The sequence below is a fragment of the Castor canadensis genome, chromosome 16 (genome assembly GCF_047511655.1).
Source record: "Castor canadensis chromosome 16, mCasCan1.hap1v2, whole genome shotgun sequence".
In the NCBI taxonomy this organism is placed as follows: Eukaryota; Metazoa; Chordata; class Mammalia; order Rodentia; family Castoridae; genus Castor; species Castor canadensis.
In genome coordinates, this window is record NC_133401.1 from 59735493 (window position 1) to 59864684 (window position 129192).

The 129192-nt window shown below is 45.4% G+C and overlaps 3 protein-coding genes and 1 long non-coding RNA gene across 5 annotated transcripts; 2 read left to right on the plus strand and 2 right to left on the minus strand.

Annotated features, from left to right (window-relative positions):
• The first annotated feature begins 188 nt into the window (after nt 1-188).
• Nucleotides 189-20502, plus strand: LOC109674291 (proton-coupled amino acid transporter 3-like). The gene is made up of 8 exons (XM_020151289.2): nt 189-244; nt 3190-3285; nt 8036-8120; nt 9110-9328; nt 11839-11937; nt 12296-12462; nt 14876-15045; nt 19875-20502. The coding sequence occupies exons 1-8, from the start codon at nt 192-194 to the stop codon at nt 20141-20143; spliced, it is 1158 nt and encodes a 385-aa protein (XP_020006878.2). The 5' UTR covers nt 189-191; the 3' UTR covers nt 20144-20502.
• An 18570-nt stretch (nt 20503-39072) lies between these two features.
• On the minus strand, nt 39073-50995 carry Gm2a (ganglioside GM2 activator). Its single transcript, XM_020168707.2, has 4 exons — nt 50744-50995; nt 45718-45879; nt 41041-41223; nt 39073-40690 (listed from the first exon to the last, which is right to left on the minus strand). The coding sequence occupies exons 1-4, from the start codon at nt 50834-50836 to the stop codon at nt 40535-40537; spliced, it is 594 nt and encodes a 197-aa protein (XP_020024296.2). The 5' UTR covers nt 50837-50995; the 3' UTR covers nt 39073-40534.
• Nucleotides 50996-52397: 1402 nt separating this feature from the next.
• Nucleotides 52398-59038, minus strand: LOC141417858 (uncharacterized). Of its 2 annotated transcripts, XR_012442507.1 has the most exons (4): nt 58439-59038; nt 57700-57824; nt 56094-56165; nt 52398-55513 (listed from the first exon to the last, which is right to left on the minus strand). It is a non-coding gene; the product is annotated as an uncharacterized lncRNA (long non-coding RNA). The 2 variants fall into 2 exon arrangements; XR_012442506.1 differs by having other exon boundaries at nt 52398-56165; nt 58439-59023.
• Nucleotides 59039-67721: 8683 nt separating this feature from the next.
• On the plus strand, nt 67722-101939 carry Ccdc69 (coiled-coil domain containing 69). The gene is made up of 9 exons (XM_020186555.2): nt 67722-67913; nt 83233-83302; nt 85418-85524; nt 87626-87713; nt 96403-96476; nt 97422-97523; nt 97996-98115; nt 99077-99174; nt 99792-101939. Exons 1-9 carry the CDS (start codon nt 67866-67868, stop codon nt 99967-99969), a joined length of 885 nt encoding a protein of 294 aa, XP_020042144.2. The 5' UTR covers nt 67722-67865; the 3' UTR covers nt 99970-101939.
• The last annotated feature ends 27253 nt before the right edge of the window (nt 101940-129192 follow it).

The following is a 129192-nucleotide window of genomic DNA, read 5'->3' on the forward strand; positions in this document are numbered from 1 at the left end:
ACACAGCATCTGGGGGCATGAGGACATTCCGACAGCGTCTCTTGCCCAAGAGCTGGCTTTATTCTGAGAGGAACCCCAACACCCAGACTGCACTGAGGCCCAGAACATGGTGTGATTTGTTTAGGACTCACCGTCCCCCTTTCCTCTCCCTCCAGGTGGGACCTGTCAGCCTGCTGGCCATCGGGGTCCTCATGGTGCACTGTATGGTCATCCTGCTGAAGTGCGCCCACCACCTCACTCAGAGGTCAGAGTCCTGCTTTTCCCTTCCCTACCAGCGGCCCCATCCCAGGACTGTTGGTTTTCCTTTGACCTTTGACCCAATAACTAGGCCACTTCTCAGGCCACCGTGGAGGAAGGTGGGAAAGGATCCAAAGCAGAGACTGTCTGTGCAGATCCCGCTCTGTTGTGAGTGAGCTGGAAGACCTGCTCAGGCCCCCTGTATCCTTCAGAGCCCAACCAACTCCCCTCACCTGGAGGCATCAAGAGTGACAAGGGACAAAAAGTACTCTGTGCACTACAGTGTACATGGGGGATCCTTAGACCTCCTTCCTTCCCTTTTCCCTCCCCACCTCCAGCCTCTCCCCAACCCAATCGAAACCCCTTATAGGACAAGTTAGTAAAAGTAAAAACCATAGTTAATGATGAAATGAGTGGCTTACAATGACTTCATTCATTAAAAGCACATATAGTTATCAAGATTTACATATTGAAACTTTAATGCAAAAACAATCCCAGCGGGAGAAGCTAAGTGCAGTGAAAACAAATAATGCTGAGATCCTCAGGACCCAGCTGCTCCACAGCACTCAAATCCAAACAGGTCCTCTGAGTACACAACAGCCTCCCAAGTGGAAGCAGGGTTGCACACACCTGCAATCCCAGCACTTCAGCTGAAGCAGGAGGATTGGGAGTCTGAGGCCAGCTGGGGTTATAGAGCAAGGCCTTGTCTCAAAAGAAAAAGTGTGGAAACAAAGATTATTAAATAAAACTCCTCATAAAGCCAAATCAGCAAAACCCAAATAGGTGTACCAAGAGTATCAGTCACACCACCTAACTCACAGAACACTTTTCTGCTCACAAAATGCTTTTGAAACCAAGTCTGGTGCCTGTTGCCTGTAATCCCAGCTACTCAGGGGGCAGAGATTGGGCAGATAGAGGCTTCAGGCCACCCTGGGCAAAAAGTTCAAGACCCCATCTAGGCCAATAAAATCTGGGTGTGGTGGCGCACCTGTCATCCCAGAAAGCAGGAAGCACAAATAGGGAGGTCGAGGTCCACAGCCAGAACATAAACTTGAGACCCTATTCAAAAAATTACTAAAGCAAAAAGGACTGGGAGTGTGCCTAGCAAACAAGAGGCCCTGGGTTCAAACCCCAGTACTGGGGGGAAAAGTCTTTTAAAAGCATTTGCTCACTCAACAGTTACATCGTAGAATTTTGCTATGCCAGGCTACCCTGCCAAGGGCCTGTGCACCATCTTTACTCCTTTCAGTAAACTCTTATGATGGGCACCATTCCCATTTTACAGATGAGTACAGTGAGGCTTGAGTGCCTTGTCCAGGGTCACATTAGCCAGGAAACCACAGAGCCAGTGTTTGCAGACCTGTTTGACTCCATTCTTAACCATTATGTTAATCTTTGCTTCTCACCATGGTGGCTGGGGTTGTCCTGTCCCTGGGTATCTGGACATTCGTGACTGCCTGACTGGTTCTTTGCTGCTGGCATCTCTTTCCTCCTTCTCTATGCAGAGATTTCTGAATGGTAGCCGAGGATCTGACTGTGGCCTTCAGAGAAGTTTTGGGAGGACTTCCAGGTCTTGTTTGGTTTTTTTTTTTAAGCCAATTGTTTAAAAATTTGGAGATATCTGATCAAAAAAAAATAATAATAATCTGCCTTTCCCTATTAGCAAGACAATCTGACACCTGGATCTCATCCAGGGCAGCCACTTCAAATATCCTCCCACAATGGGAGATGGGAGAGACGAATACAAATCCAGAAAACACAGAGCCACAGACCTTAGTTCCTTCTGTTCTTCTGCAGCTGAGCCCCAATCAACCCTTTAGAATGAGATGTTCTATGCTTCACCACTGTCCCCACTGCTACCCAACTTGTCACTCCGTGTATCACTGATACTTATCTCCACAGCTTTTTTTTTTTTTTTTTTTTTGGTGGCACTGGGGTTTGAACTCAGGTCCTCACACTTGCTAGGCAGGTGGTCTACAACTTGAGCTACTCTGCCAGCCCTGCTTTGTATTGGGTTTTTTCAAGATAGGGTCTCTCAAACTATTTCCCCTGGGCTGACTTTGAAACACAAAGGTCATTCTCCTGATCCCTGCCTCCCAAGTAGTGAGGATTACAGGTGTGTCTACCGGCTCCTGGCTGATGCCCATAGCTTTTCAATTTGCACCCCTCAGACTCACATATTTGCCAGTCCCATGCAATGTGATTGCAAATGTGATCCCAAGGAGCAAAAGTAAAAATAGAAGGACCACCCCTGTTTCCAACAGACCCCCAATTATCCATCTTCTACTGTCTATTCCCCCAAAGCCTAGCTTCCTAAGAAGTCTGGGTCTTTTCTTTGTCCTAGCAGCCCCATAATTAACACTGTATATCCTGGATCTTTGAAACTGATAGTTACTCCCTCCTGCTTCTGCCCAAACCAGTAAGATCCAACAGCAGGGCTGTCCCCACCCTAACAAAGGAAGAGGGACAAGGGAAGTGGGAGAGGCTGGAACTCACACATCTCATCGTACAAAGGAGCCCGACCTTTGTACAGGATCTCATCCAGGGCAGCCACTTTAAATATCCTCCCACAATGGGAGATGGAAAAGACGAATGCAAATCCAGAAAACACAGAGCCACTGGCTGGCCACCTCCTCTCTGCTTCTTCTCCACCTCCTTCTCTTCCTGACCATATCCCCTCTTTCCTGCTTTACAGACCTAAATCAATGCACATTAATTCCAAAAGGACAAGTCCACTTGAATATTTGTGCTTAAAAACATAACTGCAAAAGAAAAACAAGGAAAAAGGAATAAAAGGCAAACTCATGAAGATCGTATATAGTAAGATTACTAGGAAATTAACACAACGCCCCATGCTAACACACAAATATAGAATGCTGGTTCACTGCAGGAGTCAATTGTACCTTTAACAAAAACGTTTAGAGTTGCATATTGTTTGCTTCCTCCCCATAGACTGCAAAAGACGTTCATGAACTATGGAGAGGCCATGATGTACAGCCTGGAATCCTGCCCGAGCCCCTGGCTGAGGACCCATTCAATATGGGGATGGTAATGACCATAGATGTAGAAGTAACAGTGACTTCAGTGGCAATCATAATCCTCACCTGTCCTTCCTCTACTTCTTGCACAAATTTTAAATATGTTCTTTTCAGAAACTGTCAAGCAACACAGGGAATTCCCCAACCCATCTTTACCCAAGAGGTAGATATTGAAGTCTAGTTAGTAAATGTTCCTTTAGACTTTTCCTTTCTCTAACTGTACATCAATATAGGTGTGTGAATGAGCATATTTAATTTTCTTTATATTTTCCTAGACATTACTTAGAATCACTTGGGAACATTTGCTTTTTTTGTGAATAATATGTCTAATTTTTTTTCACATTGAAATATATTTTCATATTTTTAAGGCTCACTGTGCACCCCAGTGTGGCTGTACACCATAGTTCTGTTGGATCGTTCCCCTCATGGTGAATACTGAGGTTGTTCCCTTGCAAGATAAAAAGTTAATAGTGAAAGCTAGTTATGATGCCAGTGGTAGAGCACCTGCCTAGCAAGTGTGAGGTCCTGGGTTCAAACCCCAGTACTGCCACAAAAAGAAAAATATTAATGGTGTACAAAATGGTTTTCTGCTTTAGTGCCTCTGCTCTTCTCAACAACCCGTGAGGTAGGCAGGATGGGATTTTATTGCTCTGGAAAAATCACATAATTATCTGGATGCCAGTGGCTGTAATCGTAGCTACTCTGGAGGCAGAGATCAGGAGGATCATGGTTCAAAGCCAGTCCAGACAAATAGTTCAAGAGACCCTATCTTGAAAAAAAATCTATCACAAAATGGGCTGGTGGAGTGGCTCAAGGTGTAGGCTCTGAGCTCAAACCCCAGTACCAAAAAAAAATCACATGACTGAGGCATAGACCTGGACAGAGATCTGACCAAGCGCCTCACCGCTGCAACCTTTGCTGGCAAAGGTAGTGAGTCAACACTGTGACTGCCACATCCCAACCACAGCTGCTCTCTTGGGACTCCCAGTAGGTCATTGATCTCCCAATCAGGAGTCATTCTACTTATCAGACAGGTGAGGTCACGATCAATTTCTGATGACACCCTGAATTAATATTTAGGGCAGGAGTGGCCCTTAGAGATCACTGCATCCAGCCCGTTGGGATGGAGAATAATATAGCTCAGACAGGGTGACAAAGTTGCTCAGGCTCACACAGGAATTTACTATCATAGCAAGGACTGGAACCCAGGACATCTACTTCCCGCCCATGGGGCTCTGCTGTAGCATTTCTTTGGAGATCCTGTGATTAAAGAGTTGGGAAAATATTTTAGCTCAACCAGTAATTTGTGTTTTTAGTGGACTAAGGAGATATCCGGGGAGCTTGATTAAAAGCTCCATTATGGGTATGCAGCGATCATCAGTGGAGCCTCAAGCCATTAGGTGAAGACAGTGGGAAACTTTGAGAGGAAGAAGTCAGTGATGCCACCTGACCCCGTGTCATCTTAAGCTTAGCATCTTATCAGCTCGCGTTTAGGTGTGGGACAGCCAGACATGGTGTGTCTCATAATGGGGTACAATGCACCCCCTTGAAATATTCTTGCCAGATAAATAAATGAAAAAACTTTATCTAATCAAGCCACTGGATCTAATGTAAGTTTGCAGGAAGCACGGAGGTTAGCAGAACTAGATAAAGTCATGAGGAAGTCACCAACAAAATCTAGAATTTAGGGCATATTACAGGACAAATGATCTGATGGCTTCAGCAGCAATCAAAAAGTAAAATGTTGCAAGAAAAAAAGAAAACATGGTATGAAGAGAATACAGTAATTTGAAAAACAAGAGTTTTGCTGGCTGCCAGTGGCTCTTGCCTATAATACTAGCTACTCGGGAGGCTGAGATTGGGAGGCCAGCCTGGGCAAATAGTCCAAGAGACTCCAATCTCCAACATAACCAGAGCAAAATAGACTGGGTGTGGCTCAAGCAGTAAAGAGCCTGCTTTGCAGGTGCAGAGCATTGAGTTCAAACCCCAGTCCCATCAAAAAAAAAAAAAGAGTTTTAATAAAATGCAATGTGTTTGGAAACCAACTGCAAGAAAGGTATTTTGGGGCCCATTGGAGCCACCCGAATGTGGACTGAATATCAGATGATACAATTTATTGTTAGTTTGTTAGGAGTGGTAAGGTATGATGGTTACACTTCTAAGCCCTTATCTCTAAGAGCTGCATGCTGAAATATTTATGGATAAAATAGCTTGAGGTCTCTGGTTTGCTACAAATAGTCCAAGAATAAGTACGGGTCAAGGCAAAGAAGGGATAAGACAGAAGAAGCTTGGCAAAAGGTTAATAAGTATTGGAGCTGGATGGGTGCATGTCTTTGGAATCTCCATAATAAACACCAGAATTTTTTTTAATTTATTTATTTAGTAACAGAGTCTCATTGTGTTGTCCAGGCTCGCCTTGAACTCCTAGACTCAGTCTCCCAAGTAACTGAGACCACTAGTGAGCCCCACCACACCCAGCCCGAATCATCATTCTAAAGCTTCATGTGACGCCATCAGAGTTTGACACAACAGGCTGCTGTGAGACCAGGAATCTGTATTTTTAATGCCTGTGTTCACCAACAACTTGGTTGGTACTACAACCCAGTTTTGTGACACACAGATCTAGACTCGAGAATCTAAGTAAAGGAACATATTTTTTTCCTCTTAAAAAACAAATACATCTCAGTCAAGTATGGTGTTGCATGCCTATACATCTCAGCTACTCAGGAGACAGAGGCTGGAGGTTCACTGGTTCAAGGCCAGCCCAGGGCTGGAGGACGAGGCTCAAGTGGTAAAGAGCTGGCCTACATGTGCAGAGCCCTGGGTTCAATCCCCAGTTCTGCAAAAATAAATACATAAATAAGTAAAATAAATGCATCTCAAAAATTGAGATAATTTAAGGATCCGAAGGAATAATGACAATAATAGAATATAGTATATCAATTTTTTAAATAATTAAATTGAGTATTGGCATACCAAGAAAAAGGAAAGGAATACATCTGTCTTAAATGCCAGTAGTACATTGAGAAAAAACGTTAGGTAGAACTAGAGAGCCATCATTTCATTCTGGTGGATGAAAGAATTGCTCCAGACAGGATCCTTATAAACTTAAAGCTACTGGCTTGAGGGGACCAGGTTGCTCGTGCCGCCTCAGAGTTTCACCACCCCAATTACACAATGAAAACTGTACCATTACACTGGAGAGGTCTGGCAATCACCACCGCCATAGAACAACAGGACATCATGTGCCTCCCAGAGTGATGGGTCAGAGGCGCAAAATGGCACCTCCTTCCTTCCAAAAGTGCTACCCAAAACTCATTGTGAGGACACAATCATGCAGCATCCTCTAAGACAGTCGCCTGGCTCCTCAAAAAAAAAAAAATCCAATGTCATGAAAAAGAAGGTGGATGTAGAGAGATGAGACCTAGTCAAAGCCAGCCACGGCGGTGCAGCCTATCAGCGCAGCACTGGGGAGGCAGAGACAGGAGGGAGCCAGGTTCGAGGCCAGCCTAGGCTACATAATGAGACCCTGTCTCAAAAACCAGAGCAAGAGAAACAAAATACAAACCTTGAAAAAATTCTGACTAAAAAATATTGAAGTAAAACAAAGGCATCTGTAGAAGATATTTCAGAGAGAATTGGGATGTCTTACATAAGGACTACGTGTTTAAGAATATTAAAGTTCCTGATCCCCTTCCCCTATTGGCCTCCATCGCTTTAAAGTTTCTGCATTAGTTCCTTTGCATTGAGGACGTCAAATGCTTTCTTGTTTTTTGGGTGTTTTACCCATCCTCATATCTCTCTTGTGGACTCTCACTTTTATCTTGTGATCAAAGTTCAATCCCCTTGTTGTGTTTGCCCTTGATCTAATGGCCGCATATGAGGGAGAACATACAATTTTTCGTCTTCTGGGCCTGGCTAACCTCGCTCAGGATGATGTTCTCCATAGGAGAAGGGGACCAGGAACTAGAGAAAAGGTTAGTCCAAGAAGAATTAATTTAGAATGTAACACATATGTACAGGAAAGCAATGCGAGTCAACTCCCTGTATAGCTATCCTTATCTCAACTAGCAAAAACCCTTGGTCCTTCCTATTATTGCTTATACTCTCTCTTCAGCAAAATTAGAGATAAGGGCAAAACAGTTTCTGCTCAGAAGTGAGGGGGTTCAGGGGGAAGAAGAAGGGGGTGGAAGAAAGGGAGGGGGCAGGGGGAGTGACCCAATCATTGTATGCACATATGAATAAAAGAAAAAAAAAGAATATTAAAGTTGATTTTCTGGCTATCACAGGCTTAAGAGAAATTTAGAAGTGAAGTATGACATCTGTGAATGACTTTCAAATGATTCTGAAAAATGAGTGTGTGAGTGTGTGAATATGAACGGACATAATGCAATTCTGGACCAAAAAATGAAACACTGGCATATTTAAGCAGTATATGGACACTCACTATGCTTGAAATTTTTCCAAAATAAGAAAAATGTATGGAGATAATTTTCTTGAATCAACAGAAATAATTGCTTCCAAAAAAAAAAGTGCTGGAGGTATGGATCAAGTGGTGGAGACCTGAGTTCAAACCACAGTACTGCAAAAAAAAAAAATCCTATATTAAATTAAAACACATACACACATATTCTGGGGTAGGTTGCCTGCTATGCACAAGACCCTGGGTTCAATTCCCAGCACCATGAAAAACAAAAAATCTTAAAAATAACTTGGATGTTTGTTCTCTCCCTCTGTCTGCCTTTTCTCTTCTTTTCCAGGTACACAGTCAGCCTCTTATTAATCATCACCCAGCTCGGTTTCTGCAGTGTTTATTTCATGTTTATGGCAGACAATTTACAACAGGTTAGGAAGCCTCTTTTAGGCAGAGTGGGATAAAGCAGATCTCCTGCTGCTAGGGCCCCATTAACAGAAGCATAGCATTTGAGGCCTGCGAGGAGACAGCTTCATTTCTACTTCCAGATTAGGCCACCATTGGGAGTTCTCTCAGTCCTCCAAAAGGACAGTACAGAAGCCAAAGCAACTTAGTTTTTAGCCTGAGACGCTTTAGTGGGACTTACATTAGGCCTCACCAGCTGTCACGTAGACAATGTCTGACCAGCTACCACCCCTTGTAGCATCCCTTATACACATTACATGTCAGAGCCTCCTTTTCGGCTTTGTGGAATAGAAGAGCTTTGTTTCTGCATACTCAAACAGCCAGAAAGAGCCATGCAAGTATTATCAGTGGACTATTGGAGCAGAGATGGGGTTTTGCTCTATATCCAGGGCTTTCCAACTCTTAGAGGGCTACCACACTCTAAAGAGGATACGTTTGTGTAGCCAGCTTCCTTTCTCTGGTTGTATGAAAGAAAGTTCCATTTGGAGGGGAAGAAGAGGTTGGGCTAAATGACCATAGGACCCTTCAGTGAGGGATTTTATTATCTAAGCATTTCTGGTTGTCACAATCACAGGCACTACAGTTAACGTTGCCAGATTTGACAAATACAAAGTCATGACACCTGAGGGCCAGGTGTAGAGAGGCATGCCTGTAATCCCAGCTACTCAGAAGGTAGAGTTAGGAGGATCACAGTTCAAGGCCAGCCAAGGAAAAGTTAACGAGAAAACAAACTAAAAACAAAAAGACTGGGGGAATGGCTCAAGTGGTAAAGCACTTGCCTAGCAAGCAAGCAAAAAAAGATAGCTAAATCAAAATTTCAGATAAAAAGTGAGTAACATTTTTACTAGCAGTGTATCCCCTACAATGTTTGGGATATATTTATGCAAAAAAGTTGCCAGTTGATTATCTGAAATTCAAATATCTTTTGTCTTTAACCACCCTGCCTCTCGCTCAGATGGTGGAAGAGGCCCAAGTCATGTCTAAAACCTGCGAGCCCCGAGAGGTCCTGGTGCTGACTCCCATCCTAAACATCCGGTTCTACATGCTGATCATCCTGCCCTTCCTGGTGCTGCTGGTGCTCATCCAGAACCTCAAAGTGCTGTCCATCTTCTCCACACTGGCCAGCGTCACCACGCTGGGGAGCATGGCGCTTATCTTCAAGTACATCGTGCAGGTCTGTGCTGGAAACACGGAAGGGGGAGCAGGGCCTCAGAGACCCCGGGGAGGGCTATTATCATAGTGAGCAGGACAGGGTGAGCAAGTGATCCCCTGCTCTGTGCAACCCCTGCCAAGATGGCTTCTAAGAACACTTCTGCCCCACCAGCTCTAAAAGCTACTTGTCATTATTGACATCCTCCTCCTCCTCCTTGTCACCGTCATTGCCATGTTAGGTAACAGCAAGTCATTCAGCAATTCCTAGTTGTCGTTGTGTAAGGGGCTAGGAACTCGGTGGTAAGTGACAACACGTGGGTATGCAGCTAGATTAGTGTCTACTCTCATGGAGATTAGCAATGATTAAATGACCAACAAAAATTGCAACAGCAGTAGGTGGACCAAGGATTCATGGATGATAAAGAATTTGAGCTACACGGTGCCCCATGCCTCACCTATCTTAACTTGTGCATCTGGTCTTTGACTTGTATTAGTTTCCTTTTGCTGCTGTAACGAATGGCCACAAATCTAGTGGCTTTAAAAAATACACATTTATTGTACAGCACTAGAGGTCTTGTTGGACTAAACTCAAGGTGTCAGCAAAGCTACCTTCCTTTTGGGGAGACAGATTTGGATTTTTTTGGGGGGGTGTTAACTGGGGTTTGAACTCACTGCCTTATGCTTGCTAGGCAGGTGCTCTACCACGAGTCACTCCACCAGCCGCTTTTTATGTTGGGTATTTTCAAGATAGGGTCTCATGAGCTATTTGCCCTTGCTGGCTTTGAACCTCAATCCTCCTGATCTCTGCCTCCCAAGGAGCCAGGATTATAAGCATGAGCCACTGGCACCTGGCTGGAAATCTGTTTTTTACCTTTTCCAGCTTCCAGAGTCTGCCTGCATGCCTAGGCTTGTGGCCCCCCTCCATCTTCAAAGCCAGCAACGCCAGGTCAAGATTTTCTTAGGCTGTCCTTCTGGTCTCATCTTATTCTCTCTTCCACTTTTAAGGACTCTTGTTCTGCCCACATAACCCAAAATGATTTTCTTATTTTAAGATCAGCTGATTAACAACCTTAATTCAAGCTGAAAACTTAATTCTCTAGCCAATGTGGTGGCATATGCCTGTAATCCCAGCTCAGGTCAAGAGGCTGAGGCAGGAGGATCACAAATTTGAGCTCAGTCTGGGCTACATAGTGAAACCCTGACTCAAAAAAATCCTTAATTCTCCTTTGCCATGTGATATAACATATTCACAGGTTCCTAGGGTTAGGATTTGGGTAGCATCTTTAGGTAGCCATTATTGTAGTCACTACAGAAATCTGGTAAAATAATCACTCCAGCCAGGCACCAGTGGCTCACACCTGTAATCCGAGCTACGTGGGAGGCTGAGATCAGGAAGATAGTGGTTCAAAGCCAGCTCAGGCAAATAGTTCTTGAACCTCCCCCCATCTCCAAGATAACCAGAGCAAAATGGACTGGAGGTGTGGCTCAAGTGGTAGAGCACCTGCTTATAAGTCTGAAGTCCTGAGTTCAAACCCCAGTCCCACAAAAAAAAAATCACTCCACCTAGGTCATGACACTGCTGTATCAACTGTCAGACTTCATGGAGGAAGAAGTGGAGACCCTTAGGTGGCTGTGTCACCTGGGTCCTTATGGGGACTGTGTAGCTAACTTGTAGAGTAACCTTAGGCAACTCTTTTCTGTGCTGTGTCCTGCCTTCTCCCCATGTAAAGATAAGAGTGTTCTACATACCCAAAAGGAACACACTACCATGTCCATTGACTGACTAGTGGAACAACAAATATATGTATATCACAGAATATCATTTAGTCTTAAAAATAAATGACATCCTGGTAGATGCTACAACATGGATGAACCTCAAAGTCCTGAACCTGGGCTGGAGGTATGGCTCAAGCGGTAGAGCACCTGTTGGATGTTCAAGTATGAGGTGTTGAGTTGAATGCCTTATACCACAAAAAAAAAAAGAAAGAAAAAGAAACCCTAAAGCTAATTGAAATAGGCCAAGCACAAAAAAGACAATATTATACAATTCTACTTCTCTGAGGGACCTAGACTAGTCAAATTCCTAGACAGAATGTGAAATAGGGGATAGGGCTTCCTAGGAGGGTGGGAATGGGGAATTGTTTAATAGCTGCACTGGGGTTGATGAGAGGTTCTGGAGATGGATAGGAGTTTGGGTACATAACAATTTGAATGTGTTCAACATCACCCCAATGTTCATTTTAAGGAATTTAAGGCTGGTGGAGTGAGTCAAGCACTAAGAGTGCCTGCCTAGCAAGCATGAAGTCCTGAGTTCAAACCCCAGTGCCAAAAAACAGTAGCTAACTTTTATGTCATGTGCATTTTGCCACAATGAAAATACATAACTTTTTTAAAAGCTAAGAAGGAGTTGTTTGGTGCTCCCAACACTATGGTCTCTGTTGAGCTTGGGCATGACCCGGCTTCTGCCAGGCAATGATTTGCCACGACTTCACACCATGGCAAAGCCAATGTCCTTCCTGTGCTCTCTTTCAGGGGATTCCCTATCCCAGCAACCTGCCCCTGGTGGCAAGCTGGAAGACCTTCTTACTGTTCTTTGGTACAGCCATCTTCACATTTGAAGGCGTGAGTATGGTAAGATCAATGCCTTGAGTGGATGGTCCCCAGCAAGCTGTAGGTTGGCCAGTTGTGATTCCAGATGTCTATGGGAAGCACAGCCCATGGAGAGGTCCCTGGAAAGGGAAGTCAGCACACACAAACAGGGTGCCTCCTGCTCCATAGTCACCCAAAGTCTTAAGGAATGGAGGAGACTTTACCAGTCAGCCAAGGGCGTGGAGGGCAGTTCAGCGACAGAAAGATGGCAGCCTGTGGAGAGGCCCCTTCCCGACTCACCCCACCCAAAGAAGGACGGCTGTGCTGGGGGGACCTGTACTGTCACCCTGGGCCCCCTCTTTCTTCTCCCTTTGTTCTCCCAAATGCTCTTCTCTTCCAGGTTCTGCCTCTCAAAAACCAGATGAAGAATCCACAGCAGTTTTCCTTTGTTCTGTACCTGGGGATGTCCCTTGTCATCTTCCTCTACATCTGCCTGGGAACGCTGGGCTACATGAAGTTTGGGTCAGACACGAAGGCCAGCATCACCCTCAACTTGCCCAATTGCTGGTACGTCCCTGTTAGCCTTGGATGGTGGCAGGGAGAGGCATGGCATCTGAGCCTTAGCAATAAAGTTTAGCAGTTAGCATTAGGATTAATTTTAATAATAGATATTTAAATGTTTAATAATCCAGGCCCTATGCACTACCTCATTTAACTTCTTACAACAGCAGTAAGAATTAGCATCATTCTTGACAACTCCATTTAGTAGACATTTGAAGAGAGGCTGGAATTAAATTTCCAAGCTCACATTGTGTGTGAGAAGTTGAAACTTGAATCCAATCTGTCTGACCCTAAAGTGCAAAGATCCTAAAACAGAGATAATCTGGAAATGTTGAGGAAACAGAAATAAAACAACAAAAAGTATAACTCAAAGGTGGAGATGTAGCTCAGTGGTAGAGCACTTGCCTAGCATGTGTGAGGCCCTGGGTTCCATCCACAGCATCACACACACAAAAAAACTTAGGGTTAAAAGTTAAAATTAAAAAAAATAACTCAAAATAATCATCGGAGTCCCACAGATGGGCTGCTGCTCAAACCCACAATTCTAGAAATGACCCTCAGCTGTCATTGCCACGCCCTGCTGGAACGTGATTTGGGGTTCTTGCATTCAATTATCCGTTCCAGGAAACACTGGAAGCTGGCACATCGCATGCTTGCATCGAGTGTTACTGGATTGTAATAGCAGAGTTACATTGTGACTAAGCAATCAGTACAGCCAACAGTTTAGGAGCTAATGGGTTTTACATCCTGGTTCTTATGTGACCTTGGGTGAACCTTCTAACCTTGTAGACCTCATTTGCACCCTCTAGAAAATAAGGATAATCCTAATCCCTGTTTGTATCAATCAGATAGACTATGTCATGCTCCAGTAATAAACAGTCTCAATGTCTGTGCATAAATGCTTAATTCTCTGGTCACATCTCCTGTCTATTATGGCATGGCTGAGGCTCAAAGTGATGGAACAGCCAATCTCCTGGTGGTTTGTTGCCATGACAGCGAGCACAATGAATCACACCCTCCTTATGACATTGGCACAGCTTCAGCGGGAAGGGGCATCCTCCACACATGCTTACTCCCTCTGGGTAATCAGGGTGCAGGGAAGTGTCTGGAAGTCTTTGGTGAGTAGCACAAATGACTACCACACTCCTTCAGGAGAGGTTGCCAGGAGTCATTGCTTACAAAGCAATAATGCTTACAAAGTCCTCAGCAGGTACAAAGCCCTCATGGAGTGTTAGCAATCATCATTCCATGTGTCCCCACAACCCTGGACTTTCTGGGGAGAGGAGAGTGATGGAACATTCACTTCCTACAAAATTAGAGCTGTAAAATGGAAAAGATGTCAGCCACCCCACCTCCTCACTGTGCCCTAGTAATGACTAGATGAGATAATTAATGTGGAATTTCTTGCCTTATTTTCCACAAGTAAGACATCATTCCAACACTCGCCCTCGTGGGCAGGGCTCTTCCATCCTAGGACAGCAGCTGGAAAACCTGCTCATGTACCTGTCACCAGGAACCTGCTGGTCATCTAGTTCTGCAAGGGACTCTTAAGCATATGTCCTTTCCCAATAAGAAAAACAGCAACAGGTCAAGGAAAGAAAGGGACAAGAACGTGAGCAAATGGTTCATGGGCAAATAAAAAACAGCCATTGAAAGGGTGCTCCAGACATAGAATAGAAATGGCAGTTTAAAAAATGTAACCCTTTCACACAGTATTGACAAGATGGGACTCACATCTTGTCAGGATGACAAATGGGTAATATGTCAATAGCTATCAAAACTGAAGACAACATAGACTCTCAGCCAGCAGTTTTACCTCTGGATCTGTATATCATATGTGCATAGGTATGTGTACACAGATACTCTTTGCAGAGTTTTACATCCATTAATTGGAGCCTTGTTTAAAATATTACAGTCCAGCCATGCAAGAAGAATACCACACAGCTTTTAAATACAAGGAACAGATCTATGTGTACTAGCAGGGAGCAATCTCCAAGAAATATTTGATGGGGGAAAAAATGGAATCAACGATGTGCAGAGAGATGCCACTGTGCCTGTGTGTGCATGCATGCGTGTGTGCCTACACTCTGCATAAGCTCGTATATACACAGAGTAGTTCTGGAGAACCACTGAGTGGAAAGGGGACTGGAGACCAGGAATCAAGGGTGGGGAAGAGACTCTTCACTGTATGACTTTTGTACCATGAATTTCACCTATGCAAATGTGAACTTTTAAAAAAAATTCAAAGAAGATAAAACCTAGGTTCCTGAGCCACAGGCCTGTTGCATCAGAGTGGGCTTTAATGAGCTTCCCGTGTGCCCCCAAAGCCCATCTGAGTCATTGGACATTAGCCAGTGCTGTAACTCAGGAACAAGTGTCAGCCTCTGAACAACGCGTCCTTTCGATGGTCTGTGTGCAGGTTGTACCAGTCGGTCAAGCTGATGTACTCAGTTGGCATCTTCTTCACCTACGCCCTCCAGTTCCACGTCCCAGCTGAGATCATCATCCCAATTGCCATCTCCCAGGTGTCAGAGAACTGGGCTCTGTTCACAGACCTGTCTGCCCGCACGGCCTTAGTCTGTCTGACCTGTAAGTAGGAAGAAGGGCACTGTTTGCCCAAAACGCTGTGGCAGAGAGCCACATGTGTGCCTATCCCAGCCTCGTGGGCTCTGCCCCTTACTTCTTTGTGACCTAGGGCAAGACACTTCACCTCCGTTGATTGCGCCTTTCCACCTGAAAAGTGGGCTTAAAACACTGTCACATAGTGAAAGTTCCCCTCACCCACTGCTACACACAGAAAGTTAACATTGGTTGACTCACAGAAGGCAGCATCGCTCCTGCAGTAGCTCCCCTGTGCCTCCCGTGTACCAGGAATATATATCTACTGCTCATGCCAGCCCAGCAAGGTAACCAACTGAAGAAGTCACAGCCCAGAGACATTAAGTCACATGCCCACATCAGCGTTGGTAACAGACTTGCGGTTTGAGCACAGAATGGGTAGCACCAAAACTTGTTTCCACTGTGCTACAGTCTTTCTATTATAAGTTATGGTCAGGTCCTCTGTCATAAAGTCAGGTTCCATTGTAGGGAAAACCAAAAGGGCAGATTTATTAACGACTTGGGATCATTTTGGGAACACTCTCCTCCCTCTCTCTTTTCATTCATTCACCCATTTGTCCCTAGTAGGCTCTGCTATAGGTGTGTAGGGAATAAGAGGGTTAGAAAATATGCCCCGGAGGAAGGAGCACAAGAAATGGGGATGCTTCACTGAAAACTGTTAAACAATACAAGATGGGGGGAAAGGGCAAGGAAGTGCAGTAAGGGGGTTTACACTGACAGACACCTAAACAACAAAGGACAAGAATGAAAAACAGGTCATGCTAAGAGGAAGACACTAATGGGAGGGGGAGGGTAAAAGAAGGAAGTTAAGAAAGTGAATATGGTTGGTGTACTTTCTATGGAAAAGTGAATACAAGAATTTGTATAGTTACACTCACTATAAGAGGAGGACTAAGGTAGCAAGGAGAAGAATAGAGGGGATGAACCAATTTGGAATACAATACATATAAACATGGAAATGTCATAATGAAAATCTCTATATAGATATCTTAAACAAAAATGTCAGATTTTTTTCTTCAAGAACAGAGAACAGGAAGGTATAACAGGTCCTGTTTGGGGAGTGGTGCCAGAGGGAGGGGAGGATACAAGGAAAGGGTGTAGGAAGTGAATGTGGTCGACATACTATGTGCTCATGTGTGAAAATGGAAAAATGAGACTGTTGAAACTATTCAGGAATGGGAGAAAGAGAGGTAAAGGAGAAAGGTGGAGGGGGTGAATTGAACTAAGATATATTGTAAACACTTAAAAGTCACAACATACCCCCAGTACAACTATAAAATGATAATAAAAATTTTAAAAAACAAGAAAGAAACAAAAAAGAGTAATAGAGGAATGAATTTGATCAAAGTATATGATATGCATGTGTGGAAATATCACAATGAAACCCCTTGTACAATTAATTCACTCTAATGAAAAAGAAAAGCTAAAAAACAATGTGCTTAGAGAATCAAAGGCTTGAGGAATTTCTGTATTTGTCCTTGAACACCTGTGAGATTGTTGCACAAAGAGAGCAAATTTAGTCTTAAAATGCTGCAAGAGTCAGCTTAAACTGAGTAACTCTTGGAGCTGTCCAGCAGAGGCAGTGCTATCAGATGAGGGCTTTCAAGTTCTACCCACAGACACAGCACTCCTGCTCTGGGTAAGGTGTTGAAGTTTCCTGTTCTGTGCCAAGACATTAGGAACCTGTAAATGTACTACTCTGAAATCATTCCCACTGGGAAGAGTGTCTGCTGAATAGGCTGGGCCTCTCAGAATCAGGGAAAGTATGGCTCAAGGCAGCTGACCATCTAATGACATGTCCTGCTGAATGACCACTTCCTCTTCCTTTGTTCATCCATCAAGTCTGTTTCATTTGTTTAACAGTCACTTGCTGAGCGCCTCCTTCATGGCTGACGTTGTGCTAGGTGCTAGGGAGACGATAATGAATGCTAAAAGGGCTCCTGCCCTCACAGGGTTTGTAACTGAGAGGCAAGTATGTGCAAGGAAATCATGCCAGCAAGCTGTGATGAATGCTAAGGTAGGTCCATGATGGACACCATGTGACACTTAGATTGTAAGTAGAAGGGACCCTCCACCACAGGCAGTCCTTTCCAGGGGAGGGAGATTTGGGGTAAGACCAAGGAGAGGAAGGAGGTAGACGGAGGAGTGGAGAGTGTGCTGTGTGCAGGGAGTGGGTTGTGTACATCCAGAGGCAAGTTTCCCAACACCATTTGTTGAGGTAGTCTTTTCTCCAACATGTTTTTGGACTCTGTCAAAAATCAACTGGCTATAATTGTGTGGGCTTGTTTCTGGATTTTCTATTCTATTTCATTGGTATATGTGTCTGTTTTTGTGCCAGTGTGACTTATGACCGACTAGTGCTGCTATAAGCATGGGTGTGTGTTTCTACTGTGTGCAGACTTGCATTCCTTCGAGTACATGCCCAGGAATGAAATTGTTGGTCATCTGGTTAGTTCTATTTTTAGTTTCATTACTATGACTCTGTAGTATAATTTGAAGTCAGGTATTGTGATACCTCCATTGTTGTTCTTTTTGCTCAGGATTGCTTTGGCTATTTGGGGTCTTTTGTGCTTCCATACGAATTTTAGAATTGATTTTTCTATTTCTGTGACAAAAAAAAAGAAATTGGAATTTTGATGGGGATTTCATTGACTTTGAAGATTATCATTTTTGCTAGTATAACCCTTTTCATAATATTAATTGTACTGATCCATGAACATGAGAGGTCTTTCAATTTTCTAGTGTCTAATTTCTTTCTTCAGGGTTTTATACTTTCCATTGTAGAGGCCTTTTACCTCCTTTGTTGGGTTTATTCCCAGGTATTTAATTTTTTGAGGATATTGTGAATGAGATTAATTTCCTGATTTCTTTCTCAGTCTTTTCATTATAGAAAAACTACTGATTTTGTGTTACTTTTGCATCCTGCTACTTTGCCAAAAATCTTCATCATATCTAACAAGATCTTTTTGGTGGAATCTTTAGGGTCCTTTGAGTATAGGATGTTATCATCCATCTTCTCTGTCCCTTTGTTGTGGGAAATGACGAGGGAAACAAAGTCACCAAGACCAGTTTCACAGGAAGCAGGGAGTTTATTACACTAGTGGACTCAGGGGAGATACTTTCTCAAAGCCCTGAGCCCAGCTCTGTGTCAGGAGCTGGGTTACCTATTTACAGAGTTTATCCCCCAACTCCCTACAGAATGTGGTCACAGTTACAGGAAACACTGCAGAGCTAGCTGGAGGCTTGTAACTTTGCAGAGCTAGCAGAAAGCTGCTTGTAGACTCAGAGTGGGGAAACGAAGGTCAATACCAGACACAGTAAATCCCAGGAAAATAGCCAAGCTGGCCCCAACACCTTCAGTGTGAGCTCTCTAGAGAACAGATGCTGATTTTCTCCGTAGTAACTCTGGTAGACAACTTATCAAACATCTGATGAAGGAAAGCCATGGACAAGGACCATTTAATCGAGAATGACAGTCCCCAACTGTGAGATTCTATAAGTCATTCTCATGCTCTCTTGGATTTGTTGGAGCAATTTTCAGAAAGAAGTGATGATTCTTCCAAGCCAGAGTGGGGAGTCTAGCTCAGTGATAAAGCCCTTGCCTACCATGTGTGAAGCCCTGGGTTTGATACCCATCACTGCAAAGAAAAGAAAAATGTAACAATCTGATATGGAGGCTTTCCACAACAAATTTCCTCTAATTTGTTCATAGAAAAATCACGATTGCATGAAATTAAATCATATGAATTGTCTATTTAGCCATTCAAATGTTATCGAAAGTCTCTTGTAAAATTCATGCTACATGTTTATTGTACCATAGAGAGGGAATGTTTGTAGAAAAGGAGATGGAGCCTGGACACCCTAATGCTCTCTCATGTTTTGTGTCTTGGTAAATTATCAGAATCCTTTTAGGGCCAGCCATGGTGTCACATGCATATAATCCCAGCACTCTGGGAGGTAGAGGCAGGACATTGTGAGTTCCAGGCCAGTCTGGGCTATGTAGTAATACCCTGTGTGAAAAATAAAATAAGAAGAAGAAAAGAAAAAGAAGCCTTTTTATAGATACAAAAGTAAGTGTTTGGGATTTGGACAGCAACAGAACCTCTCTTTTTTCCATCCTTGCTTCTAGACAGAAGCTGTATTATGTAAATAGGACAGTTTGTGGGTAAGAGTCAAGAACTTATTGAGCACTTACTGTGTGCCAGATTCTTCCATGTGCCTGAGAGGCAGCATTGTAGCATGGAAAGAACCTTAGATATAGCAAGTGAGCTTGTAACTCAACTCAGTGTGACCTTTGGCCCTCTTGGGTTCTAGACTTCCCCATTGAAAATGAGGAGTTTCCAACAGGTACACAGTAGAGGAGAACTTCCAATAAAGATTACATATGAGCCAGTCACTGGTGGCTCACGCCTGTAATCCTAGCTACTCAGGAGGCAGAGATCAGGATGATCACAATTCCAAGCCAGACTAGGCAAATAGTTCTCAAGGTCCTATTTCAAAAAGACCCATCTCAAAAAAAAAGGGGGGCTGGTGGAGTGGCTCAAGTGGTAAGAGCACCTGCCTAGCAAGTGTGAGGTCTTGAGTTCAAACCCCAGTACTGCCCCACCCAGAAAAAGATTTTGTGTGAAAAAAAATAGGTAAAATACAAAAGGTGAGAAGAGCATTGGGAGTCCAGTGGTAGGGTGCCTGTCTCTCTCCTCTCCAAAACGGTGTGTCAGGGATCTGTGGAATTCTTGGCTCCACAGCAATCTTTGTTACTAATTATATTTGGTATTTCTCCATTTTCCCTCTCTCTGCAGGCATCCTGGCCATCCTCATCCCCCGCCTGGACCTGGTCATCTCCCTGGTGGGCTCCGTGAGCAGCAGCGCCCTGGCCCTCATCGTCCCACCCCTGCTGGAGATCAGCACCTTTTACTCCGAGGACATGAGCACCCTCACCATCGCCAAGGACATTGTGATCAGCATCCTGGGCCTCCTGGGGTGTATATTTGGGACATACCAAGCCCTCTATGAGTTGACCCAACCTGTCAACCATTCCCTGGTCAACTCTACAGGTGTCTATTCATAATTATCTATTTATATTTTAATAGAGCTTCTCTCCTCCTCCCTGATTGGTTCCCATGTGGATGTTATATACATTCATCAAATCCCAACATCTCTATATTAATTCATGGGTTTCTTTATCTTTCCAAGAGGAATGTAGGTGACACAGCTGCACTTTTTTTCTTTTTTTGGTTTTGGCTTTCTTTGGCAGTCTTTTATACGTCTGAACCCAGATCACATTCAACCATTTGTACCATCAGCCTCAGTTAGTGGAAAGGAGAGCCATTACACTCCTGATGTCTCTGAGAAGGAAGCTAAGCACAAATGCAAGATAAATTGTTTTCTCTATACTGCAGACACTGCCCTTGGAGCATCAGATTTAGAAAAGTGCATACTGGGGAAAGAGAATGTTCTAGACTCGTGGAAGGGTCACAGGCAGAGCAGTAACAGAACTTAGCAATGACTGTGTCCAGCTACTGGGATCTTGGGCAGCTTCCTTCTCCTCCCCTCAGTTTTGGTTTTGGGGTCTGGGAAATGAAGGGCTGGACTAGTTGATGATGATTAAAGGCCCTTTCAACATTCTGAAAGTGAAAAAATGATGATTTCTCCTCCAAACACACGTGCGAAAATCGTTTCCCATCAGCTCATTAGTCTGCGGCCCTGGAGATATTCAAGAATTAGAGATAAAAGCAAACTTTCACAACACGTCTGTCTTTCAGCAAAACTTACATCCCTGTTAATGCCTCAAGGTGCAACTTCCCTACCCAGAAGTCTATCTTCCTTCCTTCCTTCCATTTTTCCTTTTTCTATTTTCCTTTTCTCATATCTTAGAGCCAACTTAGGCTGATGGGGACGAGCAGTTCCTGTGGGGAAAAGGATTAACCATCTGCAAGGACCATTGTCCTGCTTTTAAAAATGATATTTAGTTTGGGAAGGAGTTTGAAAAGAGTCTCATACTCTGTAAATGGGAAGGTAGGTCCTGGTTTCTTCAAAGACAAGGCATAAGGATGACACGCCGTCTTCAAATACGTAAGGATAATACATTAAGTCTTCAAATATGTAGCAACAGCTCTCAATTTCATTTCAGGGAACTTATTCCAAGATCTTTTTGTGTTTGCAAAGATTACTGCAAAAGGAGAATATACCGTGATTGAAATAGTAAAAAAGTTAGAAATACACATCCCACATTAAATAAAATGATTAATCCAGAAAAGCTATAATGTCCCCAAACACTGCAAAGTGTAAACTATTGATATGTAAATATGTTTATGATTTATCTTTGGTAAATGCTGATTAAAAACATGTGAAACAAAACTAGACAATGACCTTATAAGGAAATAAAGCTACTAGTCAAGATCCTTCATGAACACAGATTTCAAAATTCTAAGCAATATTTTAGCATATCAAGCCCATCAATGTATTAAAAAGATAATGCATCATGATTAAGTGGAGTGTATCCCAGTACCTTGAGAAATAATTAAAAGGACTGAGGATGGAGCTCAGTGGTAGAGCACTTACCTGCAAGGCACAAGACCCTGAGCCCAGTGCCCAGCACTACAAGAAAACAAAGTGAAATAACAAAACAAATTTCTCTGACATGTAGCTAAAAAGCAACATAATTTCCCATTTTAGCAAGCTAAAAATGAAAAGCATATGATCATCTCAATTGACATAGAAAATCATTTGGCAAAATCTAACATCTAGTCCTAGCATAAAACTTTCAGCAACTCTGAAAGAAGGGAACTTCTTCACATGCAAACAACACCTGTGAGGCATCTACAGCTCACATCACACTTGATAGGTGCTGGTTTGAATATGGTTTATGCCTCCAAGGGTTCATGCATGGACCAAGGCAGCAATACTGAAAGGTGGTGGAACCTTTAAGAGGTGGGGCCAAGTGAGAGGTGTTTAAGTCACTGGGGGCACCGCCTTGGAAGGGAATGCTGCTGGCCTAGAGTGAGTTCTCCCAAGAGCAAGTTGGGAGACCCCTGAGTCCTCTGGCTTCCTGTTTCAAGATGATTCCTTCCTGCTAACCTGTGCTCCTGCCATTGCTATCAGCCAGAGGCGATGTAGCAAAAGGTGATGTAGCTTGCCAGAATCTGTGCCCTGTTCTTGAGACTTTGAGCTAAATAATCCAAAACTTTGAGCTAAATAATTCTCTTTTATTTATAAAGTTAGCCTGTCTCAGGTGCTTTGTTATAGCAACAAAAGGCTAACTAATAATAGGGAAAGACTGCATATTCTCATCTAAGATTAAAAACAAAACAGCGAGTCACAATGAGTGGCTCAAGTGGTAAAGCACTAACCTAGCAAGCATAAGGCCCTTATTTCAAACCCTAATACCACCAAAAAAATTTTTTTCAAAACACTTCCATTTGAAATTGTACCAGAAATTAGACAAGAAACAGGAAGTGAAAGGTGTCAGGGTTGCGAATGGAGAAGTAAAACTGTGTTTAAAGACACGATCATTCATTTAGAAAAGTCAGTGGAATCTATGTAGAGGCTACCATGCAACCTCAGGGTATGGATTCAGACACGAAAGTCAACTGCATTTCTACACAGTAGCTGCCATTCGCAACAGCATCAAACTACAATCATTGAGAATAAATCTTATGAAAGACTATTCAGGTATAGCTTAGAGACCCTGCAGGCTAGATTCCAGATGACTACAAAAAAGTGAATATTGCAACAAAGCAAGTCACACATTTTTTTTTCTTTTGGTTTTCTAGTGCATATAAAAGCTATGTTACTATAATGTATATTAAGGGTACAATAGCATTGTATCTAAAAAAACAATGAGCATACCTTAGTTTTAAAATATTTTATCGCTGCTAGCTATTCAGTAAATAGATATAGGATAATCACAATTTAAGACCTGCCTGTGCAAAAAGTTTGATCCTCTGTCAAAGAACAATCTGGGCATGCTGGTGCATATCTATAATATCAGCTACATGGGAGGTGGAGATGGGAGGATAAAAATCTAAGACTGGACCCAAGCAAAAAGCACAAGACTCTATCTGAAAAATAAACTAAAAGCAAAAAGGACTGGGGCATGGCTCAAGTAGGAGAGCTAGACAAGTGTGAGTCCCTGAGTTCAGACCCCAGTACCACCAAATACATGTATTTGCTGACAACCACCTGAGACTTCAGCAGGTCACCATCTGCTTGCTGGCTTCTTGCTTTTATGTGGACAGCTGCTGACTGCTGGGTGGTGGTGGCTGAAGATTGGGTGCTGGGATCACTTCTTCAATGAGACCGTCATGATCTTTGCTGTCACTTGAGGCTCTCCTGGTGTTGGGGCCAGCTTTGCTATTTTCCTGGGATTTACTGTGTCTGTATTTACCTTGGTTTCCCCACCATGAATCTACAAGGAGCTTTCTGCTAGCCCTGCAACATTGAGCCACCTGAAAGCCTTGCAAAGTTCCCCAGCAACTGTAATTTGCATAATATAAAGGTGGGGGGGATTGTAATGGAGGGTAAGGGGACAAACTCTGTGTATTTAACCAAGACCCTGACACAGATCAGGGTTCAGGGCTTGGAGAAATTCTCTCTCCTGAGTCCCCTAGAGTAATAAACTCCCTGCTTCCTGTAAAAATGGTCTCGGTGACTTTGTTTCCCTCGTCGTTCCTGAAACAGTGGAAGATTCCCTGGAGCTCCAGTACTGATGGCCGGCATTCTGCCCATAGCAGAATTTCCTTTGGGATCAGAGCCCGTCTTCTCAAACCTACCGCCTTAGTGGTCAAGTTTATGTCCTGTTCTAATTCCTCATCACCTCGACAATGTCCACAGTGCCTTCACCAGAGTCCTTCCCTCAGCACGAAGCTTCTTCATAAATGGCAACAATGTCACCAGGGTCCATACCTGCAGCTCTGTCCTCCACCCAAGCCTTGGCAAGGGGGTGGGATCCTCTTCCTTCAGTCTCCTGTGAATGCTGGCAATTTTACCTTCTGTGAATCACAGATGTTCTTTTTTTTTTTTACTATTCATATGTGCATACAAGGCTTGGGTCATTTCTCCCCCCTGCCCCCACCCCCTCCCTTACCACCCACCCCGCCCACTCCCTCTCCCCCTCACCCCCTCGCTACCCGGCAGAAACTATTTTGCCCTTATCTCTAATTTTGTTGAAGAGACAGTATAAGCAATAATAGGAAGGAACAAGGGTTTTTGCTGGTTGAGATAAGGAGAGCTATACAGGGAGTTGACTCGCATTAATTTCCTGTGCGTGTGTGTTACCTTCTAGGTTAATTCTTTTTGATATAAACTCTTCTCTAGTTCCTGGTCCCCTTCTCCTATTGGCCTCAGTTGCTTTTAAGGTATCTGCTTTAGTTTCTCTGCATTGAGGGCAACAAATGCTAGCTAGTTTTTTAGGTGTCTTACCTATCCTCACCCCTCCCTTGTGTGCTCTCGCTTTTATCATGTGCTCAAAGTCCAATCCCCTTGTTGTATTTGCCCTTGATCTAATGAGGGAGAACATACGATTTTTGGTCTTTTGGGCCAGGCTAACCTCACTCAGAATGATGTTCTCCAATTCCATCCATTTACCAGCGAATGATAACATTTCATTCTTCTTCATGGCTGCATAAAATTCCATTGTGTATAAATACCACATTTTCTTGATCCATTCGTCAGTGGTGGGGCATCTTGGCTGTTTCCATAACTTGGCTATTGTGAATAGTGCTGCAATAAACATGGATGTGCAGGTGCCTCTGGAGTAACCTGTGTCACAGTCTTTTGGGTATATCCCCAAGAGTGATATTGCTGGATCAAATGGTAGATCAATGTCTAGCTTTTTAAGTAGCCTCCAAATTTTTTTCCAGAGTGGTTGTACTAGTCTACATTCCCACCAGCAGTGTAAGAGGGTTCCTTTTCCCCTGCATCCTCGCCAACACCTGTTGTTCCTGATGTTGCTAATGATGGCTATTCTGACAGGGGTGAGGTGGAATCTTAGTGTGGTTTTAATTTGCATTTCCTTTATTACTAGAGATAGTGAGCATTTTTTCATGTGTTTTTTGGTCATTTGAATTTCTTCTTTTGAGAAAGTTCTGTTTAGTTCACTTGCCCATTTCTTTATTGGTTCATTGATTTTGGGAGAATTTAGTTTTTTAAGTTCCCTATATATTCTGGTTATCAGTCCTTTGTCTGATGTGTAGCTGGCAAATATTTTCTCCTACTCTGTGGGTGGTCTCTTCAGTTTAGAGACCATTTCTTTTGATGAGCAGAAGCTTTTTAGTTTTATGAGGTCCCATTTATCTATGCTCTTAGTTGCTGTGCTGCTGGGGTTCCATTGAGAAAGTTCTTACCTATACCTACTAACTCCAGAGTATTTCCTACTCTTTCCTGTATCAACTTTAGAGTTTGTGATCTGATATTTAGATCCTTGATCCATTTTGAGTTAATATTGGTATAGGGTGATAAACATGGATCTAGTTTCAGTTTTTTGCAGACTGCTAACCAGTTTTCCCAGCAGTTTTTGTTGAAGAGGCTGCTTTTTCTCCATTGTATATTTTTAGTGCCTTTGTCAAAGACAAGTTGGTTATAGTTGTGTGGCCTCATATCTGAGTCCTCTGTTCTGTTCCACTGGTCTTCATGTCTGTTTTTGTGCCAGTACCATGCTGTTTTTATTGTTACTGCTTTGTAATATAGTTTGAAGTCAGGTATTGTGATACCTCCTGCACTGTTCTTTTGACTGAGTATTCCTTGGCTATTCCTGGCCTCTTGTGTTTCCATATAAATGTCACAGTAGATTTTTCAATCTCTTTAATGCATGTCATTGGAATTTTGATGGGAATTGCATTAAACATGTAGATTACTTTTGGGAGTATCGACATTTTTACTATGTTGATTCTACCAATCCATGAGCATGGGAAATCTCCCCACTTTCTATAGTCTTCCTCAATCTCTTCCTTCAAAGTTTATAGTTTTCCTTGTAGAGCTCATTCACATCTTTTGTTAGGTTTACACCTAGGTATTTGATTTTTTTTGAGGCTATTATAAATGGAATTGTCTTCATATATTCTTTTTCAATTTGTTTGCTATTAGTGTATAGAAATGCTAATGATTTTTCTATGTTGATTTTATATCCTGCTACCTTGTTGTAGCTATTGATGATGTCTAGAAGCTTCTGGCTAGGAATTCCAGTACTATGTTGAATAGGAGTGGAGATAGTGGGCATCCTTGTCTGGTTCCTGATTTTAGAGGGAATGGTTTCAGTTTTTCTCCATTAAGTATAATGCTGGCTGTAGGTTTGTATAATGTTGAGGTACTTTCCTTCTATTCCTAGTTTTCTTAGCGCTTTTATCATGAAATGATGTTGGATCTTATCAAAGGCTTTTTCTGCATCTATTGAGATGATCAAGTGGTTTTTGTCTTTGCTTCTGTTAATGTGGTTTGTTACGTTTATTGATTTTCGTATGTTGAACCACCCCTGCATCCCTGGGATGAAGCCTACTTGGTCGTGGTGAATAATCTTTTTGATGTGTTGTTGAATTCGGTTTGCCATTATTTTGTTGAGGATTTTTGCATCAATGTTCATTAAGGAGATTGGCCTATAGTTCTCCTTTTTGGAGGTGTCTTTGCCTGGTTTTGGGATAAGTGTAATACTGGCCTCATAAAATGTGTTAGGCAGTTTTCCTTCCCTTTCTATTTCGTGGAACAGTTTAAGGAGGGTTGGTATCAGTTCTTCTTTAAAGGTCTGATAGAATTCAGCAGAGAATCCATCAGATCCTGAACTTTTCTTTTTGGGGAGACTCTTGATTGCTGCTTCAATTTCATTTTGTGTTATAGATCTATTCACGTGATTAATTTCCTCTTGGTTCAGTTTTGGATGATCATATGTATCTAGAAATCTGTCCATTCCTTTAAGATTTTCAAATTTATTTGAATATAGGTTCTCGAAGTAGTCTCTGATGACTTCCTGGACTTCCATGGTGTTTGTTGTTATCTCCCCTTTTGCATTCCTGATTCTACTAATTTGGGTTTTTTCTCTCATTTTAGTCAGGTTTGCCAGGGGTCTGTCAATCTTGTTTATTTTTTCAAAGAACCAACTTTTTGTTTCATTAATTCTTTGTATGGTTTTTTTGGTTTCTATCTCGTTGATTTCAGCTCTTATTTTTATTATTTCTCTCCCTCTATTTGTTTTTCTAGGAGTTTGAGATGTATCATTAGGTCATTGATTTGGGCTCTTTCAGTCTTTTCAATATATGCACTCATGGCTATAAACTTTCCTCTCAAGACTGCCTTTGCTGTGTCCCATAGGTTCCGGTTGGTTGTGTTTTCATTTTCATTGACTTCCAGGAACTTTTTAATTTCCTCTTTTATTTCATCAATGACCCATTGTTCATTAAGTAATGAGTTATTCAGTTTCCAGCTGTTTGCATGTTTTTTGTCTTTACTTTTGTTGTTGAGTTCTACTTTTACTGCATTGTGATCAGATAGTATGTACGGTATAATTTCTATTTTCTTATATTTGCTGAGGCTTGCTTTGTGCCCTAGGATATGATCGATTTTGGAGAAGGTTCCATGGGCTGCTGAGAAGAATGTATATTGTGTAGAAGTTGGATGAAATGTTCTGTAGACATCAAGTAGGTCCATTTGATCTGTTGTATATTTTAGATCTTGAATTTCTTTATTGATTTTTTTTGTTTGGATGACCTATCTATTGATGATAATGGGGTGTTAAAGTCTCCCACAACCACTGTGTTGGAGTTAATATATGCTTTTAGGTCTTTCAGGGTATGTTTGATAAAACTGGGTGCATTGACATTGGGTGCATACAGGTTGATGATTATTATTTCCTTTTGGTCTATTTCCCCTTTTATTAGTATGGAATGTCCTTCTTTATCTCTTTTGATCAATGTAGGTTTGAAGTTTACTTTGTCAGAGATAACTATTGCTACTCCTGCATGTTTTCGGGGGCCATTGGCTTAGTAAATCCTCTTCCAGCCTTTCATCCTAAGCCTATGCTTATTTCTGTTGGTGAGATGGGTCTCCTGTAAGCAACAAATTATTGGATCTTCCTTTTTAAACCAGTTCATCAAATGGTGCCTTTTGATGGGGAATTAAGTCCATTAACATTAAGTGTTAGTACTGATAGGTATGTGGTGACTCTTGTCATTTAGTTGTCTTAGTTATTTGAAGGTTTGATTGTGTGTACCTAAGTTGAGGTTACTCTCTACTCTCTTGCTTTTTCTTTTCTCATGGTTTTGTGCTGCCTGTCCTTTCATGGTTATGTTGGGTTTCACTTTCTGTGTGCAGAATCCCTTGAAGAATCTTTTGTAGTGGTGGCTTTGTGGTCACATATTGTTTTAGTTTCTGCTTATCATGGAAGACTTTTATTGCTCCACCTATTTTGAATAATAGTTTTGCTGGGTAGAGTATCCTAGGGTTGAAGTTATTTTCATTCAGTGCCTGGAAGATCTCGCCCCTCACTCTTCTTGCTTTTAATGTTTCTGTTGAGAAGTCTGCTGTGATTTTGATGGGTTTACCTTTGTATGTTACTTGTTTTTTCTCTCTTACAGCCTTCAATGTTCTTTCCCTAGTTTCTGAACTTGTTGTTTTAATGATGATATGTCGTGGGGTAGTTCTATTTTGATCTGGTCTGTTTGGTGTCCTGGAGGCCTCTTGCATCTGTATGAGAATATCTTTCTCTAGATTTGGGAAATTTCCTGTTATTATTTTGTTGAATATATTATGCATTCCCTTTGCTTGCACCTCTTCTCCTTCTCCGATGCCCATGATTCTCAGGTTTGGTCTTTTGATGGAGTCGGTGAATTCTTGCATTTTGTTTTCACAGGTCTTGAGTTGTTTAATTAATAGTTCTTTGGTTTTTCCTTTAATTACCATTTCATCTTCAAATTCTGAGATTCTGTCTTCTGTTTGTTCTATTCTGCTGAATTGGCCTTCTGTTTTGCAATTCTGTTTCATTCTTTTTTTCTGAGGTTTTCCATATCCTAGGTCATTTCCTCTTTAATGTTGTCTATTTTTGTCCTGAGTTCATTTATCTCTTTATTAATCATGTTCTCTGTTTCACTTTGGTGTTTATACATTGTTTCTATGGTTTCCTTTATTTCTTCTTTTGCTTTTTCAAATTCTCTATTTTTGTTGTCTTGGAATTTCTTGAGTGTCTCCTGTACATTTTGGTTGACCATATCCAGTATCATCTCTGTAAAATTCTCATTGAGTACCTGTTGTATTTTCTCTTTTAAATTATTCTTGTGGGCTTCATTGGGTTCTTTGACATAGCTTATCTTCATTTTGTTGGAGTCTGGATCTGAGTATCTGTTTTCTTCATTCCCCTCTGGTTCCTGTACTAATTTTTTGCTGTGGGGAAACTGGTTTCCCTGTTTTTTCTGTCTTTCCATCATTGCCCTTGGTGTTGTTACTGTTCCTGTACTGTGTGCAATTAAGTATTTTCTAGCTTGTAATAATAACAATGGTGATATTTAAAATGGAAGGGTGAGAGGAGATGGAAAGCAAAGAAGTTAAAGGAAAAGGGAAAAACAAATAAAGAAGTAGAAAAAAAACAGAACAAAGAAACAAACAAAAGTTTCAAAGATAAAAACAGGGAGAGACAGTGTACTAATCAACCATAAGCTGAAAAGGCATTAGAGTGACAGAGAGAGGATTGAAGTTAAAAAATAAAAAGAATAAAAAGAAGAAGAAAAATAAAAAATAAGTAAATGAAAAAATATATATAATAAAATAAAATAAAATATAAAAAATAAAATAAATTTAAAAAAATCTCCAAGTTCAAATGCAATAAAATTTCAGTCTTAATAATTTTGGTGTTTGTCCCTCAGCCTCCAATCCTGGAGATGGTGCCTCAGATGTTGTTCTGTAGTTGTCTCATCAAAGGGGAAAAATAAAATATAACAAAACTGCACAAAGAAAAAAAAAAAAGAAAGAAAGGAAAAGGAAAAAAAAACAACAAAGTGTCCGAAGTTCAAATGCAATACAGTTTCAGTAAGTTTTTCAACATGCAGGTGTAGTTTGGTTGTTTTCTCTTGTCCGCTTCTTCCCAAGCGTCTGAGCGCCAGCGTGTGGTAGCAGCCCGGGGGCCCTCCTGATTTCTCCGTTCAACATGAAGTGGAGATGCTCTGGGCTCACAGATGTTCTTAATGCATCTAGAATGGGAAAACCTGATCAATCCCCAGTAACACACGTACATGCACACACGCACACACATGCGCACACACAATACAAAAATAAAACCACCTAGAGCAGTGAATCCTTTCCAGAAGGTTTCAATTTACTTTGCCCAAATCCATATGTACACCAGATAAATCCTATTTCTTAAATAAGATTTAAAAAGTCAAATTTTTAGCCAGGTGCTGCTGGCTCACACCTGTAACCTAGCTACTGAGGAGGCAGAGATCACTCTTCCAATGAAATCAGCCCAGGCAAATAGCTCCCAAGACCCAATCTCAAAAATACCTTTCACAAAAAAGGGCTGGTGGAGTGGGTCAAGGTGTAGGCCCTGAGTTCAAACTCTAGTACCACAAAAAAAAAACTTAAATGTTTAGATTAAGGGCTAAGTGTGGTGGTTCAGGTCTATAATTCCAGCTACATGGAAGGAATATTAGGAAGACTGTAGTCCCAGGCCAGCCCCTTGAGAGAGGAGAAGGAAGGAGGGGAGCCATGGCTCAAGTGATAGAGCACCTGTCTAACAGGCATGAGGCCCTGAGTTCAAACCCCAGTACTGCCAAAGAAAAGAAATTGCTTATACTGTTACTGTGAATGGAGAATGGTGCGACTACTTTGAACACTTTTTGAGTAAAACAGACCTGCCATATGATCTAATTGTTCCATTCCAAGATGTTTCCTTTTTTTTTTTGAGGTACTGGGGCTTGAACTCAGGGCCTACACCTTGAGCCACTCCACTAGCTCTTTTTTGTTGGGTTCCTTCAAGACAGGGTTTTGCAAACTATTTGCCCTGGGCTGGCTTTGAACTGCGATCCTCCTGATCTCTGCTTCCTGAGTAGCTAGGATTACAGGTGTAAGCCACTGGTGCCCAGCTAATGATTATTTTCTTTCTTTTTTGCCTGAGTTGCTGCATTTCTTTTTAACAATAATGTAATGATTTCATAACTAAAGAAATTTCCTTTGAGGGGGGATTTTATTAATGATTTGGTTTGCTCTGATGGAAATATACTCTTCCAAAGCTTTTTGTTGGGAACTCTAATGCCCATATTGGAAAAGTGTGTAAAGCTTGATCAACAGTGTGATGAATGTCTATAATGAACATCACCTTTCAATCTCACCTTCCACTGGATTATTCTTTTATTCTTTGGTGGAACTGGGGTTTGAACCTGGGGCTTCCCACTTGCTAGGCAGGCACCCTACCACTAGAGCCATGCCTCAGTCCTTCACTGAGTTTCTGATGAAAGCTATAGCATCTCCTTCCATAAAACTCAAATATATGCATACACCAAACTTTACAGGCAATTCTAGGAGCAATCCCAAACTCCAGGAAGTTAATAGGGCCAGGCTGCAAAACAACCTCTGAGAAAAGGAATGCAAGAATTCCTGCTTCTCAGGGATGGAGGTGTGGCTCAGGTGTAGAGTGCTTGCCTAGCAAGAGCAAAGCTCTGAGTTCAAACCCCAGTATCACCAAAAAAAATTCTGCTTCATAGCACCTAGCAATCTACAGATGGTGGATGGATTGCCAACCCTCATTCTGAGGATAGGGCAATAGGCAAAACCAGTGTATATACTGTACCTCCCACAAGTGGTACAGAAAAGTAGCCTTAAGTTCAGCCACACGGGCTGGCCTCCCTGCTGGCAAAACCTGGGACCTGACAGTGGAATCAAGATGTTTGGGAGGTACAGAAGATGGAGGGATGGAGGTCTTTGCCCCTCCCCCCGGACCTCAGAATCATTTCCCACTGCTCTTCTATGCTGAAAAAGGTGATCCTGGAAAATGGCCTGCCACCAGGACCTGCATTTGACAACTCTGTGCCTTGGCCAGGTCTGCACCTGCAGCCTATAGAACGTCTCATCTCCCCTCCAGAGACTTTTCTTTACATGTACACCAGCTCTCTGCTTGTGCTTCCAGCACAGACCTCTGAACACTCCAGCCTCTTTAACCCTTTCTTGGCATTGCTTATCTATTATTGTAAAAGGTGCTCAAACTGCTTTTGCTGAAAAACACTGGCTCTTACTTAGGCCTACAAATTAACTGAAAAACAGAAGAAGCTTGGCATTCCTGCCTCTATTTTGTATCTGTCTTTGCTCTAAGCCATTCTCTACAGTCACTTTACAATCACCTTGGATTCCAGAAAGGACAAAACTGATAACATCTTTATGACAAGAAACCAAAGCCACCTGGAGCTTCCACCTTCCCAGTGAAGACAATTATCTTGAGCCAGAGAAATCCTCTCAAACAGGAACCAGATTACTCCCTCCAGGTGATAACCTCCCAGAACTGGACCAGACCACCACATCACCTGCCTAACCTAGACTGCTCTGCCAGTCATGACCACACCTGTGACTGGGACTGTTTAACTATGCATTTTTGTCCCCGGCCCCCAGTTCTTTTGTCTACTTAAACCTATAGATCGTGCATGTACCCCAAAGATGGCTAAAGATGAGCTAAGTGCTTACTCTGACTCTTCTCACAGAGTGTCCAGAGATGTGTAATAAATTTCCTTTCTCTGCTTTCACCATGCCTCTTTACTTGGCATTTAGGGGCAGATGGCCAGACCTGGCATATGGAATCTCAGGAATTTGGGCCTTGAGTCCAAACCTCCAGTTTCATTATTATTGTGTGATGTGTAATGTGTAATTTGAGAGTTAATATTAGTAATTAAGGTTGGAAAAAAAGACTCTGTGTTGCCAATGGCTTAGGGCTACCAAGTGAACTTAGTAGTACTTGGTGAATTAAGTCAACAAAATGGATGTAGTTTGTGAATTTGTTGTTTAACAAATTCTGACACTAGTGTATCTGTCTTGTGTTTCCTTTTTTTTTTGGTGATACTGAGGTTTGAACTCAGTGCCTCTCACTGTCTAGGCAGGTGCTCTGCCACTTGAGCCACTCCACCAGCCACCAACTTATGTTTCTGACATAGCTAGCTCTCAAGTGATGTTTTAATATACTTGAGTTGGATTGTATTTGGGGTGTTAGAGGGGAAGGGTACATAAAGTCAGTTTAAAGAGTGGCTGAATTTGGGTCTTTAACAAGGCCACGGAGAGAAAGAAAAAAGAATGGATAGTTGAAATTGCTAAACAACATAAGCCCTGCAGTGGAAGGCTGGAGAAGATATGTGAGAATAAGGCATTAAAAATTGGCTGGTGAGTGGTTCAAGTGGTAGAGCACCTGTCTAGTAAGCACAAAGCCCTGAGTTCAAATCCCAGTACCACAAAAAAAAAGAAAAAGAAAAAGAATTAGTCACCAAGTGGACATAAGGGGAAGCCAGAGTCCCTGGGAATGAAGCTAACAGATAACCCTCTTAGGTCTTCAAGATCCATTATTGACTGATGATCTTTTTTTTCTTTTTTGAAACAAGATCTCACTATGGAGCCCAGGTTGGCCTTACACTTGCAATCCCAGGCTCTTGAGCACTGGGATTACAGATGTGATCCACCACACCTAGCTTATGATTTTTATTGGCAAAGGATGTCCAAGATGTGGCTACACAAGAGCTCCTTAAGCAGTTACCTGATCCTAGTTTAAAAACAAAACAGAAAAATAAACCCTCTCCAAGGCATGGCACAGCTCCGTTTGGAAGTCCCTGGAGATCTGACTCCCTCTAGCTGGAAAGGAGACTCACATATGAACACAAAGGCTCTGGGGGAGCTGCTTCCCGCCTTCAGCCTCTTCTTGGACCAATAGGACCTTTCCCCTCAGCCACTCCCGCCTTGGTCCAGGTTCCTAATGGCTCATGCTCCCCCGGGTTCAGGACCTCCACTTAATTTGTTCTCTCCTTTTGGACCTCTTTTCCCCTCTCATCACCAGTGAAGTCCTCCTCACTTCTCAGATCACAGCAATAACTTCCCAGGAAAACCATCTCTGACCACCTGGGCTCTGCAGCTCCCATAAGCCTGTATGTGGCAACCCATCACCGTGGCATTGCATCCTTCCTGTGCAGAAGTGAGGTTAAAAACAAGCTCCTATCTCCCCACACACTCACCTCTCAAAAAAGAAACTACCACAACGTATTTTTACAACTTTTTATTTCGAAAAACTTTGACTTACAAAGAGTGACAAAAATGCACCCTGTCGCTAAAGGTAACATCTAACATAGCCATAGTATAAGTGTCAAAACTGGGTAATCACCACTGGTGAAAGGCTGTTTCTGGTTCTTTATCCGGTTCAGAATTCAAATCAAGATGTCACATTACATTTCATCATATTTCTTTCTTCTTTCCTGGTCTACAACTGTCCCTCTGTCCTTCCTTATTGTCCATGGCCTCGACACTTTTGAAGAGCACTGGTCAGTTATTTCGTAGTTTCTCTCAAGTTGGGTGTTGTCTGATCTTTTCTCAAGATTACATTGAGATTGTGCATTTTCAAAGGAACCCTATAGTGTTGGGTATGTGATGTCACAATACCTCTCATCACGGGTCACTTGTTAAGGTGGTGTGTGCCGGCTTTCTCCACTATAAATACTATTTTTCCCTTTGTAATTAAGTATTTTTGAGGAGATATTTTTAAACCATGCAAAATTCTGTTTCCCATCATACTTGTACTGCTAATTTAGCATCCAGTGATATTTCTTTGTAAGTATTTTTCCTATGGTGTTTGCCTAATGGTGATCTTTTTCCTATTCCTCCATTCCTTCTGTATTTCATTGAGATCCTGTTGTGTACAAGACTCTTGTATATTTTTATTTCATGAGTTATAACACATTATAACCATCATTTCTTTCATTGCTCAAATTGCTCAAGATTTAGACCTCAGAAGCTCCTTCAAGTTGGCTCCAGTGTCCTTTCACTGTGCCACATGCTCTCGTTATCCACAACGTATTCTCATTCCTAATATATATTTAAAATACTGTCTAAGCCAGGCATGGACACCCATACCTGTAATCCCAACACTCAGGAGGCTGAAGCAGGAGTTCAAAGCTAACCTGGACTACATAAGGAAGACTGTCTCAAAAACAGAACAAAATAAAACAAAATCCAAATTGCTAACACCTACACCTGTGGGAAACAAATCAACTAATAGCTTATGTATTTTTATACAGTTCCTTTTGTCTTAGCTTCACAGTAATCCATTGCTGTAACTTAAGTGAGTTATTTTTTTCTTCCTCCTTCCTTTCAGTGTGATTGTTTTATTTCTTTGAACTAAATTGCATTTTGAACTATTCTCAGATCCTGGCTTATCTTTGGGGTGTGAAAAACATTACTGTGGACTAGGCACCGTAGCTCACGCCTATACTCCCAGCTACCTGGGAGTCAGAGATTGGGAGGATTGTGGTTTGAGGCCAAACCCAGCAAAAAGTTATTGAGACAAGCTGGGCGTGAGTGGTACATGCCTGTTGCCCCAGCTATGTGGGAGACATAGGTAGGAAATTTGAAGTCCGAGGCTGGTCCCAGGCAAAATAAATAAATAAAACGAGACACTACCTGAAAAGTAACTAAAGCAAAAAAATGCTGGGGTATGGCTGGAGTTGTAGAGCACCTGCCAAGCAAGCATGAGGCCCTGAGAGAGAGAGAGACAGAGAGAAAGGGAGGGAGGGAGAGAGGGAGGGAGGGAGGAAAGGGAGAGTGAATGTTTTCACCATAAAGATTACAAGCTCACACCTGTAATCCTAGCTCCTCAGGAGGCAGAGATCAGGAGGATTGTGATTCAAAGTCAGCCCAGGAAAATAGTTCACAAGACCCTATCTCAAAAAAACTCATCACAAAAATGGGCTGGTGGAGTGGTTCGAGGTGTAGGCCCTGAGTTCGAGCCCCAGTACTGCCAAAAAAAAAGAAAGAAAGAAATGACAAACTTTTGAGGAGGTATGTTTGAGTTGATTTAAACATTACACAACATACATTTATCAAAAAAAAAATCATGCTACCCCATAAATATGTACAACTTTTATGCTTTTATGTGTCAGTTTTAATTTAAATTTAAAACACCCAAATCCTGCTGGATATGGTGGCACACCATGTAAACCCAGCACTCAGGAACCTAAGCCAGGAAGATCACAAGTTCCAGACTAGCCTGAGCTACATAATGGGTTCAAAGCCAACCTAGGCCACATAGTGAGACCTGTCAAAATAGATGATAGATAGATAGATACCAAAAATAAAAAATAATACAAGCCAGGCGTGGTGGTCCACACCTATAATCCCAGCTACTCAGGAGGCAGAGCAGGAGGAAGTTCAGGCCAATCTTAGCAAAACGGTAGCCACACTTTCTCAAAGACAAGATGAAAACAAAAGGGATGAGGACATAGCTCAAGTGGCAGAATGCTTGCCTAGCATGTGCAAGGCCCTATGTTCAATCCTCAGTGCCACAAAAAAATAAAATATGTAAGAGGACACAAGTAGCTTATATACAAATATGCCTTCTTACCCAAGGGGCCTAAGCATCTGTGGATTTTAATATCCAAGGGGGTCCTGGAAGCAGTCCCCCTAGATACTGAGAGACAACTGTGCTGACAAGTCCCCTCCAGAAGGGTGGCGTGTCAGTCAGCTTTCCTTGACTGTGACAAAAACAGCCATTTAAAAGGAGAGAAGGTTTATTTTGGCTCATGGTTTCAGATGTCATTTGTCCATGGTCACATGGTCACAAAGCCTACTGCTTTGGGCTTCTGGTGACACAGTACGTCATGGCAAGTGTGTGCTATTGGGGTGCGGTGGCTGCTTACCTCATGGTGGTCAGGAAGCAAAGAGAAAGACAGAAAAATGCTGGGGTCCCCACTTCCCCTTCAAGGGCATGTTCCCAGTGACCTTAAGTTCCACTAAGCCCCATCAACTAAAGGATCCACCACCTCCCAATGATGCCACAGGCTGGGGCCAAGCCTTCAACACCTGGGCCTTTGGGGCACCTTCAATAGCCAAACCTCAGCAGGTGCTATCAGCTCGCACACCCACAGCAAGGGGTGGGAGCCGCTGCCACACAGCCTTCCCCACTGTGCATGGTGGTACTGCCAGAAACGCTGATAAATAAGTACTTGAGAGATAAGTTAATAGATAAGTGGTTTTTTTTTTTCAGTATTGATTTGAATTTCTCTAACGAGCTGGAGTTTTCGCTGCCTGTTTTTGCTTTGTTTTTTTGTTTTGGTGGCATAGGGGTTTGAGCTCAGGGTCTCATGCTTGTAGGCAGGGCACTTACTGCTTGAGCCATTCTTCTATCGTTCACCCCATCAGCCCTTTTTTCTTTTCTTTTTTTTTTTTTTTTTTTTTTGTGAAGGGTTTTTTCGAGATATGGTCTGGAGAACTATTTGCCTGGGCTGGCTTCAAACCACAATGCTCCTGATCTCTGCCTCCTGAGTAGCCAGGATTACAGGCGTGAGCCACCAGCACCGGGCTGACATTTTTCATTATTAAGGGCCATTTTTATATCTTTGAGTATTTGTGTTCATGTCTTTTCCTGATTATTTTCTATCAGTGTCATGCTTTGTCAGTGATCTATGCTACACAAACTTTCTCCCAGTCTTACAGTTTCCACTTTATGTAGTCAAATTTATCAACCTTTTATTTCTGCTGAGTCTTCCAGCCATGTTTGCTTTTAGTATTGCATGGTTTCCTTTTTTTTTTTTCTGTCTTTTCTTTGGTTGGAACTCAGGACTTCACAATTGCAAAGCAGGTGCTCCTTCACTTGAGCCACACCTCCAGTCCATTTTTGCTCTGGTTATTTTGGAGATGGTGGGGTCTTGTGAACTATTTACCTAGGCTAGCCTTGAAACTCAAACCTCTTGATCTCAGCCTCCCAAGTGGTTAGGATTACAGGGATGAGCCACCAGCACTGGCTCAATTTCTTACATTTAGATCCTGGATCCATTTGGAAGTTCATTCTTGCATATGGTATGAAGTATGGCTTTCTGGTTGATTAAGCACAATATATTAAAAAAATCTACTTTGAGCCAGGAGCTGGTGGCTCACACCTGTAATCCTAGCTACTCAGGAGGCAGATATCAGGACTGCAGTTCAAAGTCAGCCCAGACAAACAGTTTGTGAAGTACTCAACACAAAAAAGGAATGGTGGAGTGGCTCAACTGGTAGAGTGCTTGCCTAGGAAGTATGAGGCCCTAAGTTCAAACCGCAGTACTGTCAAAAAAAAAAATCCACTTTGTCCTGTGAGTTGAGATGCAGTCTTTAACTTCTCACCCCTCCACCCCCAAGGGATGTCAAAGAACTTTGAGCCATGAGGATGGCAGACACAAAATGATTTCCTGAGTCTGGGAATTAGAATCCAAGTAAGAGAATGAAAGATCCAATGGTGGTTAAGAGGGGGTGGGGGGATGTGGCAAAATAGCATAGCTAGGAAGCAGGGTGATCAAGGAGAAGGAAGAGAGGTAAGAGCAGCTCATGAGACGAGGCAGGAGGGGTCCCTAGAAATGCCTTGACTCAGCTGTACTGCCTCAATAAATCCTCCTGACAAAAACAGCCTATCATGCTGAGCTCACGCCTATAATCCTGGCTACTTGGGAGGCTGAAATCAGGATTGTGATTTGAGGCCAGCCAAAGCAAACAGTTGGTGAGACTCTATCTCCAAAAAACCAGAACAAAATGGACAGGAGGTATGGCTCAAGTGACAGAGTACCTGCTTTACAAGTGCCAAGCCCTGAGTTCACATCTCAGTCCTATGAAAAGAACAAAAAACAGCCCATCACCAGGTTTCTGAGATCCCCCTAGATATGATCAATGAAACATGCAGCCAAGAAAAAGGACTTCTTGGGCTAGCAGAATGGCTCAAGTGGTAGAGCACCTGCTGAGCAAGCCTGAGGCCCTGAGTTCAAACCCTAGTACCGCAAAGCAAACAAAAATAAATTAAATAAATAAATAAATACAAAAAAGGAATTCTCAGCAAGTTAAAAAGTTTTATTGCAATTCCAGGCTTCAAATGGGTTCAAAACATGGCCCAATGTGTGGCTCAGAAAGCTGTCACAACATGGTGATCCAACATCGGATCTACCCTCTCTTCACTGGATCCCTGTTCCACAAAGCAGCTGCTGGGGACCATTCTCCAGCATCAGCCCCTATGCCCTGACTGGTTCCAAGGCTGGAGCAGGCAGCCTCACGACTCTGCAGCTCCCGGCTCTGAGAGGCCACCTGAGCCTCCCCTAGAGCTGGCAGAGCCTTCTCCTTGGGGCCAGATGCTATGGATTGGGCCCAGTGGAGGAAGAAATGGTGACAGAGAAAAGGACAAGGCATGCTGGAGTCTGAAAACTGGTCACCCATGAGCCAGATTTCCCCAGACAAGGCCAAGTGGCCCCTTCGTCTTGCACAATGTATAAAAATAGTAAGAACTGCCAGTGTTTAAAAATTGCAAGATTTCATATAAAAATCCAGATATTTTTGCCTTCTAGAGAAAAAAACTGAGACTATGTGGCAACATTCTATGGGGCACTGACTGGGAACATCCAACATCCACACAACAGCTGCCTCTGTGGAACGGGATGCGCCATCTCGGGTTACATCCCCAGCTGGAGACTGGACATTGGCTGCCTGGTGTCAATGATAGGTGCTGTTATTTTATTGATTTATTTTTGGCATGGCGTAAGGAATACTTGTCATAGTCACAGTGTGCATTACCTTTATCAGATGAGGAAAAAGGGAGGAGGCCACTTCTGGAAGCAGCATCTTTCTAATGGTGCTGACAATATTTATGTCTTTGCTTGGCCCTGCCAGCACATGAGTGAGTAAGAGTTTAAACACCTGAGTGTTCCTAAAATAACTCTGGCAAGAGACTCCACCATGCACACCCTGCCTCTCCAGGACACGCTATGCCTGGTGCTGGTTAGGTAAGCCTAGAATAGAATAAAAAATTAATCAGAAGTTAGTGGATGAAAAGGCTATGATAAACTATTTCAGCCCCTTTACTGTAGGAGGGGTTCAGAGTAGAATGAAAAACGTCAATACTGCTTTGAAGTCAGAGACCAAAAAGAAACAAAGTCACAAGGTGCTTCAAGTGCCATAGTTGGGTCAGTCTGAACTGAAGGTTCATGATGGTCCCTTTTCCTTGGCTGTTTTGGAAATGAAAGAAACCCTTAGAGAAAAGTCCTTGGGGGTGAAAAGGGGGTGACACACGGCCCAGCACACATCCTGGGCTCAAGACCTGCCACGCCCATTCTCCCTGAGGTGGAGGCTGCATGTCCCCAGCATCAAATGGGGGTGGCATATGATGATTTCCAGTGAGAGAAGCAGAATCATTGTAGACAGGGACTCGAGAGGAGCAGAGCCGGGCCTCGGCAAACACGGGTCAGGACAGCAGATCTGTGTCTTCCTCGTGCCGCTTTGTTCCACTGTGGCAGCTACCACATTATTTGCCCTTCAGAGAGGCAGCGATCTTGACACAGGCCAGGCGCTTCCCGCCACTGCTCAGGACGCTCTGGATGCGGTAATTCCCAGTGCTGAGCCAGCCTGGTAGCTCCAGGTCGGGCAACGTGAAGTCACTCGTGGGCAGCGAGTAGGTGCCCTATTGGAAAGAAGTGGGCAGGGTCAGGGGAGCCTACTGATGGGGCACTCTCTCCCGGAGCCACCTCTAGGACTACTGCTGTGACCTGTCCCTCCTCCCATTCTCCTGATAGCCACGCAAGATTAGAGACAGCTGTGGCCCACAGAGCATATAGCTAAAGGGCTCGGGAGGTCACTCCAAGTTCAAGTCCCCTATTTCACAGATGGAAAAACTGAGGCTCCTAAAACATAAGTACGCCTACATATCCACAGACAGTAATGTGCAGGAGAAGATAAAGACCTTCTCTCCAGGCCCCCATTATACTCAAGCCACACAGGCTAACGTCAGCTTCTCCTCTCCCAAGTACTTACTTCTTTGAAGGGACAGTGGCAGGGAAGCCCATAGGTGTGCAGGGGCTCTGGGCAGGACTGTCCTGGGGGGATGAAACTGTCAAGCAAGTCACAGAAGTCCTCATAGGTACAGCTGCCCAGCTGCTCCACACAGGGGATCTTGACCCAGAAGCCAGCCACTTCCTTCTCCACACTCAGTTCCACCTGGGGAGAATGGATTCAAAAAAGGTGACAAGTATAAATTCCAGGGCAAACATTCAGCTGCCTTGCCCTTTACAAGGTCAGTAATAAATGTTAATCACAGAAGGTTTAACGTCTGAACCTGGAAATGACAATACTGTGGCACGTGCCCCACTATTACCTCTCCCTGTGCCCATGGAGGCATTAATAACCGAGCGTGGATCTCCTCCTCATCAGACTACACATAATCTAGAAGTCTTTCTTTTTTGGAGGGGAGGGGTCAATTAATTGCCTTTTTTTTTTTTTGCTTTTTTTTTTTTTTGCTTTTTTTTTTTTTTTATCATATCATTGTTGTACTGGGGAACACTGTGACATTTACAAAAGCTCTTAGAATATATCACAGTTGAATTCACTCTCTCCATCATTCTCTTTTATTCACCATCCCCCTTCCTGGAGCAGTTTCAACAGGTCTCATTTTTCCATTTTCATACATGTGTACATAATATTCCCACCACATTCATCCTCCTGCACCATTTCCTTATATACTGCCCCCTCCCACTGGTACCAACCCCCAGACATGACTTATTTTACCTTCCTGTTCTCCGTTTTTTGAAAAAAAAAAAAGGCATTTTTGTTTAAGGTAGCTATACAGGAAGTTTTATTGTGACATTTCCATATATATATATGTATTAGAACCTGAGTTGGTTTATCCTCTATTTTTCTCCTTTCTACCTTAGTCCCCTTTTAATGGTCATCTCAGTAGGTTTAAAAATTCTATATTCATTCTTGTACAGAAAGTACATCAATCATATTCACCTTCTTAACTTCCTTCCTTTACAATCTTAGAATTCTTTAGGACGTCACTAGCTATCAGCAAAGGACTTCAGACAGCTATGAGCAACAGATTGGAGCTGGTCACCAAGATGAAACCTACTGATCATTCTTGGACCATATTTTCTCTGCATGGCCACAAAAGGCAGAATGAAGAAGAATGGAAAATTCTAAAGAGATTATTTTGAGATTGGTCTAAAATCTTAGATGCAGCTAGGCCACCATAGATGAACCACCTCCAAAACTGACAGGCTCTCCAGACTTGGATGGGGCAACTACAAAAGGACCCCTGCACCCTGTGGGTGAATAAAAAAATCTAGAACATGCTTTCCAACTCAGTGCTGGCTCGGTCTGCTCCCTTTCCTGCAGGGTGGACCTGACCTGGGGGAAGCAGCCAGGACTTCCAAGACAACCCAGTTGTACCTGATACATGCTGAACATTAACTACATATGAGCTGTCACTAATGCCAGCTGTCCCTTAGAACTATGTTCACGTCCCACCAAAGCCATTGAGGAAACACTGCAAGCAAAGGGGGTAGGAAGTTAGCTCTCACATAAGTGGGTGGATGTTACAGCAGAAACCCACATTTTGGGGGTGCTGACATTTGAGCACTCTGAATCCCAGGCTCGCTTTATTTGTGGTTTTGTTTGAAGAGACAGATCCTGGATGGGTACTTATTCTCCAGAGTCCCGGGCTATATACTCAAGTTTTCCACCTGCTCAGATTATCAGACAATTGGCTGCATTCTTCCAGGACCAGAAAGAAGGGAGAAGTCAGCATACCCTGAATCCTGTCTGGACAAGTTCAAGTTGTTTTCCTCACTGGTCTTGTCTGCTCTGCAGACACACATCCATTTCCCCACCCCTAATGGCATGGGACCCCTTTCACCAGCCCTGCCTCCTTTCTCTGGCCAAACCTGCTCCTATGCCACTTCCAGGTGGGATGTACTTGGTGGGTTCCCTCTCAACTTCCCTGAGTCTCCAATTCGTTGTCTCCAAAAGGCAGGTATTTTACAGGGCCTGCTTCTCTCACAAGGTCCCATGGAGTGATGTAATACTTGTCCAGCACTTAACCTCATGCCTGGAATGCAAAACCTGCCTCTTGCCTCACGTCAGCCCCAGCCCTCCCATTGTTTAGCCGCTGCCCCAAGGAAGATGCTGGAGCCAGTTATGCCCAGAACAACAGCTCCCAGCTGAGGAGGGCCATGTGGGGCCGGATGCCTGTGGTGCTGCACCCACCAAAAGGAGCAAGGCCTCTTCCCTTGCTGTTCCTACTCCAACCCAGGACCAGTTTGGCACAGGAAACACTAAGTGAAAGTGACTGAACTTAAGTCAACAGCAGCCATGACTAGCATTAGGGGGATCACTGATTACAACTCACTTCCTGTTTTCAACCCGCTTGCAAGCAGAGCTGTGTAATAAGTCACCCTGGAGCTCTCTGTTCCAGGGCTTCTTTGGTACTTCCACACTGGGTACCACTAAACCAACTCTAGTGTCACAGGACCTGGCTCAACAATGAGACAGATAGAGGCACTGAAGGAATCTGAAGTCCAGCCTTAAGCTGACAAGCATGGGCTGGCACCCTTAGCGACCTGCAGGTCCGTGGGGCTACTGCTGCTCCACCTAGATAGTGAAGTCTTTGGATCTCATGGTCACAAGACCTACTGTTGATATCCTAAAAGCCACTTTCCAGCATCTAGAAAAAATGACTTCTCCCTCTCTTGGTGCCATCCCTTAGTCAGGCACACAAAAGCTCTAGATAAAGGTCCACTGCCTTAAAGGTGGGCCACTGATGGGTAGGGGAGCAGAGGTTGGTATCTGTCACAGGTCAAAGGCAGGGAGCATCACAGGTACATGACTTTGGGGTGGGGAAGCCAAACCATCAGGCCTGAAAGCCCCATAAGTATACATGCCAAATAAATGACAACATTTTGTTTTTGTTTGGGGGTGGTGGTGGTACAGGGGTTTGAACTCAGAGTCTACACCCTGAGTCACTCCATCAGCCCTTTTTTTGTGATGGGTTTGTTCAAGATAGGGTCTCTCAGAACTATTTGCCTAGACTGGCTTTGAACCACAATCCTCCTGATCTCTGCCTCCTGAGTAGCTGGGATTACAGGCATGAGCCACCAGTGCCCAACCTTACTCTACCACTTGAGGCACTCCACCAGCCTTTTTGGCAATGTGTAATTCTTGAGGATGGAAAAGCCAGGACTCCACAGGCTGGAACTAGAGGAAGGGCTGGGCAAGTGGGAATTATAAATTATACCAAATCCTGGAGGCAAGTCAAACCAGGAAGAGGGTGTCCTGAGCAGCCCAGTCTTTCCTGTGGTGCATGGTGTCTGGAACATTCACCTTAAATATGGCACTGGCTGGTAGAGTGGCTCAAACAATAGAGGGCCTGCCTCGCAAGTGTGAGGCCCTGAGTTCAAAGCCCAGTACTGCCCAAATAAATAAATAAATAAAGATGGACCTCCTACAGCATTTAGGTCTGAGCCGCTCCCATGAGGGACCACTGGGCAGGTGACAGCCCAGAACAGGGCTCAAAAGGACAAAAGGACTGTCATCCAATAACTAATATGGACATACCTTGAAAAGAGAAAAGAACCAAACTAAAACTATACATATTCGAGAAATGTAGGAGTAAGGGAAGGGGCCGGGGGATCTGTGGCCAATGGCCAATCTGTACTAAGAAGTGAGCATAAAGACCAGAGGTGCCTGGCACAGAGACTCATGCCTGTAATCTCATCTTCTCATGAGGCAGAGATCAGGAGGATCATGGTTCAAGGCCAGCCCCTGAAGTTGGGGGCAGAGGAGGAGACCTCCATCTCAACAAACAAGCCGGGCAGGGGAGTGCATGCCTGTTATCCCAGCTATTGCAGGATTATAAATTGGAGGATCAAAGTCCAAGGCCGTCCCCAGGCAAAAAGCACAAGACCCAAATTTATGACAGGTGACATAGTTAATAGAAAAAGGGATAAAGGCCATCACAACAGCCTGCAAAGAAGCCAGTTAAAGCAGGCTAAGGGTAGAACGGTGGGTTGAACTGCTTCTACAACAGCTGCATTGCACTGGCGCTCTTAGAAACGCTAGTGGACTGCAGGATGCTGGGAAGCAAGTGTGGCAGTGGCCTCCTGAGGATAGCATACACTCCAAATCCAGAAAAGGGAGCAGGGTGCTTGGCCAACCCTGACAGACGAACAGTCCAGTGTCCATTCTGCCATTCTAAGGGACAAATTCTGTCCTAGTGTCCAGATTGGAGGGCACAGAGCTCAACCCCCTACCATTGAGTAACAGTGAGGGTTCTAGTGATTTCCTTCATTTTCTTCTACTTTTCTACCACCTATGTTTTCTAAACTGACTACATGTCATTGGTGAATTGATGTACTCATTTTTTTAATTAGCAGCAAAAAAAAAAAAAAAACCAGTTGCCAACCAGAGCCATGGGCCAGTTTGCCCAGAGAAGCTGGAGCAATTCCTGCCGGGCACCAGGTGACTCAGTGACAACCAGCAGAGGGTCCTTTCAACCCTCAGATCCTGACAGAGCCTGAGAAAGTCTGTTAATGTACGCATCTCTTGCTGCTCTGAGCTGCAGGATTCTAAAATTCTCCACACTGCTGTGAACAAGCGCCCCTCAGGACCTCTGCTGGCTGTCCATGCCCCTCTCTCGGCCACCCTCCCTTTGCTTACCTTCTGAGGAGAAATGAGGGGGACGCTGGTCTTTCCCTGGGCGCTCACGGTCACATTTCCAGGAACAACAATGGGGTCAGGTTCCAGGGTCAGGCTTTCGATCACTGCAGGGTCCTTCCCTTCATCACAGTTATCCCAGGAAAAGCCACCAAGCTGGGCTGACTGGGGACAATCAGACAGCCCGGAAAAAGAAGAAGAGAAGTTGGCAAAAGGAACCATCTCAGGTCAGAAGAATTGAGAACAGGCCAATGGTATTGTGACCTTCATGAGACATTTCCCTCCCTGGCCCTTTCTGCAACTCTAATCTTAAATTGGATTGCACTTGACCTACCCATTTAATAGGCAGAACTAAACTAAAAGACTCAAACGAGTCTTTTGTTGAAAGGCACAATATAGTAAACCTTGATATGTCAAAATAGGGAACTAACCTCCTTGGGCTTGGGGGTGCCTTCCCTGACTTCTGACCTCCTGCCCACTTCCTCTCCAGCCAGCCTTGGGAGCCCTCTAGGGGAACAGCTCCTGGTGGGACCACCTTAAACTTCAGGCCCAACCTAGGGCCAGGACCCCTGGGGAGCCCAAAACACAATGGAAAACAGAACAGCACCCCAAGCCCCACCCTCCAGAGAACAGGACACACATGACAAGACTCCCAGTATTCCTTGATGATTAAAGCTCCCTCGGGAAGGACTTCCCCATCCCAGCCAGTGCATTCTTGCTCCCATCCCATTATGCAAGCTACATGCAGCTTGAGTCACCTGCCTCTCCTCTGCAAGGCCACTCCACATCCCCCTGGTATCCTGACCCTATCATCCCCTTGTTAAACTTCACAGGACCACCCACTCCTCACACCCACAGGACTTCATGATCCTGAGCACACCCCCTCACTCAGTCACGCCTTTCCCAGCCCCCTGAAGGCCACTTATGGGAAACCATCAGCCTGTCCACCACCCACACTCACTCTAAGTGAGAAAGTCTGCCAGCCCCACACCACCAAGCTGGCCTCCATCTTCAACATACCCATAGCTGCCTGGATCCAGAGAGAATACCTAACTCAAGCTAGATGACAGTCTGTCTGCCCAATTTTGGAATTAAGACACGAGAAGCCACATCACCTCTAGGACATTGGGCTTGATACTATCTTGGGTCATGAAGTTTGGACTGGGGCCAAAGCACCTAGACCTAAGACTCATGACAAAGCTGAAGTTGGAGAAGGGACAAGAACTAAGGGCTCTGTTGGTCTGTGGAACAGGGAACAGAAAGGGAACAGTGACTGGCCCAGCTTTGGAGGGACACACAGGGAAATGAAGGCTCCAGTCAAACGGACTGAGCTAAAATCATAGCTCAGCCTAGTGCCAGTGTCCTGTAATCATAGCTACTCAGGAAGCAGAGATCAGAAGGATCACAGTTCGAAGCCAGTCTGGGAGACCCTATCTTGAAAATACTCAACACAGTGGTGGCTCAAGTGGTAGAGCACCTGCCTAGCAAGCATGAGGCCCTGAGTTCAAACCCAGTACCATCAAAAAAAAAAAATCATAGCTCAGCCACATTTATCACATGCTTCTATAGGTTACTGATCCCTTTGGAGCCTTGATTTCTACATCTTCTAAGTGGAGGCATTTGTACCTTCCTCTCAGAATTGTCACAAGAGCGACAGCATATATGTAAAGCTCATGACACCATCCAGAGCATGAGCTGGCTCTGTAAATGACATGAGAATCCCACCTCTGCTTCCTGCCATTAGTTCCATGGGATCCCTAGGTACCTATTAGCCTTCCCCTGCTCCTGAGTTTCTTGGAATGGGTTTCCAATCAAATGGAATGAAAGGTCGTGCCATGCCAAAGGCAGGCAGGACCGGGTAGGTACAGCAAATGTTTACCTTGACATTCAGTCCACAAATATCCATGGAGTAATGATTACAGTCCCCGCTAAGAGCTGTGTCAGGAGTAGTAAACAACTAGACATGGTTCCTGCCTGGGGTTTGCAGGCCAAGGCAGAGCCACGGTGCTCTGAGTGCCATAGGGAAACGAACAGAAGATGACCTTGAGGGTAACACAGGACTCACTTAGGGTGGGGGAGAAATGACTCCTTCAGTCATGCGAGTGCAGACAGACCACAGACCAAGGTCCCCGTAGAAGAAGCTCCATTGCTTCAGGCATTACGGGGAGGCCAATAGGCTAGAGATGTCGGGTGAGGGACCCAGCAGAGGCTACAGGGTGACACTATCATTTACTGCTGGTCTTCATGGGTCATAATCAGGAGGATGAACTGTCCTGTATGCAATGGAACCCCATCGAAGGAAGGTTCTGATTTATGGCTGTGAACGGCCTGGAGAGGGACAGGACTAGAAAAGGGGTGATGAGTTAGGAGGCCGCCATCAAATGAAAGAAAGTTGACATAGAAGATTTGAGCTTATGCCTGTAATCCTAGCAACTCAGGAGGCAGAGTTGAGCTGAGGGCGTAGGCAGGAGGACTAGCTATTTTCTGGGGTTTTCAGACACACTGCAGATTGATTTTGGGCTCAGAGAAGTTTCCAAAGTGCCCTTTTAGAAGCCCTTCCCCTCTCCTCAGCACCCTTCCCCCAGCTCTGGAGGAGACCTACAAGATGGTTTCCCACTGGTAGGGCCTTGACTAGCTGCCTGTGACGAGGAGCTGTGCCGCCAAGCCCAGGCTTACTGGGAAGAGAGGCTGTGATGAACCAGCAAAGCACACCAGGCCTCAGGCCTGGCACCTAGACCAACTCACGGGTAGAGGTAAAAGGTGGCACAGGCAAAAGGCAATGGCTTGGGAGGCAGAAACACAGGTACAAATCACAGCCGTGGGTTAAAATCATACCCTGGCCACTCTCACTAGCTGACAGCATGGACATGTTAACCCCTTGAGGCTCAACTTCCTCATCTATGAAATGAACATAATTATATCTTCTGACAGGGCTATTGTGCAGCTAAGAAGTTTGTATACACAAAACACAGCAACTCCTCAAGACTGTCAAAAGGAAAAAGACTGAAAAACTGTCACAGACCAGGAGGGCGGGGAGACTCAACACTTCATTGGTGAAGTGTTTCAGGACTGAGTCCTGAAACAGGAAGAGGACATTAGTGGAAAACTGACGAGACCCACAAAAGTCTAGAGTTTAATTAATAATAACATACCTACACTGGTAAAATAAGATGGTAACAAGGAGAACTAGGTAAGCAGTATATTGAAATTCTATCATTGCAATTTTCTGTACATCTTAAATTATTCTAGGGCTACAGGTGTGGCTCAAGTGGTAGAGTACCTGCTTAGCAAGCAGGTAGCCCTGACTTCAAATCACAGTACTGCAAAGAAAAAAAAAGAAAAGAATTCCAAAATTAAAAATTTATTTTAAAAAAGCACAAAGCAGGACTGGAGGCATGAGTCAAACAGCAGCCCAGTCTCACCAAAATAAGAAAGCACAAGATTCAATGCACAACACATAGTCTGTGTACAATAATAACAACCACCGTATAGCAGAGTCTATTAAGCTCTCAGCCCAGCGCACGGCTAACCCTTCTGCCCTGTCATCTAACACTCACCATAGCCCAGACTCACAAGACTGGTCAATGCTACAAGAGGAAGTGAAATCCAGGGTTCTTGTCACCCCAAAGCCTTCCTCTGGTCCATGATCAAAGAGTCAGTGGTCTGAAAAATCTACTGTAGATGACAGTAGATAAGGATCAAAAGTGCCACTTATTGGGCAGGAAGGGGAGAGATGGTGGGGGATAGCTAACCAACATACAATGTAAGCCTATTTGGAATTGTCACAATGAATCCTCCCTGAACAATGAATACCTCCTTATATATAGCAGTTATTAAAAAAATAATAATAGTATAATAATAGTAAGTGCCACTTGCTGTGTGATCTTGGGCCTAAGTGAGGTGGGTGGCCTCTATGATGTCATCAGGGTTTCTCCAAACCTCCCAATCAAGACCCTCTAGTCTGGTATGGCATAGTCAAGGCACACAGGAGGAGAATTGGAGGGCCAGCCCTGGAGCCTCTAGCTGGACTCCATCTCACAGCAGCCAGCCCTGGAGTCAACAGAAACATTCACAACCCACACTCAAGGTCAAGGTGCTTATCCTCTGGGCATATAGACTTTGTGTCCCTTGGCCAGGTGAGGACAAGGTCATTGGCTTGTAACACTTTAAGTGTCTGAGACTACAGCTTTCCCATCTATGAAAGCACACCCCTGCACTGACAACCCTCTGAGACCTCACACCTATTTTTCAGATGGATGGCAACAGAGAGGGATCAGTAGTCAGGCGTGCCAGCTTTCCGTCCTGTCCACTTTCCCCGACCCACCACACAGTTCCTCACTCTCCCACAAGCCCGGAGGTAATGAGAGAGATGGGCATCTGGAGTGGACCCGCCCGCTTCCCGCCAGAGATGTGTCTTGTCTACAGCCACACAGCAAAAGAGGCAATGAAACTGGGCTTCTCAGGTGTGGGAATGACAGACTTCCCGTTCCCAGGGGTCTGTGGCATGGAATAAACGAGACGTGAAAGGGGAAGCTTGGAAGGGGGAAGGAGGAGGCTGGCCTATCAATGGCTCGCAACAGGAGCAGCGGGATCCCAGGACTGTCCAGATTGTCACCAGATGGGCAAATTAGTGGTGTGAATGGGCTCTCAACCCATCACTCCCGCAAAAAGAGTTCAGAGCATTCGAGCAAAAGTATGAGACGCCAGGCCTTGTCACCGGGAAATGCGAAGTGAGGGCGTGGGGCGAGGAACAGGGTAGTAGTGCCAAATCTCTGGGCCTGGGGCCAGTGCTTTAGTTTTGCGGTTCTGCGCAGTTTCGCTCAGGCGCTTGGCGAGGGCGGGAAAGTGCAGATTAATAATTTTGGAGATTAACCCGTCCAAAATAATCTGATTCCCTCTAAAAGCCCCATGCTACAGAAACAACTCTAGATAGATGCGGCCACCCTTATGTCCCATTCCGACCTACACACCCCCTGCTGAGTCGAGAGGTTGCAGGCAGCCTCCTAAAGGGGGGTTAGGGAGCACTCACGGGGTTTAGACCGATGATGCGCGCGGGGACCGCAGGGCCGGCGAAAAGCAAACCTAGGACGATCAGGAGCAAGGTCCGCATCAGGAAATGCATTGCAATAGGCGGGTGCACGCGGAGTTAACTGCAAGGATCTTGCTGGCGGAGGCGCCTTTAACCGCGGGTCTGGATTGGTTATGCAAAGCTGTACATTGCTATGCAAAGCTGAGCCCCACCACTGGTCGATCCGCCTTGTTCGGCCCTGCCCCGTCCGAGATTTAGGGGCGAGGAGTAGGCGGGATCTCCCCAGCTCCCCTCCCCGGACGTTCCTCATTGCGCCCCTCCTACCCAGTGTGATTGTCAACTGCCTCCTTTTGCAGGGCGGAGGCGGAGCCAGAAGAGGAAAGGGAAGGAGCTTAGTGTGGAGAACTCCGACTCAGTTTAGGTCGAGGGAGGGGCGGAGTCAAGCGCGTGGCGAGGCGGGTCTGAGCGCGAGGAAGGGGCGGGACTGAATGTGGAAAGGGGCGGGGCTGCGCGAGGGGCGGGGCTTGGCGTGGGGGTCGGGCGTGCGCGAGGCTGGTGTAAGGCTTGTGGCTTTTGAATTTGTGCTGTGACCATCGCCACGGAAAGGACGTTTAGGAACCCAGGTATCCAGTTGTTTCATTCCCGAGTCCTTCTTGAGAAAGAAGCCATGCTCCCTAACAATATTATGCTTCTCTATATCCAGTCACTGACTTTTTTAATAGTCATTATAGTTAACGATTAATTAAGTGCTGTAAGGCACACTAAGGACTTTGAGAGAATCCTGCCTTTTGCCCTATTTTAGCGCGGTGAGGTTGGCTTTGCCACAGTCGCACAGCTAGGAAGTGATAGAGCAAGGCTGAGCTTACATACTCCATCAGCCAAAATCGTCTTAGGCTACTACACAGATGAAGTTTGCTTTTTAAAAAGTAGAAATTAATTCCCACAAAATTACCACTAACGCCCTGGGTACAGAGCCACTCAATATGTATGAAGCAGGCATGTGAGTGAGATGGAGAGGTCAGACAGGTGATGCAAACCTTAAACATAGTTTGTCTGCATGGTGTTCCTTAGGAATCTTAGTGTTTATTGTATAATTTTTAAGTGAGTGCTCATTAAATTATGGATTTCCAACTTTGCCTGAGAAATCATAGGGCCACAGTCCATTGGAACTGATCTGCCAGCACCCTGGGGTGGCATCTGGCTCCCCAGTCTCCACAGTGCATCTCTCTATCACCAGGTCCCCCTGTGAGCTTTCAGTCCCAACTTTATCAGGACACCTGTTTTAGAGAAATTCTCATAAATTTTTTTGTGGTGCTGGAATTTGAACTCAGGCTACACCTTGAGCCACTCCACCAACCCTTTTTTGTGAAGGGTTTTTTTAAGATAAGGCCTCATGAACTATTTGCCTGGACTATCTTTGAAGTGCAGTCCTTCTGATCTCTTCCTCTTGAGTAGCTAGGATTACAGAAGTGAGCCACCATCGCCTGGCTTGTTCTCACAATTAAAAAACAATTTTCAAAAGATAAAATCATACCTCTCATGTAGATATAAAGTAGACACAGACTAAAGATTTTATTTAGCTTCTTCAGTAAGGAACTGTGTAAGATGTTACAACAGCAGGCCCAAGGAAAACCTAAAAAACAAATACATCAGGAATAAGGAAGTAAATCAGAGGCATAGAAGAAGGAAGACAACTTAAACTCCAGGCAAAACTTTGTATGTCTCTGGCAGGCTATTTGTCATTGAATTACATTATCTGTGACTTCAGAGGCAGAAAAGTCCCCAGCAGGTAATGTGGAAGGGTGTGTGTGAGACAATAAATACTTTTCCATTAGTCACTTTTTTAATATCATTGAGCCTCAGTTCTGCCATTTGTAAGAAAGTAAGGTCGAACTAGACAATCTCCAAAGTCCCATTCCACTTTGAGGGTCTTTGAGGGTATGTGTGGGGGACCTGGTGCTGATGGCTCACACCTGTAATCCTAGCTACTTGAGAGGCTGAGATCAGGAGGATCTCAGTTTGAGGCCATTCTGGACAATAGTGGGACCCTATCTTCAAAATAACCCAAGCAAAATGGACTGGAGGTATGGCTCAAGCAGTACAGCAGCTACTTTGCAAGTGTGAAGCCCTGAGTTCAAACCCCAGTACCACACCTCCCCCCCCAAAAAAAAAAAAAACAGAAGGGGACTAGGGGCTAGGGACAAAACTCAGTGGTAGAGTACTTGCCCAAGATACTGGGTTTAATTTAAAAAAAAAAAAAAAACTGAAAGGAACAGTAGAATTTATTTCAGTGAAATAGCCTCTTACTATCTAATCTTCAGAAAGAAACTGAAGCCCAAAGCCACAAAAGCAGAAGCAAGAGGAGGACCCAGGTTTCTGTTCTCCTAGCTCAGCCATACCTCTGGACAGGACTGCAGAGCAAAACCACCCCTTTCTCATCTCACTAGCATGAAACCTGAGAGCACTTGGAGGCCTGACAGTGCCCTGGGGAGCAGGGCTGAGACTGGTCCAGCAAGCCAGACAGGCCTGGGGAAGGTGCTTTGGGAGCAACCTCCCCACCACTATTGGCCTGAGGGGCCCAGATAAGAGGACTGTGTGCAAGCCAGCATTACTTTGACTCCCAGAATTCTCATCTCATTAGAACTAGTTCCTAGAGCTGTGATTCTCACTGCTGGCTATACAACACTGCAATCACCTGGGGTCTCTAAACAAATGCCAGGCCCAGGCTGTACCTTAGGGTGGAACCCAGGTATTAGCATTTTTTTTAAAGTCCCTGCAGTGGGGGGGAGGGTTTCCCCCAATGAGTAGCAACTTTGAGAACCACTCTTCTAAAGCAATAACGTACATTCAAAACACCTGGAATTCATTAAAATGCATATTATGATTCAACAAGTCTGGAGTAGAGACCAAAATTTTGCATTTTTAACTAGCTCCCTTATGAACCAATGTTTGAGCATAAAGCTACTCTCTGACCTACCTGTCTAATCATAAGATCTCATTCCAGAAGAGGTCTTGCCCCACACCTGGGAGGAAGGAATGCTACAAATTGGTCAAGATGAATCTAAGCCAACAGACCTTGCTGAATTTCTCTGTCCATTACCATTAGAGCATACACTTATTGTCCAATCACATTTCTACATGGCTTTCCATTCTTTACTTACCATAAAATGGGCAGTTTTCCCTGGGCCTTTGGTATCACACCCCTGCAAGGGCAAGGGTCCAGACTAGACCAACTTTCCCCACCACTGGACAACAGAGGTAGGATACAGATGGAGTCACTATTTCCTCCCAAGGAAGGTGGCTTGGGAACTTTCCCTTTGTTGGCAATAATGGCGCCGATAGTTCTTACTGCGTCCTTAAGCTTCTGTTTTCCAGGGTCACGGTCCTGCCTCCCAGGGTCACAGTCCTGCCTCAAGTCTAGCTTGAACCCTCCTTCTGCCCCAACCTCCAATCAGCATGAACCATAAGATCCTAACCAATCAGATCATGCTGAGTCCCACTGAGGGGTATTTAAGCTCCTGCCCCTCTCTCCCTCTCTCTCTCTGCTCTCTCTGCTCTCTCTCTCTCCCACCCAGCAATAAAGAATCTCTTGGCCAGATCACTCCTCTCCACATGGTCACTTTTGGGGCCTATATTTCCTTACACCCTTCATCCTCTGCTTACTGAAATAGGACAGGAAGTGAAACCAGGGCTGTGAACCCAAGGCCCAAACTCCTGAGATTCCACATGCCAAGACCAGCCACCAGTCCCCAAACACCAAGTAGAAGGCGTGAAGGCAGAGAAAGGGTGTTATTACACAGCTCAGGGCGTGTCCTGGGAAGAGGCAGAGTAAGCACTCAGCCCGTCTTTAACATCTTCAGGAAACAGACCCAAGCTATATAGGTTTAAGTAGACAAAGAACTGGGGACAGGGGACAAAGGTATGTTTCAGTCACATTGTGTTCTGGTTGTCTGTTATCTCAGTCCGAGGGTTCTGAGAAGGGTTCTGGAGAAGATGTTATCACCTTCATCACTTGAGGGGAGTGATCTGGTGACCAAGAGATGATTGCTCCTGCTCCAGGGTACAGCCTCATCATTATAGGTAATTGTTCTCATTTGGAGGGGTGGTCTGTCCTGCAAGGCTACACTGTCCCTTTAGGGGAAGTTTCAGTCTCTTGTCAAAAAGATGTTATCAGTTCTGTCTTTTCTGGAACCCACGGTGATGGCAAAATGACTGCAGAGAGAATGACTTAGAGCAAAGACAGATACAAAATGGAGATGTCATGCTTTTCCTGCTTTTAGTTAATCTGTGGGCCTGAGTAAAGAGTCCATGCTTTTCAGCAAAAGCAGTTTGAGCACCTCTCACAGAAGGACAAAGCTTCAGTTCTTCCCAGTTCTCATGCCTGAACACCCTACTGCATTGAGAAGGGGGGTGGATTCCACCGTATCTGAGGATCTCTCCAGATTTAGTGTTCTATAATTCAGTGCATAGCACGATACTTTGTCCTAGAGGAGGTTGGTGAATCCAAACAGGCTGACAGAAACCTGCTCTGTTTCCTCCCTCCTTCGTTCCCTACTTTTCTACTGGCTTCCAACATGGCTCTCAAGGACTATGTGAGTTTAACATACCCTCGCTGTTTCTGCCAGTAATTTCCCAACAAAGGACAATCGCACTGATGTCTTGAGAGGTTCAGGCAATGCCTAAGAGAATCTTGGTTGTCTGATGACTCCCACAGGTGGCTGGGTTGAGGTTTAAGGTGTGAGAATCTTGTCCCTCCTTAGGCTTTGGGACCTGGATTCCAAAACAGGTCATCAGTCATAGCCCTTTTCATGAGCCCTTTGCCGTTTCCAAAGCATTCTATAACCTGTCACATTCACTCATTTAACAAACATTTGCCAAGCAGAGAAATACCAATGTCCCAGGCTTGGGGATGCAAAACAGAATCTTGCCTGCACGCAGCTACTCCAGAATGTTGACTGTGGGGCTGGGCAGTTAGTTTGGTGAGATGCCTGCAGTCACCTGTAGCTGTGCATTCCACCAGCAGGGGGCAGAAGCTGCCCAACCTGGGTTTGCTGTTGCCAGACCCAAGCTGCCAAGTGTGTTCAAACGTGGTTTTTCAAAGAAGTTGGAAATCTTTTTTTTTCATGTGACCCCTCCAAATATTTAAAGGTGAGCACTTAATTCAAATCTTTTCGAAAGACTCTGCATGAGCTAAAAATGGGCTGTAGGACAGATGTGCTCTAAAAATCCCAGTGGGCAAACTCTGTTGAAGTTTGACCCCAGAGTGAAATGCCAGGACTTATATCGTTATTCGATAGTGTCCTCATTTAACATGTGGGGAAACTGAGGTCTAGAAGAAAATGGGACTGACCCAGGTCAAGAGCCAAGAGCAGGATCCTTGTGTCCTTGACTTCTGGTCCAAGTCCTCTTGCCATCGGGGTCCCTGCAGAGACATGAGTTGATAGCTCAGGCGAGGGCATGCTCCAAAGAGCTGGCCCTGCCAAGGGGAGCCCCGATGAGCTGGGGAGGTCGCCAGAACCCAAGGGCAGGAAGGGGGAGCGGGAGTTTATTTTTAGCTGCCTAGAGTGTGCCTCTCAGCCTTATTTAGACATCAGGCGACAGAGTGAGCTGGAGGCAGCAGGGTGGGGGGAGGAGAGAGCCCCCTCCCCCTCACAGTCTTCTCTTACAACTGCTCTTCCCTGCCTGCTTCATTATCATCCATTCTGGGGGCTCCCGGAGGCTCTAAATAGCAGCCCTTGTAGGCGTGGGCGCTGTCCTATCATTGCTGACTAGCTTTCTCCTCCACCTCCTCCCTCTTCTCAGAAGTCTCCCACTCTCACAGAGAATCAAACCCTAGGACTGAAGGATGTCGTCTCTTCACCTTCTAAGGGGCACAGATCGCTTTGAGAAGCTGAAGTAATCATTATGGTAGTTTAGAACTCAGGTTATAGAATTCCATAGACCTGGATTCAAATCCCAGGGATGGTCCTAAGCAAATGACTCTTAGGAGAGTATCCTGAGACCTGAGCTGCTTCTTTAGTACAGTGGAAGTGGTAACCCACCCCAACCCCCTCATGGGTGCTAAAGTCAGTAAGAGCTTAACATGTCATAAGAGACCCTTGATCAATGATGGTGATGTAATTAGAGCCATGGACCTTGTCATAGTCTGGATCTGGAATATGTTGAAGCCTTGGTCCTCAGTGCAGCGGTTTTCAGAGGTGGGCTTTGGGGAAGTGATTAGAGTCGTGAGGACTCTAGTCTCATCAATGACTTGATCTATTGATGGGTTCGCATTTGACAGGATACTGAAAGATGGTAGAAACTTAGGAAGGCAGACCTAATTACAGTGAGTGGGTCCTTGGGGACTTTTGTCCCAGCAACTTCCTCTCATTCTCTCGCCCTTAAGAGCTCTTGCTAGGCAGGTGTGCTACCACTAGGCCATGCCTCCAACACTGTTTTGTGATGAGTTTTTTCAAGATAGGGTCTCAAGAACTGTTTGCTCTGGGCTGGCTTTGAACTGAAATCCCCTGATCTCTGCCTCCCAAATAGCTAGGATTTCAGGTGTGAGCCTATCTTAATGAATGAAATTTGATTAATTTCATCATATTCATAAGAGCATAACACGCATCACCACAATCACAGTAGTAAATCTATCCATCACTTCCAAAACTTTCCTTGTTTTTTGCTACATTGGTTCTGTTGTGGTTTTGTTTTGTTTTAGTTAGTATACTTAGCATGAACAAGCTCATAAATAAAATTCTAAGTGCACAATAAATTACTAATAACCATAGGCTCTGGGTGGTACAGCAGATCTCTAGAATTTATTCATCTTGCATAGCAGAAACTTTATGCCCATCCAGAAATAATTCCTTATTCCTCTTCTCCCCCCAGAGCCCCAACAGCCACCATTCTGTCCTCTGCTTCTATGCGTTTGACTATTTTACATACTTCATATAAGTGGAATCATGACTGCTTACTTAATTTAGTGCAACGTCCTCCAAATTCATTCATGTTGCTGCAAATGGCAAGATTTTCTTCCTTTTTAGGGCTTAATAATATTCCATTGTGTGATGTGTAGACCACCTTTTCTTTATCTGTTCATCTGTTAAAAAATATTTAGACGCTCATATTTTGAGTATTGTGCATAATGCTTTAATGAACAAGAGAAAGCAGCTATCTCTCCAAATCCTGTTTTCAGTTCTTTTGGACACATACCCAGAAGTGAGATTGGTGGGTCATATAGTAGTTCTAGTTTTAATTTTTTGAGGGACCTCCATACTGTTTTCCCTAGTGACTGCACCATTTTACAGTCCTACTAACAGTACACAAGAATAAAATTTTTTCGCATCCTGGTCTTGACTCCTTTAAGGAAAACTTTTGCTTCTGAAAAGGGACCATGAACAAAATCCCTTCCCATCCCTATCAAAATAGATCTGAGAGCTGGAGGTGTAGTTCAGTGGTAGAGCACCTGTCTAGCAATTGCAAGGCCCAGCACCACCCCCCTAAAAAAACATCAGTTTAGCTGGGTGTTGTGGTACATGTCTATAAAATCCCAGCACTCAGGAGGCTGTGGCAGGAGGATCCAGACTTTGAGGCCAGCCTAAGCTACCTAACATGACCCTGACTCAACCTTCTCCCCCCAAAACAGATCTGAGTGCCCATTCCTTTAGGACTCCTCCCCCAGCAGACTCTTTTGACTGTTCTCTGCTTGCCTACCTCCACGATGGGCTCTGACTCTCTGTCAAGCTGGGCCCTGGGGTCTTTGGCCAGTTGAAAGATCTTCCTTCCTCCCAAGCAGCAGACCCCACATTTCCAGTACACGGTCCATTGCTCTAGCTTTCCCAGGCAGCTTGAAAGACTTCATCTCCCCCAAATGCTCCAGGCTCAAAAGTGCATTGAGGACGGAAGAGGAGGGAGTGGGGCAACCTGGAGACGACCTTCCAACCTTGCCCAGCTTCCAAGCTCTGCCTGAACTTGGGGTCCCAGCTAGCCAGGCTCCCAAGGCTGCCTTCCCTTCCCTGTGCAGCTGCTTCTTTAAGAAGCACCCTGAGGGCTGGACCCTGCTACTGTCCTTGGACCCTGTCCAGGGCTCTGATTTAAAAGGTATTGCAACGTTTTTTAAAAACAAACATGTGTTGTAACCCGAGGCCTTGGTAACCACAACACTGCCGGCTGCTGGATAGCCTCCCTGCCTGAGAGTAGAGGAAACTGCTCCCCCCTCCCCCCCACGCCTACCCTTCGTGCACCCTACACTCTGCTGCAAGCCAGTCTGCCAGGCCCAGCCTGGTTACCATATTATACGGACCCAAGTGCCTTTCAGACCTCACCAGCTGCCTCCTGACCAGAAAGTGTTTGACAGCTCCAGTCCGTCCTCCATAGGATGCCCCCAACCCCCGCCCCATGATCTTGGATAACCCCCATTTAACTGTGCACACCCACGCCTGCAACTTCAAGTCAAAACATTTTGGCTGGGCCTCTGAGGCCTGTCCCTGCTGTCTGTATCTTCCTGACTCTCCTCATTTGCCCAGCACTCTAGCCACACTGAGCCACTAGGACTCCCTCAAAATGCTGCATCGCACTGGCCCAGAACCTAATCTACAGAGCCTGGCCTAGCCATCACAGCCTTGCTGAGGCCACCCTGACCTTCACTATCCAGACAGAATTAGTTACGCCTTCTGTGCCTATAGTATTTTTCCACACTGCCTTGATCCATTATCTGTCTACCTGGACTAGATACAATGGAATCTCCTACAAATATTTTGTTCGGCTTACATGATATGTGTGTGAATGGAGAGAGAGAGACAGACAGACAGACAGAGATGGAGAGCATGCTATTTTCCATCAAAAAAAAGATTTCTGAGTGGGATGCCAGTGGCTCATACCTGTAATCCTAGCTACTCAGGAGGCAGAGATCAGGAGGATCTCAGTTCGAAGCCAGCCTGAGCAAATAGTTCTCGAGACTCTATCCCCCCACCAAAAAAGTCATAAAAAAGGGCTGGTGGAGTGGCTTAAGGTATATGCCCTGAGTTCAAACACTAGTGCTGCAAAAAAAAATTTCATACTTATCTACTGTAGCAAACTGTCTGATCCCTTTAAGGCGGGCCTGTGGCCCCTAGTTTGCACCTACCCTGAATCTCATGCTGGCCTCTTCTCACTTAGGTGCCCACCCAGCCCTGTAGACACAGGCTTTCAAGCTGTAGACATAGACCACACACTCCGTGGATTTGCAGATATTCCTACCTCCTGTCCCCTTTAGATGTCCTAGAAATTTGAATGTTTTACATGAATAGAATCAGATCAATAAAAATATACAGAAGTCAACACAATTCCTTTGCTAAATCGTGTGTCCCAATTTTTTATTTGAAAACCCAGTCCTGTTATCACCATCCTCTGACTTTCATTCCTGTCCTCTCCTGTGCAAGACTCTTCCACTTGGGCACAAGTGGAACTCTGCTCCAGAGTTGGAAGACACCAAGTTTTCCAGAAGGGAGGTGGTGAGCAGTTGTCTTTGGAAAAGTGTTGCTTACATGGTGATGACATAACAGGTTAGGCAGGTGGAAAATAGTCATTTTTCATATCAAAGAGTGAGGTGGAATTCTGGGAACTGGGAGTCCCATTGAATAAGAATATAGAGTTAATGTTTGAAACCAAATGAGCTTGAGGGTAGGATGTTGGTGGGAACAGAAGGTACAAACAGTCCTCTGGTGAGATGTCTATCAAGGAAAGCAGGGCAGAAGGGGACAAGGAGGTTACTGACAGGTACGGTGATAAGTGAGTGTCTGGCTTTGATCTCAGCCTGGGAAGCCCCAGGCTAGTGCTGGAGTCCTACTCACTCAATCACACTGAAGCCACAGCTGCTGTCTGTCAGAAGACTGACTTCAGAATGGAGCTTGCAGGGAAGGACTCAAATCACAAAGGCACCAGCCCAGCCAAAGATGTCTCAAGCATAGAAAATAGTGCTCACCCACAGACTCACCCAGCCCGGGACCCCAAAAGGACCCATCACCTGTGTGCTCATTAAAAAGTAGAAAAAAGTCTGTTAGACACGAGAACACGGAGGTGGAAAGCAGTGGTTCTGGCTTTGAACTCAAGATCCTCCTGCCTGGGCCTCTCAGAGTGCTGAAATTACAGGTGTGAACCAGTAATGGTTACACCAGGCGGGGATGACTTCCTGCTAATTAGCCTTATTCAAATTCAGTTCTGTACAAGGACTTCCACCTTAATTCAGTGCAACACAACCAAATCCAATCAGTGCAACACCTGGGTTCCTTGGTGGGGTGCTCACAGCCCCATAGGAGCAGGAAAGCTCAGACTCCAGAGTGATGGTAGCGCCACCGCAGGTCTATTGCGTCCTGTTCAGTAGGTGGGGGGAAAGACAGAGGGCTCCCAGGAGACCACATCCTAACCAGCAATCCCAGATGCTTCCAGAACATGCACCTGCCCAGCCCATGAGAAACACCCCAGCAGAAGCCACGGGATGCTGCGACATCAGGTTTCTCTCATTTCCTCCCGCGTGGAGTATTTTCCAAGAGGAAGCTGTCAAACCAACCCTTCGATCAAGAGTCTAGAAAACCCAGGATGGTTTCTCAACACACCATCATTCCCTCCCTCCAGGACTGAAACCGAGGCTTCTCAGGTTCCCTAAGCGTGGTTATTCTGCAGTAAATTCAATGCAACAGACCTGAACCTCTGACGTACGTATTGGGTAGAGTTACTCTAACCAATTCTGTCACTCTGCTAGTGACAGAATGCCGGGAGCAGTGTATTTTACACAGACTTGTTGTTTGTTCATTCTGTCAGGTGCAGAAGTTGTAAAGTGGTTCATCAAGACTGGTACGGAGGATCCATACATTCATTAGAGATCTCGGCTCCTTCCATCTTTTCTTTTATTGGCATATGTTAAATCGTACATAGTAAGGGGCTTCATCATGGCATTTCTATACCTGCATATAATGTGCACATATAGAAATATTCACCCCCTCTATTACTCTTTACCTCCCCTCCTTTCCCTTCTTTTCTTTTCACCTCCTTAGTTGTCCCCCTTTCGCTTTCATGATTTTGATTTGTTTTGTTTTGTTTCCCTCTAGCTCCCATAAGCGAGAGAAACATGGGATATTTGTCTTTGTGGGACTGGCTTATTTCACTTAACATGATGATCTCCAGTTCCATCCATTTTCCAGAAAATGATATAATTTTATTTTTCTTAATGACTGAGTAAAATTCCATGGTGTATGTATATCATATTTGATACATATTTCATGTATATCATATCCATTCATCTGTTGATGGGGATCTAGGCTGATTCCATGATTTGGCTATGAAGAAGAGTATCACAATTAACACAGGTATGTAGATAGATATTTCTATAGTAAACTGACCTTGCTTCTTTTTTGGGTGTACCCAAAAGTGGTATGGCTGGATCATAATGGAGTTCTAGTTTTAATTTTTTGAGGAACCTCCATACTGATTTCCATAGTGACTGAACTAATTTACATTCTTACCAGCAGTGAAGAAGAGTTCCTTCTCCACATTTCATCCTGGCCAGGATTTGTTCTTGTTTGTTTTCTTGATGACAGTCATTCTGACTGACAGTGGATGGAATCTCAGTGGCATTTGGAGTTTCATCTCCCTGATAGCTAAGGATATTGAACATTTTTTTCATGTATTTATTCGTCATTAATATTCCTTCACTTGAAAAGTGTTGGTTCACTTCATCCGCCCATTTGCTGATTAGGTTATTTGTTATTTTGGTGTTTAACTTTTTCAGTTCTTTATGCATTCTGGATATTAATTTCTTGTCTGATGAATAGATGGCAAAGATTTTCTCCCATCTGCAAGCAGTCTCTTCACTCTGTTGATTGCTTCTTTTGCTGTGCAGAAGCTTTTTAAGTTGAGACTATCCCATTTGTCGATTCTTGCTCTGATTTCCTGAGCTATTGGAGTCCTATTCAAAAAGTTCTTGCCTTCACCTTCATCTTGAAGAGGTTCCCCTACATTTTCCTGTAGTAATTTCAAAGTTTCAGGTCTTCCATTAAGGTCTTTGATGCATTTTGAGTTGATTTTTGTATAGGATGAGATAGGGATCCAGTTTCAGCATTCTACAGTCAATGTCCGGTTTTCTCAGAACCACTTGTTAAAAAGGCTGCCTTTTTCCCAATGTATGTTTTTGACACTTTCGTCAAGAATCAGATGGCTGTACCTGCTTCAGCTTATTTCTGGATCTTCTATTCAATTCCCTTGGCCTATGGATCTGTTTTTGTGTCATCTCTTTGTTCAAGGTAATAAGATAATCGCTGCTGGAATTCAGCCATCATGTCTGTATTCCAGGCAGGAAAAGAGGGGAGGAGCAAAAAGAGAGCGGACCCTGTTCCCAGCTGAGTCATCTCCCTATTAAACATTTTCCTGGATACCTGCCCTCCCCCCCAGCAATTTCCCCTCACAGAGGCAAGAGACACAGCCGAGTAACCCATTAGCCTGGCATGTCTCTGTCCCAAAGAATGTCAGGATTCTGTGACAAGCAGAAAGAAGAATAGAAGGTGAGTAAGGTGACTGCCACAGCCTACTAAGCATCAGGTGGAGTGGGACGGGTGAGGAGGAAGGTGACAGAGCGAGCCCTTTGTCCACTAAGAAGGACACATACAGCACATAAACAATCTGAAAGAAACTGCCGAAAGTGCCAAGGGAGCTGCAGAACAGGTGCTTCAAGACCTGGGAGCTGCTCAGTGACAGACAGGTGTAGAAGTGACCAGGAAGCAAGTCACTCAGGCCGAAGACATGTTTGGGCTCAGTGAGAAGAATCTGCACATTGAAAGCTTACAGGGTAGAACAACCATTAGTGACCACTAAGCAGAGAGGCTCTTGGCCAGGGACTAGAACCCAGACCCACTGATGGCTGCAGGTCCCTCACCTGCCAGGAGGTCTATGCAAAACCTCTATGTGAGCAGATTCCCTGGGTTTTTCTCACAAAAGACGTTCAGGACCCTGTGTTGTTCTTTCGCCTTTACATCTTTCCCCGTTGTACCCAACCTTGACAACACAAATCCCCCCTTGTCCACCTCTCCACCCTCTACCCCTGCCCTCACTTGACTCATGCTTTGTCTCCCCCTCATAATTACTCCTCCCTGCTGTCCTCTTCCCCCTAGATATGGGAAGATAGGTAGTGATTTCCCCATTACTGGGAGGTCTGAACACAGGCTGCATAAGTACCTGAAGGGAAGTGAGGCAAAGAGATTTGGATTAGTCAGTGTTCTCAGTTGCAGACAACAGAGACCAGTCATCCAATTCCATCCCAGCCCAAGATTCTATAATTCCTTTGGCATGAATGTCCTTTGGCTTTAGTATTCCTCCAGGAAGTCCCCCCGATCATCTCCATTCAACTTGGTCTCTCTTGCTCTTTTGTTTTGTTTTGTTTTGTTTTGGTAGTATGGGTTTTGAACTCAGGGGTCCATACTTGCTAGGCAGGCACTCTGCTGCTTGAGCCATGCCTCCAATCCATTTTTGCTCCATTTTGGACATGGGGGTCTCTCAAACTATTTGCCTGGCTGGCCTCATGCCATGGTCCTCCTGATCTCAGCCTCCCAAGTAGCTAGGATTATAGATGTTAGCCACCATGCCTAGCTCATTATCTCTTTTTAATGCTAATACCTTCCGCATGGCAGTAGCTTCATAACCTGTTTTGTGTAATTTCTCTCTCTCTCTCTCTCTTTCTCTCTCTCTCTCTCTCTCTCTCTCGCTGGGGTTTGAACTCAATCACCTCACACTTCTACCACTTGAGCCACTTTGCCAACTCTTTTTGTGTTGGGTATTTTCAAGATAGGGTCTCAGAAACTATTTGCCCAGGGCTGGCCTGGAACTTCCATCCTCCTGATTCTGCCTCCTGAGTAGCTAGGACTATAGGCACAAGCCACTAGCACCTGGCAACTCTTCTTTGCTTATGTGTGGGTCTAATATCAAAAACAGGGCTGGAGGAGTGGCTCAAGTGATAGAACGCCTGCCTAGCCCTGAATTCAAACCCCAGTAACAACAACAACAACAACAACAAAACACCCAAACAAAATCCCCATAGATTGTAGGGCTGAAGATGTAGCTCGGTGGTAGAGCACATAGTAATCAGTACCTGCTTGTTGGTTGCTACCTGTGGTAGACATTAAGCCATTTTCCTCTCCTCTGAGCACTCATTGCAAGTCCCATCTCTGAAGTTGGGCATGACTGTGCGACTTGCTTTGTCCAATGTGAGTGAACTTGGTGTGTGTACTGGAGATTGAACCCAGGACTTCACACATTCTAGGCAATGTGCATGTCACTTCTGAGTTGAAGCTTGTAAGACCTCTTACACTATTCTCTGCACAACCCTGACAATTTCTGAAGCCACCATGTTGAGATGACTGCATTCTAGGGTATCTTGGGATGTCTACAAAGTAGAAACCGCTGCACATGCTAGACATATAGTGTGAGCAATACCTTGGCTTCTGTTGTGTTAAGTCACTGATTTTTTTAAAGTTTTTTTGTCATTGCAGCAAAACCTAACCTAACCTGACTGGCACACTAACTATCAAGAATCTCACTGGCAACTTTCTCAAACTCAAGCTGCTAAAACAAAACAACAAAAAAACCCAAATGAATAAACAAGCAAGCAAAACAAAACAAACAAACAAAAAAACGCTCAAGTTTTTTTCTCAGACAGACACTTCAAAGCGCATAATCAAAACTGCCAGCAGTAGGAAAGTGGGAAATCTGAGCCTGCTCTTCCAGGAAGTTCAGAGAGGCCAAAGGCAAGAGCTCCTGAGCTGAGAGACTCCAGAGCAGAGCTTGCCTGCCTACTTCCTACCCTATTGTTGACATTAAAATTCAAGATCCATTTCAGAAAGTTCAGCTCTTCAACTGTGCAGATGGTACACTCTCAGATAGAAACAACTGATCACATGACTGCTTGCAGTCTCATCCGTGCTATTTAGCCAGCTCTGCCCTTTTTTAATTAAAAAGTATATTTTTGGTACAAAGGAGTTTCATTGTATTTCCATATATGCATATAATGTTCTTTGATCAAATTTACTCCTCTATTACTCTTTCTCATCCCCCTACACCCCCTTTAAAACAGGTTTCACTATTCTTTTTTCATACATGTGTATGACGTGCTTCAATAATTCACCTCCCCGTCACCCTCCATCTTTGCCCTATATGTGTTTTTTTCCACCTAGTTAAGTCACAATCACGATCCATATGACAGTAGTAATAGATGCATACTCATTTTAATGAGAAAATAAGGAATAGTTTTTCAAATCTAAAATCTTACCCACCAAGGATAACCACCACTGAAACTTTTAATTTTCTTTTTTTTTTTTTTAAGGAGTTAGGGATCAAACACAGGGCCTTGTATATACTAGGCTAGTGCTCTATCACTGAGCTGCACCCCCAGCCCTTGGTTTTTTGAGACCAGTCTATGTAACCTAGGTTGTCCTAAAATTTACTATGTACCACAGGCTATCCTTTAACTCCCAACCCTCAGCCTCCTGAGTGCTGGGATTACAGGCATGCACCACCACACCCAGTTTATATATGCACATGGGAGATACTGGGGTTTGAACTCAGGACCTTGTGTTTGCTAGGTAGGCATTCTATACTTGAGCCACATCCTAGCCTTACTTTTTTTTAAGTAAAAATGAATTTGTTACATTTTGCAACATTAAAAAAATCCATCCTCATCAGTATTCTTTTGGTGGGACTGGTGTTTGAACTCAGGGCTTCATGCTTGCAAAGCAAGCACTCTATCACTTGAGTCACACCTCGCATCCCTCATCACTGTTTTCACTGGTGTGTGCACGCGCATGCGTGCGCCTGGGGTATCATTTATGGATATATCATAATTTATTTAAGCAAGCTTCTTTTCTTGGATATTTGGATTGTTTGGGTTTTGATTGTCTTAAGCCATCAACCGACATTGTTAATTTAAGCAGGCACCCTTTCCCCATTACCTACTTTTCTCACACTTTAGTCTGGGCAGAATCACCTGGAGGGCTGGCTGACTATGGCCACCTGAGCCCTGACCCCAGAGTTTGGGAGCTGAAGGTCTGCGGCCAGGTCTGACATTTGCATTTCTAGCACAGTTTCCTGGTAGTTTTGGCGCTGTTGCTGTGGAGCCCCACTTTGTAAACCACCCGTCTTCTATCAATCTTCTTTTTAAGAGCCTAAAACCAGCTGTTTCCTTCGTTTCCCTTCTTAGAACTGTCTGCGATTTGTCTTACATTCAGTGGAACGGGAGTGACTTTTAGGAACTCATGTTTCTCCATTCATGACTCTTTCATCAACACTTCTTTCCAAGTGTGAGGGCCTGACTGTAATACACACAGAGATACCCGATTTTTCAAAACTAGTATCTTTTTCCTGCATTGCCACCGCCAGAAACCTCAGCTAGTAGCAAAGTAAGATGAGATAAAAGTTCCTTTTCCGCGACACTGCGGTCACGTCCCTCGTTCCCAGGCTTCCCCACTTGTCTGCCTCTGCAAGACTGTGGTGATGGGTGGCATCGATCTGTGATGGACAGAGTAGAATGTTACAGATGCTGGTGAGCTGGGGAAAGCGGTTGCCCCAGCAGTGAGGGAGCGTTACAGTGAAACTCAGCATTATTATTTATTTGTAGGACTTCAAATCTTAGGTGCTGGAGACGGTTCTACCTGGGCCCGGTACTACTACTTTTTGTTACGTTAGGCTAATCACTTCACATCTCTCAGCCTCATTTTCCTCACCTGTAAAACAGAGGGAATAAAATCTTTGCTGTAAGGATCTGGTAAGAAATAATACATGTAAAATATCCCTCAACGAGTGGAAGGTTTACCAAACACTGGCTTTCATTATCTTCCCTCTGTTTTCTCAGCTGAGAGCCTCGTGCAGCTCTTTTCTGCTCTGGGTGGAAAGACCCTGGTCACCTGCGGCCGCCAGCCCAGCGGACTTGGCCGAGGCCCTGCTCTTCGGGTATTTACGGCGGCCGCGGCTCCAGCTCAAGTCTGCGCTTCCAGGTTCAGTTTCAGGGTCTAGCCGGCCGCCCCAGCCGGCGGGCGCGGAGCGGGCAGCGGGGCCCGGAGCGCAGGGCCCTCTGGGGAGCCCGGGAATTGGGACTCCCCCCTCCTCCGGGAGCCCCCAGAAGAGGATGGGCAGCGGACGCAGCCGGCTGAGCTGCTGCAAGCCCCCTAAAAAGGTAAGGGGAGCGCGCGAAGTTTGTCTCGGGAGGGGAGGGGTGCGGAACTGCTCCGCCCCGGCAGACCGGCGCCCTGGGTTGGCTGGGGACCCGGCGGGGGACCGGGGGACGCGGGCACCGACACCGGATGACTCTGCCCGGGAGCGCTCTCCGCTCCGCTCCGCCCCGGCCCCGGCTGAGCAGCGCTGGGCAGCCGAGCTTGCACGGCCCGGGAGCTGCAGTGAACCCCGCTGCCTCCAAGGGGGAAGTGTCTAAAGCAGGTGTCCTCTGCCTTCGGTTTGCGACTGCTCGCTGTGTGGCCCTGGACAAGAGACTTGACCTCTCTGAGCATGCCGCTTTATCACCCGTCTACAGGCAGATCATCTCCAGGGCCGCTGCTCCGAGTGGTCCAGGGGCTCGCACCACCTGGGACTTGTTAGAAATGCAGAATCCCAGGCACTGTCTTCCCCCACACACCCCCACTTCTCTCCCCGCAAGTTAGTAACAGGGAACCTGCTGATCGCTACACCCTTCACACTCCGAGGAGCGTCGGGCTAGGGCCTCTTGCAGGCCCGGGAGCCGGTGCATGTGGACTGCCCTTGGGGTAGCTGGGAGGAGCCAAAGAGGGAGGAGATCTAGCGCCTTCTGTTGCCCTCTCCTCCCTTCCTGTCCCTCCCCCAAGGGGCCTCGGAGCTGGGTTAAGGCCCAGGGGACTCTACTCAAGTTTCTCGCAGTGGGACCAGCTGCCCTTTGGGGTCTGACAAGCCCAAGAAGATCAGAGTCCTGAGCCCGAAGGACAGAGTCCTCAGTGAACATCATGAGGCACTCCGAAGAGAAAGGAGGACCCTCAAGTCCTGGCCCTTTCTGCTACTATAGCCTGCTCCCCAACCCTCCAGCCCCAGCCAGGTGGCACTGACAGCCTGCAAACTTCATGATCACTGCCCCCGTTTCATAATTTTGCAATGAGCTTTAGTCTTCTTTCCTGCTTGGCTTGGGTGTTTAGAACTGTCCACAGGCTGCAGGATTTTATTTCCTGCCCTGTTGCCTACTCCAAGGAGACACTGTCTGGTGGCTCTCCCCAACCGTCTTCCCCTCCCACCCCCACTCCCAATCTACCCAAAGTCCTGGAGCATGCTAGGGAAGGGTTCTATCTCTTGAGCCACACCCCCAGCCCTCTTTTGTTTTTGAGGTAGGGCCTTTAACTTTGCCTGGACTGGCTTCAAAGTGGAGATCCTCTAGTCTTCACTTCCAGTACAGCTGGGATTACAAAAGTGTACCACCATGTATGGCTTCCACTAGCTTCTTGATGGCTACAAAGCGTTTGGCATATAGGCCCTCAGCCTTATTGCCTCAGAAGAGCCTGGCACGTCTTCCCTGCCCCTGTGCAGGGCTTGCTGGGTTCTGTGGCCTATGGTGCTTGATGGCAGGACTACGGCAGGTTTTATTTAAGGCTTGTACTCTTCCCATCTCTCTAGATTGTGCTCTTGCCTAATTGCTCATCCAGGTGTCAACCACTGGAGGCCAGAGCTCCCAGGCTATCAGTCCCTCTGGGAAAAAGGGACCCAAACGATAGTGTTCAAATCTGAGCTCAGAGGACAGAAGGGTCAGGTCACAATAATAACACCATGAGCAGTGGTTTGCTGAGTATTTTCACATCGCACCCGGCCTCACAAAAGCCTTGGAGGCCAGGCTGAGCAGTGGCGTGAATCCTCCCCACTTTCCAGATAAGGAAACTGAGGCTCAGTGAGGGGTGATGTGTGAAAGTCAGCCAGTGAGAGGTCATGCACCCCGGCTTTCTGCACTGACCAGCCAGTGCCTTGTGCAGAGCACGGAGCACAGAGCAGGTGCTAAGGAATATTCTCATGAGTGAGTGAGGGCCAAGTGAGAGTCAGGCCAGGGATTAGCTCAGAGTGCAGTAGAACTCCTCCAGCTTGAAAGGCACAGGAAGGCTTCTTGGGTGGGATGGTTTTGAAGGTTTGGTAGGAGTTACCCAGTCAAGGCCAAGAGGATGACCAGAGTGAAGGCTGAGCTGTGGAAAGCTTTTTGTACAGAGTGGGGGTGATGTGCAGCAGTGACTATGGTGGCACTTGAAGCCAGGAACTACCCTGGCTTGGGACAGGAGCTTGACCCCAAGGACCTCTCTGGTCCCTCCAGGCTCAAGGATCTGAGGGTTTGCTGACCCCCATGGAGAGGCCCTGCCTGGGGCTAAGTCCCTGCCTTCCTGCAACCATGACTGGGAATGAATGAGTGGAGTCCCTGTCAGGCTGGGGGTGGATGCTGAGGACCCAGCAGGATCATGTGGCCATTCCTAAACCCTTCTTGGCAAAGACCATGGCTAGTGTGAGGGTGTGGGAAAAGGCCAGGCAGGGGGTAGCTGAGGAGACAAAACTTTTGTGCCCACCTGGAGGGTGACATAGGATAAGAAGGGGTCTTCCCATTCCCAGTAGGTCACCAGTGTCCTTCAGACAGTAGAGCAGGGGGTGGTAGAGGTGGGGCTGGAGGCACCTTGTGGCCAGCCCCCTGTGGGTGACACCATGGTGTCCCAGGCATAATGACACTCCAGTGCCAGGACCCCCCAGTCCCCAGGGCTCTGGCCACAGTGCCACAGACCCAAGTACAGCCTCTGAGCCTCTCCACATGGCTGTCAAAGCTGGGCCTCAGCCTCAGGCAACAGGTATTCAGGGTTAATCCTGCTGGGGCCATTCATGGACACATTCAGGTGGCAGGACAGGTGAGGGAGGAGGGCAGAAGTGAATAGAGGCATGCGGAATTCTGCAATAGAACCACTGCCCTAAGGGCAGAGGCCTTAGAACTGAGTGCACTTATTCTTCTGTTAACAGATTTGTGCATTGACCACACCAGGCTCTGGACTGGGTGCTGGTTTCACCATAGCTCCATCACAGATCATTAAGTGGCCTTGAAAGTGGCTTGGCTTCTCTGTGCCTCAGTTTCTTCATCTGTAAGGCAGTCATGATATTACCTCCTGTGTCACAGGGTTGATCTAAAGAATTGATGGGAGGATGCATGTTATAGTCTCCAAGGGCCTGACTGACTAGCAGGGGGTATGCCCTTGAAAGAGGTAATGAGATATAGACTTAAACTTAAATTTGAAGACATCACTGCCTGGATTGTTCCCAGGGAAAACAAGCAAGGATGTGAAAGGATGACAGCCATCAAGTCCTTGGTAGGCAGGTGTGTGCATGTATGCATGTGTGGGGGGGTGGTATTTATAGCCTAGACCCCACCTTGGGATCTCTGTTGTCAGGAGCCTGCAAAGCAGCCTTGTTCCCTGTTGTTGCAGAAGGAAGGGCTATGGCCAGTGGGGGGAAGCTACAGGGGTCCAGATTTCTACTTCTTGTGAGGAAGAAGTGGTCAGGAAAAGATCTCAGGGGGGAGTGAGTTCCCCATTGCTGGAGGGGTTCAAGCAGAGGTCAGGTGACATTTTGAAAGAATTTTGAGGGGACAACAAGCCTAGAACTTAACCAATGTTTAGGATTCCATTAAAGAAATTTAATTATTCTGTTGATTGTGTTTTAAGGCAAAATTTCAAAATTTGTAGAGAGTAAGAAATTTAAAAATTGCTTCTAATCTCACAATAAGAGAGCCACTTGGTGACTTTCAGTGGCCTTCTTTCTCTTTTTTCCCTGCATGTATCATACACCTAACTAGTTTTACAAAACTGGGAACATGTTGTGTCTAGGTATCTACTAGTTCCTTTATACTCTGCTGGGGACATTTCCCACGTTAAAGTACATGGAAACATGATCTGTAGTGGCTACCCAAGGTCCTGGGCCATTCCCCAGCTTATATTAGCATTGCTTGGGTTTGTTTGCAGTGCTGGGGATTGAACGTAGGGACTTACGTGCTTTACCACTTGACCCAGGCCCCAGCCCTTTTGGTTCTAGTTATTTTCCTAATGGGTCTGTGTCTGCCTGGGCCAGCCTAGACTGTGATTCTCCTATTTACACTTTTGACAGCGTGGAATATCATCCTCCTATTTATGCTTCTGGTGTAACTAGGATGACTGTGCACACTACCACACCCAGCTTTTGTTTTGTTTTGTTTTGTTTTTTGGAGCAGCACTGGAGTTTGAACTCCGGGTCTCGTGCTTGCTAGGCCAGTGCTCTGCTGCTTGAGCCACTCCGCCAGTCCTATACACCCAGCCTTTATTGGTTGAGATGGCATCTTGCAAACTTTCTTCCTGGGCTGGTTTCGAACCTCTGTCTTCCCAATCTCTGCTTCCCAAGTAGCTAGAATTACAGGTGTGAGCCACTGGTCTGGGCTCCAGCCCTTATGCTTTTAGTTTTTGTTTAAGATAGGGTATTGCTAACTTCTTTTTAGGGGAAAGACCTTGAACCAATCCCCTCCTATCTCTGCCTCCCAAGTAGCTGGGATTAAAGTTGTGTGCCAACACACTCAGCCCTTATGAGTTGTTTATACTTCCTCCTCTTTCCTTTGCTATTGGTGAGCCTCCTTTGGTTTTTCTCCTAACCTGGGGAGAGTCGCCTTAGAGACTATACCTTCTTTTTTTTTTTAATTAATCTATTTTTATTAGTATGTATTAATTGCACAAAGGGGTTTCACTGTGGTATTTCCATACATGCATATAATGTACTTTGATCAAATTCATATCCTCTATTGCTTTTTCTTTTCCCCACACCCCCTGCCCACCCTATTTTAAGTTTTTAGTGGATTTCGTTATGCCATCTTCACATGGAGAGATAATGTACCTTGATATTTTTCACCTCATCATCCTGTTTCCGTCTTCCCCTCCCCCTTCCTCCCCAAGCAGGTCCACATTTACATTCGTGTTATGTATATGTCTATATTTGTCTCGCTGAACCTGATTTATTTCACTTAACATGGTCATGTCTAGTTCCCCTCATTTCCCTGCAAATGACAACTTCATTCTTTAGAGACGGCCTTGTGTCTAGGCGTTGATGGTGGGTGGCAGGGAGGCCACTGTAGAGGGTAGATACGTAAGTGTGCGGGAGGGTGTCATCAGAAGGAACGAGGGAACGGCCCGGGCCCTTGGCACAGTCAGTAGGAATGGGCACATCTGACCACTCGCTGGTTTTCCAGGGATGGGACAGTCGGGGTAACACAGCGAGCATGGCCTGCTCAGTCATGCAGCACTCAGCCCTCTGCCCCAGCCATCGTGGGGACACTGATGTATGTAGCCTCTGAGCCAGCCCAGAAAATCATGTCCCACAAATCCTGCTCACTGAAGCCAACATAGGCCTCCATGCCAGGGCACTGGGAGTAAGGTGTCATCCACATTGCTATGTTCTCAGAAATGCAAAGACAACTGTGCCTTGTAACCTAAACACATCAGAAAATGCCTTCAGGAAAACCTCTGGTGATGTGCTTTCTGTTGTCAATTCTGTTCTTTGTAGTTGACTTCACAGGTAGCTAGGGTGGGTCCCCAAGAGCCTGACATGCTCCCAGCCACCTCTAAAGATGCTGTTTTGACCTCAGTTACTGTCACAGTGGGGTCCATTCTTCTCTTCTGGTATAGAGAGGACAGAAAAGAGAAAGGTTTAAATCATTTGCACAGATGCAGGCTGCTGTCTGCGTGAAGATGGCAGAACTCTGGGTTGAAGGGGCTGCCACCTGCCACCCATGTTCACAGATCGGTCAGGGAAGAGGAATCTGGAATTGCCTGGATACAACACTAAGGGATCTCAGTAGAAAAATTTCATGAGTTTTCACATTCAAAAAACAGATTTTGGAAGAATAAAAGCCTGATGATGACATGCTTCTGGCTCTGACAGTTCAGGTGTCCTTGGGTTTTGTCCTTGTCTGCACTTTGTCCTCTCAGTGTTCCCCCCTTGGTACTGTAAGCCACCCCTGATGTGCAGGGTGGAGGACGAACATGGAGCCCCACCCCAGTCCGTCTGTCAGAGAGAAGATTGGAGAGACAATCCATCCATCCTTAGCCGATCTAAATCCATCCATTACCCTGAGACAAGCCATCTTAGCCATCCTACTGCTCACATCAGGTGGATTTTAATCTCTAAAAATAGTCCATCTTGTGTCACTTTGTTTTCAAACCCAAACCTTCCAGAACATAGGCCAAATACCTTCCAATACATAAGCCATCTATCCCCATCCAGGTTTTTCCCCAACTGATGTCAGGTGCAGTCTGACCTATTTCCAGTCCTCATCCCCAGTGGTAGTTTCTTTTGTACTGTATGTACACGGGGCTTTGGGGACCTCGTTGCCATGTCTATTTCAGTAGAAAATGCCCTTCCCTTGCCCTTTCCTTAAGGAAATAACACATACATCAAAAAAATTGTTACCTGTATAGGTTCAGTAATGTTTCCCTGAGTAGGGCATGGTGGTACATGCCTGTAATCCCAGTACATGGGAAGCTCAGGTGGGAAGATGTTGAGTTTGAAGCCAGCCCCGGCTATAGAGCAAGTTTGAGACAGCCTGAGCTATATAGCAAAATCCTGCCTAGATAGATAGACAGGCAGACAGACAGAAAGACAATCTCCCCTGAAAACTCATGGACACCCAGAATCTACAAATGTGATCTTTGAAAACAGGGTCTTTGCAGATGTGAGCTCTAATCCAGCAACTGGTGTCCTTAGAAAAAGGAAGAAATTTGGACATAGACACCCAGGAAGAAAGCCAGGTAGTGACAGAGGTGCGCCCAGAAGCCAAGGACTGCAGCAGCCACCGTTGGCTGGGAGAGAGTAACAGAGTGGATTCCCCCAGAACCTCCAGACTGAGCCAACCCAGCTGCCATCTTGGTTTTGGACATCTAGCTTCCAGAAGTGGGAGAGAGTGTATTTCTGTTGTTTTCAGCCACTGGGTTTGGAAGGGCTAGGAAGCTGTTGTGTGGTAAGTTAATGGCACTGTGCCCACCTTCTCACCCTGGTCCCAGCCACCAGGCAACAGGACCTGATGCCTCTCCTTTGAGCCATAATTTGGAGACAGCACTCCCTGATGACCAGGGGACAGGCAGATAGGAAGGAGCCTCACTCCAGCAGCACTGGCCTGTGGAGTAGAGGGAACTCTTGTCACCCCATGTTAGGCAGAGAGAAGGAACAAGATTAAAATCCAGACAGGTAACACAAGCTGCTTGAATAGGGCCCACCCACGTTTGGACACCAGCCACAGCACGTGCAGAGACCAAACTAGGAGCAGAGAATGGTCCTGCCTCTGCCTTCTCCTCCGATCTGCGCAGTCCTTGGTGAAAGGCGAAAGATCTATACGATCTGAAGAGAAACCAGGGTATTGCCCAGGCCTTGGTTTCTCCTTCTGTACAGTGACTGCCTGGGCTGCTTTTAGGTTCTAAGAGAAAGACTGGGGTTTTTGGGGACAGGGTCTCCTAAGTGGTCAAGACTGGCTTCAGATTCATGATTTTTCTACCTCAGCCTTCTCAGTGCTGGGATTGCAGGCATGCACCATCACGCCTGGTGAGATATTTTTTCTTGTTAATTTATTTGTGTACAAGTAAAATACTGGAGCGTATTACTGTTTAAAAATTGTGAGACTCTAGATAAAACTTTGCCCGCTTCTGACCACAGCAATCACGGTCTTTTCTCTGGAGATGATGGTGCCATTTATCTATGCTTTTCAAACTCCTTTTTTGTTTGTTTGAATTCAGGGCTTTGGGCTTGCAAGGCAAGTGCTCTACCACTTGAGCCAAGCTCCAGCCCTTTTTACTTTAGATTACTTTTCAGATAGGGTCTCATGCTTTTTGAGTAGCTGGGATTACAGGTGTGAGCCACTGTACCTGGCCTAGGTACTTTTTCCTGTGCATTTAGGTACTAATGGAAATTGCTTCTTTGCACGCTGGAATTCTACCAATATCTTTTTCTCTTTGTAAATGAAGATCTACCTCATTCTTATAAATGCACAAACAGCACTGCACGGCATTGGGCCCCTTGTTTTGATCCTGTACTCTGTTCTAGACACAAAGCTGGTTTCTCGGTCTTCTGATTGCAGATGTCCTGCCCTGAGCACTCTATAGGAGCTCCTTGTCCTCACCAAGGGCCACCTCTCATGCTCACAGTGCAGTGCAGGACCAGGGAGTATTGTTGTGCCTGGGGAGGTGGCTGCTGCTTGCTCATCCTCTGCCTCAGCAATCAATCCTACCCTCCCTTCATACTGCCAGAGCTGCTGAAGGCTCCTCCCTCAGGTCCCCCAAGTAAGGGCCCCCCTTTCCTGTCCTCCAGGGAAGCCTTCTCTGTCACAGATGCTGGCAGCTATCAAACCACCAGCCCCTGGAGTGAACAAGCATAACAGAGTGGAGATAGCAAAATGACCTCACTCTATTACTTCTCCATCCACAGCATTTCAAATGCCAGGCCACAGACCAGAGGAAACAGAAGCCCAGAGAGGGCAGGGTATTCACCCAAGGTCACACAGCAAGCCAAGGTGCAAGCCAGGGTCTCAACTCTAGATGCCTGGTTTGCCATTGGGTTGAGGAGCCTCAGCTGGCCTCTTCTCCAACCCCTCACCCCAGCCACTGACACTACTTCCTGTCCAGCTCCTTTGGGGTCCCTCTGCCTGCTGGGCTGATCCAAATGCAGAAAAAGTGTCTAGTTCTTTTGCCAACTCCATGCCCTCCAAGGTGACCAGAACTGGCAGACCCCTGGGAGGCTGACACAGGACAGAGACAAGCTCTAGGGAGGAAGAGAACAGGAAAGTGTGGAAAGCCTTTTGCTGACCTAAGCACCTGAAGCAAGCCCCTGTCTTTTCTCAAAGTCTCTGGCTCTGTCCGCCATGGGCTGGCTGGCAGGTGTGGGTATTTAAGAAGGAAGTGGTCCTGCCCTCCCCTGAGGCCTCTGATGCTCAGAAAGCAGCACTGAAGACCACATCCGTCTCACTTGTGCTGGGGTGGGGGTGGATTGCAGGTGTTCACAGACTAATGGCGCCCGTGGCTCTCCTAGCTTTGACTTGGTTATATACTCACCCCTGAGTTCCCCACCTCAGGGAGGCTGTGGGTTAACCATACACTGCATAAGATGAGGGGTTAAACTAACCCTTTAGTGTCCCTGACAGTGTGAAAGTGAAATGAAACTCAGACATTACTTTGGCAAAACCCTTCTGCCCACCTCAGAGATGGGAAAGTGGAGGCCTGTATTTCTGACGCCCTTCCATCTGAGTCACTATAATTTGGGAATGAATGTTAAAATTTCTCCACAGCACTGAAAGTCTAGGCCTCACCCTTTCCCCCAAAGGGGGCCCTTGGGTTCCATACCCCCCTCCTTCCCCAATGGGCCCTGCCTGTGGCTGCTCAGACCCTAAACTAATGGGACCCCACCCAGGCCAAGTCCAGACATCAGAAAGGCACCTGTGACACTGCCAAGGGTGTGACCTGAGTCCCTGGAGACACAGTAACCCCGGCCCTGAAGTCCTGGCACTTGGGCATATCTGGTATACACATGTCTGAAAGAAGTAAAGGAACAATTCCGGACTCGACTGTGAATCTGGATGCTTCTCAGAGCTCTGCTCCCCGGCTTTGTGGCCTCAGCCTGGTACCTGCCCAGCCTGCCTGTTTTTCTATGTGGAAAAAAAAAAGAGGTTGTATTAGAAAAAAATTGTCTCCAGGGGTGCTTCCAGCTAGGACTCTGGGTCTCAGTAAACCTTTCTCAGCCAAGATGGCGGCAGAGGTGGGGGGATTGTGTGGCCAAGAGCAGCCAGGGCTGTGGCTTACCAGACCAAGAAGGAACTGGGTGAACTCTGTCACTCAGTTCCCTGGGTTAAGAGGGATACAAAGCACGTACTCAGAACACACGCAGCCTCGAAGGTCCCCAAGCAGGATGGAGCTGTGGTTCTGGAAGAAGGGTTAGGCCAAGTCTCTGCAGTAAAGGCTGAGGCTTCCTCAGGACCACTCTTGACTTCTATCCTCAGATAGAAGGTGGGGACGGCAGACAACTTCTCTCTGAATCGCGTCTGCTTAATTCACTTGTGAGACTCAGGTGTTTTTGTTTTTGTTTTGACAAAGGGTCTTGCTATATAGCTGAAGCTGGCCTTGAACTCGCTATGTGGCTCAGGCTGGCCTCAAATTCATGATCTTCCTGCTTCAGGCTCCTGAGTGTTGGGATTGATTACAGGTGTGCACCACCGTGCCCAGTTTGAGGCTTATAATTTAATGGAAGTTGAGCATCTACCCCAAAGGCTTGACTGTGACACTGTGGCCACTCGCCTTGGGATACTATATCCTGAAGAGTACTCAGCACACCGAGACTCTGGTGGTCTTCACGCCCCACCAAAGGAGCCAAAGACTTGCTTAGCAGACAGCTTTCCTCACGAATGTCAGGGATGCTTTATAGAATTATAAACCATTGTTGTTGAGGGTCCTAAAAAAAATCACTCAGTGCTACCTGAAAAAATGGTTCCTCTCTGACTTCTTCCTACATGTTCTCAGTGACAGAGGATTCATTACTGCCACCGTGCCCCACCTTCCAGTGCGGCAGCCCCATTGAAGGAACAGTTGTGAAATTCTTCATCTGACTGAAACTTCTAGAAACTTCTAGCACTTGGCTAGTGTTCTGACCTCTGTGATTGTAGAGGACACTCTACGAGCTGCTCCCCAGGTTTTCTTGCCTGTTCTTGAGGCTGAACAACCGTTGTTGTTAACAGTCCTGTAATTTGGTCTTGTCTCCTACATCCTGTCAGCTTCATTTGGACATCTAGTTGGTCAATTTTCCCTCCAAAATGTGAGCATCTTCTCACCAGACCAAATCTGAGCTGGTCTGGTTCCTCCATGGCTCTGGACACTTGTCCTCTCACTCTCTCCTCACCCCCCCACCCCCCACCCCCGCCAGCTCCCCAGTGTTTGCTGTGGCAGCCGTGCCCTGCTAAGACCAGAAAGTTCTGCTGGAACCAACTGCAGGCCCTGGTCTGCTTGACAAGTAGCTGGACCTTAGAGCCATGTGTAGTACCCAAGCACAAGGGCTGTGTATCCAGCATGCTGTGCTGAGGAGACCCTGGCCCTGACCCTTCACAGGTGGGGAAACTGAGATCCAGAGAAGGAAAGTGACTTACCCAAGATTGCACAGCAATGCTGGACTCTAGGTCTCTGGGGGCTGGATTCCTGCCTCCTCTGTGGCTTTCTTGCTCCTAAGTTTCCTGTGACTCGGGAAGCTGCTACCCTTCTTCATTGCTCAGTCCAGATGCTTCCCCCCAGCCCTAGCCTCCCCACCCTCCCCCTGTTTGGAAGGGGAAATTCTTGTGTTCCCTCCTTTCAGCTCCTGTCCTCACTATCCACAAGGTGCACTCTACTCTGTGACCTCAGACGAGGAAGTGGCCAGGGCTCAACCTGGAGGTTGAGTCCTACTCAGTCCTGGCCACGAGTCCTCAGGCTTCCGTGGGCTTCAGGTTCACCCGGATGGTTGCTTAAAATAGAGATTTCCAGCATGCACGTGCCCCTGTGGATTCTGGGACTGGGCTTGGGGATTGTGGGAAGCACGCACCTATGTGGTTCTCACCCAGAGACCACGTTCCTAGAATGCTGTTCCAGGCATCATGCCAGAAATGGGGCATGGCTTCAAAAGTGGTCCCTGCGAGACGCTGGGGCTCCTGCCTGCAATCCTTGCTGCTCAGGAGGCAAAGATCGGGAGGATTGAGGTTCGAAGCCAGCCTGGGGAAAATAGTTTGCAAGCCCCTATCTCGAAAAACCCATCACAAAAAAGGGCTGGTGGAGTGGCTCAAGTGGTAAAAGTGCCTGCCTAGCAAAGATGAGACCCTGAGTTCAAACCCTAGTACTGAAAAAAAAAAAAAAGGGTGGTCCCTGTCTCCAAGGAGCCCCTTGGGTGGCCAGGAGAGACAGCTGGTTAGCCAGGTTAGCTCTCAGGAAAGCCTGGACCATAGGCAAGGCAGGACCTGATCCAACCCCGGGTTGAGCTGAGAAGCCTGAGAACTAGTTGCTGCACCTCATGGTGGATGGTCTTGAGCAGCTCGGTGTCTTGAATACATGGATGCGTGTGCTGGAGCCAGAAGGGCCACAGATAGCAGTGGGTGGTTTTGATTTGATTTGGTTTTTTAGCAGTTCTATTTTTGGTGGTTTTGGTGGGTTTGTGCTTGCCATGCCTCCAGCCCTTTGATTTGTTTTTGATCTAACAAATTTGCCAACATTTGTGGAAAAGGAAGCCGGTTCTTTGTGTGCCATGTATAGGTGAGAAAAATAGTAGAATCTTTTTTCACAGCCAGGGTACAGCCAAGAACAGTAGATAAGCACACAATGTTACTTATTTATTACTTTTGGTGCTGGGGGTTAAACCCTGGACCTTGTACATGCTAAACAGAAGCTGCACCATGGAGCTATACCCTCAGCCCCTGTTCAAAATTTTGTAAGTCTGCATGTTGACTAAAGCACCATTTTCAAATTAAACATGAAAATAATCTATTCAATAGTAAATTAAATTACTAAATTCATCCACAGGGATGTTCAACTTAAGTCATTAAATTTAATACATTTACAAGGACTGGGTGTGGTGGTTCATGCTTGTAATCGCAGCTACTTGGGCAGCAGAGATGGGAGGATTTCACTTTGAGGCAAAATGTCAATGAGACCTTTCTCAAAAACAAACCTGGTATGGTAATGTATACCTGTAATCCCAGCTATCCAGGAAGTGATAGGAGGACCACCAATGGCCTGGGAAAAAATGCAAGACGCTATCTGAGAAACACTAAAAGCAAAAAAGATTGGGAGCATAACTCAAGTGGTAGAGCACTTGCCCTGCAAACGTGAGGCCCGAGTTCAAGCCCCAGTACTACAAAAAATAATTAATACATTTACAGAATAGTTAATGCTGTAGAGTAAATGCTCATATGTTTGAAAAAGTAAGAAACAGTAAAGTATATATAATATTCCAATTCCAAATATGAGCATGGTGTACGATGTAAGTCACCGTGTCCTAGGGTTATCTGTATGTTACGGAGTTTTGTTTTATATTTTTCTGTATTTTCCATTCTTTTTACAATAAATGCTTACTACTACTGTAACTGGAAAAATATGTTTGCAAATATTTAAGTATTAAGAAAGTGATGGGAGAGTCGGGTGGAGAAAGAGGGAGAGGGAGGGAGGGAGAAAGGAAGGAAGGAAATAAGGGAATAAGGGAATAAAGGATGGAGGACAGACCACATTGGGTCTCGAATGTCAGGTCTCAAATGTCGAATGTCATTTGAAAGGTGCTGTCCTGGGAATGGTTCTGATAGGCTCTGAAGGATCCAAGCTCAAGCAAGGTCACGTCCTGCTTGTGCTCTGGCAGCTGTCTGGAGAAGTGTTCTCCACCCTCCTATGGTCGCTGCTATTTGGCAGAACTTCTGATCTTATTTCAGATGACAAAATAGAAACTGGTGGCAGCCCGAGGGACCTGCCACAGCCCTGAGGGGTCTTCACTGTCACTTTTCTCAAATGGAAAGCACGACCTTTTGCAGTATCTGAGCTCCTAGGCTCCTAGGCTGTGCTAGATCTTTAGGGGTGTTGTTTCTGATAGCCCTTCATGAGCACACTGAGGCCTGGAGAGGTCAGACAGCCACACAGTGTTGGGTTTAGGATTTGAATCCAGATCTGGGTGCTTCTAGAACCCTGGAGTTCTTAACTACTTTGCCCCACAGTGTAAAATTCTGACACCTGGTTCTGTGCTCACTTAGACATATCGGCACAGTACCACCATGTCTTTTGTTGTTTTTTGGTTTGGCTTTTTGCATTTGTTTGTTTTGCGACAGGGTTTTTCTATGTAACCTGGGCTGGCCTCAAACTAGTGATCCTCCTGCTTCAGCCTCCCATGTGCTGGGATTACAGTTGTGCACCACCATACCTGCCTATGATCTTGTCTTAAACCCCCTAGAGCCTCAGTTTCCTCTCTTGTAATAACCAGATACTTGGGGCTCGATCCTCATGGGGACTGTGGAATTAAATGGCTAGACTTCCTCTCCTCTCTCCTCTCCTCACAGAGGAGGAAACAGACCCCTGGGGAGGAGTGGGAAGTGGGGTGGGGGGAACTTGGCCATGTTTGTAGCAAAGCCAGGACTAGAGTCCAGGAATTCTTGCTCTTACAAAAACATTACTCCAATTCAACAAAACCAGTGATGGCAACAGGGAAGAGCCAAATGTCTGCCTTATCTCCTCCTTACTCCAGCCCAGGGCAGGGAGGCTGGCTGCTGTCACTTCCCCAGATTCCTGTGTTGACACCCTCCTCCTCTCCCCTGGGAAGACAGGGCTGAGTCCTCACCAAGTGAGTGGGAGCCACACCATCAGGCTGGCCCAACCATGGGCGGATCAGACACCAGGGCCTGGGGGAGGCTCTGTGCGTGGCACTGTGAGGGAGGGGCAGATGAGTCTAGAAGCCTTCTCTAGGTTATCTTTCCTCCCCAGTCACAAGTGTGCTTGGCAGCAGTATTTCAGTGAGTCTTAACTTCAAGTAGTTTTTATTCTAATAATTACCTTTTGCAAACCTGTTACCATCATAAAAAGTAGTGTTTTGCTTTTATGGTACTAATTTACTATTGAATATTTTTGTAATTTTTTTTCAGGAGCTGACATCCTTTTTTAAAGCGTTTTATAAAATGAGGCCTAGAACATTTTTTTTCCTTCTTAGAATATGTGAAAAGTGTGTAAAAGGTCTGAATTGTTTTTCTACCCCAAGTCTTGTCCAGTGACGGGTGCCAGACCTTGACCAACTTTTTCACTTATCTGGGCTGAAATGAAGAAATGATTTGTTTCTGTATCGTGGTGCTGGGGATGAACCCAAGGCTTTGCGCTTGTAAGGAAAGCTCTACCACTGAGCTACACCCCAGCACTGAAATGAGAAAATTAAACACGTGGGGGGAGTGTGTAATACTGAGTGCATCAGGTCCCCTTTCCTGGAAGAACTGCCCCTGAATATCCCTTACTGTGTTTTGGAAGGTGAAAATGTCCTTTATTTGTAGTAAGCACCTACAAATTATTTTTTTCAGTATCCTTGGTCATTAACTCCTATCAACTCTCCCATTAAAAAATACTCCTGGGCAGGGGGGAAAAATGAACCAAGCCTTGTGTGCACATATGAATAATAAAAGAAAAATGAAAAAAAAAATACTCCTGGTTGGGCGTGGTGGTGCACACCTCTAATCCCAGCACTCAGGAGACTGAGGCAGGAAGATCGTGACTTTGAGACCAGCGTGGACTACATAGTGAGACCCTATTTCAAAACAAATACATCTCTTCTCCTCATGAGTGAAATCTGGGTACCACCATGATTTTTGACATGGAGAGAGAGCCTTTCTGCACCTGGTACTCACTGATCAGGTTCAGCCAGCAGTGGCCAAGGTTGCCTGAGGTGCCCACTAGGTAATAGCTCAAATACCTGGCTCATTGTTGTCTTGTTTCTTCCAGAGGCACCAAGAGCCAGATCAACTATCCCACCCAGAACCACAGGAATTGGGTCCCCTTAATAAGGACACAGGTGAGTAGCCAACCCCACCGTAATAATCAACAAAACTGACAGAGCTACCTAAATATCTCATGAGACCTTAAGTGGGTCATATTAATGGAAGTACTTTGTATTAAATCAGGGAGGTGATAATCCCCAGAGCTTCCCTGCTCTGAGCTGATGATATATACGCCACACCTACTGTGCTATGTGTATTTCTGGATAATACATTTTCAGAGATTCAGAAAAACTGGAGGGAATACATCAGAACATAATCAGGCTGGTAAAAAAATCTGGAAAACAGATCCAACATGGATCCATTGAAGGATCATAAAATGTCCCATGTGGAAAGAAGACATTGTCATAAAACAACAGTTGTGTCCAAGTGTCTGAAGTCCCCTGATGGAGAAGAAAGATAAGCTTTGTTCACAGTGACCCAGAGGTTAGTACTAGGGCCTTAAGGCAACAATAGTCTGCAGACTGAATTCAGCCCAGCCTCAAAGAAATGTTTGTGTAGCTGTTGGTTTAAAACCCTCAGCTACTTGGTGACAGAATGAGCTCCCTGCCTCAGGTGTCCTGTTACAGCCAAAGGGCTGCCAGTACATGGATTGTAGGTGATGTTCAATACTGATAAGCAATCAGACCAGAATTCTGAAGCTCTTCAGTTGACAATATAAAAATGACCTCAAGGACATCAAAAACACAGGTCTGGGGACCTACAACTGATGAACTCAATGCAAATCCCTGAAGAATGCATTGTTAGAGAGGAGATAGCTTTTAAAATCAGATCCTCTCTAGACAGGCCGCTCTATCATGCTATCAGGCTGATATCATGGACCAACGTGTGAGCTACAGGATTTATGACGGTCTGCACTGTCTGACCTTGACCATTGCTGTCCCCTAACCTCTATCTTCTTGTGGAGCTTGGGACTGAGGGAAAACAGCTCCCACTTTATCCTGATGGGACTGACCACAGCGTTGGCGATTGCCTCATCCTCACATCTCTGCCAGGCCCTGCCTGTCATTCTCAAATTATAGAACTAACAGTAACGCTGGTGACACTAGAATTAGCTGGCCATGAGCACTGTTGAACCTGTAGGGGAAATGTTTAGTGAACAATTAGAATAAACACCTCCAGAGTGCCTGGCACCCCATTTCTTTTTGGGTACAAGAAGCCAGAAGAAAGGGAGGAATTAGGTGTGTTTGCCATACTCCCTGAGTGTGAGCTGGGTGATCTTAGACAACCTTCTGTGCCTCAGTTTCCTCCTACATGAAATGGGCATAAACAGTACCCACCAAACTAGTTATTTTGTAAACTAAGTGAATATTTGTGAGGTGCTTGGAACAGCACTGGGTGTGGTACACTCTCAGGACTCCTTATCTGCTTTTATTATTTTTATTGTTTTTTGATTTAATGATCTCAGTAGCTCCATAAGGATGCACCGTTCTTATTCTGATTCCACACATTAGCCAGCTGAGGCATGGAGGATGGGTACTGCCCTGGGTCATGCCCAGCCTCTGTTAGACTCCAAGTAGCACTGGCAGGGCCTATTTTGGAGTTCCTGAAGCAAAGGGTAGATTTCCTAGTCCAGTCTCCTTCCTGGTCACAGGCACCTCTGCCTCCAGCTGGGGAGATGGTAAAGGCAAGGGGGTCACAAACTGAAATACTTACAGGCCCTCTCAGGTAAAGAAAATGACAAGGTGGCCCCTTCTATACCACAGAGCCAAGTCCTTGCCAAAAAGGCAGCTGAACCTCGGCTCCAGCCCCTGTTGACATAGAGGCATCCCTTGCTGTTCATTGGATTCTTCAGAAAAAGTTGGAAATCTGTATTATTAAATAAAAGCTATTTAATCTCAGCAACTACTTATTTCCTAATTGAGATGTTAGTTGGAGCAAATAGAACACTCTTAGAGTCCCAACTGCCCTGCGAGTTGCCAGCCCTGCTGCAGATACCAGGGGACAAATGAGACCACCAGCTCCTGCCTTGAAGGTGCATCTCCAAGGCCAGAGCGCTCTTAGGGGCTACCTCTGAAGCCATCCTGAAGGTGGAAACCTCCGTGCTCCCCCTTCCACCCTGGCCTCTCACACCCTTTCCATGGGCCCTGACCCCTCTGCTCTGCCTAAATTTTTTGAGTTCTCACCTCCAGCCACAAATGTCCAGCTATGTGCATCTGAGGAATCCAAGCAGCACCAGAAGGACATAACCAGAATCCTCCAGCAACATGAAGAGGAGCAGAAGAAATGGGCCCAACAGGTAAGTCCTAGTTACCCCTGCCTGGCCCTTTTCCCCCTGATAATCCCCAGGGAAGAACTGTTGTAAGAATCTCAATCTTTTGCACAAAAGGGAGTCCTTGACCTACTGGGCACATATTTATATTGGGCCACTACAAGCCAGCGCATTGGCTGAGGCCAGCAGAGCCAGCAGCTGCTATCACAAAGCTACTTAATTAAGAAGAGTCAAAGTCGTTGGTGCTGTTCAATTCATTGCCCTTCTGGCCCACCTCTTGGTTGGATGGGGCATTGAACTAGTTATGGCGGATGATTGTGTAAGGAAGACCAGCGTTACTTTCCCGCAAGGTCACTTCCGGCAGCAGGGGTCATTTACGGCTAAGCACTTAATTGCTGATTTGAGGCACCCCGAGGTCTTTTGCTCTAACTAAGAGACTGGTGTTGCTGGAAATAGCGATGCTCCAGTGACCTGTCTCCCTGGATAATGATCCCTGAACATTAAAGATCCCTACCTACCCAAAATGGAGATATAGTGAGTAAAAAATAACCCTTTTGTTTTAGGCCACTGAGACTTTGCCATGTTTGGCTATGGCAGCATAGTTTATTCTGCCTGAGACAAAAAAATTAAAAAATCAGGTGTTAAACACAACTACAGCCTGATGTGATGGCACACACCTGCAATCCCAGCACTTTGAAGGCTGAGGCGGGAGGCTAGAGAGTTCAAAGCAGAGGGGGGGCGGGGGAGAAGAAGAAAAGAAGGAAGAAGAAAAAGAAAAGAAAAGAGAAGAGAGAGAATAAAACCCAACTACTATAATTTTACTACAATTATAAGGGCTATAAAAAGTTTAGAGAGAGCTGTGAAAATACATAGTAGAAGCACTCAACCAAGTGGGGAGAAGATCAGAGGCCTCTGAGGAGGTAATGCCAAGGCTTTCAAAATGATTTGGAAATGAAAATTGAGGGACATTTCGCACAGTCATCAAGTTCTATTAGTCAGATGTCATGGTCACAGAAGATGTGGAAAGATGGAGGAACAATTCCAGATTAAAGGAGACTAAAGAGGATGACAACTGAATACAACCTAAGCCCAGGATTTCCTCTTCCTCATTCCTGGCTGGGTCACTACCCTTCCCTTCTGTCTGCCTCAGCTTCCTCCCTTAGCAGGGGAGGTGCTAAAGCAGTAAGGAGATCTTAGGATGGTGTACAAATGCTTCCTCTAAATCATCTGCATCTGCGAAATTCTGAATCTCAAAGTCTCTTTAAAAATGGCTCTGTTGTTATAAATTAATTGTTCCATTAAATTGTGTGGTTTGCTTGTTGCTAAGAGGGGTACAGGGGGAGTCAAGTCCAGAGCCTGCCCTCCAGGTGCATCCCAAACACACTAGAACATTCTTTCCTGGACATGAGTTCCAGAAACACCTTTTATGAGAGGTGGGTTAGCTGTGTGTATATGTGGGTCTTTAGTTTGCTTTGATAGAATCATCATCTTGATGTTGTTTGACCCTGACATTTTCTGTGGAATTTTAACTGTGAGACTTGACAGGGTCCCTACAGACCACAAGTTGCCCCCCCTCCCCCGCACCACCTCCTGAGGGGAAAAGGAGCTGGTCCCAGATCACACAGGCTGGGGCTAGAACCCCCTTTCAGCTGTGCCTTGCCTGTGGGGTACCTACCAGCTGTGCCCTTAAAGGACTGGGAAACATCTCAAGTGTGGGACAGTGAGCATGGCTGAAGAGGCACAGCTCTCTGAGGGGCTGTCTGGGCTGAGGGAGCAGACTGGCTCCATGGGACCCAGGAGGGCAGAAGGTAGAGGGAACTTGCCACAGGTCTGCCCATGGTTAGAATAGCGGCCTGGGAAGGGAAGGAGCTGTTGCTTGTTATACAGAGCAACAGAAGAGGGAACTCAGTAGAGGAACCTCTAGCCTCCTGCCTCTACTGAGTGTCCAGATCAGACTTCCAAGACCCTTCCCACCTAGATAATCCTCTGTGAACCCTTCCTGAGCCCTAAAGAGGGTAAAGCCTGCCATGCCAACCATGACTTGGAAGTTTCCTGCCCTCTCCGGCCCCCTTGGAGATGCTAGGCTAAACCTGCTCAGTCTCGCTCCTGGCTTGGACTCTTCACCCAGATGGAGAAGGAGAGGGAGCTAGAACTTCGGGAGAGACTGGACCAGCAGCGAAGAGTCCTGGAAGGAAAATACAAGGAGGCCCTGCAAGGTGAGGATGGAGGTGATGTGAGAGGCTCTTCCTCCTGCCCCTCCTGCTGTGCTCATCTGGGGCTTCCACAGGGCCCCTCTCCTCCCTCTGGGCCACAAGTAGACAGCTACTCCAAAGCTGGAGTTTACAGGATCCTTGGTCTTAGGGCAATGATAGAATTTTCCTTTGGGCATGACTGTGTATGTGTATGTATGACAAGGTCTTGCTGTATAGCCTAGGCTGCCCTTGAACTTGCAATCCTCCTGCCTCAGTCTTCTGTGTACTGGGATGACAGGCGTGCACCACTGCCAGCTAGGGCATGACTTTAAAAGTCTGGCACCATGCTTTGCTTTTTACCATTTTTGAGAGGATTTTTCCCTTTCTATTTTAAATGCAATACATATTCATTAAAGGAAATTTAGAAAACCTACGCAAATAGAAGAACTTTAAAATATCCATCTTCCATCCCCACAGTGATGATAGCTCTTAATATTTATGGCTAGGCTGAGTATTTCTTAAAATAGCACTTCCCTCTTCTCTTATCAAATGTGTTCGTCATAGCAAATTTAGAATGTATGAATTAAACTTAAAGATCTTATAGCATAGAGGTTAAGTTCCCATTCTCTGAAGCCACAGACCTTGGGTTTGAATCAGCCAACTCCACTCCTTCCAGCTGGAGAACCTTGGAACCTTGGAGACCTCCCTCACAGGTCTTTGTGACAGTTAAACAGTTGAATGACAGACAGATAGTATTTAGAACAGTGCAAGATACTTGGTGAGTACTTGCTAGTACTTCTTATTTGATTCTTGAGAAAACTTACACTGTGTAATTTTATCCAGAGCTAGTCACTGTCCCAACCTCTTTTGTATAGGTCACTTTCATTTCTTTATAAATATATAGAATATATGTCTATAAACACATTAGTAACTTGATTTTTTTTTTACTTTGAATTTAACTAGCATTCTGTCAATAAACTCTTCTTTAAGTTTTAGTAACAGTAAAGCATTGAGTATGCACCCTCTTCATTTAACTGAATCCCATCTGTTTAGTTAATATTTAGGTAATTTCAAAAAAATTTTGCCACTATTTATAATAGCCATCAGTGAACTTCAGTTTGTAAAATTTTTGTGTGTGTGTGGTACTGGGGTTTAAACTCAGGGCCTACACCTTGAGCCATTCCACCACCTCTTTTTTTGTGATGGTTATTTTCGAGATATGAAACTATTTTTGAGCTATGAACTATTTGCCTGGGCTGGCTTTGAAGTGCGATCCTCCTGATCTCTGCCTCCTGAGTAGCCAGGATTACAGGTACGAGGTTTTGATCACATTTAAGATTTTATCTTGAGAATAACCTCCTAGTAGATTTGGTGTGGCAAAGTTTGTGTGTCTATTTTTTGTACTGGTAAAATAGACAATTCTACATGTGACAGTCAGTGCATTCACAGTGCCAAGTAAGCAGTGCCAGTGTTCCAGAACATTCTCATCTCCCCAGGAGGAAACCCCACATCTGCATGTAGTCACTCCTTAGCCTCCCACCAGCCTCTGGCAAAGGCTGCTCTGCTCTCTGCCACCATGGCCTTGTCCATTCTGGACACTCACATCATCCAACCTGTGGCCCCACACATCTGGCTTCCTTCACCCAGTATGTTTCTAAGGCTTATCCATACTATAGCTTGTGTCTGCACTCCATTCCTTTTTATGGCTGAATAATACTCCACTGAACAGACACACCTTACTTTGTCTACCCATCCGTCAGTTGGCGGATCTAAGCTGCCTCTACCTTAGCCCCTGTGAATGATGCCATTGCCACAGCACCTGCTTGATCAGCTCTTCAGTTCCCCTGGGTGCCCAGCCAGGAGAATTGCTGGGGAATGTGGGATTTTGAGAAGCCACTGAGCTCTTGTCCACAAGGGCTGGACTACTTACATTCCCAGGTTCTCCGTGTCCCACCCTGCATGTCATTTTATTGCTGTCCTGACATGTGCTTCTGACTTGCATTTCCCTGGTGACTAATTCTGTCGAGCATCTTTTCGTGTGAGTGGTGGCCAGTCATACATCGTCTTGTAATTTTCCACCATCTTACACTGTCCTCCCAGTGAGTGTGAGCGCCATCTCATTGCGGGGCTTCTCTTTGTGTTTTCTTTCTATGTGTGACTTTGTTTTGTTTTATTTTTTGACAAAGCACTTTTGAAGCAGGTGCTCTACACATTAAGCCACACCTCCAGCCCCCTCCCCCCTTTTTGGTGGGACTGGGGTTTGAACTCAGGGCTTCACTCTTGCAAGAAAGGCTCTGTTGTTTGAGCCATACCTCCAGTCCATTTTCCTCTGGTTATTTTGGAGATGGGAACTCACATACCTTTTGCCCAGGCTGGCCTTGAACCATGATCCTCCCGATCTCAGCCTCCCAAGTAGCTAGGATTATAGGTGTGAGCCACTGGCACCCGGCAACAGTAGGAAATCTTTTATTGACATATTTATAGTACTAAAAATAGCATCAAAGCAATGGTAGGAGGACAATTTGTGTCCCCATAAATCCTTGGGAGGGAGAGCAGGTAGATTTCAGGCGGAAATGGAACTAAGAACCCAGGATGTTGAGCCACAGACCAGGTCTGTTGCAGGGTGTGTTAACATTGCAACAGCTCTTTAAACTCCCAGGTAGGTTCTATTTCCATTTCAACATGTTTTGTGCTAATGTTGCAATATGTTTCAAGCTTCTTAAAATTGCTCAGACTTCTGTTCTAGTTAGTCGAATCTGAGGACCTACTGTGAAATGGCGGCGTACAGTTATGCAAAGGACATTCAGAGCAGTGTTATTTACAGTAGCTCAAATCTAGATGTCTAGACTCACAGGAAGTAAGCAAATGTCTGTGATCTAGCCCTTGTAAACATTTTGTAACAGCACACTTGCAAACATAGTTGATATAATTTAAATGAAAAGATACATTTTTCATGTGATTGTTGGTCTTTTGTATAAAATAATCCTGTGTTTTTAAAAAAAATAATTCTGAAGAGAGGTCATGCTAATCTGATGATGAGAGGACAAAAATCTGTATAGCATTTTCAAGGTCAATTTCAATATTGTCAAAATATATCTAACATTCTCCAAAGAAGACATATAAATTGCCAACAAGCTCATAAAAAGATACCCAACAAATCAGTCATTGGCAAAATGCAAATCAAAAAGTCACAATGAAGCTGGCCACGGTAGGTGGCTCGTGCCTGTAATCCTAGCTACTTGGGAGACTGAGATCAGGAGGATCAAGGCTCGAGGCCAACCCAGGCAAATAGTTCACAAGACTTCATCGCCAAAATAACCAGAGCAAAATGGACTGGAGGTGTGGCTCAAGCAGTAGAGTACCTGCTTTGATTTGAGTTCAAATCCCAGTCCCACCACTCTCCCAAAAAAATCCTACTGTAAACCCAAAGAGGAAGGAATTGTTTATCCTGCATTCTTCACTAGTCACAATCTCTTTATTTTTTAATTACTTGGCACATATTAAGTGCTACATAAGTGTGTTGAATGAATAAAGTCATAGCCTGGGGGAAATACGCAGGATTTCATTTATTTGGGGGAGTAATAAGTAACTGGGGCAGACTGGGGGTTCCACATTTCATGACCCTTTGTTATCTTTTGTTTTTATTTTCTATTTTTAAATTATCACACAGTAAAATTTACTTTTTGTGTACAGTCCCATAAATTCTCACACACACATTCATTTGCCCCCACAATCAGTGTGTAACACAGTTCATCACCCCCAAACTCTCTGTCTACCCTTTCGTGCTCACACCCACCCACACCCCAATCTTTGGTGACACTGACCTGTCCTCCATCCTTATAATTTTGTCTTTTGGGAGCTATTATATTAATGGACTAATATAATATGGCTTTCTGTTGGCTTCCTTTGATCATCATCATGCCTGTGAGATTTATTCAAGTTGTTGCATGTCTCAGAAATGCATTCTTTTTCATTGCTGCATCGTATTCCATTGTTTGCTCATTTGCTTATTGCAAAACATTTGGATTATTTCCCGCCTGAGGTGATTGTGAGCAGAGCTATTCTAAACAGCCACAGAGAAGCTTTTGTGTGGACATGTGTTCTCTGTGCTGAACGCAGCAGTGGGGTTGATAGGTCATACAATAAACACATGAGAAACAGCTAAACTGTTCTCTACCATCAGAGATGAATCGCTTCCTCTGCTCCTTCCTGCCAACGTTTGTTGTTGTCGTCATATTTTTCATTTAAGCCATTCCAGTACTTAGTGATATCTCACCATGGGCTTGGTGAGATGATTTAAATGACGATTTAAATCATCTCACATTTTAATGATGATGAGTAAAGTTGAACATGTTATTTGTGCTTATTTGATGTCTGTGTGTCCTCTTTGGGCAAGTGTCTGTCCTTTCCCCATTTTAGTTAGATTAGCTACAGTTCTTACAGTTGAGTTTTGAGAGACCTCTATTTATTTTCAAAACAAGTACTTTGCATTTGGGGATATTTTCTCCTACTCTGTAAATGGCTTTTTCACTGTTTTTGTTTGTTTGTTTTTGTGGTACTGGGGTTTGAACTCCGGGTCTTCACTTTGAGCCACTCCAGAAGCCCAATTTTTTGTGATGGGTATTCTCGAGATAGGCTCTCATGAACTTTTTGCCCAGGCTGGCCTCAAACCTTGGTCCTCCTGATCTCTGCCTCCTGAGAAGTGAGGATTACATGCGTGAGCCACCAGTGGTGCCTGGCTCATTGTCTTAATGATGTCTTTCCTAAAGCAAAGGTTTTAATTTTGAGAAAGTTAGGCTTATTATTTTTTCTTTTCTTTCTTATGCTTTTGCTGTCGTATCTGTGAATTCTGCTAAAGCCCAGGAAACCAAGAGTTCTCCCACCCCACCTTTTTTTCCCCAAAATTTATGGTTATAGGTTTTGCATTTAAACCTGTGACCTATGTGATCGTGTGGGTTTTCTTCTATAGGATGTAGTGTGGTAAATTACATTGATTTGAGGTTTTTAGGTATTAAACTAACCTTGCATTCCGGGCATAAATACCACCTGGTCATGGTGTATTATTATTTTTATATTTTGCTGATTTTGATTTGCTAATGTTTTATTTCTCATATTTGGCAAGGGGATTGAGACAGGGTCTTATTGTGTAGTTCAGTGGCCTGGAACTCACTATACCTGCACTGGCCTACAACTCTCAATCCTCCTACCTCAGCCTCCTGAGTGCTGGGATTACAGGAGTACATACTACACCTGGCTGTTACTGTTTTATAGAGAGTGTTGTGTCTATGATCATGAGAAGTGTTTGTTACAGTTTTCTTATTCTGTGCATTTCTAATATCTGGATAAAGCTACTTGCACAGAATCAATTGGGAAGTGTGCCATCCACTTCTATTTCTGGAAATTACATAGAATTGTGGTATATCATTCTTAAATATTTAGTGGAATTGGCCAGTGAAGTCAGCTGTGCATGGACATTTCCAGAATGTGCTTAACTACAAACTCAATTCTTTTAGTAACTTTAGGAAGTTCAGATTATGTGTTTCACATTGGGTGTTTGGGTAGTTTGTAGTTTTTGAGGAATTGGTCTGTTTCATCTAAATTGTCAGATTGATGAGCGTAGATAGCTCACAGTATTTCTATAACGTCATCTCAGTTGTCTGCTTTGTCTCTGTCGTTCTTCAGGTTCATAATCTGTGGATTCTGTTTTTCTTTGTCATCATTATTTGAGGGTATCAATTTCATTAATCCTGTCAATGAAATAAGCTTTTGGTTTCATTGGGTTTTTTCCATTTGCCCATTGTCACTCTCATTGTTTTCTATTTTTATTTCTTCTGCTTGCTTATGTTTTATGTTTTGTTATCTCTTCTTTTTCTTATTTTTTCTTTTTTGAGACAATACCTTGCTATGCAGCCCAGGATGGCTTTGAACTTGTGATCCTCCCAATTCAGCTTCTCAGGCACTGGGATCACAGAAATGAGCCACCACTCCTGGCCTTTTTCTGTTGTTTGTTTGTTTGTTTGTGGGAAGGGTTGGCAGTACTGGGTTTGAACTCAGGGCCTTGGCTTGCCAGGCAGGTGCTCTACCGTGGGAGTCATACTCCAGCCCTTTTTGCTTTAGTTACTTTTCAGATTGGGTCTTGCATTTATGCCTTGGCAGGCCTGGACTGCGATCCTCCTATTTCTGCTTCACTCATAACTGGTGTGATAGGCATTTGCCACAGTGCCCAGGTTTTATTGGTTGAGATGGGGTCTTGAGAACGTTTTTTGGTCAGGCTGGTCTCCAACCTCAATCCTCCCAATCTCCACCTCCCAAGTAGCTAAGATTACAAGCTTGAGCCACCTGGTCCATTTCTCTCTCTCTCTCTTTTTCTTGTACATGGTTTGAGATCAGGATTTCATGCTTGCCAGGCAGGTGCTGTACCAGTTGAGCCACACCTCCAGCCCTTCTTTTTCCTGTTTTGTTAAACTGGAAGTTCAGATTACCGATGCGAGAACTTTCTGATACAAATTGCTCCCTAAGCACTGACTTATCTACAGTCCACAGTAACATTTTACATTTTTATTTTGTCCAGTTGAAACATTTTCTAAATTTTCTTGAGACTTTCCTTTGGCCCATTGAATGTGTAGAAGTATATTTCCAAGTTTGGAGATTTCTCTGCTCTTTGCCTTATTGATTTCCATCTTTGTTCCAGTAGAGAGAGCATAGTTTGTATTGTGCTCTTTGTAATTTGAAGGTTTGTTTTATGATTCAGGATGTGGTCTGTCTTGTGACTGTATCACATGTGCTTAAGAAGAACGTGTATTTTGCTACTGTTAGGTCGAATCATTTATAAATCAGTCAAGTTGATCAAGTTTGGGTGATTATGGTATTCAGTCTGTATCCTTGCTGATTTTCTGTCTGTCTTCTACTAAATACTGAGGAATGTTGATGTCTCCAACTATAACTGTATATTTGTATATTTCTCCTTTTGGTTCTTTGTCTAAAATTAATATAGTTACTACCACTTTATTGCTAAATGTTTCTTTTTCCACTCCCTTACCTTAAGCCTACCTATTTAAAGTGAGTTTCCTGTAAACAGCACCGCTATGGTTTTGATTTTGAGTATCCTCCAAAGGCCTATGTGTTGAATGGCTGGTCCCAGCCTGTGGAGCTGTTGGGAGGTGTTGGAGCCTTTAGGAGGTGGGGCCTGGTGGGAGGAAGTTAGGTCAGTGGGGGGAGGCCCTTACAGGGCAAATTGGGACCCCAGCCCTTCCTGTCTATCTTTCTACATCCGGGCACGTTGAGGTGGCATCTGCAGGTGCTTCCACCATGATGTACTGTGCTGCCATAGGCACAAGCAACAGGGCCAAGCAACCATGGGCTGAAACTTCTAGAACTGTGAGCCAAATACACTTTCCTCCTTCACAGCAACAGACAGCTATGACAAGCATGTTGTTGTTGTTTTTGAATCCATGACACGTTCTTTGGTGTGTTTGGAACATTTAAGTCTTCCTTTTATTTTTTTGTCAGTGTGGGAGTTGAACTCAAGACCTCACATTTGCTAGGGAAGTGCTCTATCACTTGAGCCACTCCACCAGCCCTGGGTCTTCCATTTTAATATTTGTTTTTCTATTTGTTCTCACTGTTTTTCAGCCTCTGTTTTCCCTTCCTGCTTTCTTTCTGAGAACTTTAGCATGTTTTAGTGTAGTATTCCATTCTAACTCACCTGTTGTCTTTGTTATGTGTCTCTATGTATGGCTTTTTAAAGTTGTTGCACTAAGAATCATAATATATTTACTTAACAGTCCACTTAGAATTCATATGTTACCTCTTCAAGTGGAATGTAGAAATCTTATCATGTTGGTTGCTCTATCCTCTTCCCTCCAGCTTGGTGGTACAGGGTTTTGAACTCAGGGCCTTGCACTTGCTTGGTAGGTTCACCATCTCCTCCAATCTGTAGGTTTATGCTTTGCCAAACTGGGGAAGTGATCAACCATCCTTTCTTCAGATGCTCTCTCTGTGTTCTCTTTCTCTTATGTGGCACTCATGATACAAATGTCAGGCACTTTATCTTACAGGTCCCTAAGACCCTGCTCATTTTTTTCTCTTTATTGTTCAAAATGGATGATTTCCCAATTCACAGTTGAGGCAACAGGACTTTTGATGTGTGATGTGACCTTCTCAAGGTCCCTCAATTGTGAAGAAACGGAGGCAGGACCAAGTAGATTTCCTGGCCACAAATCCAGGGCACTTACAACAGCTCTGTACTTTGATTTTGTGATTGGACTAAACCAGTGCTTTTTAGCATTGGTCCTGTGCAGTTTCTGTGGCTTGATGTCACATGAGGTAGAGAAGCTTGAGGCAAAATCTTTGGATCTTAGCCTCAGTGAGGTGTGGGTGGCACCCACAATCTGGAAGGGGTCACAGTTGTAGTTTGTTTCATAGGATTTAATTTGACTTAATTTCCAGGAGCTTTTATGAAAAAGTGTGTGTGTGTGTGTGTGTGTGTGTGTGTGTGTGTGTGTGTGTGTGTGTGTGTGTTGGCAGTACTAGAAATTGAACTTTGGGCCTCATGCCCAAGCAAGCCTAAGACCTAGAAGGATGCATAAGACATTCCCTGACTCTTGGACCCTACAGGCCCCAGGTGATCATCTGTTCCTTTCTGGCCTTGAGGGGTTTCCAGAAAGCTTTGGGGGAAAGTTTCTGAGTTTACAGAGATCCCTTTTCCCCCCAGTCCTCCAGGCCTCACACGAGCAGGAGAAAGAAGCCTTTACACACTCCTTCCAGGAGGCCAAAGCTGCCTTTCAGGTGCGAAGGGCTGGGCAGTATCAGTCTCTGGTATGGAGGGAAGAAGCATGGAGCCCTGGGAAGTCCAAATTGATGGCCTCTAGCTATGAGGAGCTGGGATGCCTGCCTTCTTTGTATCCTGCCCCTTGATGTGGTTAGCGGGTAATTAGCTCCACAGGGTTTGGTTTGCGATTGGGGTAGGCCTTGTTTTCTAAAGACACTGGGAGATGCCAGGGGTCTGTGTAAACACAGAAGCCACCCTGGGTGCTCAGGGAAGACTCCTAGAGGGAATCTGATCTGAGCTGGAACCTGAAGGATGGACTGGAACTCTTCAGTGAGGAAAGGCAGGCAGGGTGCCCAGGCAGATAGATTCATACACCTTGTTCAAAAGCAGGGAGGGAAGGGGGGAAACTAGGAATCATAAGGAGCAGAAAGAAACTCAGGATGCTGGGGTGCAGGTTGGAGTGGGAGAGAGGGTGAGGCTGGAGAGGTAAGCGGGCCAGAAGGTGGGAGCCTGTGAGCCATGTTAAGGGGTTGTACTCTGTCCCAAAGGTCATGGTCAAGGTTGGGTGGAGGAGGTCCCCGGCACGGAAAAGTTTGGCAACAGAAATGCACCTTCCAGTTGGGAGAGTGATAGGACATTTGGCTGCTTTGCAGACAGGAGCAGTGAGAGATAAAACTGGAGAATCTCTGGAGCCTGGCGGGGGTGGGCTTTGGATGCCAGGCTAAGAGTGGCCTTGAGTACAAGTATATTGGCACCAAGGATTTAGGGAGCTATTAAAAGCTGTACAGCAAGAGGTAGGACTGGGATGTTTGAAGCTAGTTGAAGTAGGTTAAACCTGCATTGATTGTTGTGTAGGGCAGACCAGAGACAGACTGAAGAACCCGAAACATTTCTCTGGCACACAGTGAAGTCCACCTCGATGAGCCAGGCTCTGATCATCTCCCTCCTGCTCCCTTCTCCAGGACACCATAGCGAGACTGACCTCACAGCTAGAGGTATTTCAGGCCAAGATGAAAAGGGTAGAAGAGTCCACTCTAAGCCAAGACTATAAGAAGCACATCCAGGTAGGTGCAGAACACCCATGAAACTTTCCTCCTTAAAACTCCAGGGAGGTCAGCGTTGGGCAGATGGAGAGGCCAGGCCCTCTTCAAGGGCCTGACACTCTCACCTTCACAAGGGCCTAGAAACAAAAGGGTGCCCATTTCACTGACAGGTAGGGTGAGGCTCAGAAACAGGTATATGTATGGCAAAGGGCACAGCCTCTACATTCAGAGAGAGCCAGGTGCAAATAGCAAACCTACCACTTAGCACAGGCAGCTCATCCTACCTGACCTGAGCACCCTCACCTATGCAGATGCTAGAACATGCCTTAAAGGGTGTCGCTGGGGTAAAATGAAATGGACAGAAACACCATGGGTGAAGAGAGGGAGGCAGCTTGTGCAAGTCCAACAGTGAGCTGGTGGTAGAATGGAGAGGTAGCCCATGCCTCTTTTTTTACCTGCTGGTCTCACAAGGTCACTTTGTGTCCCTGTCTAGGATTACGGGAGCCCCAGCCTGTTCTGGGAGCAGGAGCTGGAGAGCTTGCACTTTGTCATCGAGATGAAGAATGAGCGGATTCACGAGCTGGACAAGCAGCTGATCCTCGCGGAAACAGTGGTCCGTGGCTGGGGGATGCAGCCTCCCCTGAAGCTTCTGGCATTTCCCTTGTAAAGTGTGCAGCCAAGGCCCCAGCCTGGTTCATATCAGCTTTGGCTGGCCACCAATGCAGACCATCTGAGGCTGATCTGTGGCTCCACAAGTGGCTCCATGTCATTCAGAGCTTTTCTTGGCTATTCTTGTGCTGTAATTTGGGCAACAGAGGGGCAGGTAGCCTGGCTAATCAGGAGGGGCTGGCAGATGTCACATGCCTAGCAGGGGCTTAGGAAAGAAGTGAGACTGAAAGTCCAGGCAGCTGTGGGAGGCCAGCACCAACAAGGACGGGGCTGGGGAGCTGAGGGCATTGAAGACCTGGGTGGCTTTGTCTGCAGGACATCATAGGCCTCAGAATCCTAGGGCAGAATACAAATAGACTGTGTTGTTCTGGAAGAGATCTCATCAGCCACACAAGTTCATACATCTCAAATGTACCCTATACATTTTTGTTGAACTATTCTTCAAGAAAAGTATAGCAGACTAACTTAATTTTTTATATAGATAATGTCTTTATGACTTTTTTTTTTTTTGAGACAGGATCTTACTATGTAACCCAGACTGGCCTTGAACTCACCACCTCCTACCTCAGCCTCCCAAGTGCTGGGATTATAGGCATGTACCATCATAACCCCACTTCCTTACCACTTTTGAAGAACAAACAATATCCTTGCTTCTATGAACTAATGGTGCCATGAGATGATAGGGGCTGTATTTTTCTTTTAACGTTCTCCTGTAGCAAAATTCAAAGTTGGCAGCTCTTTCTTAACTTGTTACTTTTATTTTAGACTACCTTAATCCTCTGAGATACAATATCTAGTCTACAATGAATCAGTGTTTTATGGGGTCACAGATGAAAGGGAGATTATAGCAGGCACTATGCCCATTGAGTATGGCAGCTTTCTGAGCTCCTTCTGGTTTGTTACAGAAAGAAAAAAATCTGATGTTAGAGGAAAAAATAACAACCCTGCAGCAGGAGAATGAGGACCTCCTTGTCCGAGCCCAGAAGCAGGCAATGATGTCAAGGTAGCTGTCCCCACTGCCTCCTCCTCCAACTAATCTCTTTCACTAAAACCTGCAGTTTAAAGAGTCTCAGGGGAGCCTGGGAAAGGAATTGACAGGTAGGCCTAGGGCCTGTCTAGCGAATGTGGCTCTTCTTTCCTTGGGAGTCAGGATCCATGTTTTCCAGCATGGGGAAGAGGAAACAAAGTTTGGAACTGAGCAGGCCTGTGTGGGATGAATCAGTTCTATGGACTTTGTACATGAGAGCTGCTACTGTGTGTCAGGCACAGATTATAATTTACACATTTTCTCATGGCATCCTCATAAAGATTCTGTGAGCTGGCTCCTATTATTACTACTGTTTTACAAATGAGGAAACCGAAAGTCAGTAAGAGCGAATCACAAATCACTTGTCCCAGATGACCCAGCTAGGTGGTGGGGTGGAGCTTTGCAGCAACCCAGAACTGTCTGCCTATGGGGACTTGGTTAACAGATTGAGTTGCCTGTGGCATCCAGGCAAAGGACAGGTAGGAGGAATAGAGAGTAGGCTGGTGGGAGGGCTTCCTGGGGGAATGGATTGGTCCCTACTGCAACTGCTCCCACAGCCAGTATGTCACCCCAGACTCTTTCTGCACCCACAGGCAGCTCTCAGAGGACCTGCTTCTGGCCCAAAAGACCCTGGAGGAGGAGTCACGGGTACGGCGACAGCTGCAGCAGGAGAAGGAGGAGCTGCTGTATCGGGTCCTTGGAGCCGATGCCACCTCCACCTTCCCCCTGGCCTCTGTCACCCCCACAGAAGTCTCCTTCCTCGCCACATAATGGGCAGGACCTGGGCCCACCATGACACCTGTGCTCACAGCCCCCTCCAAAGACTTTCTGGAGGAGACAACAAGAGTGTCTCAGTTCTCTTCCCAGGAGGGAACAGGGTGGGAGTGAGGGGGGAAGCCTGGGTTCAAGAATGCCCAGGGAGCCCTTGAGCCTGGGTCATGAGGACCACCCACAGGGCTTTGAAGGCGCCTCTCCTCTAGTTGGCCTGGGGATCAAGCAAGAGGAGCCCTTTCCTCCTGCCCCTTTCTGCCCAAATCAGTAAGTGCTGAGGCTTTTCCCAGGTGGCCTGTGCTGCTTTGGCCATCTGACAAAGGAGACAGCTCCCAGGCCCAGCTCATCAGCTTTGCTGCTGACTTATCTACTGTCAGCATCCCCCAACTGTTCCCACATGTGCCCTCTCCCTCTGTCAGCCTCAGCTTACCCCCACCCTAAGATGTTGAGGTGACAAGATGGCCTGTCGCTGCCGTGTCTACCTCCAGGATCATCTGAAGGTTAGACTAGGGGTTGAGTGGTGGACACACGCTATGAGTCAGAGCAGGAAGGGCAACTGTTGGGAGGGAGTCCCTGCAGGCCCCAGGGTGACCGGAGAGGCAGCCACCCTAGCCAGTATCACTCTGGTGCCTGAGTGGTCAGCCCCGGGGGCAGTGGCAGTCACCAGGCCTGACTCATCCTCCTGCCCTCCTGCTGCTTCAGTCTCAGTGCCACCTGGCCCCAGGGGCCACCTTAGCAGGTCTGAGGATCCTCAACAGGCAGGACTGAAAGGGAGGGGGTGTGGCCTCCACAGACTCAGAACTGGGACCTCTCCTGTTGTCCGGGTCCTACCTTTCCTGTTGCTCTGTGTTCTCCCAGGCTCTGGTGAAGTCAGTATATGACTTAGTCTTTCTCTGCCTTCCTCTGCCTATCCCCATCACAGTCTCTCTTTCACTCCTCTCTGCCTTCACTCCTCCTGCCACCCTGGACCCCAGACCCTGGTCCTGGGCTCCCATATGGCCCTCAACTTCCCCATCAGTGAGAAGAGGTGGCACAGCAAGTGACCTCAGCAGGGCTGTGCAGTGGACAGTCTATGGCTTTCAGGTCCTTCTCAGGAACTTCAGGTAGCTATATTTCAGGATCCTATACTACCCTTCCTCCTGCATAAAACACTGCCATCAGTCCGCTGATCATCAGGAGATCCTTGAAACAGGTTCTTACCCCTCTTTTGCAGCAGAGCAAGCTGAGGCCACAAGAGCCAGAGGTCCATGCCTGAGGCCACCCAGTTCAGCCATAAGCTGTTGACCAGCTCATAGGAAAAGCCAGTCCACATTTTCCATCAGTTGACCTATGGTGGCATCATCCCAAACAAACCACCTCTCCACTCCCCTGGATACCATCTCCATCCATTTCTGGTTCTTGAAGTTCAAGTGTGACTGTTTCCCTACTGAGCATCTGAGAGAGGTCAGGCTCCGGGAGTGCAGAACTGCTTGTCCAGCCATGGCTGGTCAAGTCTCTGGGAACCTCAAGATTGAAGTGCACATGGAATGGTCCATGTAACTTTTTCCGAAACACATCCGGTGTGCACTAGTTTATTAGACATTAATAGGCATGACCAAAAAGGAATCAGTGGTCCAGAATCTCGGGAAACTCTAGGTTTAATCCAGTTAAATAGATCAGCAATCTTTAAAATGCTAGTGTGTGTTGCCAATTTCCAAGAAGGGAGCAAAGTATCCAGCATCTTCCAAATTTCTTTGACCAAGCTGCTACTCTCCCACCCCACCCCGCCCCACCCCCCAAAGCACTTCAGGCTGCAGAATGCACTTTAGAAAGCATCCTTTTAATTGAGAGAGGCTGGGCTGGTGAAGGGGAATGCTGTAGTGAGCAGGGGTTTCCCTCATGTACCCTAAGCTGGACTGAGGAGGTGAGCTGTGGTCATCCCCTTACTCTGGGGCAGACAAGCTGTAGAAAGTAAAAGAACATGGCATGTCTCCGTTAGTTGGTCTCTGTGTCTTCCCAGGAGGAGAAAGAGGTGGGTCTTCTGAGGACTCTGCCAGTGGCACGGATCTTGAAGATACCCTGGGACCTGGTGATCCACCAGAGGTTCTGGGCTCCCTCTTCATGTACTGGGGTTCCACAGGCTCAGCTGTGCTCCAGCCTTAACTGAAGCCTGGGGTTAGGGTGATGGCTAGATCGAACATTGGCCTTCATATGGGTCAGGGCATGGAGCGAGGCCAGGGTGGAAGTGAGGGTGAAACACAGTGATGGGCTGGAGGGTACAAAGAGCCAGTAAGCAGGTGATTTCTGCCACTCACTGTGGGGCAGAATTGGCAAAAGCAACACTGAACTTCCTACAGGTAGTTACCCCTGTTTCTGCCCATTGCTGCAGCCAGAAAAGGAACTAAGAAGGGGTACAAGAACTAAGAGGGCTTCGGGTCACACAGCCACAGGTGGTGGCAGAGCCTGTGCCATGAAGGTTGGTAACCCAGCAGGTGTAGAAGCCAGTATCCCCAGCCCAAGTCTCTTCCTCATACAGGGTGCTCTCTGCCTCCTGCTGTACCTGATCGTCCCGGTGTATCACATTGGCCCACTCACTGACATAGGGGACAAAAAGTAACTGTCCATTCCTGGTGCCATCTCAGAGTGAGGCACCAGCGAGCAGGTAAGAGGCACCATGTAGCCCTTCAAGGAAAGGGAAGTGACTTGCCCAAGGTCACATTTGGCATCGGGCCATCTTAAAGGTCAGGTTCTTTGTGAAAACCTTTATGCTTCATGAGTTCTTGGAGAGAAGCTGATGTCTCCTCCCTGACTCAAGAAATATTCCAGAGGTAATGGCTCAGCACAGGATTCTCTGACATGGTTTCATGGTTGTCTGGTTCTGCAGGGATGTCATTAGCACTACCTTCCCAAAGATACAATGCGGATTCTGTTATCAGACAAGTTTGGGAGATTTGAGTCAAACCACGAAGTCAGGAGACAAACCTCTGACAACTTGTGCGCATGAGTGTTCTCACTCTGCCAAGCAAAGGGTGATGATTAGAGGAGCGCTTTCCTGAGATCACATTTCTAGACATGGGGCAGGGTGGGAGAGAACTTGTTGGCATTCTACCACCCCCAAGCACATGCATGGAGAAATGATGGCTTAGCAAATCCATGTGGTTTCCAAACCATCTCTCTTCGTGGGCCTCCATTTCCTCTTATGACAAGCAGGAGAATGATCCTTCATGCTTCTTGTGGCCTCTGTGGGATCCATCTTTCTGGGGCCAGCCCTGGGCCAGCCACTGCAGGGATGAACTCGGGGTCAGAATGTGTGGCTCAGCTCATGTAGAGGTGGCACTGCAGCAAATTTTTTTTTTTTTTGGCAGTACTGGTTAAACTCAGGGTCTTGTGCTCGCTAGGCAGGCGCTCTTACTCCTTAAGCCACTCTGCCAACCCTTTTTGTGTTGGGCATTTTCCAGATAGGGTCTCAAAAACTATTTTCCCGAGAGTGGCCTTGAACCGTGATCCTCCTGATCTCTGCCTCCTGAGTAGTTAGGATTACAGGAGTGAGCCACCCGTACCCTGCAGCACGCTGCATTTTAAGTCAAGGGGACAGAGCACCTTGCTGTGTTCCACAGCCCTCCCTTCCAGGGCTGCTGTCAATGGTGATCTTGTGAATGAGACACAGTTTGCTGAGCACCTTACTTCCCTGTGTGTCCTACATTTTTCTTAAGTGATCCCAGCTGGGTGATAGCCCCCATGAGGTCTCTCCACTCCACTTTTTTCCCCAGGAACTACCCAGGGTTGGCTCCTGTCCCCTACGGTTCCCCTGCATTCTCAGCAGGTCAAGTGGTAGGAGAGGTAACTCTCTGGGTTTTGGGTGGGGGACATGCATCTTTGCTCTTCTGCTGCATGTGTCTGGAAGGCCTTGTGTTCACCTAAACCCACCCTTCAGGTCTCCTTTCAAACTCCAGCCCTTCCAGGAAGCTCTGTAAAAATTCCCTGGAGTCCTCACTGTTGGTAGCACACTGTTTGGCACAGCTGTTCTCCAGATATTTGAAGCTGATGGGTAAACTCTTCAAGACAAAGAACATCACCACCATCGCATCTCTAACACTGTGTTGGGAGGTCTTGGCCCACCATGGATGCCCAGGACACAGCCATTAACGTGTCTGGCCTGCATCTACCTCTCTCTGGCCCACATCTGTCTCCCTTTGTCTCCACACACATACATTCACAGGGCCTGAGCACTTGCTTCCACTCCATCTTCCTGTGGCTGGGGTCACTCTGGCTATGCCCGGAATTAAAGTTACTCTCTGAACACTATGTTAAGAGGACCCGGTCCCATCACTTCATTTTGTTCTCGTTGGACCACCTGACATCCCCAACATGATTATGTTTGTCTATTTCCCATTTCCTGCCCCCTGCTTACACTGGCAGCTTGTGGAGAGCAGAAGCCATGTCTCTTTTGACTTGCTGTAGTCTCAGCTGCTACTACAGTGGCAGGTGGTGGGTGCTCAAAAATTATTGTTAGACGTATTTACAAAGGAACAAATGATACATTATCAGTGACCCGAGAAGTAGTTCTATTTGACAAATGGAGAAACGGAGGCTCAAGTTAAGGGAAGTAAGGCACTCAGAAGCACTGTCAGTATGGGCACTAGAAACCAGGTTCATTGGACTCCCCATCAAGCAGTGGTTCCATTCTGCAATGATCACCCTTGGCCTTCATCCCAATTCCTCACACCCCTGTCCCAGTCCACTGCCACCACATACACACACATCCCCAGCCTCCTCTTCCCCTCCTTACCTTCTTCCCAGGATATTCCCAGCTGATGTCCACAGCAATCTCTGGTTCACTCAGAACTGTACAGGTCACACTGGAGTTCTCCCCTAGTTTTACTGACATTGCTGAAGCATGGATGGTGGGTTTAGGGGATGAGGATGGGTCTGCCATGAAAAGAGGGAAGAGGATATGGGGATGGACATTTTGGCTGGTTGTTAGAATGGCTGGATTGAGGGCAGGTAAGTGGTTGGAGAAATGAATTAATGAGTGATGAGGATAAACAGTAAATGAATGGAAGGAAAGTTTAAATTGGTGAGTGCTGAGGTGGTCAAGTTGATAGAGGATGTGTGAATGAGTATTTACAATAAATGAAGCATTGGTGAATAATGAAATGGACTGATGGGGGGGTGGATGAATGGCTTGACTGAGATGGATGGTGTGACTTGAATGAGAATGGATAGATAGGCTGCACTGTTGCAGGCTAGCTTGATGGCTGATTGGATGTTATAAAAGCAACAGGTGCTCTGGACAAAATGATTAACTACATGTCGTTGTGATTAAACCCATCGGGTGGTTTAGAGTTCCATGATTCACATAATCCCAGACTCAAGGTTCCCAAAGGTGGTATCTCTCCCCAAATCCCTGCCCCTCCCCACCCACCCAGAGCCCTGGGCTCACACACAATTGACATAGATCAGCATGTACTTGGTAGATATTTGATGCCACCTAGGCTGGCCAAGCAGAAGAGGGAGCCAGCCAAGGAAGCCTGGGGCCGGTGGATGGTGAAGTCTTTCTTCACATCGAAGGAGATGTCTGTCCCATCCACTGGGACCTCTTCGGTGGGAAACTCCAGTACAGGGTCACCTGAGCCAGGTGATTGGTCACCTGACAGTGAAGCAGGGCAGGCTGGTGGGTGTGGAGCTGCACCACCACATAGTAGTTCTCTGTAGGGACAAAGTCCTCCGGGTTTGGGGATGAAGGAGAGAGGAAATTCAGCTTGGGAAGATTGCTGCTTCCTGATAATCTAGCACCCAGGTTCCTCATGGGGAATTGAAACCTCACTTTCTCTGCCCTTCCCCATTCTTCAAGGGGATTCCTTCTCATAAGTGATCCTGAACTTGAGGTGCTAAACCAGCTGCCTCACTCCAGTTCTGTCTTTAGCTTGCTGTGTCTCTTAAAATCTCTTTCCCTCTTTCATGAGACTACATGGTCTCTAAGACCCTTCTATATCAAAAATATTACAGGAAATACTGACCTTGAAGTCAGGGTTTCTGGTTGGATTCTCAGTCAGTCCTGCCACCTGTGGGACCTTAAGCAACTCACTTTCTTCCTCTGAGACTCACTCCTTCTCCTATGTTAGTTGGGAGCAATAATCCCTTTCTGGCCTATTTTATAAAGCTGATAAGAAGCAAATGAGATATTGGATATGCGACACCAGGCCCGTGGGAAACACACATTCATTGCACTCTTTCAAGACACTTTTACAACAAACTCAGGTCAGATTCTGGGAGCACAATGGTGCAGTGAGAGGGAATTCTCTGAGGACCAGTGTTCTAGAGCTGTGCTAGCCAACTGAACCTTCTGTGGTGACGACAATGTATCTGCATTACTCAATGTGTGGCTACGGGGCACCTGGAGTATAGCTAGGGCAACTGAGGAACCAAATGTATCTTATTTAATTACACTCAAACAGTACATTTGTTTAGTAGCTTCTGAATTGGGTGAAGTGGCTTAAAGTTACACAAATGTGGCTCTTAATTTTGCACATTAGAATTGCCTGAGATGGCGTTAAAGTGACCAGTTCCAGGGTTGGTGGAGGTTCAAGTCATAGAGCGCCTGCCTAGCAAATGCGAGGCCCTGAGTTCAAACCCCAGTACTGCCAAAAAATTTAAAAATAATAAGTAAAATGACCAACTCCTGGGCATCACCCCAGACCAAGTAAATCAGAACATGCCTTGGAGTGGAGGGCTTGGCGTCTCTCATTTTAAAGCTATGTGGGTGACCATGGTGTGCAGCCAGAGTTGGGAAGCACTGACTACTTATCCCCAGATCTCCTCTAAGTCACCTGTCGGGCTTGGTCTTACAGGTTTCCAGACCCCACCCAGTTTTTAATGGGAATGGAGCCCAGGAATTTGTTTTTTGGTTTGTTTTTTTGTTGTTTAAGACAGAATATCACTATGTTCCCCCAGGCTGGTCTCAAAACTCCTGGGCTCAAGGGACTCTCCTGCGTCTACTTCCCGAGCCGATGAGACTACATGTGTACTCCATCTTGCCAGGCTGTAATCTGTGAGAGTTTTTGTTGTGGTAGTACCAAGATTTGAGCTCGGGACCTCCCGCTTGCTAGGGCAGACACTCTACCCTCTGAGCCATGTCCTCAGCCCTTCTTGCTTTGGTTATTTTTCAGATAAGGTCTCTGGCCACATCAGCCAGACATCCTCCTACCTATGGCTCTCACATAACTGGGGTTACAGGCATACACCACCACTCCCAATTTATTTGTTGAGGGGAGGGGGCGGGGTGAAGTCCTCAGGAACTTTTTGCCCAGGCTGTCCTCGAACCGTGACCCTCCGAATCTCTGCTCCCTACCCCTTCCCTACCCACCCACCCGCAATAGCTGGGATTACAGTTATGAGCTACCACATCCGGCCCGGAAACGTGTTTTTAACAGATACCGGTAATCAGCCAGGGACAAGAACCTAAAGGTTGGATAATTACTTCCGCTCCGGCTCGGTTTGCGTAGGAGAGATGCTGACTCTTGCATTTCCTCTGTTGGTCTCTGACTAGTGGTTCTCCAAGGATCTAACCAAAAAATGTCCCAGAAGGATCTTGGAGAGTGAGTAGCATTCTTCTAGTCTTACACATGGGTCTAAAAGGAACACCTCAAGACTTATGTTTGAGAACTCTCCCGGGGACGGATTCCTGGAGACCCTAACCCTAGGGCACCTGTGAAGATGAAGGTCTGTCCCTGGCGGTCCTGGCCTCTGCGTACGCGCGAGCCTGGCCATGCCGCGCCCAGCAGCGGTACTCCCCGGTGTTCCGCGCCCGTGGAGTTCGCGAGCAGCAGCTGGCTGTGCCGGCCAAAGTGCTTGATCCTAAAGACAGTGGGCGGGGCGGGACACGAGATGGGGACGTCCCGAGTCACCTCGCGGGCGATATTTGGTCAGCAGACATTCCTCCACCCCCTCACCACGCACCCACCCAATCTTCCCCACTTTCCCCTAGGAGTCTGAGAATGTGTTGGCCCCACCCCCAGTTTCTGATTGGCTCGCCTAACCCGGTGACCTCATGCCCGTAACTTCTCATTGGGCCGACACCTTGCAAAGGGAATCTCCCGACAGCCTTTGCGCTCCTTGGTACCTTCGCTGTGGACCTGCGTTCGGCGAGCAAACGCGCTCCCCGCGCCGCAGTGTGCGTGAGGAGGCGGAATCCCAGCCATTTCAGTCTTTGCGGGGAGACGGGCTGCAGCTGTATCTAACAGGGTGCCCAGGATGGGTTCTGAGACTTGAGATCCTGGAAACTGTGGTCATTGTGCTTGTGGCCTACTCCCTAGAAACCTGTAGCCGACCCCTGGGCCCCTTCATGTTTTTCCCAGCACCCTCCACGCGTACCTTAGGCGCCCCTCGCCCTCTTCCCCCAGGAACGTGGGCCTCCACGCACGGCCTGCCCCCCGCAGCACAGCTCCAGAGGCGCCCCAGGCCACGCGCTCAGAGTCCCCCACTTTCTGGGGGTGGCCCCCACCGCCCTGGAGGGGCGTGGGGGACGTGGGACTGCGGAGGCTGGAGCCTCCACTGGGGTCTTCGCCCCCAGGGACTTAGGACCTCGGGCCGAGTGGGGTCCTCTTGGCCTGGGGCTCCTCAGGGCTTCACTTCGCTGAGGCTGGCAGCTTTGAGGCCCCTCTTTTTCTGAGCCTTTGGGGCTCTGCTGGGCTCCTAGGTTTCCATTGCAGAGAAGACAGGGTGGGAGTGAGGTCACCAGCCTTCACATTCACTGTGAATTCGGTCCTTGCCCGGACCTCAGAGTTCTATCAACGTTTACGTATGTTACCATTCCATTCAGAGAAAAATCCTAAAATATAGACATTCCAAGAAGAAGGACTAGGCCTAGAGGCCTGGCTCCAATGGTAGAGTGCTTGCCTTGCAAGTACAAAGCCCTGAGTTCAAACCCCAGCACTGAAACTAAACAAAAAGGACTAAATTTGCCCGAAGCCCTTTTTTTGTGTTGGGTTTTTTCAAGATAGGGTCTCAAGAACAATTTGCCTAGGCTGGCTTCAACCGCGATCCTCCCGATCTCTGCCTCCTGAGTGGCTAGGATTACAGGCGTGAGCCACCAGCACCCAGCTTTTCTAAGGTTTTTAATGCAAAAATTTAGCATTAAAAAAAATTTAGCATTAAAAAAAAATAAGATGGAATTTTAATCACCTGTAGTTCACTCAGGAATATGTTAGGGTTATCGTTCCAAGTCAATGAGCACATGTATAGAAACATTTTAAAATCTACTTGCACACTATTTTCTGATGAAGATGTATCACAATTTATTTGGGTTGTTTCACATTCTTAGCCAGAGGAAATAATTGTGAAATAAACACCGTGTGCGTGCATCTTTGCACAGACGCCTTCCTTACGAATTCTTTAGAAGGAGAAGAGCTGCTGATGGGCTTTGTCCTATCCAAACTCCCAGCAATATTTTAAAATCACTTAATCTTCAGTTAGATATGCCTAGGAACAGAGAGCGCAGTACTTAGTATCAATTGCTACCCTGACAAGTGCATGCTAGGCAAGTGCTCCACCATTTGAGTCATGGCCCTAGCCCTTTGTACTTGGGACTTTTTTTTTTTTTTTGACAATACTAGGGTTTGAACTCCAGGCTTCATGCTTGCAAGGCAGGTGCTCTACTGCTTGAGCAATGTTTCTAGACCTTTGCTTTGCTTTAGAGACAGAGTCTCTCTAACTTTCCCCAGGCTAGCCTTGAACTCACAATCCTCCTGGCCTTTGCCTCCTGATTAGCTAGGATTACAGTGAACAATCCAGCCTGTGCTCCCTGTTTGAAGATCTGTTGATCAGTAACTTAATTCTGCCTTCACCCTTCACTCCTGTTAGCCATGTAAGGTTCTGAAGATAAGGCGTGACATCTTTGAGGAGCCAATACTCTGTTTTGGTTTTTGTTTCCTTTTTTGCAGTACTGGGGTTTGAACTCAGGGCCTTGGCTTGCTAGACCAACACTTGAGCCATGTCTCCAACCCCCTGCTTTTGTTTTGTTTGGGGCAGAACTGGGGATTGAACTCAGGGCCTTGCAAGCCTAGGAAGCACCCTATCACTTGTGCCACTAAACTTTCCTTTTGTTTGTTCTTCAGATAAGGTCTCTTGATTTTGTGTGGGCTGGTTGTAGATCATGATCCTCCTACCTGCACCTTCCAAGTAGCTGGGATTATAACTGTGTACTATCATGCCTGGCTACACAAATAGTGTAGGTAGATAGATTTTTTTTTTTTTGCGGTACTGGGACTTGAACTCAGGGCCTACACCTTGAGCTACTCCACCAGCCCTTTTTTGTGATGGATAGGGTCTCACAAACTATTTGCCTAGGCTGGCTTCAAACAGCAATCCTGCTGATCTCTGCTGATCCTGAGTAGCTGGGATTACAGACGTGAGGCACAGGCTCTGGGCACACAAATAAGTATATATTTAAAAATCCAAATATAAACTTAATGCATTAGTAGCCAAACCTACGTAGGAAAGAGCCTTCTGTGATACAGAAGCAAGCCAATCAAAGGCCTTTCAGCCTTTTTCTGCATTTATATATTCATCTATAGGAAAATACACATTGTTTGGTCAAGTGGGTTTTTTTACCTTTTTTTTTTTTTTCTGGTAATGATTCCATACCATACACATTTCTTAAACTTGCTTCTTCTCACTCAGAAAGCATAAGAGGGGCCAGGAGCACCTGCTTGGTTTTTGTGTTTTGTTTTTGACCTTATGGGAAGGGTGGATTAGAGCAGCAGCAGAAGAAAGTCTCTGAACTCTAGCCACCTTCCTGTTTGGGTCTGGAGTTGAAATCCAACGAATAGTGGCTCTCAGGGCTAGATCAGTGCTGGCCTGGTTCTGCCGCAGCCCAGCTCTGATTGTAGGATGGCTATACATACACTTTCATTAGCAGAGGCTCTGCCTGCAGGGACTGCAGGGCTGCCAGGCCATGGGGAAGGGCCTCTCTGGCAGATATCACAAGATGCCCACAACCTCAGAGTTCCTGGCTTTGCCAAGTCACCCAGACAAGTTACAGAAGACCTGAAGTTGATGTTAGAACCTGATGATGCTGAAGACCATGATCACAGGTAAAAATTACTGGTACCCAGGCCTGGGGAAAGTGATGTCAGGCCTTATGTTAACCCTCATATAGCCACACCAGGGAGTACTCACCAACATCTCCATTTTACAGAGAGTGTGGTAGAAGTTTTATAGTTTGCCCAAGACTAGCAACTTAGAGGGACACTGTCTCATGGCACCCTTTGCATGGGTTATTTTGCTGCCTCTGGCTCTCAGTTGTCCCGTCTGTAAGATGAACAGATTGGACTAAACCAGAGAGTTTCAAGTTTAAAAATAAACCAAATAATACATAGATTATAGATAACAAAACCCTTTCTTGTATACTGAAAGACCAAGGTTTAAAAAGAATTAATAATAGGATTGTTCTGAGCTGGACACCAGCTACTTGGGAGACTGAGATCTGGAGGATTGCGGTTTAAGGCCAGCCCAGGCAAATAGTTCCAGAAACCCCATCTCCAAAATAACCAGAGCAAAATGGACTGCAGGTGTGGCACAAGTGGTAGAGCACCTGTTTTGCAAGCATGAAGCCCTGGGTTCAAACCCCAGTTCTTCTCCCTCCCTCCTTCCACCCACCCCAAGCTCCCAGCACCCTCTGAGGCAGGCAGTGGGATCCTCTGAACATAGCTTTGAAGTCCCTGAGCTCATGGGGCTCCCTCTGCTCATGGTTGGTATGCCTGAGATCACCACACCTCCACCTGCTTCTCTTTCAAACACCCTCCAGTCTCCACTAGTCACTGCTCAATGACTTCTTTCTTACCAGGAAGCACCTGCCCCTCCCTTCCATCTGACAGCACTGGGACAGGAAAAGGGGAAGGAAGGAGGGAATGACAACATCTCTAAACCTGCTCCAGGCACAGCCCCACCTCTTCCTGGGTGGGCCAGGAGCTGAGAAGTAGAGGTCATGTCTCCTGGGACCTTGACCTCTCCTGGGGATCTATCTACTATGGAGTTCTGGGTTACAAATCCTCAGGTTGTCTCCCTGATGGAGTCCTAAAACTGTTGGCCTTTGTGAATAAAATTATAAACACTTAGAAAGAACCTAGGTGTAAACATGCCAACTCAGGATTATGCAATAATAATAATACATTAGGCTCACGGTCTTCAAAATTAAAATAATATTGGTACTACACACTGAGTGCTACTGATGTACTAACTCTCCACTAAACATTTGTTTATCTTCCAATTAACCTATCATTTCATCCTTAAAACCTTCCTGTGATTTTGAGATTTCTCTTGCCTCATTTTACTCCCAAATACACTGAGCGTCAGAGAGACTCGATCTTGTTCAGGCTCGCTGGTGACCTGAGGAGCCAGAGTTTGTTCTGTCACATTCCAGAGTTCCATATTCATGGAACCACAGCATGAGTCCCTGGTCACTAGACAAATGAGAATCTCTGGCTTTCGGATCAGAGAGGCCAGCTAGGTCCAGGAAAGGCTGGGAAAGCACCCAGTCCATCCTCACGCACAGAGGGAGCTGAGCTCAGAGAGAAGATGGAACCTGGCTAACACAGCACAGTAAGGGAAGGTAGCTGAGCCTGGAACTCAGCCTCCCAGATTCAAGTGTCTGTTACCCGTCTCCATAGAAGGCACTCTTGGGAAAGCCAAGACAAGGGGTCCCGGAAGTGCAAAGATTTGTCAAGGTGGAAAGAGATGTCCATACCTGAAAGGACACAGGCCAGGAAGCATTTGGGGCCCTGAGGTCCATGATGGTGCAGCCTGGAACTGAAATGCAGATGAGGCCGCAGAGAAGGCAGACTGTTGAGGCTGCAGGGTGTGAGGCAGGCAGTGGCCAGGGTCCCTTGGAATGGGAGGGCTGGGGGCCTGGCTTCAAAGGCAAATCAAAGTCTAGACTCATGGCTTCTCCAGGACTCCAAACAAAATTCCTTTCTCTGGGTTCCCCCTGCCAAGATGAATGGAATTATTCAAAGCCCTGCTCAGGAAAAAACAGCACTGCAGCCAGAAAAGGAGGGACCCCCAAGGACAGACAGGTGGGGTTAGGATGGAGCTGGAGGGGCCATCAAGGGTCACAGGAGGATCATGGGAGCCTGAGGACAAAATGGGTGAGTAAAGCCAGGAGGGAGGTGGGGCTTGAACTGCCCTAAAGCTGAGGTTGTAATGCCCCAATTTGACTAGCAGGCTGTTTTTGCATGGACCGTGAACTAAGAATGGTTTCATCATTTTTAAATGATTGAAAAATATAGTATTTGGTAACAAACGAAAATTACATGAAATTCAAATTTTATGTATATTCTATAAATAAAGTTTTATTGGAATATGGCCATAATCTCTTTCTCCCTCTCCCTCTCCCTCCTCCTCTCCCCCTTCTCTCAAAACAAGGTCTCCCTATATATCCCACACTGGCTTTGAATTCATTATGCACCTGCCTCAGCCTCCTGTATGCTGGGATTACAGGTGTGCACCACACTTCCCAGTACCACACTCCTTCTTTCATGTGTTGACTTACAGTACAACATCAAAATGTGTCAGCAGTTGTAACAGAGACTGTGTGGCCCACTAAGCCTAAAATGTTTTCTCTTTGGCTCCTTTTTCTTTAAAAAAAAAAAAAAAGTTTGTTGATCCTTGCACTAAAAGAGGTTATCTCTAAAAAGTAATTAATTGTACTTAAATAATATATAAATTGATAGAACAATAATGTCACCATTTATAAATCGGCAGCCATTTTATCCTCAGGCCTCACTTGAGAAACTTCCAAGGACAGCCCCCACCTTAACAGAAATTCGCGCGCTATAAGACAGCCCCACCCCTACCAGAGACTACCACGCATGCACTAACTCCCTTAACCCACCCCCCCCCCTTCTATAAAAGCCACGCCTGGCCCAAAATCGCTGTTACCATCTTTCCCCAGCCAGCCTGGCAGTTTGGGCCTGCCATTAAACTTTGCTCTATGGACGTGAGACTTTTCTCGTGAGCTTTTCTTGTGAGCAGCGTTTTTTCTAACATAAGTAAAGTTCATTGTCAAAAACAAATAAAAACAGATAAAGCTTAAATTCCATTTGACCATCATTCTTGCCATCACCCTCCCCCCATACATGGCTCCTTCCCCTTTCCTCAGAGGTAATCATCTTGGTGAATTTTAGATCTTTCTGTACATTTTCATTAGCGTGTGTACCCATGGAAAGACAGTGTTGTTTGGTGTATTCCTTTCCTTCTTTTCTGTAAATGGTTTTACATCATACATATTTTTCTTTAACTTGCCTTTTGTCACTCAGCAAGGTGCTTTGCCCCACACATCCCCAACACACACATATACACACCTACCTTTATTCCTTTTTAAGTGTCACATAGTAGTCCATAGTTTGGCTCAAGCACAGCTTATCCTGTCCCCAAGGAATTTAGGTTGTTTCAGGCTTGCTCTTGCAAACAGTGTTGCAGTGAGCAAGAATTCAAGGCTCAAATGGCTACATTTTCCTTGAAGAAAATGTTAGTTAAATGAATGAGGACTATTCAACACAGACTGTCACCGGATGTGTTTTTCCTCCTGTATGTTTGTGACCTAAGTAAACACTCATCCCTCCAGTGTAGCTGTGAGCATCTTACTCCCCTGCAGAGTTCTAGCCAGTCCAAACTGTGGCAGAGCCCAGAGTTCCTCCAGGCTGCAGAGGGAAGGCGGGCTACAGAGGAGAGGCAGTGGGGGGACTGCAGAGGGGAGACAGTGCAGAAGCCACCAAGAATTGGGAACTGAGCGTGGGCCCCACTTTCGGCTTTGCCATCTGCTAGGTGGCCTTGTACAACCTTCTCTCCTTGGGCCCCAGGTTCCCCACCTGGTCAAGGAGGGTTGGGCACCCTGACCTTCAGGGTTCTCACATTCTTCACTCAAGGAGGGAGGAGCTCTGAGAGGTGCTGACTTAGCTTCAGCCTCACAGGCTCAACAGTCTCAAGGGAGGTGCTAGGGACTTGCCAGGTCACCACTTCGAACCCAAGTTCCAGCTGGTTGTTTCTCAGAAGAGAGATTTCACAAGAGGAGTATCCGTATGTTCTAGATAGCGGTCATTGCAGGACCTGCCAAGGCCCTAGAGAATGCCCCATTGGCATGAAATCCAAGGCCCCGGGTCTAGGCCATGGACTGCCTTATGTTCTCAGAGCACCCTTTTCATCCCTATCTGGGGTCATGGATGTCCACCCCAGCCCTTTTGCAATGTAAAAATGTGAACCCTCAAAGCTGAACCCAGAGCCAGGAGCTGGTGGCTTGTACCTGTACTCCCAGCTACTCAGGAGGTAGAGTCCAGGAGGATCATGGTTTGAGGCTAGCCCAGGCAAATAGTCTGAGACCCTTTCTCAAAAATACACAATAAAAAAAAGAAGGGCTGGTAGAGTCGCTCAAGTGGTAGAGAGCCTGCCTAGCAAGCATGATGCTCTGAGCAAATCCCAGTACCATCAAAAAAAAAAAACCTCTGGACCCGGGTCTGCTCACAGGACCCAGATCTCTCATACTTTCTCCCCAGCACCTTAATGTGGTACTTGTCACCTTCTTGCACTAGACCCATATTTGCTGAATGAATGAATGAGTGAATTCAGGTTGGTTTCAGCCCCAAGACAGCTTATCCTTCCCTTCTAGTTCAAGGGCTCCTAAGAATGGGCAGGTGGGGAATGGAGGGACAGGACACAGGTGGTCCCTCTCTTCTCTGCCCCTGAAATGAGTCAGGGGGTGAGGAGTGTCTGGAACCAAGGTCTTGGGAATAAACACTCATGGAAACTTTGGAATGTAGAAGTCACTTGTCATTTAATTTTTCATCAAATTAATTAATTTCATCAAATTAATTTCATCAAATATTTATTGAGCATATATTTTATCAAAGAATGGAGGCATAAAGAAGGGAGGAGCTAACCAAAATCATAAATAAAAATATAATTACTGCCTGCCATCCTAGCTACTTGGGAGGCTGGCATCAGGAGGATCGCTGTTCAAGGCTAGCCCAGGCAAATAGTTTGTGAGACCCCCAACTCCAAAGTAATCAAAGCAAAATGGGCTGGAGGTGTGGATATATATAATTCCAACTGGGCTCCATGCTGTGATGGGAGAGAACAGGACTTCTGGAAGAGACCATGGGAAGCATGTAGAAAGTATGTTGAGGACAGATTACAAGGGGATTCCTGAGAAGCGCTATTTTAGGACAGACCCATGGTAAGGGTTGGTCAGGTGAGCTGCTTCCAGGCTTGGAAGAATTTCATCCCACACTGAGGGAATAATTTATGCATATGGAATCTTTCAATAGAACTTGAAGGGAGCTATGGCATCTTGGAACCCCAGAAAAAAGATCTCAGAGTCATAGGGGTTTTTTTGTTTTGTTTTTTCTTTTGGTGGGACTGGGGTTTGAACTCAGGGCTTCCCACTTGCAAAATGGGTGCTCTACCACTTGAGCAGCACTTCCAGTCCATTTTGCTCTGGTTATTTTGGAGATGGGAATCTCATTTACTATTTGCCAGGCTGGCCCTGAACCTGGATCCTCCTGATCTCAGCTCCCAGGTAGCTAGGATTACAGGTGTGAGCCACCAGTGCTCAGCTTGAGTCATAGAATCTTCAAAATCATAGAATCTTGAACGAAAGAAATTCTTTAAGGAGTACTTTAGAATCCTAGAACTTCAGTCTTCACATAGAACAAAGAGAATCTTAAGAGATGACTCACTCCCTCTCTCCTACTGTACAGACAAAAACACAAGTTCAAGGTCATAGAACCCAGCCAGAATCCTCACCTCCTATCACGAATGGACCGGGACTCTGTCCCTCTAATAACAAAAACAGCAATGCTTACATTTGTTCTTCCCGTGTGCTAAACGGTTCTGTCATTGTATCAGTGAACTCCAGCACTCTCGGGAAATAAATTCTTTATAATACCCATGTATTATACCTGAGAAAACAGAAGCTCAGACGACAAAATAAATAACGGTTTATGGTCCCTCAGCTACAATGTGGTGGCGCCTTCTTGTTTATTTGCATGTTTATTTGAAGGCTATGCTGTAAAGCACTGTAGTGCCCTGCCTTTTCTGATTATAGCTGCTTTCAGGCTTACCATGCTCACAGTGAGTCCAACCCTTCTAGAACTTTCCCTCTAGAGGTCAAGGAAAACCCTGGCAAGGGAGCTCCTCCTGGGAGATCAGCACCATACTTCCAAGTTCAAAGAAGCCTTCTGAAGACCTAAATGCTGTTGGGCCTACAGCAGCAAGTTTGTTTATGGGGCTAAGAGACAGCACAGGCCAAGGAAACAGTCCAGGGCTAGGAGTCAGAAACCTGAGTTCAGAGTCAGGCACTAAACCAGCCAGTGCTGGGGCCTCCCTGGGACTCAGGCTCCGTGTTTTAGATAGGATTGTGTTAGTACTATGTTATCTGCCTCGACTGTGGACAGGTAACAGATGCAAGAGACTTTCTGGAAACACAGTTAGGAGCTGTGTGATGATGGTTCAGTCAAGGGTACACCGTACATGCCAAGGTGGTCCCATAAGATGATAACGGAGCTGAAAGATTCCTGTCACCTGGTGATGTCGTAGTCATTGTCCATATCGCAAAGCATGACTTGTGTCTGCAGTGACGCGGGTGTAAACAAGCCTACCGCAGTGGCATGTGTAATCACAGAGTATGTAATACTTGATAATAAATGAGCGTTTGGGGCTTATACACTTATTAGACTGTACCTTTTATCATTGTTTTACAATGTTCTTTTACTTATTAAAAAAAGTTCACTGTGAAACAGTGCCGTGTTACACTGGTAGCAGACACATCTCCTGTTTACAGCATCTCTTGGTTGTATCTTTTTTTCTCTCTTGTGTTTGATTTAAACTCTGGTGTTTTGTTCATTATGGCCCCTAAGTGTACAAAATGATCTGCTAATGTCACTAGTTAGGGGCTGTGTCAAGATGCAATTTAAAGTGATACAGTCAATGATGGTGGTGCACTTGTAACCCCAGCACTGGGAGTCTGAGGCAGAAGGATGGAAAGTTCAAGGCCAGCCTCGGCTACATAGTGAGACTATCTCAAAAAAAAAAAAAAAAAAAATTCCACTTGACTAAGGACAAGTGGAAATCAGTGAAGGTCCTCACTCCCCAGTCAGGCATGTGCCTTCCACCATAGCTATGAACTTGAAGAACAAAGGGACAGAGTGGGAATGTGGACAGGGTGGGGATGCACTCAGTGCTTGCCCAGCAAGTACACGGCTCTGAGTTTGCTTAAAAAAAGAACAAAATGACAGAAACTTAAAGGATCTGCTTCATTGAAGGCAGAGACAGTGTACTTACTACCAGTACAACAATAATATGCTAATAAAAAACTAAAGCAAGAAAAAAGAAAGCAACAAGACCAACAGATTTTGAGAAGTGCCAAAAATGTGAGAAGAGAGATGTGAAGAAAGTTCCAATGACTTATGCTGAGGATCAGATGTGAAAATGTCACTCCAGCACCATGACGGCTGTGGACAAAGCTAAAAGCTTGTTTACCATGTCAAAAGAAAATGCTGGATCTGACTGACTACTATGTTGAATTTACTTCTTGCTCTGGGTGGCGCGAGCAATTCAAGAATCATTCTTTATTACATAATGTGAAAATGAGTGGTGACCCTGTGAGTGTTGGTGTGGTGAAGGCAGCTTCAGAAAAGCTGATTGTAGAGAAAAATTACTTTCCAGAGCAAACTTCAGTATGGATTAAAAACCAAAACAAAACAAAAACCATCTCCCTATTCTAGAAACAGATGCCTGAAAGGACTTTTAGCCCGAAAGCCAATCAATACCAGGTTTCAAGGCTGTTAGGACCACGCTGTCCTAACAGACTGGGAATGATAGGACAGGCTACAAAACTGAAACCCACTGTGGTCTGGTGCTGAGAACCCCAGGCCTCCAAGCACAGCAGTAAGCCACACTGCCAGCACACCCCAGGAGCAGTAAGAAGTCAGGCGTTCCCTTCTCTCTAACAACCTAATCCACTCTATCCATTCTAGCAAAATGGATACACATAGATTTTTCTCTTGGAGTTTGCTGCAAAGGGACTTTGCTTCCACCCAGAAGTAAATTTAATGTATTAAAGGATATAAGAAAAACAAAGGTGAGGGGAGAATACAAAAGATTAAAGGGGAAGGAGGTAATTCTAGAAGATGCAGACAGAATAAATTAGCATTTCACAGCTGGGCATGGTGGTGCATACCTATAGTCTCAGCTACTCAATTGTCTGAGACAGGAAGATCATGAATCCAGAAGTTTGAGGCAAGCCTGGAGAAGGAAGGAAGGAAGGAAGGGAGGAAGGGAAGGGAAAAACAGGCATGTTCCAGCTCCTCTTCCCTCATGCCTTCCTGCATTGCTGCACTGGTAAGTGGAGATGCACCGCCTGGAGAATGGCAGCAAACTTTTCCAGGCTTAGCTTCTCACATTCCTGCACTCCTCCTTTTTATTGGTCACCTTCTTGTCTATGTGGAAGTGGCATTTCTCCCTCCACCACCACCATTGTGATCTCTCCATCCAATAGATCAGGGAGTTGAAGCAGCTGTTAGGGGCACCACCTACGGAGAACCCTCGCCCACACTGTTGCTGCAGCTGAGGGAGACCCTGAGAAGGGCTGGGACGACTCTGGAAGGGTCACAACACACATGGCTGCATCCAGACCCTTGCTTGGGCTTAGGGTGATGTCGCTGAAGAATGGCATCCATGACCTCAAAGGCACTGGCAAGGATGAGGAGGTTGCAAGAATCCCCAAGGCAGTGTAGATGGCAAAGGACTCAGCCCTGAGTGTGGGTAAGGACTACACGGGGAGCTCCTGGGGGGAGAGGGCTGGGGTTCCTGCAGAACTGACCAATGAGGAGTTGTAGGTTTGAACAGGAAACCTAGCCGAGGAAGAGGCAAGAACAGGAAGGTGCAGGAGAAGAAACAGAACCTCAGGTAACTCATAGGCAAGGGTCTAGCAGAAGCCTGTCCACACCTCAACAAGCTCCTTAAAAACTATGAAAACATGACACAACACTGAAAGGTTTTCCTTAGTGGAGAGGAGAGCTCATGTTGTTCCAGGCAAATGTAGGATGGCAAAAGGAATCAGGCCGCCATGGACATATTTCCACAAAGAGGGATGGCTGTTCAAGAAGAGCCTCAGGCAGATCCATCAGGGATGTTCCAGAAGGCCTTGTTATCACAGGCGGTGACAGCTCCATGCATGTTACTGTGCTGTACTGTCAGTTTTTAACAAAAACGTTCAAAAGGTAGAAAGAGAAAGAAAAAGAAAGGAGGGAGGGAGGGAGAGAGAGAGAGAGAGAGAGAAGAAAGGAAGGAAGGAAGGAAGGAAGGAAGGAAGGAAGGAAGGAAGGAAGGAAGGAAGGAAAGAAGGAAGGAAGAAAGAAAGAAAGAAAGGAAGAGAGAGAGAAAGCGAGCTAGGCATGGTGGCTCATATCTGCAATCCTAGCTCCTGAGAGGCAGAGATCAGGAGAATCACAGTTGGAGACCAGCCTAGATGAAAAGTTTTTGACTGTCTCAACAAATGGCTGAGTACTGTGGTGCATACCTGTTGTTCCAACTACATGGGGAAATAGGGAGGCACAAATAGGATCATGGGCCAGACCAACCAGGCCAAAAAGTGAGATCCTTTTCCCAAATAATAATAATAATAACAACCAACACAGGGAGGGGGGGAGAAATGACCCAAACATTGTATGCACATATGAATAAAAAAAATTAAAAAAAAAACTTTGTTTTAGTTTTACTCTTAAAAAAAAAAAGAACAACATGCTATTTCATAGTGATTTAATACAGACTGTAGATCTGAATCAAGCTTTTAATTTATTTAAAATAGATGATTGTACACAGCATATCATAAAGCTATATTCTATAATGTGTGTATATGCTTATGTTTCTGCCAAGTCTTAATAAATATTACCAAACTTAAAATAAATAAATAAATCAAAAATAACAACCAACACAAAAAGAGCTGGAGGCATGGTTAGTGGCATGAGGCCCTGAGTTCAAACATCAGTACCACCAAAAACAAAAAGTATAAAAAAACTAATAGGATAAGGATATAAGGAAAGAAAATATTTTTGTACAGCTGTACAATATGTGTAGTGTTATTACAAAAGCACCAACAAGCTTAAAAAATTAAAAAGTATGAAGTAAAAAGTTACAGTAGGCTAAGGCTAACTTATTATTGAGAGCTTTATAAGTGTGAGGTAGCCCACGCACATGTGTTCATAACTGTGAAGTCCTCAGGGGCCTGCAATGAGGTCAAGACCCTCACCTCCACTCTCCCCTCACTCACACAGAGCGCTTACAGTCCCACGGGTCAATGCCCTCTGCAGACGCAACATTTTCATCTTTCATACCATATGCCTGCTGTCTCCAGATTTATGTGAGAACCCTCTGTGACCTTCATATATGACAAAATCACCTTCCACACATTTCTCAGAATGTGTGTCCATGATTAAGTGACGTGTGACTGTACAATTCTAAGATCCATCAGAATCTCTTGTACCTCTCAAATGCAGAGCAATTTGGAAAAAGTCTTAAAAACCCATACCACCTCCATGAGTCATGCACACAGCATGCACTCAGGAGGCTGAGAGGAGAATTACAAGTTCCAGGCCAGTCAGGGCTCAATAGTGAGACCTGGTCCCCAAAACAAAAAAACTTTAGCTATGCTGAAAAGATCAGAAACAACCCAAATTTCCAACAATAGGTAATTAGATAAATAAGTTGTACTGTTGCTATGTATGTGATTTGATGCTGTTATTTAAAATGTCTTAAGGGGAGTAGAGGTGTGGCTCAATCAGAAGAGCGCCTGCTTTGTAAGCTCAAAGCCCTGAGTTCAAACCCCAGTCCCACTAAACAATAAACAGATAAATAAAATGTTTTAAGGATATTTAGCATAGAAAGATGTTCATAACACAGTTTTTAAAAAGATAAAATAATATTTGCAATAAATTTCCATTTTTGAAATGAAAGTGTTTCAGTCTGGGGCTGGGGTTTAACTCAGTCATAGCTCCTACTATGCACCGACAAGGTCACGAACTCCATCCCCAGCACCAAAAAAGTGAAGTATAAGAACGTTATATAAATTCTCCATAAATATTGCTATTGCCGTAGTTATACAATAAAACAATAATATGTTAGCATAGTGTGAATGTAGCCTAGGTTTGGAAGATAGAATTATGACTTTTTTAATTTTTGGTTATCTGTAATGAACACCTCTTATTTTTAGAATAAAAAAAGCAATGAATGTAGTGATTCACGCCTGTAATCTCAGCTACTCAGGAAGTGAGATTAGGGAGATCTTGGTTTGAGGCTGTCATGGGGAAAAATTAGTGAGACCCCCATCTCAATAAATAAGTTGTGTGATCTCAGCTATGCAAGTAGTGTAAATAGACTGAAAAATAAATAAAGCAGAAAGGACTGGGAGTATGGCTTAAGTGGTAGCGCACTTTCCTAGCAAGGCCCTGAGTTCAGATTCCAGTACCACCAAAAAAATAAAAGAAACTTAAAGTGAGAGGCCTCTCTGGGCAGGCACAGCACAGCACGTGACTGAGGCCCGGCAGAACTGGACTCTGCCAGCAGATGGCAATAGCTGACCATTCCAGCTTCTCCAGGGGCAGCCTGGATGTGGTGAATTTTCTCCTGTAATCAGTTTAAGGCTCCGAGAAGAGAAGCAAGAAAGTCTGAATCCCAGTGCCTTGTTCTGGTGATATCGTACTGTCTCCACACAGACTCCTTGACCCAGTGAGACTGAGGAGGAACGGGCTGGGATACCACCAAGAGACGAAATCTTCATACTTGCTTCCTTCCAGGTGACTGAGGCTGTGTGACCCCTGTTTACTTGCCATTCCACAGTGTGGGCTGTTTCCTTTTTGTACGTAAAAAAATACAGTTAGGGTTTGGGCACTGTGGCTCATGCCTATAGTCTCACGAAGTTAGCGGTTTGAGAACAAATCAGGTAAAACATGAGTGAGACCTCATCTCAACCAATAAAGCTAGGTGTGGTGGTGTGTGCCTGTCATCCCAGCTACTTGGGAAGCATAAATATCTCAGTCCCAGCTGGCCAGAGCAAAAATGTAAGACCTTATTCAAAAACCACATAAAGTAAAAAGGTCTGGGGTATAGCTCAAATAGTAGAGCTCCTGCTAGCAAACAAAAAGCCCTGAGTTCAAACCCCAGTACCTCGAAGCAACAACAATAAAAAGCCCTTCTCTTGGCACAAGCTCCCAGCCTGACACTGCCTCTCCCTTGCCAGCTTTCCAGCAAAACTGGAAAGAAGTTCTTGCTTACTTGTTACTGTGAGCCAGCTCCTAGCAGGCCAGTGACCCCGCTCCCCACACTCTGCTCTTCACTGCAAGAGAAGCACTGACCTCACGTTGCTAAGTCTGGTGACAGACTTGGGCCTGGTCCTGCTGGACCTGCTGGCAGCATGGACACAGATGCCTTTGCACCCTCCCACCTTGCTGCCAGCTCTTTTCTGTCACCTTTGTTTTGCTGAATCTTCTCTTCTCTCCGGCTCGTAGCATGAGTGTCTCAAGCTTGGTCCTGGTTCTCTTGTCCCTAATGACCTCGTCTCCTGAACTCCAATCATACCTGTGCAACTGCCTATTTGATGTCTCTTCTTTATGCCTACTAGAAATCTTAAACAATAGGTCAAACATGGAACTGATCTTTCACCCCTAAAATGGTAAATCCTTCCCTTCATGGGGCTCAGGCCAACATCCTTGACACCCTCGCCCACCCCCATGCTGGGGATGGAACCCAGGGCCTCTACCCAAAGTGCTGTACTATTGCGCTGCATTTCTAGCTTCCTCCCTCTCTCCCTAACTTCACATCGGTCCTCCAGGAAATCACATTCAGTGAATGTTCAAATACAGCCAGCACTACCGCCACCTCCATTAAACCACTCTGGCTTAGCACCAGCATCTTTTGACTGGTAATTGCAAAACTTCCCGAAAAAGCAAGGGGTAGTGATGCATGCCTGGAATCCCAGCACTCAGGAGACTGAGGCAGGAGGATGAAGAGTTTGAGGCCAGCCTGGGTGACACAGGGAGGCTCTGTCTCAGAAAAAAGAAAAATCTCCTAAAAGATCCCTTTCTTCTAATCTTGTCCCCCCTCCAACAGTATTCAATATTCTCTTTTTTTTTTTTTTTTTTTTTTACAGTACTAACATCTTTATTATATATCATAAAGCAGTTTTATACATTAACTCATTTTACTGTAAAAATTTTATGTACAACTGCTGAGAAACCACTACACAAAATGCTCTAACATAAAAAATGAGTTGTAATTAGAAAGTCCATTGAGTTGTTTAATAGATATATTGGAAAATATTTTCCCTATAGAAAATAGTAAAAATGACATTTCCCAGGCTAGCCCTACAAATCCATTTAAACCAAAGATAGCTGAATTATACACTTAAGTATAGTTTAAATTCTGGGACCAGAAGAAACATTAGCTTCATTTGTTGAAAACTCCCATGTTTTCCTTAAAAAATTAAGTCAGTGAAATTCTTATTGATCTTCCCTCTCACTCTAGATTTAAACGTTTTTTTCCCTTCATCATGTCACTTTAGGTTAGTCCATAATCCACATCTAGGTTTTAGCTGTTCCTTCCAAAAGGGCAGCTGCCATATCCTGTTAATCTGCTTGGGAAGGTTACCTGTTCCTATCCAAATCATGGAAGATTTTTAGTTATTATTAAAAGCATGCCAAGTGTTTGGGCAAAACCAGAATCTAATAAATTGTAAAGCACAAGGTACATGTGGACTACCATCAAATACCCTATGGCTTGATGGGAAGCTATGAAGAGTAGGAATATAGTGAAAACTGACAAGACGGTAAAGGAACAAAAGCCTAGAGAATCCAGAAAACAGATAGCACGGGCTACCCAGTTAGGATTTGAGGACAAAACTTAAGTTCAAACAAAACAATATTGCCTCAAGGATTGGAAACAGAGTTGGCTGTCTGAGCCCATACTGCAAAAGTGATTCAGGTAAGAGGCAATCAGAGGTAAAGACCAGGTAGAGAAATCAGAGCCTAGAAAGACTTCAGTTCTAACCAATTCAATAAAAATGAGATCATGCGTTTTCAGTTTTCATTCCTAGTAGAGAATTTCTAGAAAGGCATTAAGACAATGCCACTCTTAAAATTCTATGCTATGTAGAATATTTCTCACAGAAATAGTATCTGAGAATTTACAGAGCCACCTGGCCAAGCACTGCACTGAGTTTGTTAGTTCCCTCAAAGCAGTAACATAAAATAACCATATGGTTCATGTTAAAAAGGAGTCTCTAAGCAGTGAAAACCTTTTGATAGAGAAGCTGTTTCACAGAAATAGGTCCTACACTGTGGATTAACATCTAGGCCACTGAGAAACACCCTGGAACACTGATGATCCATGAAGTCATCGCCTTTAAGAGAATGCTTTATCATGCACTTTTACTTGTTCTTCAAGTACATATATCTCCTTCTTACATGGTAAAAATATTTTCAGTGATCTTTTGGACATACTACTCAGCAAAAGTGTGTCCCCTCATCCCTTAATTCCTTGTTAGTAAATAATGTTAAAACTTCCAAAGGTGGAATACAGTTATTTAAACATCTATTGAGCCTCCTTACTGACAAAGAAAGCTATGGAATCAACTCATGTATTTGGAATTTATAAAGACACTGGCTTTCTATTTGAATGTATTTCTATATACACTATCTGTGCAGGATTCACTGGAGCATGAATCACTTTACAAAGAGAAGCTAAAAGTGTATCATATCAGAATTCACACAACTGTATGAGGATTCCATAAAATGTATTTTACCCTTCAAATCTAGAGCATACACAGGCATAAACAGTATTACAACTAGCTAAGTTTGAAATCTGATTTCAAAATATTGCTCAGTATTAATTCTCAGAAAATACCTAGGACCTAGGACCACATGAGTAATCGCTTGGCAGGAGGCCAAGGAATGCCAACTATAGGAGAAAAAAATAAAAGCCTTGCCTTTCAAAGGCTAAAGTGGTCCTTCAGAGATTGGTGAATTTAGGGAAGAACTCTATTAAAAGGCAGTTTGGGGGACTGGGGATGTAGTTTAGTGGTAGGTAGGGTACATACATGCTCAGCATGTGTAAGGCCCTGGGTTAAATCCCCAGCACCCCCCGCCAAAAAAAATCATCTTACAAGTAGAAGATACATGCTTGATTTTTATGTTGTAATCTACAAAATAGGAAGAAAAATGAGATGGATTCATATTCCTTTCATAATAAAAAGCTGAGAAAAGTAGTAGCAATAAACTTACAAGTAATAATGATCAGATGAAATAACTTAGATGAAATGAAGCCTGTCTCTTCAAGGGATGAGGACTAGGCAAGTGGTCAAAAGGAAGCACAATGTGCTAACTGAAATGACAGCATTCAGTTCTGCGTCGTCAAAACTTCCCGAAAAAGCAAGGGGTAGTGATGCATGCCTGGAATCCCAGCACTCAGGAGACTGAGGCAGGAGGATGAAGAGTTTGAGGCCAGCCTGGGTGACACAGGGAGGCTCTGTCTCAGAAAAAAGAAAAATCTCCTAAAAGATCCCTTTCTTCTAATCTTGTCCCCCCTCCAACAGTATTCAATATTCTCAAAAAGGAATCCTTAGTGACCCTTTTGCAAATATGTCATATTTTGCCTAGCTACTCAGGAGGCAGCGATCAGGAGGATCACAGTTCAAAGCCAGCCTGGGCAAATAGTTCGAGAGACCCTATCTTGAAAAAACCATCACAAAAAAGGGCTGGTGGAGTGGCTCAAGGTGTAGACCCTGAGTTCAAACCCCAGCACCACAAAAAAAAAAAAAAAAATCTTATCTAGAGCTCTTACAACTCAAAAACACAAGACAACTTTATTAAAAATGGACAAAGGACTTGAATAGACATGTCCTCAAAGTGATGTGCAGAAAGCCAACAAGCACATGCAAAGACACTCAAAGTTACTAGTCAGTAGGTAAATACAAATCAAAACCATAATTACATATCATTTCATAATGACTAGGACTGCAATTTTTAAAATGAGTAAAATACAGGTGTTTGGCTCAGTGGTGGAGCACTTGTCTATGTGAGGCTCTGGGTACAATCCAGCACCACAAAACAACAACAAAAGAAAACAAAACAAAAAACCTGTGTTGGCAAAGATGTGGAGAAATTGGAGCCCTTGTACTGTGCTGGCAGGAACATCAGCGAGTGCAGCTGCTGTGCAAAAAGAGTCTGGTGGTTCCTCAAAAAGTTGAACATAGATGACTGGGGATGGGGTTCAGTGGTAGAACATTTGCCTAACATACACAAGGGCGTGAGTTCAATTCCCAGCACTGAAGAAAACAAAAATGTTAAACATAGAATTACCATATGGCCACACCAATTTCACTCATAGGTAAATATATAAGAGAACCAAAATCTGGCACTCACATAAGTGTTTCCAAGTGTCCACAGCAGCACTATTCACAAAAACCAAAAAGCTACCATGTGACAATGGCTCACACCTGTAATCCTAACTACTCAGGAAGAAGAAATCAGGAGGATGACAGTTCAAAGCCAGCCCTGGCAAATAGTTCATGAGACTCTATCTTGAAGAAAAAAAAAAAATCACAAAAAAAGGGCTGGTGGAGTGACTCAAGTGGTAGAGCACCTACCCAGCAAATGTGAGGCCCTGAGTTCAAGCCCCAATGCTGCCAAAAAAACCCGAAGAAGCAAAAAGTTGAAATGACTCAAATTCCATCAATAGATGAATGGAGAAGCAAAATGTGGTATATTCATACAGTGAAATATTATTTAGCCATAAAAGGGCATAAAGGATCAACACATGCTACAATGTGGATGAACTTCAAAAACATGCTAAATAAAGGAGGGCAGACATATAAAGCACATATTGTAAGATTCCATTTATATGAAATATTCAAAATGGGTAAATCCAATTAGGCAGAAAGCAAATTGATGGTGCCAGGGACAGGGGGTCAAGTAGGTACGGGTTTCCTTTTGCAATGACAAAAGTGTTTTGGAACTAGATGGAAGGCAGGGGTTGCACAACCCTGTGAATGTCCTAAAGGTCACGTCCTTCCTCTGCTCCACGTCCTGCAATGGCTCCCAAATGACTCAGTAGAAGTCAAAGTCCCTGAAAGAGTCCACCTGCCGGACCTGACTGGTCCCGCCTTACCGCTTCTCTCCTGCGCCCCCTTGCGGTCCCCAACATCGCGGGACACCTCCGCCAAGGCGGCACTGGCCCAGCTGTTTCCTTCCCCCAAATCTTTCCACCCATATCTGTTCAGTTCGGCTAACTTCCTCATCTCCTCCACATCTTATGCAAATCTCACTCTGGTCTAAGCCCCTGCCAAATACCCTGGGTGATCCTGCAACTTCACCTGTCACCCTGGCTGTCTTCACCTGCTGTTCCTTTTTGTCCACAGCACTTGTCGTCTACTCACATATTGTCATATTTACTTATTTTTTATCTATTTCCCCTCTACTGGCAAGCAGACTCTATGAGAACAGAGTTCTTTTTGTAATAAAGCTCCTAAAGTAGTCCCTGGCACATAGTAGGTGGTGGATAAATATTTATCCAATGAGTCATGAGGATTAAATATGACACTGCAAGTAGGTGCTGGCTCCTAGAAAATGGCAACTCCATCCACGTGATGCACGGATGACACCAGGTGCTCAGGGTTCTTGAGCCTGCTCTGAGAATGAAAGCACAGACAGATTGTAACAGCAGAGGTCGGAAAGATTTTATTTGTAGAGAATTTAGTGGAGAAAAGAGAAGAGAAAGACTGCATATTGGGGAATGCAGGGGGACCCGGAAACCGGCGATCCCATGGGTCAGGGAGGGAAGTGGGTTTATAGCCTATTTGCATTGCCTGATGGCGGAGATGCCTTTCAGATGCAAACGGGCGTTTCCTAGGGAGGAGAGGTGTCTCCTAGACCGCTTATCACCTTTTGGGACCTCCTGCAGTCCGTCCTTCAGTCCTTCACACGATGCTTCAGGCGACCCCACCTCCATCCTCACTGGGTCCAGCCAACAGACCTCATCTTATGATGGCGACTTGCATTTCTCAGTCTCCTGATAGAGGGCGCTCTTCTTTCTGGTTGCACCTTGACATCACTCATTCAGAGTCCTGGGTTAGGCTGTATCCACCTGCTGAAGACCTCATAGCCCTCCACAGGTTCAATATTACCACACCCTGGGCATTCAAAC

Bases quoted from the DNA above. Each gene is read 5' to 3' on its own strand.
- Ccdc69 (XM_020186555.2), top strand. From the start codon at position 67,866: ATGGGCAGCGGACGCAGCCGGCTGAGCTGCTGCAAGCCCCCTAAAAAG. The intron at 67,914-83,232 runs GTAAGGGGAGCG...TGTTTCTTCCAG, and splicing joins GCTGCAAGCCCCCTAAAAAG to AGGCACCAAGAGCCAGATCA. The intron at 85,525-87,625 runs GTAAGTCCTAGT...CTCTTCACCCAG, and splicing joins AGAAGAAATGGGCCCAACAG to ATGGAGAAGGAGAGGGAGCT.
- Gm2a (XM_020168707.2), bottom strand. From the start codon at position 50,836: ATGCATTTCCTGATGCGGACCTTGCTCCTGATCGTCCTAGGTTTGCTT. The intron at 45,880-50,743 runs GTGAGTGCTCCC...GATTGTCCCCAG, and splicing joins GCATCATCGGTCTAAACCCC to TCAGCCCAGCTTGGTGGCTT. The intron at 41,224-45,717 runs GTAAGCAAAGGG...CATTCTCCCCAG, and splicing joins CCCTCATTTCTCCTCAGAAG to GTGGAACTGAGTGTGGAGAA.
- LOC109674291 (XM_020151289.2), top strand. From the start codon at position 192: ATGGTGCACTGTATGGTCATCCTGCTGAAGTGCGCCCACCACCTCACT. The intron at 3,286-8,035 runs GTAATGACCATA...CTTCTTTTCCAG, and splicing joins ACCCATTCAATATGGGGATG to GTACACAGTCAGCCTCTTAT. The intron at 9,329-11,838 runs GTCTGTGCTGGA...GCTCTCTTTCAG, and splicing joins TCTTCAAGTACATCGTGCAG to GGGATTCCCTATCCCAGCAA.